The sequence below is a fragment of the Carcharodon carcharias genome, chromosome 11 (genome assembly GCF_017639515.1).
Source record: "Carcharodon carcharias isolate sCarCar2 chromosome 11, sCarCar2.pri, whole genome shotgun sequence".
Lineage (NCBI taxonomy): Eukaryota > Metazoa > Chordata > Chondrichthyes > Lamniformes > Lamnidae > Carcharodon > Carcharodon carcharias.
In genome coordinates, this window is record NC_054477.1 from 74286834 (window position 1) to 74403662 (window position 116829).

Here is a 116829-nt window from a genome sequence, read left to right on the forward strand (position 1 = left end):
TCTGGTATGAAAAAGCTATCAGAAGGCACTCTAGAATCTTAACTTTCCCCCTGTTTTTTTTCAGCTATTGCACAATGTCACATTCAACTCTGAGTTCAACACCAGCATTATTAATCACCATCGGTGAGAAAGCCTACATCTTGTCTTTCCAAACTTAGAGGAGAAGGTGGTACAGACTCAGAGTTATCAGAAGTTTAACCATGACATACACTGTAAAGCTTGCACATTCAGCATAGGTGACACGGTATACAGGTGAAATTTCAGCAGTGGACCCTGTAGGGCTCCTGGAGCCATGTCTCAGACATTGGTCCACTATCTTACCAAGTACAACTGGGAGATAGAATACCGCAAAAGCACATAGATCATATTCATGCCAGAGAGACATTCCAACAATCAACTGATCCACCTGTGATTAACATTGAACCGTCAATTCCCGAGGTGACTGATCGACCTAGGATAGATATGCCTAATGTCTCTGTCAAGTTGCCAAACCCTGAACAGCCACATTCCAATGATGTGCCTCATGCTGCAGTCCAGACCCTGTCAATCCAGTTGAGGAACTCAAGTGTTAAAGCTATGCCGCTCTAGCCATCAAAGGAGAACATCTCAGAGACTTGATCTTTAATCACCTGAAATTGTATATGTGTATATCTTATTGGATGTTCAAATTTTTCCCTGCTAATAGAAATTGTAAAAAAATTAGAGGGAAAAAATGTGATAACTGAGGGTATAGCTCCTACTGCTGTCTCAGGGGTCATGTGATGTTCTGTGGAGCCTCCAACCAGTGAGCTTGTAGTGCTGGCAATCCAGGGGTAGCAGAGCTTCCTGATGAGAGGCCTGATCAAGTGTGAAAGCATCTGTAAATCTCTCTGTAATGAAGTTAACTGTTTCTTGATTAAACCTGTCATCACAAAAACCCACCCAGGTAAAGATGTAATATATTCAAAGAAGTAAGCCCACGTGTCGACTTTCGCAACATACACATGCACATACACAAACATGCAGTATTACAAGTTATATAGTGGTTGCTTTCTTAGCCAAATTAAAATTCAATGCTACAAGGTAAGAAATAGAGAGTTCACCGTTTATGAGTCCTTTACAGGTATCTGTAGCTGCAGCAGATTTTCCTCCATGGTGACCTTGATTTTCCAGGAGTTGAAGCACACATAAAATGGCAATTGCCAGAGACAATTTATTTCTAAAATGCAATGCATCTTTTCCAGAAGTCAATGATTTTTGTATCTTAGGATCCTTTTGATGGAAATTCACTATCTCTGTGCTGGGTTTTTAAACTGTAACAGAGACAGGGTCTTAACTTTGGAGAGAAGGGGGAGAGTGAAAGTATCACTGCCCCTTTGGCAGGTTATTTCAGACTCCTCCTCAAGAGCTTGCATGCTGTAATTAAAGACATTCAGAAAATGTTTAATCCAGTTACATGACCTCTCCCCATAATGATTTCAGAAGGCATTTACTTAGTTGATATCTGAACAGCTGATGTTTGTCACATGGCCTATAATGTCCCAGCCATTAGCTTCTGAATGAATCATTATCCATCTTGATGAGATAGGAAAAATACCTTTCCATGTAGGTATTGTTCTGGTAGCCTGTCTCTGCTTGAGAGGCTGCCTTTTAGAAATGCAAATGCCAGGTCCAGTACAGTTTTAGTAAATCCTTTTGAAGTAGTTCTTGACATCAGCAGGTGACATGTGGCAACCATCTTATATCATTGTCTTTTCTTGCTTTTTAAACGTCATTTTTAAACAGTTCAATATATGTTTGATCAACCAATAAAATTAAAGATTAATACCATTCATGCACAAGTCACATTATCATAACAAAGAGGACATGATAGCATGGGCAGTACCTCAAGAGCACATCATAGCGTAGTGACCCATCAACAGTACATAATGACATGGTAGTTCTTTGGGAGCACACTATAGCATAGTGGCACTGTCAGTGAACTTTAAAGCATACCAGTGAACAAGGTAACGATCAGGCCATCAGGTATCCATAATGCATGAAGTCAATGTTTAATGATCAAGCCGATGGAAAACCATATTATCAGACCCAATGTGTCTGAAAATAGCCTCAAAAGGCTTCTGATTTAGTGTGTTTGATTACTTACTGATTTGCAAACCATTCTAGGCAAAATACTGTTATGATATGGGAGGTGGTAATTGTCAGACTGACCAAATCCCAAAGGGAAACTTGACCAAGCTATCACAATGATTTTGCAATTTGTATTTATTATGATAAGCTATTTGCACTAAAGTCAAAAGAGTCCACTGGCACCTTTGGAGATTTTAAATATTAAATTAAAACATTTATTAACAAAAGAAAAGCAAACTTAAATACACAAGATTACAGTTACACAGTTAAATTTAGTCTTTTTTCTACTTAACTAGGCTCCCAAATAAACACCTTCTTCCAGTCAACAGTCCAAACAGAATCTTAATTTACAAAACATACAGTAATATTACTACAAGGCAACGACTGTTGCTATAAGAGAGATATTTCACAGCTTCTCTCTCCCTCTCACGACAATGGAACACCAAGGCTTTTAACAAAACCTTGCTTACTGGAACAAGCAAGCACTTTTCTGGGTTGCTACTGGCTATTTTTTCACGTCTGTCTTCACACAGTCCACCTTCCATGATCTCACATGGCCACCTCACAAAAAGCTTTCAATTTTTCCTTAAATATATTTCTGCCCTTTGATCTCTACATCCCATTGTTTCAGCCTTGCTTTGGAAGTTACTTTTCTGAGAATATAAAAATCTTTCACATTGTCCTCATGGCCAGCGCTTTCGAGAAAAATAAACTTAATAACTTTTTTACTTACTTCATTTATCTACAATGTTTCCAGTTGCAACTTATCTACAGATGCAAATTCCATTCATACTGTATCTACTGGGGCCTTATTTTAGTTCACCCATCTCCATTTCAGAATGCCTATTTTTACACCTAACTCCTTTGATGATTTAAACCTTGCAGTCTGACTGTCTTCCGTTTAATTGAATTAGTCACACATACACATACAGCCCCTATAAGTCTGCTTCAGGATCCCACAATAAGGTTAAGAAAAACCAATATTTCCTTCACAATGCAATGTTACAAATGTAAGGCTTTATATGACAGTTATATTTTAAAATGCTTCCTTTAAAGTGAAATGAAATGTCCTGAATAGGGGGATGGTGAGATTACACTAAACTCTGCCTGGAAACAGACCCATGCAATCCGGCTGGCATAGGGAAAGAGGCCCATACTGAAACCCATAGAAAATCAAGTGCCAGTTTTCAAACCTTGACACAAAAAAGAGGCAACTGGCCTTCTGGATACAGAGACACATAGACACTGAGACACGGAGAGGGAGACAGAAACAGCTGTTGCTATGAAAAGCAGAGGAAAAGATTGTTTTGTGTTAGTTAAAAAGCAGGATACCAATAAGAAAACTTTTCAAAAAACAGGACTTTTGGAGGTTTAGGGACCACGGATGCCTTACTGTTGGAAGCCGGTTCAGGGATACTCAGAAGACAGAGTGGAATGGCTTTCAAAGGTTACTAGAAGACTTAATCTGGAATGCCAGGAAGCCTGCTGAAAAGCCAGAAAGAGTGTGAAACTTAATCTTCATGGCTACATACCTGCTGGGAGTGTGGAATAACAAAGTATTTTGGTTGTGTTAGTTAGCTAATGCGGAACTAACTTTTCTTTAGTTTGATGCATAGTAGCTTGTTAAGTAAGATTTAGTCTATATTGATTTTAGTTTGTTAAAATGAAAGACTGAGTTTCATATCCACTAACATCAGATAATGTAATCTATTCAATATGAATATGCTGTCAACAAACCTAATCTTATATTGAGAAAGATTCCCTTTATGCTTGACATTCTAGTGATAGCATAAAATGAAAACATATAAAACAACTGTAAAATATGAGTAAAGTTTTCAAGTTGGAAAAACCTGAACCTAAAATTAGGGGTAATACAATTTATTGGAATATATGAATAAGGAGGGATTATCAATGATAAGGCTGATTCACTCCTTTGAAGAAATCTCCACCCTGTTAGTAGGAATAACATGAGGGGTTTATTTATTTTATCCTTAAAAACATTTGTTTAAAGAAAATAATTTAGCACAATTACAGTCTAAGATTATCCCCATGATAAAAAGGATTATGCAATAAGAATATCAATGAGGCAATCAGGGTTCACTGTTATTGAACAGTAAATCAAACAACAACTTTTGGGGTCCACAGTTAAAAGTGGAAATCAGGAAGTTACTGCCTGATTTGTTGTGATCCTCCAGATGCTTTGCTATATCAGTACCTCACTGAGAGACTTGGTATTTAATTACAAGTTGGTGTAAGATCTGGTGTTTGCTTTAATTTAATTGTAAGGCTTAGGTCAATTACAATTACAGACTAAATTGGGAGTGCTAATGAAAATTGATTTCCAGCTCAGATGAGATATAAAACCAAATGGGTATGAAAGCATTTTTACAAGCTTCACAGACATTATTAATTTTTCCACAATAAGCACAAAATCATGATGCTTAGCAAAGGGCAGTGATCAGCAGCCACATTCATGATGGAACATCGGTCCTCAACCTTTGGTTGACTGGGTGCCTTGTCTCATGAATTACTTTTATATTCTGTCTTTACTTCTTGATGATGGTGCGTGCTTGGTAACTTACAAATTCCTTTCCTTCAAAGTGAGGGGATGGGGGGTGCTGTGGGATGTGGGGGGTGGAGGGGGCGGGGGCTCCAGATTAGTGTTTCCTTGCCTTTTATTCATCAACAATGATCACTTAACGAGATTAATATACATTTGTCCCATTTCACAGCTATTTGGCTTGACATGTTTAGTCATTACTGGTTAAAAGACGAACAGCATCCCTGGGGTTATCCACATTCTAATGACTTTTAAACAAAGGAGCTTTACATGACCTGAATTTGTCCCTTTCATCGCTTCTCAACATGTCAACTTGTAGAGAACTACAGCCAACATTCAACTGAGTTAATTCATCATGCTTTTGTGGTTAAGTTACATACAGAATACAATTTTAACCAATATAGTTAAGGATATGACAATTAAGTCCTAACATACTATAATAAAATAAATTCAATCTTACATTGGGGTATTTACCCACCTACTAAACACATCAGATAAATGTAGGCTTTCTCCATCCAAATGTAAGTGAATTTTTTAATGGCATGATACATTTTAATTAATGCCAGACAACCTTTAATGCACTTTCTCAATCTACTTTTACAAGTGTGGTTTCTCATTCCTTCAGATTTGAATTATTGTTGGAGAGTTAAAACAATTAAAAACATTTTTTTAACTTTCTCTTTCGGTCTCTTTTATGTCTCTCTTTTAATCCCATCTTTCTTTCTGTTGTTTCATTCCACTTCCTGTACATGATTTTTCATTGAATTAGACATACTAACTTACAGTACCTTATTTAAACTCTGCATGCCTCAGTCAGAATTCTTCAGAGTGATTGGCTGAGGAGATATATGATTGCTTGCACTCTTCATATGGGTTCCGGATCCCTGCTTTGATTGTCCAATAACCACAAATCACAATGTAAAAACCCACAGAAGTTCTATGGGAAGGTGTAAGCATAGTGAACCCATATGCAATTCATTTACAGCTGACCTCAAAATTGGCTCTATCATTGCACATTTTATGCTCCTGATCACTTTGTGAAGGATGGCTTTAAAATCTATTATCATCCATTTTTGCATTATTTTCTCAATTCCTAAATCCAGAACATTTATAAAGAAGTGATTGTCAGCACAAACAACTAAGGAACATCATTCACATCTCTCCAGCCTGACAAGCTGCCTTTATTCCTACTCTTTGACTCCTGTCCTCTGACCATTGGTCTAATCATATGGCTGTTATGATCCCCAGCTGAAATTAGCCTCAGACAAGCCTGAGCCCAGGGTGGAACCCAGCCTGATAGATCCTAACTTGCATTTGTTTGTTTAAATATATGGAGAGTAGCTTTTGAACAGTCACAGGCATCAACTGTTGAGCTTTTTACAAAAGAATAAAATATTTATTCAACAAGAAAAGATGAACTGTATTACGATACTCCTTCACCCACAACAATAGCTTTACAGATATATACAGATTTGTAAGGATAGCACAAATTACAAAAGCTATACTTTAACATTCACAGTAAATACACAGTCTGTGTACACCTATGGCACCCAATGGTCTGACACACCACACTCTGACCTCAAGTGACAGATGCCACCTTAACCAGATGCTATGGATCTCTCTTCAACTCCCCCAGATGCTTGTCACACCATGAGCCAACCAGTCTCACTGAATTCCGTCCTTCACTCAAAGGTTTCCAATCTCCACTCTCCAAAACCTCACCTTGGAATTTTCTCCCAAACTGACACTTTCTCTCACATATCTACCACAAGGGTTCACCTCCAGGGTTTTGAACTCTCCTTCTGATGTTCCTCTTCCCTGGGTCACCACATGCTGTCTTTCATGCAATCTCTCTCACCAACTCAACCTTAACAGTACATCATTGCCTCACATGCCCATAGCAAAGAATTACAGACTTTCAGTTAACTCTTTGAACCTTCTGCTTCTTGCAAGCTGTTCTCGCATTAAATCCGAAGCTTGGAGCCTTTCTCTTTGCCTCGCACTCTTAACTTGACATAACAGGAACTTTTCCCAGGTTTGTGTCCTTCCTTTGCCTACAAGGTCTCCTTTGGACTTTCCCCTCTTCCACTCTCCTGGATTTTTGGGGTTTTTCTTTAGCTTGGGGCTTCTATCTGTTCCCTTTGTTCCAGTCTCTCTTGGCAGCAACTCCAAAACCAGCTGAACTCCAACAGCTTCCTAATCAAACTGCTGCCTTTCTTCTTGTGTGCGCGTGCCTCTGGGAGGAACCTACCTATCTGACTCCCTGTTGCTAGGCAACAGCACTCTTCTTTCTACTTTTGTGTGTTTACTTTTACTTTATAGGGATTGTAAACATCCCATTAGAAATGCAAGCAGCCTTTTAAAGTAAAACTAAAACTCCATTTGACCTTTCTTAACACAGAGATACAGAAATACAAATCAAATTTAAACTTTAAAGCTAAAACTCATTCCAAATACCCACAAATACAAATGTAACTTGCTTAAACTATCTCTATTTCTTAACAATGGCCTCATTGCATTTAATTCCCAGCAGTATTATCATTGTCAGAATTCTGTTAGCAGTACCTTATCAAATGATTTTTGTATATTCTTGTAAACCCATCCACTATATTTTTCTGTGTTATTTCTTTATAGAACTTCATACAGTTGATCAGACACCACTTCCCCTTTTGAAATTCATGCTGACTAGCTGGATTACTTCATATTTCTCCAAATGCTTTGTGATCCTCTCTTGTAATAGACCTTTGAGATAGGTTTTACAATTTCTACTAATGGTAAGGAACCACTGAGGTGGAGATTCATGGCTGGTGGGCCTGTGATTTTTCTCATGTGCAGTGGTGGTGTGCAAGTTTCCTCACTGGCAATGTGCCCTCAGAAATTTTAGATTTAGTAATTTACCAACAATTGAAGTAGGATTAATTAGCCCGTAATATCTTGCCTTTATCTCATTTTTTTTCTGAAGTGATGTGACAGATCTGTCACCCTCTGGCACAGAGTTTGGAACATTATAGTCAGAGACTTCATTATCTCATCTTAATTCATATTTCTTGGTCCATCAATTGTAAATCATTACATTTTTGTCATTTGTCTACCTTAAGTTTGCACCATTTCACTTTGAATTGTTTTACACCTACTTCTGGTGTTCTAAATCCCCCACCTCTGAAAACTGGAACAGCGTACTTATTCAGTATCTCGACTATTCTCTTTTTCTCCATAAACTGGCAAAATGGGCCTGATTCTGTCAGTCAATCAAAAACTGTGAAAAGAGTCAATTGACTTCTGAAGTAGGGAGACATTGCAGAGGAAGACACTCGAACAGCACCTTTTCCAAAAATGGTCACCAAAAGCAATGATTTATTTCACATAATTTTAATTCATCAGAGTGAGGCCTATGAGCACATCAAGAGAACAAGCTTAAAGGATAAAAATGCAAATAAACATAGGGCATAGGACATTGCTAACATTTATTGGGACATATTATGCACATAGCCCATAGTTTTGTATCCATTAACTTTACCAGATTGAAAAATACTTGGCTGTGCGCACGAGAGTCCAATAAGTGCCTCTGGTGGGCAAGTCTCCTTGCCATGTCCCCTCACCAGGAGTCCACAAGAAGAAAATTTACTTTAACATGTACAACAATGTTAAATGCCTGAAAAAGACTGTATTTAAAAGAGCAAGTTTAAAAAATAAAAGCCATTAAAATGTTGTATAAATTGCTATTTGTAAAGTAAGAAAAGAAAATCAAGCTTAACCTTACTCGGGAATCTTATGCAAATTCAGCATTTTTTTCCTGCACAGCAGAAGTCCATTTGGTCAATGTTAGCAGTTCAAAGTAGATATAGTTTTGTTCCTTGCTAAGTATTTTTGCATCACACAGCTCCAGTTTTATTTTGAGAGTCATACACAGTAGATTTTGAAGATTTGTTTCTCACTGGCATTTTGTATCTCACTTGTTTCCAAAATCTTGAATAATATTTCTCGGGTTTGTTTCTTCTATCTGGTTTCCATTCAATAATGCCATTTTTTTGAATGACATGTCTTATGGATTCTGGAAAGTCATTCAAGTATTCACCTTTCTCCAATTTAATTGGAATTACTTTCATTTCATTCCAGATTAAAGCTTCAAATAATCCAATCTCATGTTCAAATCCAGAGTATGCCTGGTCATTAGCTGAAGGCTTTTGAGCCAAAATGATTATCAACCTTCTGCTGTTCCTTATGTGTTCTTCAATAACTTCAACTTCAACTGTAAATATAAACCAGGCATTAAACTTTCCATAAATGTTTTCTTATTGATAGCAGTTCTGTGAAGGGCTAAATAGCGGCAAGCAGAAACTATTGGGGAAGAAATTGGCTCCAATTGTGTCTGTTTTTAGGTTCAAAATTCACAAGGGGGCGGGTAGTATCCAGGTGTGATTGATTATGCCCAATCCCCACTGGTGGTGTGTCAACTTCCAAAGGCCCACTTAAAATAGGCATCCGGCTACTTAGGGGTCTAATGCTTGTCTTGGTGCCACAATGTCAAATTCAGCAAAAGCTGGATGGTACTGCCACTTCATTACCATGATTGTAGCATATGGCTGAGCATCTGTCATGTTGTTGGCTGCCTCTGTGCTCAACAGGAGACCGAGCAGCATTTGTTCATCTCATATGGTACAGCCAGCCTTCTGTTGTTAAAGGCAGTCAGTCCTTCTTAAAGGAAAGTTGCACTGAATGACAGGAGGCTGCTGCTGAATACTGTTGCTGCAATTCTAAACAAGGAAAAAGGAACACCAGGACAAAAGAGGGGGCTCCAGGATCACAGATGTGGTGGTGAGAGTGGACAAGAAGAGTGAAACTATGGTTCTGCAGGGAGTGGGGGAGGAGACCCTCAAAAGAGATTGAAGAGCAGATGACCAGGGAGGTCAATTACAGATTCTGGAATCAAGGGCCTGGCAGCAATGCCAAAAGAAGTCCAGTAACTTCACATAGGTGGTCAATGCCAATGAATGCATCTGCATATGACACCTCCTACCCAGCACTCAACCAGCCTCTCATGTTTCATAATGCAACACTGTCCAATAACCCACCTAGTACCTGTTCCTAGCACTCAGAACTCATCCAGATACACCACCTCACTTTCACACACCGACCGATGCTGCCAGCCTCACACCCACCCCTCGCTGCCTACACAAAGCTGGAGCTACTCATCTATTGCAGGCACCTCACCCAAATGCACTAAAACATAATCCCTGACATTCTTCCCTTTCATTTGCAGGATGGCGTGGCACAGATTCGAAGAGAGCAGGCCAGAAGGGGAAAGGATGCCTGCATATCCTGAACCCTCTGGAGGAAATGGTGCTCCACATTCTGGGGCCAGCTATAAATTTGTGCAATAGCAGAAGTTACCTTACCTGTAAGTTGGGGCCTGGGCCTCGCCCTTTAAATGAAGTAGCGCTCAGGCCCTCTTTCAGCTGAACATTTGAACTTTAGTGAGTGGCACACAAATTTATTGAATGTACCTGCATGGCCCAAATTCGGAAAACTAGTGTCACATTTGTCATTAGGGCTGTGTGGCCTCATGATAGCACCACTTCAGATGTTTCTGGTGCATATAGGCCTGCTCAAAATAGCCCATTAGGTGCCATGCTGATGGCATGGCCAGGACGGCGATTGGCTTCTGAATTGTCAGTTCAGCGGTGCTACGGATCCAAATCCCGCACTCTTTGAAACAGTATTCCATTTAACATTTCAAATAATGGTATCCTGTCTCACACATAATTTTACAAAGCTAACAAGTTTTCCATTCTTTTTCAAAACTAAGTGACTTGTTATATTAGATTTATACAGAATTTTGGCTAGATCACACTCAGAGTACTGTGCATAGTTGTGTCTCCGTATTCTTAAAAAGGATATAGAGGCATTCAGGAAGGTACAAACATGATTCAAAAGGATGATACCAGAACCGAGAAATTGTGTGTGTCAAAAAATGCTAAACAGCTGAGGCTTCTTTCTCTAGAAAAGAGAAGGCTGAGAGGTGAATTGATAGAGGTCTTTAAGATAATGAAAGGGCAGAATTTTGCCCTTGATGGGCAGGCGGGCAGCCAATCGCCACTGTCGAAACAGGCCCCGTCGCCATTTTAAGTGGGCGGGCCATTTAAGACCCAACTAGCGGGCCGCCTGATGGGAAACACTATCCGCTTCCTGTGAAGGGAGGGGGGGGGTTCCCCAAATGTTAGAGCATGCACATGAAAGAGCGTACATCTCCCTGAAGCAAAGTGCTGCCTTGGGGAGATTGCTGAAAGGCTGGAAAATATAAAAAATAGAACAATAAAAGATTCATTAACATGTCTCCCTCATGTGAAAATGTCACACGAGATGGGACATGTCAATGAAATAAACAAAAACTTTATTAAAAGTTTTTAAAACCGCTATCAAACCTTATCCTCCCACTTGATGAGGTTTGTGAAAAAATGACCTACCCGCCTGCCTGTTGGGCCCATGCACCAAGCCGAAGTTCGCACGGGCCCCTCAAAATCATCACCAATTGGCAAGTTAAGGGCCTTAACGAGGCCTTTAATTAATGGTGGGTGCACGTCCTGCTGCACAGTGCACCTGCCGACAGAAATATCACGATGCCGCGCTCTAACGTCAGGACACTCGCGCAACATTTTAAGTGCTGCATGTGGGCTCCGCCACCCGCCCGCCAGCCAGAAGATTCTGCCCAAAGAGTTGATAGTTTAAACATAGAGAAAGTGGGCCCAAAATTAAATTAAATAAACGCCACTTCCCCAGGGGCAGGTTACACCAAAAGTCCCCTAGGTACACCCAAACATGTTGAATTTATATTATCCTTGCGTCCACAGCCTAACCGCCTGATGTGTTGCCATGTTTACAAATTTGGACAACACAGCTCATAGTAATGCCTGTGCTGTCAACTCTTGAAAAAGGCAGTGAAAAAGAGCAAGATAGGCCCTGCAGGAGCATTATTTAAAGGGTCAGGCTTTCTGGTTCCAGTTAAGTTAATATTTTAGGACATTTTCCATTTCAATGTAGTCTATAATGTTTTCAGAGATGTTTTGATGAGTTCCTGCATTTTCTGGATAGTGTTGCCACATTCTCATGGGGACGGCGGAGTAAGTGACCAGCTCACACAAAGCCTGCAAGAGGCATGGAGTGTCCCTGGATCTGCAGGATGATAGAGAGATAGAGCAGAGGCTATGGAGAGGGCAATCTTCATGGCATGCCCTTTGTCAAGTTGGAGACCACTCCACCATGCTCCTTGACAGTGACAGGTGGCCGCCTGGAAGGCTAGTCAATGCACCCAGCATCTTGGTACGCATGCACATTCAGTTCTCCCCTATATGTTGCCCCATTGCTGTTCTTCTTTGAGTCCTCAGCAGTGGTACTTATCCATCAGCTTGGCCTCCAGTGAGTTGGCTAATGAATCGCCCTTTTGCCAAGCCTGGTTGCAGCCAATCATGCCCACAGTGGCTCACTTATTACTGATCCCAACTCTATGTTAGCCTCCAAGGTAAGTATAGTGCAAGTATCTGAGCTGGTGACTGAGGTATTAGTTCAAGGTAAGGGCATTTTCATTCGTGCTGTACTGTTGTTCTCTTTCCTCCTCCTGTTGAGACTCCCCTGCCTGGGAAGATGGCAACTCTTGGGTGGCCAAAAGGAGAAATCAGAGGAGTTGGTATCAGGGAAGGGGGGTTGGGGTGGGAAGCAAGAGGCCCAAGATGTCACCGTGAGGGTGGGCTGGGAGCTGATAAGGCGGTTAATGCAGGAAGATGCTATCATCCTCAATGTTCTCAGTGACATCAGATGCTGCAGGCCCCATCACAGCCAGCCCCATGATGCTCTGTAGACCTCAAGAAATGTGGCCTCCATGTCCCCAGGTGGCTCTGCTCTGCTCCACTCCTTTCTATTGTGTGCCGCCTTGACCAGCAAGAGAGAGGAGAATGTCAGTGGTTGTGTTGCACTGTGTTTGGGTGATGTACCTGCCATGGCATAATAGCTAAAGTAATGTGGAGGCAGTGAGAGATGGATGTGAAGGTGGCAGATTTGGTAAGTGGGTGATGGTGAAGTGGAATCTGGATATCAGCCGTGAGTCCTGAGTGCCAGGGAATGCTGCTGGAAGAGTGATGGGAATGTGGTGTGTTGGACAAAGTGAAATGTTGGTTGTATATTGGGTAGAAAGCACCATGTGATGATGTATTCATTGATGTTGACCATCCTAATGAGGTCATTTAACTTCTGGTGACACTGCTGTCAGATCCTCATGTCCTGACTCTAGGTGTTCACCTCCCTGGTTATCTATTCTCACTCCCACCTGAGGATGATCCAATAGGGTCTCCTTTCCCCATGTAATGGATCTCTCCTCCAGCCCGCACGCACCACTAATGTCTCCAGCGCTGCATTCATTAATTTGGATCCCTCTGTCTGAAAAACTTTTCACTGCAGCAACCTTTTCCTTTAAGAGGCTGCCTACCTTTAGGAAAGAGCAGCTGTCTGTGCTCTGTGTTCTGCAGCAACACTGTCAATGGCTCCTGCTGTGTCCAGAGCTCACTGGCAGAATTGAGAAAGAGAGCAGCAGCTATGGAGGTGCAGGAGCTTGCACCAAAATCATTCAGGTGAAATGGGTAGGCAAATTTTGCGTCTTGATCTGGACTGCATGGCTATGTCACAAATCACAGCAACCATACCCAATGTCGGGATGTTCAAAACTAGACCCGATAACTATCAAGTAGTCAGTAATAAATCCAGTGCAGAATTCTTTACCCAGAGAGTGGTAAAAATGTGACGTGCATTACCACATGTTGAGGCAAATGTCATAGATGTATTTAATAGGAAGCTAGATAAGCTGGTAAAGTAGAAAGCAATAAAACAACATGCTGATGGGGTTAAATGTAAAGGGATAGGAGGAGTCTTATGTGGAGCATAAGTGCCAGCCTAGACAAGTTGGGCTGAGTCGGGTGTTTGCCAATAGCATCAAGTTAACACAGCCATTGTGGATATCCTCCTGGGCATTCCTCAGTATCTGCAGGCTCTTGAGAACATAAGAACGTAAGAAATGGGAGGAGGAGGATACCCTTCAGCTCCTCGAACCTGCTCCACCGTTCAATCCAGTCATGGCTAATTTTCTGCCTCAGCTCTACCTTCCTGCCTGCTCCCCATATCACTTGATTCCTTGAGAGATCAAAAATCTATCAACCTCATTCTTGAATATACTCACCAATGGAGCATTCACAACCCTCTGGGGTAGATTATTCCAAAGATTTACAACTCTTTGAGGGAGGAAATTTCTCCTCATTTCATCTCCGTCCTAAGTGATTGACCTCTGATCCAGAGTTTGTGTCCTTGCATTCCCAGCCAGGGGAAAATAAAGACCTCCGCATGTCTACCCTGCTAAGCCTATTCAGAATCTTATATGTTTCAGTCAGATCACATCTCATTCTTCGAAACTCCAGACAGTTTGGACCCAATTTACTCAAACTCACATCATAGGACAACCCTCTCATTCCAGTGAATCTTTGCTGCACTGCCTCCAAGGTAAGTATATCCTTCCTCAGATATAGAGTACGGAGACCAAAACTGCACAGAGTGCTCCAAGTGTGGTCTCACCAAAGCCCTGTACAATTGTAGCAAGAATTCCTTATTCTTGTACTCCGATCCTCTTACAGTGAAGACTATTAGCTTTCCTAATTTATTGCTGCACTTGCATGCTAACTTTCTGAGTTCCTTGTATGAGTGCCCTCAAGTCTCTCTGAACAGGAAGATGAGCAGAGGAGGCAGGAAAATCAATTTTGTTTACATCTTAGCTGTTCAAAATGAGCCATTCTTATGTTACCAACATGTAAATAGGTCCAGGCATAGCTACCTGGAAATAATAGCTTGCAGAGGTTACAAACTAGCAGTGAGGCTGTAACAGAACTGTGCAGTACCCTACAGTCAGATCTTGAACATTTCAACAACAGTGATGGTTCTATTTGTAGACGTCAAAGTCACCACTGTCTTTAATTTTTATTCTACAAGGTCAGTTTAAACAACAGTAGGGGATGTTACTCATTTTCCAAACCTGCACTGTATCATGTAGATGCTACATGCCTTTTGTCTGTCTTAAGACTCGTGATTACTTAGAGGATTTGGACCTGAACAGAGGTGCAATCACAGAATCACAGTGCAGAAGAGGCCCTTCGGCCCATCAAATCTGCACCAACACATGAGAAACACCTGACCTACCTACCTAATCCCATTTACCAGCACTTGGCCCACAGCCTTGAATGTTATGTCGTGCCAAGTGCTCATCCAGGTACTTTTTAAAGGATGTGAGGCAATCCGCCTCCACCACCCTCCCAGGTAGCACATTCCAGACCGTCACCACGCTCTGGGTAAAAAAGTTTTTCCTCACATCCCCCCTAAACCTCCTGCCCCTCACCTTGAACTTGTGTCCCCTCATGACTGACCCTTCAACTAAGGGGAACAGCTGCTCCCTATCCACCCTGTCCATGCCCCTCATAATCTTGTACACCTCAATCAGGTCGCCCCTCAGACTTCTCTGCTCCAATGAAAACAACCCAAGTCTATCCAACCTCTCTTCATAACTTAAATGTTTTATCCCAGGCAACATCCTGGTGAATCTCCTCTGCACCCCCTCCAGTGCAATCATTAAGGGCAAGTGCTGAGTGGGTGCCTCAGGGCTCATTGTTGGGATGACCATGGTTTCAAGTCTACAGCAATGACTTGGATTCTGAAAGTTGCTGCAAAAGAGCTACATTTGCAGATGATATCAAACTACCAGGTGCAGGGGAATTTAAGGAATTTGCTCACTGAACTGCACAAAATATGAGAGCAGGTCAAACAAAGGCTGATGAAACTTAGTTCAGACAAGTGTGAAATAGGAAAGAAACATATGTACGTCATAATTGTGCCGAAATAGTTAAGAATAAAATGAGGTGTCAACCTGGTGAAGCTACAACACAGGAGCACTTGCATGTGAAAGAGCACAAGCCGCAAGTGATAGACAGAGCTAAGCGACTCCAAAACAAATGGATCAGATCGAAGTTCTGCAATCCTGCCACATTCAGTTGTGAATGGACAATTAAACAACTCACTGGAGGAGGAGGCTTCACAAATATCCCCACCCTCACTGATGGGGAGCCCAGCCCAGCAGTGCAAAAGATAAGGTTGAAATGTTTGCTACAATCTTCAGCCAGAAGTGCCGAGTTGACAATCAATCTAGGACTCCTCCAGAGGTCCCTAGCATCACAGATGCCAGCCTTCAGCCGATTCGATTCATTCCACATGATATCAAGAAATGTCTGAACGCACTGGATACAGCAAAGACTATGGGCCCTGACAATATCCCAGCAATAGTACTGAAAACTTGTGCTCCAGAACTTGCCACGCCCCAAGCCAAGCTGTTCCAGTACAGCTACAACACTGGCATCTACCCAGCAATGTGGGAAATTGCCCAGGTATGTCCTGTACACAAAAAGCAGGACAAATCCAACCCAGCCAATTACTGCCTCATCAGTCTACTCTCGATCATCAGTAAAGTAATGGAAGAGGTCATCAACAGTATTATCAAGCGGCACTTGCTTGGCAATAAACTGCTCACTGACGCTCAGTTTGTGTTCTGCCAGGGCCACTCAGCTCCTGACCTCATTGCAGACTTGGTTCAAACATGGATAAAAGAGCTGAACTCCAGACGTGAGGTGAGTGACTGCCCTTGACACTAAGGCTGCATTTGACTGAGTGTGGCATCAAGGAGCTCTAACAAAACTGGAGAATCATAGAGGAATTCTCTCCACTGACTGGAATCATAACTAGCAAAAGGAAAGATGATTGTGGTTGATGAAAATCAACCATCTCAGTTCCAGGACATCACTACAGAGGTTCCTCAGGGTAGTGCCCTAGCCCCAAACATCTTCAGCTGCTTCATTTTCCTTCCATCATAAGGTCAGGAGTGAGGATGTTTGCTGATGACTGCACCATGTTCAGCAGCATTTGCAACTCCAAACGCAGCAAGACCTGAACAACATCCAGGTTTGGGCTGACAAGTGGCAAGTAACATTCATGCAAGGCAATGCCCATCTCCAAGAAAAGAGAATCTAACCATCCCTCTTGACATTCAATGGCATTACCATTGCTGAATCCCCACTATCAACATCCTGGGGGTTTCCATCGACCAGAAACTGAAGTGGAATAGCCATATAAATACTATAGCCACAAGAGCAAGTCAGAGGCTCTGAACCCTGAGGTGAATAACTTACCTCCTGAGTCCCCAAAGCCTGCCCACCACCTACAAGGCACAAGCCAGGAGTATGATGGAATACTCCCCACTTGCCTGGAGGAGTGCAGCTCCCACACTCAAGAAGCTTCACACCATCCAAGACAAAGCAGCCCACTTGATTGACATCCCATCCACAAAAATTCACTCCCCCGGTCACCAACGCACGGTGGCAGAAATGTGTACCATCCACAAGATGCACTGTAGGAATTCACCAATGTTCCTTAGACATCACATTCTAAACCCATGACCACTACCATCTAGAAGGACAAAGGCAGCAGACACATGGGAACACTACCACCTGTAAGTTCCTCTCCAAGCCACTCACCATCCTGACTTGGAAATATATCGTTGTTCCTTCACTGTTGCTGAGTCAAAATCCTGGAACTCCCTCCCTAACAGCACTGTGGGTGTACCTCCGCCACATGGACTGCAACAGTTTGAAAAGGTAGCTCACCACTATCTTCTCAAGGGCAATAAATGCTGGCCTAGCCATTGACAGCCACACCCCTTAAATGATTAAAAAAATAAAATAAAGTTTAGAAATCTAAGAATCTTGCTAGCCTCAATACTCAACATGTCCATCCAATGCACAGCAGACATCAACAACAGCAACTGAATGATGTACTATATAAGCAAAACAGTTGTATCAAAGTTTGGGGGAGCTGTGATCCAACTGCACAGTGAAAACAAGGGAGATATTCAAAAGCTGGAGGCGGTGAAGATGATGTGCAGAGGTGACCTCTGGTGACAGGCTCTCAGTTATAAGCTGGTCTTTCTCCCAATATACACCAAGCATAGTGTGCCAGGAGCACTGAAATATCATGTAAATTAATTGATTTTGCATTATTGCACAATGTCAGCTTAGAGTGTCATTAGGGCACACAGCACCCAAAGAACAGTGCCCACACAATGCCAGGCCGGCAACATTTGCCTCCAAAAGAAAAGGTAGACATAAAGAATAAATCCATATAATAAAATATTGATTTATATGTGCCTCTTATATATAATTAAGAAAATTTAAAAAACAAGTAATTAACATTTTACTATTGAATAAAATAGAACAGGTTGTGATATAAGTCTTAAGCTTTAAGAGGGAGGATTCAATTTGTGGGATTTCTTTATCTCATGTAATTTAAAACAATTGTCATCATCTTGTAATGTGATCTGTCAACAGTATAATATGACTACAATATAATGTAATATTTATATTAAAGTTTCTAACTTTCATTCTTATGTTGGTCCAATTGACTGACAGACAAATAACATTGAAACTAAGATACTTCATGGAAAGTACTAGTCACTATGTTTTGTTCAGCATTCAGCATGAGCTCTTTGTCATCAGGACATAGTCACTTTCAATATGCAATGGAAAGGAGTCTCAACATTAAATTCCTTCATCTTACCCTGACCAGGAAGTTCATCTCTGCCAGGTATGAACAGTTTGTAACCATATTTTTCTTCAAGGGTGCGTGGTAAAATATGAAGAGCGAAGTGGTTTGTGTCATAGTTATCCAGAGAACCTTTACTCTCAGATCTTGGATAGCTGACATATGCATCAAACATCTTACCATCTGCATGGTCAAAGACAATTATTCATAATGATAACAATAGGTACCAAGTAATTTGCTTGTACTGAATAATGATAGCATCTTTAACAATTCAATAAAATGTGTAATTTAAAGTGCTAAGTTCGTAATGCAAAAACACTCAACCTTTACAGCTCTAAACAGATGTATACTACTAAACTAATTAATATATATCTTCTTAACCTTAGATGATATTAACCATTGGCTGACATAATAATTGAAACAGAGATACACACTATTTGACATAACCTAAAATGGGAAATAACTGGTTAATTTAAAATCAAATTGATGTTACATACTGGTTGATGGAAATAATATTAAGCTATTCAATACTGCTTTAGAATAGTCATAAGCTGAGAGCAGTATTATATTCTGCTTAACAAAAATAAAAATACCTGGAAAAACTCAGCGGGTCCAGCAGCATCTTGGAGAGGAACACAGTTAACATTTCAGGTCCATATGCCTCTTCAACAGAACTAAGTAAAAATAGAACTAGATTCTGCTTAATGTGTATTAACTAAGCTCAGACTGATATTACAAGCTCTTTGATGTTTGTAGACCTAAAGTGATATTGGTTACTGCTTAATTTGGAGAGCTGAAACATAAAATGACATTTCATAAAATTTAATGTATTTAACCTTATATCGAGACTGGTGTTAAATACTTCTTAATATATTTCACACCCCACTGAGCATGAGACCAGAGCTCCAGCATTTGAATGCTGTACTGACATCTAGTGGGCTACTCATGTCCAATGGAGGTGTAGTGGTGACTCCCCTTTTATCCAGTAGGTTCTCCTGGTAATGAGTTGTGAGCCAGGCTAATCTGTCTACATAGAAAGAGACTTAGATAAGGACCCAGCCCAGGGTACAATCTGCCAGTTGTTAAGGAGTGGAAGAATTGAGGTGCCTTATGTGCTGCTAGGCACTAAAGGAGGAAACTGAAGTTTATCTGTTTTCGCCTTCACACGTTTTTTTCTCCCTTTGGGGAACATTGCAGAAGTGTTGGGAAGGATTAGTAGACTGATTATCAACCTGTTTGAACTGTGTCACGAACATTCTTGTGCCTGATATGTCCTAGAGTGGGATTTGAACGTGAAGCTTCAGGTTCAGATGCAGGGGGACTACATACTGAGTCACAAAACCTCTAGGAAAAGTAGAAGAAGGAGAATGTATTTGACCTTAAACTGAGGATGAAATTGTACACTGTTTAATATCCCAACTCCCCTTAACAGCTAGAATTTCTAACAATGTTATTTTTTGCATAAAATTTAAAGAGTATATATCAAAGCATATGAAAGAATATTGCATTTACCATTAATGGGCTTGTGGAATTCAAACATTTCACGATACCAAAGGATAATGTCCACCTTGAAAATCAGGTACATTATTATTCCAGCCAAAATCACAAAGATCAGTGGAACAAAGATCTTAATCACATGAAGTGTCCAGTCTGGTGCTAGGAAAAAAATTAAAGAATTGTGACTGCAAAAAAGATTGAATTCTCAGGCTATATTTTAACATATGGTATAGTTTGATCTAATACAATTTTTAAAAATGTTTCAAAAAAGTCTCATCGAGAAAATATTCATAAAGATTGTAATAATGTTTTAATGAGGTACATAGATTTCGTTGATGATTAATTAATCTATGCAAGCAATCTAAAGTTATCAATTGATTTTGAATTTCAACCCTGACTATGGACAGAACTTTTCATGCCCATTGGCGTCCAGCATCATGGCAGGCATGAGCAAACAATATGGTGGTAAGGCCAAAAATCAGTTTCACAAAACCAGTTGGAAATCATCCGTTCTGACCATCAATGGCAGGCCACGTTTCTCACAGCCGCACATCAGGAACTTAGTTTTAATACATCTACATATCATTATAGGCCCTGCTTTCCAGAATCATCCAGGCCACGCCAACATGTTTCACAACAGCATTTATAAGGTGTGCACCTGGTGAGCTGCGTGAGTTTTGAGGGGAACTCAGAGCTGAGTGTGCAGTAACATTGTTGAGGTGCCACACATTAAGGCGAGGGCACAGGCAAGTCAAATTTTCCCAACGGACTGGCAATGCGGTGCTGGGGCAAGGGCTGCACCGCCGATGAGACGAGTTGGTGGGGAGGGGGTGGGGGTGCAAGGGCTGCACTGCGGTTGATGGTAATGTACAAGCATGTGTTGCGGGGGGAAGGAAAGCAGCCACACGTCAGGGAAACCTTGCACTAAGTGACCATTTCTTTGCAGCCGGGACAGTTCAGGTGCAGCCACATTGATGTGATTGGAGTTGAGCCTCTAGCTTCTCTGCCCACTCAAGCAACACAGAGGCATCAGAGTGCCACCAAGTGCTCCAGGTCTTTTCACCCCTTGGACACAAACTGCAAACTAAGAAGCATTTTAGTGGGCTGCAGAACAGTTGGACAACTGGGCATGCTGTACAATCTCCTTGCTAAAGCTGGCCATGGAGCAGTCACTGATGGAGGTGCTCAGAGCTCTTTGCAATGTCTTTATTAAGGTTTGGACTTGTACCCATCATGGTTCAAGCTAACAGTGCAGCCATACAGCACGGGTTGGGAGAATGCCTGTGCCTGACCTGGGAACACAGCATGCAATCCAATGGGCAAAGATGCAGCCAATCGTTCGTTGGAGGTGGGTGGGGTTTTGGGCAGCCATGAAGCGCTCTCAACTCTGGCCATCCAAGTGGTGGTCAGCATTCTCTGGGATGCATTAAGGGGCCTTCAGATTTAACCAAGAGAGGTTCTTAGTACACCGAAGCTAACCCACACTTCTCTCTCTTTCAATCTGCAGGAGTGCCACTTGAGGAGCATGGAACCTAATGACCAAGCTGTATGCCTCATGGCTTACAGAGAGCAGAGACAAAGAAGAGGACGACGGAGGTGTGTGGCTACGCAGAGGGAGGAGCTGTACCCTCGGGAAGCAGGGGCAGCTGGGGCTCCCAAACAGGCCACTGAAAAGCCACAGCGAGCCATCGCTGGCCAGCACCTGGCTAGATCCAAGGTCTATAGTGGTGCTTGTCACTCATGACCGAGAACCAGTGTCACCGAAGACTGTGCATGTTCAGGAAACTGGTCAGTCACATCTGCCACCTACTGTGAAGTTTGGTGCCACATGGACAGGGAGGTCATCCACTGCCAATGGCCATGAGAGTGACTACAGTGCTCAATTTTTACACCAGTGGCTCCTTTCAGGGCTTCACAGGCGACCTCCATGGGGCATCACAAGCATCCACGCGTAAATGTATGCATGAGGTCTCGAACGTCACCCTCGCAAGGGCACACAATTTTGTGCATTTCACCTGGGATCAGGAAGCAAGTGTGCTGGGATTTGCCCGGATCTCAGGTTTCCCACAGGTGCAGGGTGCCATCGACTGTACTAGTGGTGTTCAGATCTCCGTGGCCACAAGCAGTCAACAATGTCAACAAGGGCTTCCATTCACTGAATATTCAGCTGGTGTGCGACCACCGCATACATATCCTGTGCACGGTTCCCAGAGTGCGCATGACTTCTACATTCTCAATAGATCTCAGATCCCTGATGTCTTCCAGGGTCTATGGCGACTGCACGGATAGCTTATCGAGGACAAAGGCTACGCTCAGAGGACGTGGCTGATGACACCCATGCAGCAGCCTTAGAGTGCAACAGAGCAAAGGTATAACGAGTCACATACTGCAACTCGCACCTTGGTGGAGTAAAGCATCAGGATGCTGAAAATGAGGTTTCAGTGCCTGGACCAGTCTGGTGGAGCCCTGCAACACAATCCACAAAAGGTGTCACACATCATCATCGCCTGCTGTGACCTTCACAACCTCATGCTGCAATGGGATGAGGAGCTGGCTGAGGAGAAGATGGAGGATCTGCATGTCTCATCTGATGAAGAAGACGTTGATGGGCATAGAAACATAGAAAAGAAGAGCAGGAGTGGTCCATTCATCCCTTCGAGCCTGCTCCATCATTCATTATGATCATGGCTGATCATCCAACTCAATAGCCTGCTCCCGCTTTCTCCCCATACCTTTTGATCCCTTTTGCCTTAAGAGCTATATCTAACTCCTTCTTGAAAGCATACAATGTTTTGTTCTCAACTATTTTCTGTGGTAGCAAATTCCACAGACTCACCGTTCTCTGGGTGAAGAAATTTCTACTCATCTCAGTCCTGAATGGTCTATCCCATATCCTCAGACTGTGACCCTTGGTTCAGGACTTCCCCACCATCGGGAACATCCTTCCTGCATCTACCCTGTCTAGTCCTGTTAGAATTTTATAGGTTTCTATGAGATCCCCCCTCATTCTTCAGAACTCTAGGAAATATAATCCTAACCGACTGAATCTCTCCTCATATGTCAGTCCCGCCATCCCAGGATTCAGTCTGGAAAGCCTTCACTGCACTCCCTCTATAACAAGAACTTCCTTCCTCAGATAAGGAGACCAAAACTGCACACAATATTCCAAGTGTGGTCTCACCAAGGCCCTGTACAATTGCAGCAAGACATCCCTGCACCTATACTTGAATCCTCTGGCTATAAAGGCCAACATACCATTTGCCTTCTTTACCGCCTGCTGCACCTGCATGCTTACCTTCAACGAGGACATCCAGGTCTCATTGCACATTCCCCTCTCTCAATTTATAGCCATTCAAATGATAATCTGCCTTCCTGTTTTTGCTACCAAAGTGGATAACCTCACATTTATCCACATAATACTGCATCTGCCATGCATTTGCCCACTCACTCAGCTTGTCCAAATCACACTGAAGCATCTCTGCATCCTCCTCACAGCTCATCCTCCCACCCAGCTTTGCGTCATCTGCAAATTTGGAGATATTACATTTAGTTCCCTCATCTAAATCATTAATATATATTGTGATAGCTGGGTTCCCAGCACCGATCCCTGCAGTGCCCCACTAGTCACTGCCTGCCATTCAGAAAAAGACCCACTTCTTCCTACTCTGTTTCCTGTCTGCCAACCAGTTTTCTATCCATCTCAATACACTGCTCCTAATCCCATGTGCTTTAATTTTACACACTAATATCTTATGTGGGACTTTGTCAAAAGCCTTCTGAAAGTCCAAATAAACCACATCCACAGGGTCCCCCTCATTAACTCTATTAGCGACATTCTCAAAAAATTCCAATTGATTTGTCAAGCATGATTTCCCTTTCGTAAATCCATGCTGACTCTGTCTGATTCTGCCACTGTTTTCCAAGTACTCAGCTATTAAATCTTTTATAATGGACCCTCAAATTTTCCTTACTACCGATGTCAGGCTGACTGATTTATAATTCCCTGTTTTCTCTCTACTTCGCTTTTTAAGCAGTGGGGGTTACTTTAGCTACCCTCCAATCTGTAGGAACTGTTCCAGAGTCTGTAGAATCTCGGAAGATGACCACTAATACATCCATTATTTCCAGGGCCACTTCCTTAAGTACTCTGGGATGTAGATTATCAGGCCCTGGGGATTTATTGGCCTTCATTCCCATCAATTTCTCCAACACCATTTCCCTGCTAATACTGATTTCTTTCAGTTCCTCCCTCTCACTAAACCCTGTGTTCCCCAACATTTCTGCTGTTATTTGTGTCCTCCTTTGTGAAGACAGAACCAAAGTATGCATTTAGTTGGTCAGCCATTTCTTTGTTCCCCATTTTAAATTCCCCTGTTTCAGACTGTAAGGGACCTACATTTTTCTTCTCCAATCTTTTTCTCTTCACATACCTATAGAAACTTTTACAGTCAGTTTTTATGTTTCCCGCAAGCTTACTCTCGTACTCTATTTTCCCTTTCTTAATCAATCCCTTGGTCGTCCTTTGCTGAATTCTAAACTGCTCCCAATCCTCAGGTCTGTTATTTTTTCAGGCCAATTTGTATGCCTCTTCCTTGGATCCAATACTATCTCTAATTTCCCTTGTAAGCCGTGGTTTGGCCACCTTTCTTATTTTATTTTAGTGCCAAACAGGAATAAACAATTGTTGCAGTTCACCCATGTGCTCTTTGAGCACTTGTCATTGCCTATCCACCGTCACCCCTTTAAGTAATGTTTCCTAATCCATCATAGCCAATTCGCGTCTCATACCATCGCAGTTTCCTTTATTAAGATTCAGGATCCTAGTCACAGAATCAACTACGTCACTCTCCAACTTGATGAAGAATTCTATCACTTGTGCTCTATGAATATGCTCATATCGTGGAGGTGCAGCGGGGAAACTTTAACTTCTCCTGATTCTATGGTATCCTTCGTGAGCTGAACCCTTCAGGACCACACTGTCACTGGACACAGGTGTTGACAAGATGGGGGGACCGCCCCACCTCAGAGTTATTGGTACACAGAGAGGGCATTCTGGCAACCATGATAAGCCCCATCGAGGTGCAGGCATGGCTGATGTGACCAGTGACAGTGAAGGCGCACCATCAGTGTGCTGGGAAAGTTGTACAAAGCACAAGGAAGAGGCCCTGGACTGAGACATCTTATGCAGGGACCAAGGTTTCACATCTGAGCGACATGAACACTTCATTAGAACAAGGAGTCATAGGCAAGGAGATATTCTTGGGAATTTATTAACAAAATGAACATTATGTACAAGTGATTAACACCCGTGCCCAGGCTGTGCAACTTGGCTTGGCCTAAATAGCCAAGTGGTTATGGTACTGGGTTTGTAACCCCAAGATCAAGAGTTCAAATCTCACAATGGCAAACTATGAAACTATGTAACTTCATTTGAAACAGATGGAACTGGGTTTGTACTCGAAAGAGTTACTACTGCTTAAGGCTTGGCCTAAATAGCCAAGTGGTTATGGTACTGGGTTTGTAACCCCAAGATCAAGAGTTCAAATCTCACAATGGCAAAACTGCTTGGCCTAAATAGCCAAGTGGTTATGGTACTGGGTTTGTAACCCCAAGATCAAGAGTTCAAATCTCACAATGGCAAACAATGAAACTTCATCTGAAACAGATAGAAACGGGTTTGTACTCGAAAGAGTTACATCTGCTTAACATTCCTAACCTTGCCGCTCCATCTTGGTGCTCCCCTGACATCCACAGTGGAGGTGGAGGCAGCCTGCTGACTACTACGCTCTGTCTGTGATGACAGTGACGACTGTGATAGGTATCCTCTGGAGGGCCCAGACTTGGAGGGCCCCGGCCTGCTTTTAGGGTCCTACTATGTGGCAGTGGCACCCTCTTCGGCCAGTGGAGCTGGATTTGCTGGGATCACAGGAAGAGGGGATTCGGATGGGCCGGACATACCCGGAGTCACTTGGGTGGATGGCTCCAGGGTATGCACCTGCTGATCCTCCTCCCTATGGGTGCCTGAGAGCCCCTGGCTGAATCCTTGCGGAGAAGGGGAAGCTGGAGTGAGATCGATCTGCCCCGCAGTCCTCTCGCATGCACACTGTTGAAGGCCAACTATGGCGGGAGCGACCGAGTTCAACCCACACAGCACTGCAGGACCAATGTCCTGGACCAAGGTCTCCACAGCAGTTGCCACCCTACCAGTGATGACCTCAGTGCATTGGCATGGCGGCACTATCATCTCAGAGTGAAGGCGGACAGACTCTTCCATTGTGCCTTGCAATCAGAGGAGTGGACATCCCTGTGCTGGAAGCACTGAGAGGTGTGCGCGCGTCTGCATTTTAAATAAGGCACCCGGCATGAAGAAGCAGCGAGGTGATGGCATGACAGGCAAATCGGAGGCTGCCTGCCAGAGAAATGGCTTGTTTTCCAGGACTACATGATTAATGAGGCGGGATTGGGATGATGCAGTGTGAAAAGCCACCATTGCAGCTGACAGGTGAAACCTCTTTTTCCCGCCCACTACCACACTTAGTGCAAATCTGGAACGCTTCCACCTTATGTGTACTCAAGAGCACTTAAGTATGGTTTTGTTTGCATTCAGCAGTTAAACCAAGGTTGACCTACCTGTTTTGATCAATGAGAAAGATTGTGTGGCACTTTTCTGAAGAAGAGGATGGAGTTCTCTTGATGTCTCATCCACATTGATCCCTCAACCAACATCACCAAAACAGACTGAATGATCTTTTCCCTCAGTGCTATTTCTGGGATGTTACTGTGTACAATATTGACTGATGCATCTGCTTACATAACACCAGTGGCAAACATTGTGAAAGTAATTCAATGGTCGTCAAATATTTAGAATTTACCTACTAAGTAAATGCAAGTTGGTTTATTTAATTTTTCTTTATGTTTTCTTTCTTTCCTCTATGTCAAGACATGCTTCGCTTTCTTCTTGGTTTGTGACTTTTTTCTTATCCTCTGCCTGCTCCATAATTGAAGACTTTTCAGTCATGTAGGACATGTCAGCTAACTACAATAGTCTTGGCGATATTAGCTGGCCTGCGTTGTAGCACTCTCCTTAGATGCCAAAGCTGTGTTCCACTCATCCTTTGGTAGAAGTGTGGACTTCATTGAACATCTCCTCAGGCCTCACCTTTGAATGATATAGTGGCGTTGTGAGCCTTGGCTACAGTGCATACCCTTGGTCCCCAAACTCCTATGTCCGTAACTCTTTTTGGACCTTTAAGTAACATTGGCACCATTGATTGACATAGAATGAAATAATATGGGAGTTGATGGATTGAATTTGGTTAATGAATCAAACAACAAGGCGTGTACAGCCACAAGTGCAATGATGCCCTGCACCAATGGAAATTTTGCTCCTCAGTAGGATTAGAAGGCTACTACTTGCAGCCTAGATGCCATTCAAAGAAAATTAATGGAATGACTAAACCACAGTGAACAAAGCGCCAGTGATCTGCATGATGCAGTGTGCAACTAAGGTTCAAAGATGTGACAATGATCTACCACAATTGCTTGGAGGGAGCCCACCACATAAACGTTAATAGAGTTGTAATATTTACAGCTACTGCTCTGGGACTGACTTGTGCATCTAGGTGCAAGAACATGAATGTTTCTGTTATTTTGTTCTTTGGGAATCATTTAGATCCAAGAGGCTGGCCTTCATCTCAAGTGGCAGCAGAAAGATAGCTCTTCGTGGAACATTCAGGGGTGAAAAGCATCTTCTGATTATTTGTAGGTTTTAGAGGAAAATGGATAGAGAGGTATGCTTTGGGAATATGCACATGTCCACATAGATCACAAAACCAAACAGCATTGGCTGTACAAAACAGTCACAAAAATGTACAGCTTTAAAACCTTGCTACAAAGACTCAGAGAAGCTTCCCTAAACTCTTTATCAGAGACAAAAACAGTCAAGAAAGCCTAAAAGAGAGCATTGCACCTTTAATAAGGACGTTTTCCATGTTATAAAAGTTAGATATCACAAATTGTTGTTGACACCATTGTTATTGTCTAGCTCTCATAACACTCATTTTCTCCCTCTAGTTTTTGACATTCCCCTTCCTTCTCTGTCAGTCATACTTTCATGGTGGTTGATCATGGGTAGTTGAGCAGCGAAGCAGGTTGTGGGGGTTGAAATTTAGCTGCTGTGGGTTGGGGAGGCAGTGGGTGGAGTGAGGTTGAGCATGGCAGGGAGTGTTTAAAGAACAAGGTTTTTAAAATATAACAAACACCTTATTACAGGCATTTTTTTTGCAGCAGCAATCAGGCCTCAACAATCTGTCCATTAGACCAAGCTCACCAATAGAAAAAAAATGTGAGGATTTAAAGGGGCCTCACAGCTGTTAACATTCAGTTTGAGCTCCATGGCAGCCATTGCTGTCTTGGAGCTTGTGACCCTAGAATCTCATCTCACGACCCCACTGGGGGTGGTGACTCATAGTTTGGGAAGCCCTGCTTACAATGTCATGAAGGAATACATTCTCTGCCCAGTGTCTGATGAGATCTTTTAACTGCCAGCAATTATGCAATTCTTATCTTTAAGCCAGGAGTGGGCACTTTGCATCTTGTCAGCCAAATGCTTTTGTTACAGTATTACTTGATGTTGTTTAGCAGCACTTCCCATAAACTCAATCCCACTCAGAGCCTGTTGAAGGATTAGGCAGGGAATTAAACTGATGTTAATGGTCAAAACTTGGCTTAATGATAGTTGTCACTTGTGAATCAAAAGTCATCAGTTCAATCTCTAATCTAGAAACTTGGAGCAGGATTTTGCATTTTGGGTCAGTACACCAATGTTGGAGTCAAATGGGGATCCCAATTCTGCCCCTCTGGAAAGCAGTTACCCAGCAGTGATTTTCCCTTGATTGGTCAATAGTGGCCAGAGGTGTGCTCGTCATGCAATTAAGGTTGGCAGGCAGCGCTTGAAGCTGGTGGGGTCAATAAGAAGCCCTTCAGCATGGAAGAAGCTGCAGCCTTCCATTGCAGGTAAGGGAGAGATGGGATGCCTCCATCTTGAGGTGCCCCCTTGAAAATCAGGAAAATGGCTTGAAAGATGAGTAGTGTTGGCAAACTGGCATACTGGCTGGCGGTGTGAAATTATGCACCCATCTCTGTTCTCATCCTCAGATTGGGGCAAAAATTTTGCCCCTGAGCATACAATCTAGAGTGGGTCTTCAGTGCAGTGCTGAGGTAATGCTGCATTGTCAGAGGTGCTGTCTTTTAGATGATGCATCTGCAAAATGTCCAATAGCACAACTTGAGGAACAGCAGGAAAGCTCTTCTGATGTCATAACCAACATTTATGCATCACCAATATTACATAATCAGATTATCTGGCCATTTTCCTCATTGCTGTTTGCAGGATCTTGCTGTGCTTAAATTGGCGGCTGCATTTCCCTTTCCACAACAGTGACTACATTTGAAAAATACTTCATTATTTGTGAAGAACTTTTGAACAGCCTGATTTTGTGCAAGGTGCTATTTAAGTACAAGTACTTCCTTCTCTCTAACTCACTGCTACATGTACAAATCTTCATCCACTCTAGGCTCTACATATATAACAGAAGGCAAGCTAGATTGATGGGGGAGTAACCATCAGCTTATCACAAGATTAAAGCATGGATTTTTAAAGCATGGAATTAATACACATCATATTTTTTCAGTTAAATGGCAGAAAGTTGTGATTTGGTTGAGAAGGAACAGGTGCCAATTGAGAACTATAATTAGACTCAGAAGAATGAAGACAAAGTGCAAATCAGCCCCTTCTTAAAAAAATTCAAGATGGAATCCACCCCCACATTAGTTCTTATTCCATGTACTGGATGATGATTTCAGAGAACAAGTTAATAATGTCTTGCAAAGTTCAATTGTATATCATATCCTACATAAGAGAGAGAGAGGAGAGAGAAGAAACAAGGAGAGAAAGAAAGAAAGAGGAATGAGTGAGAGAATGTAGAGAAGAAATGAAAGAAGCAGGCCAGTGAATGAATGAAAGTATGAATGAAAGAGAAGGAAGGGAAATGTCAAAAATTAGAGGGAGAAAATGAGAGCTAGACAATAACAATGGTGTCAACAACAATTTGTGATATCTAACTTTTATACCATAGAAAACATCCTTACTAAAAATGCAATGCTCTCTTAGACTTTAATGACTGTTTTTGTCTCAAAGAGTTTGGGGAAGCTTCTTTAAGTCTTTGTAGCAAAGTTTTAAAGCTGTACATCTTTGTGACTGTTTTGTACAGACAATGCTGTTTGGTTTTGTGTTCTTTGTGGACATGTGCATATTCCTGAAGCATACCTCTCTATCCATTTTCCTCTAAAACCTACAAGTAATCAGAAGATGCTTTTCACCCCTGAATGTTCCATGAAGAGCAGCCCAACTGCCCCACTTTCCCACTAAACAACTCTCATACCACCACCACCCCCAACTCCCCCAAATTTTCTAGGGCCACGCAAAGTCTGCTGCATTACAATGGGGGTTGGTGGGGGGTGGGGGGGTGGTGTGGGATCACACCAGGAAAATGTTTGGGGAGCACTGCAGTAAAGGAGCTGCCTCAAGGTAATACAAACAGTGTGGATGGAATAACATTCAGGCCAGAGAGTGAATGGGTGAACAAACCCATCAGGTTATCACAAAAATAAATGTTGAATTAGTTCAATCACCTGCTTCTCGGTAAGTGTTTTTTGGGGGTGAGAGATGACAAGCTTCCAATCACATTAGCAATTACCCACTATTGATATGAATTCGAAACTGCTGAGAAAACTAACCAGAAAGCCATGCATGCATTAGAAACCATGTACTCTTCCAAAGAAATTATGAACTCACACTCATTCTGAGTTAATTATAAAATCAACATTGGAACATTAAATCCTACCCTACCTATACAATAAATATAAACAAATCTAATCAGTGCTTCCAGGCTTACATTTTGCATTATATACCAATTAACTACACACGCATAGACTGTTTGCTACACTAAATAAGAAAATAGCAAAATATCTTTATTTCACTAATAAAGTAAATTCAAAAACTAAGCCTTACGTTGAGGTGCAATTTTTAAAAAACCATAACTGTTGCCTCGTGGGCTGTATGCAAAACATTCAAAAGTGGTTTGAAAGTCTTCTTCAACGACCTTGGAGATAATCAAGTTTCTCAAAGCAATTGTCGCATGATTAGCTTCTTTTTTGTCACTGTGAAAGGTATGAAACGACACAATTAGAAAGTATGTTAAGCAGGGAGTTGCAACTTTCCATTGCTGTTCATTTGAAATTCAATTATTCTTCAAAAAAAAACACTGCATTTAAAAATATCAGTCGAAGCAAACAGAGGAACTAATTGTTAGTTGCTCATGGATATTTTGTGTTTAGCTACTAAGATTGAATTGTGTTTAAGTGGACCTGTGCCTTTAAAATATTGCCCAAGTACATCAAGAGATTAATTAGTAACTAATTATTGGGCAAGTTTCTGTATATAGTAAACTCCAACATCCTGTATTTGAAGAGAATATAGAGCATGAAGATTAAAAAAAGCAGAAATAATTGACCTTCTTTTGTTATATTGTTGAGATTTTGAAAGTATGGCAGCTGAAGTGTGTGAGGAGTGTGTGAAAATTCCAAGACCCTGTATGCCGGGTGAGTTTATCAAAAAACAGTATGCAGGCTCATTGTGAATTGGGAATTATGGGAAATGATTTTCATCTCTGCCCCAGGCCAGTCGAGAAATGTCAGAATTCAGCTCTACCAATGCCAGCTTGAGATCCCATTCAATATTTCATCCAAGTCTGGAGGAGCCAGCTGTCTGGAGCTCCCACTCGAAGCATTCTTTAAAGTATGGAGAAAGGGATGTGGAATGGTTGAATATCATTTTCAGTTTCAAGAATAAAGGGGCAAAATGGCCCAAAATATGACAAGTGCTAATTGGGGTGAACTGATGAGAATTCAAATTAAATAAAAACAACTGAGCAGGAAGACAGACATCGGGCGGAACGGCCCCAGATTTGCACTAAGCGCGGTAGCGGGCAAGAAAAACGATGTTTTACCCACCGATCACAATGGCGGCTTTTCACACCGTATAGTACCAAGCCCACCACATTAATTATGCATTCCCAGGATACACGCCGTTTCCATGGTGGGCAGGTTCCGATTCGCCTGCCACGCCATCACCGCGCCTCTTCATCAGGCCAAGCACCACATTTAAAGTACAGCTATGCTCAGTGTTTCCAGCCCAGGGCTGCAGCAAAGAAGGCATGGCCCCGAAAGGAAAGAAGACTGCAGCTCTCGAGCGCCTTCTGGATGCCATGGAGGCCCGCTGTGATGTCCTCTACCCCTGCTCTAGCCATAGGAGGGGCAGCTACATTACAACTCTGGCTGGGTAGGCAATGGCAGTGGGGATCGGTGCCAATGCTACACAGAAGAGGTTGGCCATCCAATGCAGATGGAGGATGAATGATCTCATTGGCGCAGCCAAAGTATGGCAACCATCTCATCACTCTAAACTCTCACACTCAAGCCCATCACACATTCACTGGCATCTCATTCACTGCCAGCTCAAGGGACATCACCCATTCGCTCACACATGCCCTCAATCTCCATCTGGCCCCATCTCCACTGAAGACAGCGTCCTCAGCCCTCACCATCTTGAGGCCGCCTGCACAGATCAACATGTGTCCTCCCACACACACTGGGAAACCCCCCCTTCCCCAGTACAGTCCTCGTCCTGAAACCTCTTCCCTTGCCTGAGGCCACTTCTCCCCCTTACCCAAGCCCTAGCCCTGCAGCCGTTGAAAAGCCACCCACATATGGCTGATCTGGTAGGTAGAGACCTGCCCGTGAGCCCCCCTAAAAGTGATGTGGTGCTGTCTGTGAAGCCTGGCGCTGATGAATGTGAGTGATGACCGAAGCAAGGTAGGCAAACAAACCTTGAAGCCCCAAGAAAAGTGCAACCAAATGCATGCCCTATATATGCTGTTGTGAAACACATCAGTGTATTTTCCTGCCGACATTGGCAGATGATCTGGAGGGGGGGATGAGTCTGGTGGGCTGCCCTTATAATGGTATGCTGATGTATTACAATGAGGTTCCCAATGTCCAATGGCTGAGCACATGGCACACCATCGACGGGTGAGCAGATGATCGCAAACTGGCTTCACAACATTGTGAAACCATTTTTGGCCTTCTCAACATATTGTCTGCTCATGCCACCAAACATGCCCAATGCCAGCGGGCACAGAAAATCCCAGCCATTGTCTTTGAGTATGATGATATTTGACTGAATTATAGGCGCTAGTTTTCCATCGTTTTAACTCCGGGCTCATTTACCGGGCACAAAGCAGAGGAAAGTTGGACTCTGCAATAAAATAAAGGACATTTTGATAAGATAATTTCTGGGATGCACTACCTCTGGTGCAGAGCCTGTACTCGCAATAGAAATCTGCAAACTACACATGATTTACGATACTCCCAACTTTTCATTGATTCATTTTAAGCGCCAGAGAGCTGGCAGCATTCTGAGTCGAGCACATTCAACTCCATGTCTAATTCTCCAATCTGTGGTCCTGTTGAATGATGCTCCATATTAGGAATTGAATCTTGTCAAATGAACAATAGAATGTAAGATTATCTTTTTCTCAATCATATTTGTAGGCCTGGATTTTCATCCTCAAGGTGGGTAGCAGGAGTTGGGAAAATTCCTGGCTCAGCCCACTCACATCAGAAGAAAGTGCCTGCAAAGGCAGGATCTTCATTTCTGGGGGGGCAGATGTGAGCTGGAGTTGGGCCAGCCGACTCAGGAAAGAGGCCGGAGGTAACCACAGGGGTTGCAGGGTGCAGAGACAGACTGTTTAAAAGGCCCACCTCAATGCTGTGAGACTTCATCGCAATTACAATGCAAAAAGTAAATCCCTGTAAAGCTCATCCCTTATACCCCCTCAGCCCCTACACACTCTTGTCCCACCCATGCCACCTCATGCCCACATGCCAGGCTATGCCCCTCCACCCATCCTCCATGGCCTCTCATGCCCCCTATGTCAGGTTATACCCCTCCACCCAAAACCTATGGATCCTCATGCCCCCAATGCCAAGCTTTGCCCCTTCACCCACCTCCATGTCCCTTCATTCCCCATGCCAAGATATGTCCCCCAAGCAATGCCTACAGCTCCTCATGCATCCCCATGCTGAGCTATGGCATTTCCAAGCTCATTCAGCCACTATACAATGTATAGGAGCACTGAACCTTATACTGATAGTAGGATGTGTAAAAAATAAAAAGCTTTAAAAAAAAAGAACAGTCATTCAAGGATAACTTTCCACATTCTTAAAAAAAAACTTCTTTTTACTACAGGACAATGAAAGCCTCAATCATTCAGACCCTTAAAAGTTTCAATAACTAAAACTGCAGGCACTCAAAACCTTTTACTCTTGTTTAAATAAACATTGTGAAATCGACAGCAGAGCCTCATTATGTACACTTGGCCGAGAGCGTAGAAATCCAATAGCCTTTTGAAACACCTAAGCCCCAGAGAAAACATTACTTGATTGACAGCTCTGGATCTCTGATCTCTGCTGTCAATTTCCCTGCTGGAAATTTAAACCAATGTTTTAATTTGCACAGTCAAGGTTTAAATTTCCAGTGGGGACATAATCAGGAAGTTAGACCTAAAATTACACCCATTTGTGTGCCAATTTTGCCAATATCTATTTGTACACAAAATTCCTGACAAATCATTGATATGTGCCAAAATATAAACATGCTATAAACAAATGAGGCCCAAGAAAAGCACTGAACTCAAACCCTATATTCCTTATGTAAGAATGAGAATTAAAGTTTTGACGACCTTTGACCCAGAAGCAGCACAGTAAGGAAAATTTGTAATTTCTTTAAAACGTCTGTGGAATTTGTAATTGTTTTTAAGAATGTTTGAAAATGACTAAGTGTTTGCATCAGTTGTAAAGGGATCAATTGTAATTTTCTTCACTAATAGAAATGCTGGTCCATGTGACCTGGCGACCCCTGTCCCCGAAGCAATCCAATAGGATGAAAGTTAAGATACAAAACATCATGTGGTCAGACACAGAGAAGACAGACAAAGAGACCACTGTCGTAAAGAATAAAGGTGAACTGCAGCAGAGGGAGAATGGAAAAGGCAAATTTACAAGGGGTTGTGTGTAATGCAGTTAAATGGGACAGAAGGTTGAAGACAGAGTTAGAGCAGGGGTTGTGAATAGGACTGCTTTATTACTGCTGCTTCAGTTTTGCCAGAGCCAACCAGACCATTTAATGGGGTCTATTAAAGGATTAAGGTACAGGAGTCTCTGTGGAATCTGTGCCATCAAGAATGTTGTGAACCTAGCTAATGAAGTTCTGCAGGAGTATGCCATTCTGGTGACAACCATCTCCAGTGACCTGGGATGGAATACGGCTGCCAGTGAATACAACTCAAGGGCCGAATTGATTGAGTGGGAAAGTGAGAGGTCCTATGTTAAACCAAGTTAAAGAGCTTTGGAACTATCTGTAGTATCACATGCCTGTGGAGAATGATGCAGAATCTTGTGGTTTTGTAAGACCTATTTTTGTTGTATCAACTTGTATTTAACGTGAAATTTGTCTTTTTATTTGAACTATTATTTGCCTGTTAATTCATGTTTAATTTGCATTGATTCTGAATCATGTTAAAGCAAAAATTGCAAAAAATAAAATTTTTTTGGTAATTTCTTCATCTGCGGTCTTTTGGTAAATTTTTTTTATTTTGGTTTACATTTTCCCCCATAGGCATCATAACAAAATTTCAAGATAATCAACTATTATTCATGCACAAAATGCCAGAGCACATTTTGGAACTTACAATTGTAGAAGCTTTTCAATTTTTAAAGGGAATTATACTGATAGCATAAAATTGCATTCAAAGAAACAGGAGAAAAAATCGCAATAAAGCACCAAAAAATATTTTTGCCTGTTTAATTTTGCACCCATTTTGAACAAGCATGATTGTACGAAATTCACATATGTAACTTTTGTCAAGCCCCCATATCTTTTGAACTTTCAGTCAATACTTTTAAAAATTGAACACTCACAGTCCATTAAAATGGCTGCTACAAATCATGTGACCATTGACATTTTGAGTTTCAGGCAGCCCTAAGTCTCAAGCAAATATCTAATTAAATATGGATTTTCACTGTCTTCTGGGAATTCACACATCCATTTTTTAAGGCTAGATCAGCATAAAAAGGCCATAGAATTCCAGCCAACCTGACTCACTGTTTCCCCCTTGAGTTAAGGGGACATCAAAATTCAACATGTATAAGATGGTTGTGAATAGATCCCATCAACCTTTCATTTTATTATGATGGCTCCCTCATCCAAACTAGACTGGGTGAACCTTAAGCTGTCAGAAAACAACACAGGATGATTGGAATCAACTTACACACCATCCATTCTTTAGAAAAAGGACTCTGAACTTGTGGAAGTCACATGACAGGGAACCATTTTGTTGTCTGCTTTTAAAACCAGCAAGAAGCTGGTTTCAGGCAGCGACCAGAATAATCATAGATTTGCTTTAAGTGCAGTAGCAGGCGGGTAAAACATCATTTTAACCATCAGCCGCAATGGTACCTTTACATGCCAGATCACCCAAAACCACCGTATTAATTATGCATTCCAGGGAAACAAGCCATTTCCATGGCGAGCGGGCTGTCATTCACCACCATGCCATTATCGCGCTACTCCAGCATGCTGGGCAACATATTTAAAATCCAGCCACGCACATCCATCTCAGTTTCCAGTCCATGATTGCTGCAAAGAAGACATGGCCCTGAAAGGCAAACAGATTGCAACCCCCAGGTTCAATGACGCAACCCTCCAGCACCTTTTAGATGCAATGGAAGTTCACCCTGATGTCCTTTACCCCCACTCTGGCCACAGCTTGGGCAGCAACATCGCCAATCCGGCTTGGGAGATGGTGGCAGTGGTGGTCAACACCAATGTCCTGCAAAAGAGGACAGCCACACAGTGCTGCAAGAGGATGAATGATCTCCTCCGTTCTGCCAGGGTAAATCATTCTTCTCATCACTTTCAACTCACTTTCAACTCACAAATCCATCACACACCCACAGGGCCCTCACTCACTGTCACTTCAAGGGACATCACCATTCACTCTCTCACACACACACCTTCATTGCCTTCATACCATCCATGGGGCCACTCACCACCCACACATGCCAGACATACTTCTCATCTGGCCTGGCAGGCGTCCTGCTTACACGCTCTCCATCTCTATTCATGCAGGACAAGCTGGCACACAACAACAGCGAGAGGTTGCAGACTGGCTGAGGAATGCCTGAAATCAAGGTCCGAATGGACTTTGAAACCAGAGCCATCCAGCTGGCCGGTGACGATCTGGACTGGTCTTGTGCTGATGGTGAGGTCGGTGGTGATCTACCAAGTGAGGATCCAGCAGTGCAACATCTATCAGACAATCATGCTGTAAGTGATGTGTCCTGTTTCTTGGACCACTGGCTGGCACTAATTATCTCTCCTTGCTTTCACAGGCACACCTGCCAAACAGCCAACAGAGTCCATGATCCAGGGCCTCCATTCAAGCCCTGAAGAAACCTCTGAAGAGAAATCTGAATACACCCTCCTTGAAGATCGGTCACAGTGCTCACCCACACCCTCCACCAGTGCAGACACACCCCTTGATAGGACCTAGCTTTGGAGTAGCCTCAGGATCACTATCTGGTGAGCACATTGCACTTTCTGGTTCCTGTGGTGGCAGGGACTTCTCAAGTGTCCAGCACTCAAAGGACTGTTGAATGCCAGAAATTTGCTGAGTCTGAGTCAGATAACGAGCCTCTGGACTCGGTCATGTCACAGTTGCTGGATCTGCAAAGGCAAGCTCGGGAACATCATGAAGGGGTATCTGTTGCACTTCAGGATGCAAGGCACGATGGAGGAGTCCATCTACATTCAGGCTGATAGCGCCAGCATTGCAACGCATCAAGGTCCACACCAGTCAGATGGCAGCCGCCATGGAGACCTTCGTCGTGGACATCATTCCTGAAATGCTGCACGGGCTCAACTCCATCACTGACGCCATAGTTGGCCTCCAACAGTATGGACACAAGAAGAGTGTGGGGAAACTTGATCTCACTCCAGCTACCCCTTCTCCTCAAGGAGTAAGCCAGGGGGCCTTGGGCGCCCATAGGGAGGAGGATCGGCAAATGTACCCCCCAGGACCATCCATCCAGGTGACTCCGGGAGTGTCCGACCTATCCAAATCGCCCCTTCCTGTGACCCTAGCAGCTCAAGCTCCACAGGCCATGGGAGGTGCAACTGCCACACAGCAGGACCCCGAAAGCAGGCTGAGGCCCTCCAGGTCTCAGCCCTCCACAGGATGCCAGCCAAGGTCCTCATAGACAGGGCGTAGCAGTCATCAGGCTGCCTCCACCTCTGCTGTGGATGGCTTGGGAGCACCAAAATGCAGCGGCAGGGTTAGGAAAGTTAAGAAGATGTAGGAATTCACCGAGGCTCTTTTGACAGCATCTTCCAAATCCATGACCACTACCATCTAGAAGGATAAGTGCAGTAGGCAAATGGGAACACCACCAAATGGAAGTTCCCCTCCAAGCCACTCATCATCCTGACTTGGAAATATATCACCGTTTCTTCACTGTCGCTGAGTCACAATCCTAAAATCCCCTCCCTAAGCGCTGTGGGTGTACCTACACCACATGGACTGCAGCGGCTCAAGGAGGCAGCTCACCACCACCTTCCCAAGGGCAATTAGGCTTGGGCAATAAATGATGGCCCAGCCAGCGAAGCCCACATGCCATGAATGAATTTAATAAAAAGTTGTACAGCCTGGGCACTTGTGTTAATCACTTGTATATAATGTTCACTATTGTCAATAAACTCCCAAGAATGTCTCACTGCCTATGACTCCTTGTCTGATGAGCAGTGTTCGTGTCACTCAGATGTGAAATCTTTCTGCACAAGATAAAGGCAGGTGTCTCAGTCCAAGGCCTCTTCCCTGTGCTTTGTGTAGCCTTCAGACCAAACTGATAGTTCAACCTTACACTCCCTGGACACACTGCTGATGTCTTCACCTCAGAGTTCCATCATTCTCTCTGTGTGCTCTCAGTACCTTTAAGGTGGGGCTGGCCCCCATTTCTTCAGCATCTGTGACCAGTGACTCTGTGCTCCTGAAGGGCTCAGGTGCTGAAGGCTGACAAAGGATCAGATGATTTTAAAGTTTCATGGCTGCATCTCTATAATATGACCCTGATCACAGAGCACAAGCAAGCTGCCCTCGCACAGATAGGAGTCAGACATTCTCAGGGGCTACGTGAAGATCTATGGAGTGTCCTCACTGCATGTCATCGTCTTCGTCCTGCAATTGAGTGACTATTAGGGCCTCCACTGCGTCTTCATGACAGGAGCATTCTCCCAGAGGGTATATGGGCTGCCAAAAGCCAGACTGGAGTCAAATGTTCATAGATGCAATGTGAGGATCTTAGGTGTCTCCTCATTACATGCTGTCATCATCCTCCACAAATCTAGCAGCAATGGGGGCCTCCCAAGCATACCTGCCTCATCTGGCCAGTGCAAAGACATCGTTGCCACCATTTTCGCCTTCAAGGACCTCCTCACCCTCAATGTCCTCCTCATTGGAGGAGACCTCCAGCTCCTGCATCTTCTACTCAGCCAGATCCTCTCCCCATTACAGCATGCTTATTTCCAGCATCCCAATGGCCTGCTCTACCAAATTGCAGGTTGCAGCATGAGCCTCGTTATACCATCTGTCTGTTGCACTGAGGCTGCCGCACAGGTGTCGTCAGCCACATCTTCTGAGGGTAGCCTTTGTCCCCAAGGAACCATCCCTGCAGCTGCTGTGGACTCTGGAAGACGTCAGGGATCTGAGGCCTACTGAGAATGTAGGCATTGTGAACACCCCATGGGAACCATGCACAGGATACGTTTGTGGTGGACGCACATCAGCTGAATATTCAGTGAATGGAAGCACTTCTGGCTGACATAGTTGACTGTGTGTTGCCATGGAGATCTGAGTGCCACCTGAGCACAGTCGATGGCACCTTGCATCTGAGGGAAACCTGAGATCTGGGCAAATCCAATCACTCTTGCATCCTGGCTCTCCTGGCCCCGGGCTAAATTCATATAATTGTGTGCCCTTGCGAAGATGGCATTTGAGATCTCATGGATGCATTTGTGGGTGCAGGCTTGTAATATCCCACAGAAGTCACCTGTGGAGCCCTGAAAGGAGCCACTGGTGTAGAAATTGGGCGCTGTTGTCACTTTCATGACTACTGGCAGTGGATGCCCTCCATATCCACATAGCACCAAATCCTGCAGTAGCTGGCAGATGTGACTGACTGGTTCCCTTGGTATGCGCAGTCTTCGGTGACATTGGTTCTCAGTCATCTACAGGAATGAAAGGCAGCGTCTACAGACATTGCACATGCTTCAGCTAGCCAAAATAAGTGACATGCCTTGGCCAGAGTCAAACTGTCTAGTTTAAATTTCAATCAATCCTCAGCAGTTAATTGTCAGTCATCATCAGCTAGTGCATTCTCCATAGCAATGCCTCAGGATCCACTTGCCAACCAATCAGCACTCTCTTCTCATACAATATAAATTTGTGGTCTCCCTTGGATTTGTATTCTTGCAAAATGTCCTGAGTGCAAGATGAAAAGCTTCGATAAAAAATATCTCTTTTTCAGCAACAGCCATTGAACTAGCTACAAGTCATCTAAGCAGCCAAGGTAATAAACAACAATACCTTCAAAGGAGGAAATTCAAATAAAGAGAAGAACTCCCCAACCTGTTCCAATTAAAGTTCACCTGAGAACCAACCTTCTAGAAATTTGGCTACAAGAAATCTCACAGCCTGCTGATAATATTTTGCTTTACAAGGCTTTCACTTCAATTAAAGTACCAATTTCATCTAAGAAATGGCATGCCTGCCATGAACAAGACTGAGATAATTATATATTTTTACAGTATATTATCTTCATATCTCATCTTTGTGTCTGTGTGTGTGCTGAATGAGTGATTGAAAGGTTGCATTAAATTCAGGGTGAGTATGTGATACTAAATAACCTTTATATTTAAACTCAGAAAATGCTTGCTGATTGAATTATTTCATTGGGACAATAACTCTGAGGATAAGAAAACACTCATCTCTTACAACTATACTGTTCATGGCTAAAAGTACACAGGTAAGATTGTTGGAACTTAAAGGATTTACTAATGATACCTTCAAATGACTCAGTGTTTAACATTCAAATTCTGTCCATTGTACTTTTTAAATTGGGGTGGATCCATTAAAATGAACTGAGATGCATTTAGGCACAATAGTTGATAAATGGATGTAAAACAGTGAGGAAACGAAAGAAAACGGTAATGACATGCATAATACATTTGTGCCTGACTTTTGTCAACATTTTACAGTGGGTGTTTCCTTTACATCCTAATTATACTTGGCTGTGGGCACAAATACACAGAACCTTCTATCCATATAGTGGTAAGAGGGAAAGAAAGGACCGACATCACTGAACATTTATCTGTAGCCTTTACATGAATATGTTATGACCGATACATCAGGAGTCAAGTACTTAATATGGTATAACTCCAGCAATGTATTTTCATTTAGGTGTGTTTACAGAATATTTTTCCTTTTCTCATACATTCCGTGTGTCACAGTCAAGTTTTCATGTTAGCCGAGATTAAAAGTAAAACATACCTTTGATCTCCTTGCTTGATTCTGAATTCATCTTCAGGAATATCAGCGTTATTCATTTTCCAGGTAAGCAAAATCATGTTCACTTTGCCAAATCCCACAAGAGCTTCACAGGTAACATTAAGTTCTGAGCCTGTGAAATAAAAATAAACCTTTGCAGTCTTAAAATAATGTATTTAATAAAACAATGCTTCAGAGTTCACTTTCAAGTTTAAGTAAAGTGGTTACTGCCAATTTAAATAAATCTATTGAATCCCTTCTCACCATGCATTTCTAGATTCACTGCAAACATTGAGGCTGAAATTACACAGGAGAAATTGTTGGAACCTAAAGGATTTACTAGTGATACCTCTAAATGGTTCAGTGTTTAACATTTTAATTTAATTAATATTGAATCATAAAGAACAATAGAAAATGAATTAAGCACAAAGCAATATTCATTAATAGATACCATACTCCAAATTGAAGTAACATCGACAAATAGTTTCACAAAAACAGGTTTACCAACATGGTACCAGGAAACATGATAGCGAGAAAAACGTGAGGATAAAACAAGTTAATAGAAGAAATCAAGAAAAACGAAATCGGACTGTACCTCAAACAGTAATTGTAAGTAGGAATTCCGTTCAAACCGACAAAATAACTCCCTCTCAGAATGCCTCAATTTAGAAGAATTGATCCTTTCGGTCCAGCCACTGATGATTGATCTCATTATATTGGACACCTTGCGTTCTTTTTCCAAGCGAATGAGATTACGGGTGAAGAGAAGAGACGAGTGATCCTCTTATCAACATGTAGGAATAAAGCCTATGGCTTGATTCAAAGTTTGATGGCACCCAGTGCCCCAGATTCGAAAAATTTTGATAAATTGATAGACCTCATGAAGGGTCATTATCAACCAAAGCCCTCAGTAACGAAGCAACGGTTCAAGTTTAACTCAAGAATAAAGCCCCAAGGGAGAAAGTTGCTTGTTATGTGGCAAGTTTGAAGCAGTTAGCGGAACATTGAGAGTTTGGTGCATCTCTAAATGACAGGCTCATAGTTTAGCCTGTGGTGTGAATAAGGGCACAATTCAGAAGAGACTATCGTCCAAAACACATTTTGATTTTAAAAAGACGCTAGAGATTGCATTGGCCATGGAAAGCATAGTAAGGGATTCAAAAGCCATACAGGGAGTGTAAAACAGCGCTGTCCTTCACATTGGGCAGGAAACCCCATCCAAAAATGGTGGGAAAATGCAGGACTCTGCTGAGAAGCAGGAATCAGCCCCTGCTAGCCGGAAAATGAGAAAAGAGTTAGCAGTGAAAACAAGGAATAATTTCAATAGACATGGAAACAAACTATTATAACGATTGGCAGTTCAAAAAAATTGAATGTTTTTATTGTCATAGAAATGGACACATAATGAGACAGCGCAAGGAAAGAGCCAGGCAGACTTTTAAACGAAAGAAAATATCCAGTGCGATCTACAATGTAGAAGAGCCTGAAGCAACAAATTCAGATATTTATTTGTTGTTTAATTTGAAGCTTGGAAAGACAGAACCAATATATGTAACAGTGAAAGTAAATGGGCAGACCTGTTAGAATGGAAGCGGACACAGGAGCTTCCACTAATGTAATTGGGGAATATGCCTCCAGATATCTGAATTATGGTAAACATCAATTAAGTTTAGAAGAAACTGATGCCAAACTAAAAACACATATGGGTGAAGACATTCAAGTCAAGGCATAAGTAGGGTAACTGTCCATTACAGAAACTAATCAGCAAAGCTACCAGTGTTGGTACTGAGAGGCAGAGCACCAAGCCTTCTAGGGCAAAACTGGCCAAGTGACATCAACCTTGGTCACTGAGATTCCAAAAGGAAGCTGGAAACATTCCTGTTTTTGAAAATGAATGTGTAAGGTCTCAACAACCTGCAGAAAAGCAAGCTATCTTATGCCAAAACATGGTAGAACACAGAAGATCCATGACAGACTTCGATTCGAGGTGAGCAACCTCTGAAAAGAAAAATAAAACCTGCTGAAAGACCTTCATACATTACAAGATTCCTTCAGGTCAAATTTTGTACCACTGGAAAAGTATGAAAAGAAACAAAGAATTCAGGACTTCGCTGAGTAAACTGAAGGATGAGTTGGCAGAGAAGATACAACAATGCTCAATTTTCCAGGAGGCAGCAAACAAATACAAAAAAGGAGATGGAAGGGCTGAAGAATCAACTGCATGAAGCCAAAGAGACTTTGGAGGCAAAAGTCATGGAATTTTCTAAGAAGTAGACGGATGATGACATTTTGGGAGACTTAACCACTGAGTTCACTCAAGTCAAGCTTACACCTGAGAGTAGTCTAGCCAATATTGAAGTCCTAAAGAAGGCTGAGATTAAATCAGTGCTAGAAAGAAGGCGGCATGTAGAAAGAAGACACAGAAACACAAATAAGACTTTAATCCTGGCAACATATACTTTTGTACATAGGCCTGAAACTCAAATCACAAATGCCAATGCATTTAGTTGTTTGCCTTTACAAGAAAATGATGAGGATGTCCCAGTTCCACAAGAACTTGCTTCATTGTTAAGTTTCTTAGATTCCATGCCGGTATGTACTCGACAGGTCAGAGACTAGACAAGTATGGACCCAGTACAAGAACAAGTGCTTCATGGTTGTTCACAAGAGTCCATATCTGAAGAAATGAAACAGAAGACATGAAATAGCCAGCCAGGATGGCATCTTATTGTGGGGAGCATGAGTGATAGTACCTCAAAGTTAAGAGAGCCACTGTTAATTGAGCTACACAGTGCACATCCAGGAATTTCCCAAATGAAGACCATAACATGCAGCTATCTATGATGGCCTGGGGTGGAGTTTAGTGAAGAAATAGGTGTAATGTCAGCAACTGCAAAAGTTACCTTCAACAGTTCCGTTATATCCTTGGAGGTAGCCAGGAAGGCCATGGATATGATTACAAATTGACTATGTGGGACCTTTCATGAAACAATGTTTATGCTCATTGTTGATGCCCACTCAAAATGGATGGACATATATGAGGTGAAGTCACCAACGTCTTCTGCTACAATTGAGAAGTTAGGTCAAAATTTTGCCATTAACAGACTATCAGAAGTAGTCATTTCCAATAATGGCATGGCATTTATGAGTGCTGAGCTCCAACGGTTTATCAGTCACAACAGTATCACTCATGTAAAAACTGCACTGTATCACCTTTCCTCAAATGGACTGGCCAAAAGGCTGGTTCAAACGTTCAAGGCTGGCATGAAGAAGTTTCCTTAATAACCAAGCTAGCATGCTTTCTTTTTCATTATAGGACCACCCCTCGCACAATAACAGGTGTCACACCTGCAGAGATATTGATGGAACGCTGTCTCAAGACGGGGTTGGGCTTAATAATGCTGAATTTAGGGGGGAAGGTGGAAAGAAGTTAGGGAAGTCAGAAAACTATACATCACTGGCATAGTTGCGAGTGGAAATTTACTGTGGGAGAGACGGTATATGTGAAGAACTTTGGAGAAGGACCAAAGTGGTTTCCAGGTGAAATAAGTGCAGTGACTGGGCCTCTATATTACCACATGAAGATGGAAGGTTGAGTCATATGGATCATCTAATGAAGTGAGGAACAAATCACCAAGAATTGATTCCATCAGTGTTCATGACTGGGTCAACGTTTCCTGCCTAGTACAGACATGTCTAATGTATCTGCAAGAGTTAAGGATACAGAGCTGCAGGTGCCTGCTAAAGCACCTGATGTTCAGACAAGCCAGAAAAGGAGGTCCCTGATGAAGCATCTGAAGTTGTAGAGCTGAGGCATTCTACATGCCTAAGAAAACCCCCAGAAAGATTGAATTTGTAAATTACTTACCAGTGTAAATAATTTGTTATCTTGAGAAAATTGTATTTGCAAATATGAAATATATTTCTGAGTAAAGGTATGTTGTAATTATGGTTTTATCTAACGTGTAATATACCTTTAAGAAGAATGTTATAAAGAAAGATCACATGATGTTGAGTAACCAATAGAAGAGTAGCATGGGCTACCTCTGTAGTTAGTAGTCAGTGGTATGAGATAGAGTTTAAAGTGAAAGCACACATGTAGTTGCTGCTGAGTACCTTTGTAAATAAACACAATGTTTCACCTAAGTGTCTGCTGATCGACTCTATCTATAGTACCAACTTGGCCACCACTTACAATAAGCATGCAGCTTGGACCCACAAGTTCCAACAGCCAAGTAAAGGAATTAAGAAAGAAATGAGAGAAAACAAAACCAGCAAAAAAAAAGGTGGAAGATGTTATGATCTAAAATCTTTGAACTCAATGTTGAGTCCAGAGGCTGTAAAGTGCCCAATCGAAAGACAAGTTATTGTTTCTCAAGCTTGCATTGACCTTCATTGGAACACTGGAGCAGGCTAGAGAAAGGAAAGTCAGAGTGGAAGCAAGGTAGAGAATTAAAATGACAGGCAACAAGAAACATAGGGCCAAGCTTGCCGACTGAATGGAGGTGTTCCACAAAGCGGTCACCCAGTCTCCTTTTGGTCTACCCAGTGTAGGGAAGATAACATCATGAGCAGTGATACAATATTCTAAATTGAAAGTATAACAAATCACTGTTTCACTTGGACAGAGTGCTTGGGATCATGAATGGTGAGAAGGCTGGAGGCAAAAGGACAGGTGTTGCACAAGGTGCCATAGGAAATGGAAGAGTTGTTGGGGGTGACTGAGGAGTGAGCTAGCATGTCCCAGAGGAAACAGTCCCTTTGTAATGCTGAAAGGAGAGGGTGGGGAAAGATGTGATGGTGGGAGAATCATGCTGGAAGTGGCAGGAATGACGGAGGATGATCTATTGAATATAGAGACTGGTGGGGTGGAAGGTGAGGACAATATAAGCCCTATTTTGGTTCTGGGAGGGAGGCAAAGGGGTAAGAGCAGAAGTGTGTGAAATAGATTGGACATGATTGAGGGCCCTGTCAACCACTATAGGTCGGAATTCAGTGGAGGAAAAAGGAAGACATTATGGAAGTGCTATTATGGAAGGTTGCATCATCTGAACAGATGTGATGGAGATAGAGAAACTGGGAGAGTGGAATAGGGTCCTTACAGGAAGTGGAGTGTGAGAAAGTATTGTCAGAGTAGTGTGGGAGCTGATGTGCTTGCAGTGAATATTAGTCTGCCTAACCGCAGAAATGGAGACAAGGAAGTCACAGAAGGGAAGGGAAGGTTCGGAGATGGACGAGATGAAGGTGAGAGAAGAGTGGGAATTGGAAACAAAGACAACAAAATTTTCCAGTTCAGGGACAGAACAGGGAGCAGTGTCGAAACAGTCGTCAATGTACTGGGAAAAGGAGGTGAGATAAGTAGGACTGGAAAAAAGAATGTTCCACACATCCCACAAAAAGACACATGGCTAGGACCCATAGCGGCACCTTTCATTTGGGGGAAATTAGGGGGAAAAAAGTGCACTTGGAGGAAAAGTTGTTCGATGTGAGAACAAGCTCAGCCAGGTGGAAGTCTTCAAGTTTTCCTGATTTCACACCTATTTTGGGTGTATATTTAAAATCACTCCCATGATTTTCAAGATCCAAATTGTTCCATATCAAACCATACGACCATTCAGCAACTGAGCCACCAGGAAAGTCTTTAATTCTATTATAATTTTGAAAGTCAACTAGATATTGTTTTAAATTGTTAATGTGCATAGTATTAATCATTCTAACCACAGGTCTGTTCCACATGTATGACATATCCACAAATTTGGAGAAAGAGAATTTAAATCTCTAAACATATGAAAATACATGTATTATGCTATAGCATTTTGTTCAAGGCTTCTGAATTTTTCACCAGGTGCCACCTACGTATGTACTTATAAATCAAAATAAATAACCTGCTGTAATCTACCAAATCTATGATTTTCAACATACTAATGACCTGGATGATATCCATTCCAAGTTCCTTTAAGAGCAATTTAAAATAAAATATGGATAAAAAGTTCAGGAAAAATAAGTACACAAACATACAAATTCTAACACTGACATTCTGAAAAGAAATGTATAAATCAAAGAAGTAAAGAAAGAAGAAAAATAGGAGGCAGTGCATAAAATTATTTACATGCAAATATTCTCTCAATGCAACAAGCTATTGTTCATGCAATTAGCAATTGTTGCTTCAATCTATCCTGCATGATCCATCATACGTTCACAAACAATGTCCCTGGCAATGAATGAACCTTCACAGTTGAACTAGAATAGTGTTCCTTATGGGAGTCTTGTGGCAAGGTGATTGTGGTCAAAGGAAAAATTATTTCACTAGAAAATTATTAATTGTCTTTCAATCAACATGGCTTCAGCATTCATGGGGTGAAAGTAATGTGAAAAATTATCAATCCTTTAGCTTCAGTATTACAATAAATGTTGAAGTGCCGCATGGAATATTTCCCCCTTCTGGGGGAGGGGGTGGCATAGTGGTATTGTCGCTGGACTGGTATTCTAGAGATCCAGAGAAATGCTCTGGGGACCTGGGTTCAAATCCCACCGTGATAAAATTTGAATTCAATAACAAAAATCTGAATTAAAAGTCTACTGATGACCATGAAAACCATTGTTGTATAAAACCACCTGGCTCCCTAATGTCCTTTAAGGAAGGAAATCTGCCATCCTTACCTGGTCTGGCCTACATGTGACTCCCACAGCAATATGGTTGACTCTTAAAATGCCCTCTGAACAAGAACAATTAGGGATGGGCAATAAATTCTGGCCTAGCCAATGACACCCAAATCCCATGAATGAATAAAGAAAAAATGCATAGAATGAAAACACCATAGAATATGACAACTTCCTTGTACTTACCAAGTCTTGCTTCAATTGTATTATTTTTAGGATTTCTCACCTCTGGTTGTATTGTCTTGGTTGTTGTTGCTGAAACAATCAATTTCGGATGTAAGTATCACAGTCTAATGTATTCTATACACACCACAAATGTACAGGAAGAGAAGCTGTTGGATTTAGGTAAAATATAACATTATTGTTGAAATATTATAGACTGTACATATATTGTCTTGTGTTTGGAGATTACATAGCCAAAATTTTCTAGGGCCTGTGATGCACTCTTGGTGTAAATCAGGTGAAAGTGCAGTGGAAAGGGAGGAAAATCAGACAGGATATAGAAATGTCAGGTCCCTGATATTTACCTTGGGGTTGAGAGGATGTGGGTGAAGCCAAAAATGACCAAGAACTCAGCAAGACAAGGCACGTGGTAGTCGTTCCAATCTTAACAGTAGGACATTATTAACATATTGCACTGTCGCCTACCACCCTGACAAGTGGACAGCCTGGCTGGTGAACAGGGGGAAGCTGTAGAGTAAAGGCTTAACTCTAACACTACTCTAATAATAGTAACTGAGCATGTGCACAAAGAACCATGTCATAATTATGTCACTCACAGAGAGATGAGTGAAAAGGACCTAAGAGAGGAGCAGAAATTCTGTCCTGATATTCTGTAATCTTGTATATAGTTAGTCACATAAATCAAAGTACTTTTAAGGAAAGATCATTGCCTCCAGCCCGCCAGCCAGATCTCTTTCTAGAGTAAGACACACAATGTCTTTCACAACAACCCAACAATAACAGAGAAGCCACAGCCAAGGATTGTCATGGGGATGGGGAAGGTGGGAGAGTGGAGTTTAGAAATTGGGTGAGGGTATGGTGTGGCAATGTCAGCAATCATGGGGAGCAGGGAGGAAATCATAAAGTCTGGGGGTAAGCTGAATGGCTGGAGATCGAGTCTGGGTTGAGGGAACACTCAACTTCAAATTGGGCTCCCAAGTGCATTATAGGAGCCTAATATTTATAAGCATTCTGCCTCTCCATGATGTCCTGTTATCCACCACCATAAAATTTGTGACAGGCACATGCACTGGATTGGATCAGGTTGGATTCCACTCCTTTCACTTTCTAACGATCCTCATCGGTCTTTTTCTGTTTGCTGTTGAGAGGCTAATATCCAGATTGACACCCAGATCTCCCCCAAAGCAATCCCTGCTCTGTCCCTCCCCTTCCTTCTGTGGGTGCTAAATATTGGTGCAGCCAGCTGCCAGGAACAATTAAAGTACCCTAATGGAATCAGATTGGAGAATAGCAGTATCCAATCCACCACACCTTTTCCCTCACATCTGACATGCCTATCCTATTCTAAGTGCCTGCGGTACCTGCTACTTCTATAGACAGCACTGTGCTAAATATTTCCAATGACAAAATAGCTGTTTGTTTATAGTGAAAGTATAGTTTTTCTCTTCTTTCCAATTCCTGCAGCTTCTGTTCTCAGTAGGTTCTCTTCATTTCCTTCACTTCAACAGAGCCTTTCCCTGCTCCCCAACAGGCTATTCTACTTCTTCGAAGCAGACTCTCGTTTCTTAACTCAAGGATGGCACCGGATCTCAGGGAGTACAGAGAAAATGTTTTATGGACACTCTGAAAGCCTCATTGAACAGGGGACAAATTGATATTGGTACCTGGGAGGAACTTGCCACAAACTGTGCCACGTGGTGGTGCCTCATCCAACATGCTGCAACAAAGTTGGAAACTGACTACATAAACTCTGTTGTAGAGAAGCAACAAAAGGAAAAGTTGAGAGCAAAACCCTCGTTCGAGAACACCCCCACCCTCCACCACCCTTCCTCAGGGCAACTCTTGTCCTCCCTGCCCAAAGACCTGTCCTCCAGGATTGGCCTGAGGCCACACAAATCATGAAATTTGGCAGGTGTCAATCTTGTTTCAAGGGACTGATGACAGACTTTACTCTTTAGCAGGCTTTTTCACACATGCTCCAATGGCATAACTAGCATTAAGATCCTCAGTAGGGCTGATTTCTGTTGCTCCCCTTCCCCACCCAACAGGATCAGTGGATGTATGCGTTGTGTCATGTTCTCCCAACTTCCCTTTTCTTTTTATGAAATGCTGTGAAAGGAACTCTCTCCCTCTTGTCTTCCTCCAGCCTATCCCTGAACAGAGTCTCTTTTTCTCTCTTGCTGCTTTGAAGGTAGCTCCTCTGTTGTCCAACTCAAAAGCTTATCTCTCTTTCCATCAGCCACTGCAGTTTGGATGATTTGCCAAGTCTGTACAAGTTCAAGCACCTGTCTCCTAAAGGTTACATTACTTTGTAGATACCGAATAGATGTTAGGGTTGTTGACCAGTTGCATGATTACATTGTCTAACAAAACATCATATTTATAAAGTTGTGTGGTAATGCAGTTTAGACAACTCATCCAGATATCAAATATATACGAGAAATAGAAATTCTGGTTCAAAACTAATTTTGTTTTATACTTCCAGCTATCTCAGGCCATAACAGTGAATGAAGTGATTCCATGCATATAACAATTCATCTCATATGCCATATTTTTTTGCATTCCTTTTATGTTATCTTTTTCCAATCCATTCTACAGCTGAAGTAACAGACATCCTTTACCCAGGTATCTATAAGTGCTGCTCTTCTACTGATTGTATAAAATTGTATAAAAGTATAAACTGGTCCTAAATATTTACATGTATGGCGCGGTAAAACAAATTATACCATTCAAAAATCTGCATTCTTAATTTTGGTAGGAGGAAGAGATGAAGACTGGTATGTTTACCAATTGACTTACTTTTCATTTTTAATTCTGTTGTCCTTGTTACATTATACTTCTTCCCAAGATGCCCATATTCGAGTTTACAGGTGTACATTCCATTATCTTCAGAGTTTGCATCATTAATTAAGAGCTTTGCACCATTATTAAAATATTTTTTATTGTCAATTGTAATAGGATTACAGTCCTGAAAAGGAAAACAATGGTGTAAGTGTATATTGTCCTATCTTTACACTATTAGTCATAAAGACATTTTGACCTGATAGTAGAATGTAATCTTCCAGTTCATACATAATTTCCTGGCAGTGGGAAGTTAAACCATCCAACCACTGAATGTTGGCAGTAATCAATGATAAGTAATAAGGCTGTTAACTATTATAATCTATTGCCTTGTCACAATGCTGGTAGGCCAAATGGCGTCTTTAGCAGTAAATTCATGCTTATAGAATCAAGAGAACACCATATGGTCGAGGGGGAAATGTTCATGGATCTTCATGAATATATTACCATTTCTTCCCAATTCATGTTTGCGTAGTGTGTTCTGGAATGAGGTTACTGGAACAATAAATGTAATGTCTCTCACCAAGACAAATTAGTATGATGTGAGGAAATGTTTTAATCAAGAAAACTATTAAAGAGATTACACACACCCACCATGCAACAAAGTCAGCTGGAGGAGGACTCCCAATCACATAAAAATGTAGCAATAAACAATAAAAGTCAACTTGAAGGTATTTTTTGTTCCATTGTCTTTTTGGAGTTTATATAAATCTTCCAGTCTCCAGGTTGTCCGAGACCAGACATATGACCAAAGATGCATGTTGGGACGCTATGGAAGTCTTGATGCATGGAGCTACCAGGAAAGTTTCAACTTTCAACTAGTCAGAAACTTCAGTTTTGTGGGAAATTCTTTTATAGTTACACAGGAAACCGGAAATGTTACACAGATAAAAGCTAGCCTAACACCTGGGTAACTACACAACTGACTCACCAATCACGCTCCCCAACCCCATGACTACCACCCCCTGACCGCCCAGCTAACCCCTTGACCCCCAACTACCCCCGACCCAACTCAACTACCCTCCTGGCCACACCTGTGATCTGACCTGACTACCCTCCCAACCTGACCTGATTACCCCCTCCAAACATGACTACCCCTCCCGGCCACCTGACTACTCCCCAACCAAACCACTCCCACCACCCAACTACTGCCTCCACCCTCCCATTACCTGACCTGAGCACCCTCGATCCAACTACACTCCAAACAACCCAAGTACCCACTGACCAGGCCTGACTACCCTGTCCCCCTCCGAACTGGCTATGTTAAAGCAGCATTTTTGCATGGTGTATAAAAGTATTGTGCAGTTGCACATTAAAAGGATAATTTTGTGAAATTACCTGCATTGTGGCTATTTTAATTAAGGAATGAGCTTGTGCATATGTTAGTTATCCGATAGGCTTTGGTAGGGGCCCCCATCTTGTGTGCAATATAATACTACTTTATGACAGACTCCCTGCATTAATTTGATGTGTAGATCATAGTGAATTGCTCTAAAACACTGTAAAGGCACAGAAACAACAAAAGGATCACCATTAAGGCAGCAAAACAATCAACATACACAAATGGTGCGCTTCAAGACAAAACAAATATGGATCATCTGTCAAATGGAAACCGGGTACTTCTAACAAATTGGTAGTATAGTATCGGAACAGCAGTGAAAGCTTTGTGACTTACAAATATATTACCACCACCCAATATAAATGTGGACCATGTTTCACAGGTTGCTGTTGCTTTTCTCACAATGTTTCAATGTAAAAAATAACTGATATTTATGGCACCAAACCACAATCCCAAGATGAATGTGACACGCTGGTTTATTACCGTGCTATAGTCAATTTCACAGAGGAAGGGGTTGGAGGATTTCACATTACAGGCTCCATCACGTCAGCAGCTCTGTGAGAATCAGAGCTTTGGTAAAGTGCAACATTTAAATAGCAGTATGTCCACAAAACACAAAGTGTTTTAATTGAAATTTCCCTTTCCTGAGTGCTACTTTCCTTATGCTAATTAAATGGCATTTTTAACTGAAATATGTTTTTAATGATAAGTGCTGAGATATAGGAGAGGCAGGAATAGTGCTTACATTGTAATGCAAGATCCTTTAAATGATCCTGGCTAATACTTTAAATCTCAGTATCATTTTTATTTATTTATTTTTATTTTATTTTATTTACTAATTTTATTCCATGGTCAAAATAGAAAATACAGTTGAAAACCAAGCAGAATACAGAAGGGTCAAAGGGGAGATGAAAAACCAAATATGAGAAGCAATGACGGATTATGAGAAAAGACAGACAGACATCATAAAGGGGAATCCCAAAATCTTCTACAGGTACATAAATAGTGAGAAGGTGGTAAAAGGAGTCGGGCCAACTAGGGACCAAAAAGGAGATTTACACATGGGGGCAGGGGGCATGGCTGAAATATTAAATGGATTCTTTGCATCTGTCTTTACCAAGGCAGCAGATGCTACACAGGCCCCAGTGACAGAGGAGGAAACTCTGTCACTAGAAGTGCTCAAAATTGATAAGGAAGAAGTTGTTGGTTCTTAAAGTTGACAACCCAGAATGAAACAAATAGTAAAAACAAGGAAATAAGAATACTGGTCCAAACCGTTTTTTCCATCTGGGTAAGGCACCGGGACCGGATGAGATGCATCCAACGATATTGAAGAAAGTAACAGTGGAAATTGCAGGGGCACTCGCTATAATCTTTCAGTGACTCAGGGGAGGTGCCAGAGGACTGGTGAATTGCAAACATTACGCCCTTGTTCAAAAAAGGTTGTAAGGATAAGCCCAACAATTACAAACCAGGCAGTTTAACTTCAAAAATGGGAAAGCTTCTAGAAATAATTATTGTGGATAGAATTAATAGCCACATGGAAAAATGTGGGTTAATGAGGAAGAGGCAGCATGAATTTCTAAAGGGGAAATTGTGTTTAACTAACTTGGAATTTTTTGAGGAGATAACTGAAGTAATTATGGTTCTGTTTAGTGTGTAGTATACCTTTAAGAATAATGCTGGTTAGGAAAGATATGATCTGTAGCAACCATTAGGAGAGTAGCACAGGCTACCTCAGCAGGCAGTGTAGCGATGGAACTAGAGTTGAAAGCACACGTGTAGTTGCTGCTGAGTATATTGTAAATAAATTTGTTTCCATCCAAGAAATGTCTGCAGATCAACTCTATTGCTAACAGTACAACTCAGCCATCCTTACAACAAACTGGCAGCGAGGATAAAACAGGATTGAACAGAAGAAATTAAGTTAGAAAGAAATCGGCACCATACATCACCCAATGATTGTAGGTAACAAGCTCCGTTAGAATTGAAGAAGTTATCCTCTCTCAAAATGCCACAATTCAGGAGAAGTGATCCTTTTGAACCAGACACAGATTGGTCTCAATCAATAAAATGCCTCATGTTCTTTTTTCAAGCGAGCGAAATTACCGGGGAAAAGAAGAGGCAAGTGATCCTCTTGACTCCTTTTGGGAGCAAAGCCTATTGTTTGATTCAAAATTTGATGGCACCCAGTACCCCAGATTCGACGAATTGCGATGAATTGGTGGACCTTGTGAAAGGTCACTTTCAACCTAAGCCCTCAGTCACGATGCAGGTGTTCAGGTTTCATTCATGGAAAAGAGACCTGGGTGAGACAATTACATTCTATGTGGCAAATTTGAATGACTCAACAGAACATTGAGAGTTTGGTACGACTCTGAACTACATGCTTAGAGATTGTTTAGTGTGTGCTGTGAAAGAGGACACTATTCAGAAAGCTTACTGTCTGAAGTGAATCTGGATTTCAAGGCAGCGCTAGAGGTATTGCTGGCCATGGAAATGCTGTAAGAGATTCAAAAGCAATACAGGGCGTGCAAAATGGCACCATCTTCCACATCGGGTGGGAAGCCTCAAGTGAAAGTGATGCAAAAAAATGAAAGTCTGCCGAGAAGCAGGAAATAGCCCCCACCAGCCGAAGAATAAAGAAAAGTAGCTTAGCAGCGAAATCGAAGAATAATTTTAATAGAGGTGGAAATAATCAATCTTTTAGCAATTGACAGTTTAAAAAAATCGAATGCTACTATTATCACAGAAATGGACATTTAATGAGGCAGTGCAAGGAAAGATTCAAGCAGGCTTGCAAATAAAAGAAGACAAATGAGATTTACAATGTAGAAGAGCCTGGAAAAGCAATGCTGACATTTACTTGTTGTTTAATTTGAAAGTTGGAATGACAGAACCATATTTATCAGTGAAAGTAAATGGCAAACCTGTTAAAATGGAAGTGAACACAGGAGCTTCCACTACTGTAACTGCGGAACAGACTTTCCAATATTTGAATAATGGTGAACATTAATTAAGCTTAGAACAAACAGCTGCAAAGCTAAAAACACTTATGGGTGAAGACAGTCAAGTAAAATTCATAAGCAGAGTAACTGTCCATTATGGAGCCAAATGGCAAAGCTACCAGTTTTGGTATTGAGAGGCAGAGGACCAAGCCTTCTAAGGCAAAAATGGCTAAGGGAAATCAACCTTGATTGGCCCCTGAGATTCCAAAAGGAAGCTGGAAGTGCTCCTGTTTTGGAAAAGGAGTGTGTAAGAATTCAACAACCTGAAGAAATGAAGGATGTCTTAAGCCAAAATCCGGAAGAAAGCAGAAGAAACTTGAAGGCACCTTGCTTGATGACAGAGTTCGAGACAAGGTGAACAACCATGGCAGGGAAAAAGAAAACCTGTTGAAAGACCTTCACGACCTACAAGATTCCCTTGAGTCAAAGTTTGTACCTCTGGAAAAGTATGAAGAGAACCAGAGAGAATTCAGCACTTCTCTGAACAAACAGAAGGATGAAAAGACACAACAATGTTCAATTTTCCAGGAGGTAGCAAACAAATACAAAAAAATTTGTAAGTGCTGAAGAATTAGTTAAACGAAGCCAAAGTGGCTTTGGAAACAAAAGTCGCAGAATTCCCCAAGTAGCAGACAGATAATAAAATTTTAGGAGACTCAAACACTAAGCTCTGACATGTTGAGCTTACATCTGAGAGCAGTCTGGCCAATAGTGAAGCCAAACAGAAGGCTGAGGTTAAAGTCTGCACTGGAAAAAAGGCGGCCCATCGAAAGAAGAAACAGAGCCATGAATTGGACTTTAATTCTGCAGCATCCGAATACACTTTCGTACAGAGGCCCCGCAATCAAATTGCAAACGCCAATGCCCTTAGTCATTTGCCTTTACAAGAAAATGATGAGCCCATGCCAGTTCCGCAAGAACTCATTTTACTGCTACATTTCTTAGATTCCTCGCCGGTGTGTGCTCTATAGATCAGAGACTGGACAAGTCGGGACCCAGTCCTATGTCAAGAATGAGAACAAGTGCTACATGGTTGGTCACAGGAGCTCGTATCTGATGAGAGTGAAACTGTGATGATGAGCAAGTTCTGTAAATATGAGCACGGTAACACTGTTACTAAAGTGAGCATAATATCTGGTGAAATACAAGAGGTTAGCAGCAGTCTAGATTGCAGTGTGAAGATTTGGGACCTAGAACAGAAGACCGTGCTGATCTCTTTTCAAGCTCATACAGGGCCAATGACGTGTGAATCTGCCTGCCCAAGCAACGAGAATCTCTTCCTTTCTTGTGCTCAGGGCAGGAGACTTAGCTATGGGACAGAAGAAATTCCAAACTAGCATTGAGGATTGAAATGGGATTATTGCATTGTCCACCAACCACTGTTACATGGCATCCACAAAAAGAACAAGTCATTGCTTTTGGAACTTAAAGCAGACCTGTTGGTGTAAAAAGATTACAGAAACAGGCTGATTCCCTTCAGACATCAGCAGCGTATTCACAGACTACCAGAAGTAGTCATTCCTGATGATGGTATGGCATTTACGAGTGCTGAGTTTCAATGGTTTATCAGCCTCAATGGTATACTCATGTGAAAACTGCACCATACCGCCTCAAACAGACTGGCTGAAAAGGCGGTTCAAGCATTCAAGACAGGCATGAAAAAGCTAACTGGTGATTCCTTGGCAACCAAGCTAGTATGCTTTCCTTTTCATTACAGGACTACCCCTCACACAACAACAGGCGTCATAGCTGCAGAGTTATTGTTGAAATGCCGTCTCAGGAATATTGAGCTTAATAATGCTGAATTTAGAGGGGAGGATGGAGAGGAGTCAGGGACGCCAGAAAACTAGACATTGGCATTGTAGAGAGAGGAAATTTACCATGGGAGTGCCGATATACGCGAAAAACTTCAGGGAAGGACCACAGTGGTTACCGGGTGAAATAAGTGCGTTGGACTGGACCTCTATCTTACCTCGTGGAGGTGGAAGGCGGGATCATCCGTAAACATGAAGACCATTTAAGGAGGAGAGAGACAAATCACCAATATTTGGTTTCACCAGTGAACATGACCAGGTCTGTGTTTCCTATTGAGAATACTCAATCCAGGACTGACATGTCTGATGTCCCTGGATACAGGACTGCAAGTGCCCACCGAAGCACCTGATGTTCTAGCATGTCCAGAAAATGAGGTTCTTGGCAAAGAATCTGAAGTTGTGGAGCTGCAAAGTTCCACATGTACCAGAAAACCATCTGAAAGACTGAACTTGTAAATTCCTTATCCAGTGTAAATATTTTGTTGGCTTGAAAAATATGTACTTGTAAATATATGTATAGCCGAGTTAAAGAGGGAGGAATGTAGTAATTATGGTTTTGTTTAGTGTGCAATGTACCTTTAAGAATACTTATTAGGAAATATCACAAGACCTGTAGTAACCAATAGTAGAACAGCATGGGCTACCTTAGCAGATAGTGTTGAGATAGAGTTGAAGTTGAAAGCACGCATGTAGTTACTGCCGAGTATGTTGTAAATAAACTTAACATTTCCACCCAAGAGGTGTCTGCAGATCAACTCTATTACTAACAGTACAACTTGGCCACCCTTACAACAGTAACAGAAACAGTTGATGAGGGTAATGCTGTTGATAATGCTGTACATAGCGTTCAAAAGGCATTTGATATAATGCCACACAACAGACTTGTGTGAAAAATTATAGTTTATGGAATAAAAGGGACAGTAGAAACATGGATAAAAAATTGGCTGAGTAATAGGAAACAGAGAGTAATGGTCAATGGATATTTTTTGGGCTAGAGGAAGGTTTGCGCTCAAAAATCCCCCCAATTCGACACTGCTGCTCATTTCTACTATGGTCTTCCAAGCCCAGCTTTCATAGAAACACACACTGCAGCACCCGTTGGGGGACTTTGTCGGGGCTGAGTCGAATAGGAGGAAGACAGGAAATGCCCCATTTTTGTGGAGCCCAACAGGGGTTGGTATTGCTTTTCCTAATATATATTAATGATCTAGATCTTGATATGCAAGGGATAATTTCAAAGTTTGTGGATGATATGAAACTTGGAAGCATTGTAAACAGTGAGGCGGACAATGTAGAACTTCAAAACGACATAGACAAGTTGGTGGAGTGAGCAGCTAAGTTCAATGCAGAAAAGTGTGGGGTGATGCATTTTGGTAGGAAGAACATGGAGAGACAATACTGAATAAGGGGTACAATTCTTAAGGGGGTGCAGGAGCTGAGGGACTTGGGTGAACATATGCATAGGTCATTGAATCTGGCAGGACAGGTGGAGAGAGCAGTTAATAAAGCATATGGTATCCTGGGCTTCATTAATAGGAGCATAGAGTATAAGAGCAGGGAGGTTATGCTGAGCTTATATAAGACACAAGTTGGAGCTCAGCTGGAGTACTGTGTACAGTTTTGGGTGCCACACTATAGGAAGGATATGATCGCATTGGAGAAAATGCAGAAGAGGTTTATAAGAGTGGTCCGAGGGATGAGCAACTTCAGTTACGAAGATGAATTGGAGAGGTTGGGACTGTCCTCCTTGGAGAGGAGAAGGCTAAGAGGAGATTTGATAGAGATGCTCAAAATCTTGAGGCAGCTGAATAGATTGGATAGGGAGAAATTGCTCCTGCTTGTATAAGGATCAAGAATGAGAGGGCACAGACTTAAAGTGATTTGCAAATGAACCAAACGTTGTGAGAAAAAACCTTATTCACACAGTGAGTGGTTCGAGTCTGGAATGCACTGCCTGGAAGTGTGGTGGAAACAGGTTCAATCGAGGCATTCAAGAGGGCATTAGATGATTATTTGAATAGAAACAATGTGCAAGGGTTTGGGGAGAAAGCAGGAAAATGGTACTAAGTCACAATGCTCATTTGGAGAACCGGTGTAGACATGACTTCCTTCTGCACCATAACAATTCTGTGAAACGTATCTGACAAAATAACAGGTAGTCTATGGTGGCAGACAAAGGAGAAGTAATTGGTAGCCCCTTTCATCCAAAGCACTCAATTGAATGTCAGTGAGCAAAGTCAAACACCAATTGCCCTCAGCAGATGTGCAGCAAGCAAATGCACTTTCACAAAACCAATGTGCTGTCAGCAAGTACAATTATGTAGAATTCACAGCAAAGAAATAGCCCATTCAGGCCAACTGGACTACCCACAAATGCATCTATTCTATAGTGAAATCAGAAAATACTGGGAACAGGAGCCATGCAGCATCTGTGGAGAGAGAAATAGAGCAACAAAGGCTATCAACTGGAAACATTAAATGGGAATATTTTACCTGCCCTCTGGAGATGGTTTGGGAGGTGGGTGACCAATTAAGATAAGTAACTGGCCTATCAGCAGCAATTTTGTGTCCCTACTGGCATTTTGCCAGCATTGGAATGGACCCTTGCTGTGTGGAGAGATCAGCAAGTACAATAAAGCGGCCTCCCAATGGCTTCCCAGGATTGCGGGGATGGGGGGGGCATTCCTCCCTAGGAGTTCTATGTGCCATGGCAGGGCCTCCCAGCGGCAATGGCCACCCACAGCTCAGAGGCTGCCACTGAAGTATTCGTCCCTCCGATCACTGGGGCCTGCTTGCCCAGCCACTGCACATTAAAAAAATTCTCTCTGCCCTTCAAGAGCTTCTCAATGTGGAGGTACCCTCTCCTCCTTGCAGCAGTGGCCACCTCTCTCCATGATGCAGCTGAGATTCTGGCCCACTGACTGGGCTAGCAGTTAGGAGAGGTGACCAGTAGCAGCATTTGAATTGGTCACCGCCAGTAAAATGCTTTCTACCATCCTACCACTTACACATGGGGGCTCAGGACCCATTTGTTTCTGGTGGTTGTTTCATATACTGACGGTGTGGTGTATCTTAACTAGAGAGACTGTAGTCTGGCTCAGGTAAATGCTTCAAACTGGTTTATTTACACTACATACAATATATACAAGGTGGACTATTGAATAGGCACATCTCTCCTGAGTGCTGCCTGTTCTGTCTTCTGTACAGAGTCCCTAGCACATGACTGCTGATGCCACTGTTACATCTTGGCCTATATCACTCATTACCATAACTATTCTATTAACCCATTACACTATATTTCCCTCCAAGTATACTATCAACTGTTTTAACAACATTTTACATTGCATTTATTTTATTTACACTGCACTGGATCTGCCACCTCCTCCCCACAAAGTCCCCTGGTCACAGGGTAAGTCTATATGGTGCCTTCACCACTCTCCCATATTGCATTATTGTGACCGTTACTTGGACAGGTGGTCCTGAAGTGGGTCATCATCTTGCAAGCCACTCAAGATATCCTTGGGCTGCCAATCCCACATCATATGGTAATCGAAGACCTGTGTCCTCATGGGTACCATTGAAATCAGGCCTCTCTTGTTGCATTGGAAAGTACCAGATGGTGTTTGGACCAGGCATGACAGTGGATGCTCCTTTCTTTGAAGGGCCATCCTTTCAGATTTACGATCCAGGATCCAAACCCTCTGGCCTGGTGTTAAGGATGCTAGGGTCTTGGTCATATGTCTGGAGCTGTAACAACATTGTTGTTTCTCACGAAGGTCCTTCTCCCTGTTTCTCACTCTCCTGTGGTCCACAGGGGTAACATTATATTGGAAATTCTTGGTAGTAGAGCAACTTGCAGCCTTAGACATTGGCCGATGAGAAATTCAGCTGGCGAGAATTCATTAGCTAGAGGTGTAATTCAGTCGTGCAACAGAGCTGAATGCCAGTCCAAATTCTTGGATATAAGTGTCTTGATGGTCCTCAACACTCATTCTGCCTGTCAGTTTGTTGATGGAGAGGAGAACTGGTGACATGAGCGATCCCATTGTCATCAGCAAATTTCTTGAAGTGGCCATTAGCAAATTGTGGACTGCTATCTGAGAATTTTTCATTGGGAAACCCATGTGTATAGAAGATGGTCTGCAGCGCCCTGATCAATGACTCAGCTGTGGTGGTGTGGAGTCTGAGCAGTTCCAGCCATCTGAAGTAATAATCTACAACAACAAAGTTATGCCATGCACAATAATCATAGGGGGCAATGTTCATATAGGTCGAGCCCCAGTTTCTGCCAAGGTCATTCTGGGAAGCAGGTATTCTGTGGGTGTCTGGCTGTTAATTCTGCAGGTGTGGCAGGACAGAACAAAATCTTGGACAACCTGTGTAATGCCCAGCCAGCACACAGATTGCAGTGCATATGCTCTGTAATTTGCAATCCCTAGGTGGTCTCCATGGAGCCTGTGGAGGATTTCTTTTCACATGGACGTAGGAATGACCAGGCAGTGATCAAAAACCAAGAGGTCATCCACCATAGCCTAAGAGTCTGTGCTGCTCATGGTATTTACAGAGGAGCTGGTCTGCAGGATGAAATTTAGACTAGCTTTTCAAGCTGAATTCTCGTATTTGGGCACATTCCGCCTCCTCTTTTTGTGTTCCTTGGATGTCTTGGAACTTTCTGCTGGAGATCGGCAATAAGCTCATTATGGTCGAAGAGTATGCTTCCATTTCTGAGACAGGTCCAGGGCATTGTGCTTGGTCCACTGTAGATCTGGAGGGAGCATCAACTGTGGTGGTGACTTTCCTGGAACGTAGACAGCTGTGTATTGATAATGCATTAAGCGAAGGTGAAAGCTTTGCATATGTAGGGGAATTTTAATGACCACCATGGAATTCAAGAAGGTAATGAGTGGTTTCTGATTGGTCTCAATGTGGAAGGTTAGGTCCATCGAGTAGTCAGAGAACCTCTCAATGGCCCATGTGACAGTCAGTGCTTCCTTTTTGATGGTGGCGTTGTGTTGCTCTGTTTCTGTCAGTGCTCTGGAGACAAAGTACACAGGCTTCCTGTTGCCATTCATCTGGAGTTGGATAAGAACAGCACCAAGTTCTGTCACTTCTTGTGGAATAAAATGACTGTGATCTGATCTTTCACCAGCAGATTCATTCCCCCTGGACTTTGAAGATTGTTTGATGGGCTGGACAGGAACTGTGTTGAGTCATGCTAAATGACCAGCCAGTATGGAAACACCAGCACCAGTATCAAGCCTAAAGTGGGTTTTAAACCCTTTAACTTCTAAAGTGACAGACCAGAAGTCTTGTTGATGGTCCTGTACTTCTCACAGGAAGTCTGAGATGGTATTTGTTTATGGTCCCTATTCAGGGTGAGCTGTACACCACATTTATTCTGTTGTTATCTCCCCTTTTTAGAGGCCTTGAAAGAACAGAACTGCTGGAATTGCCCTGCCCTCTCACATCAGAAACACTCTACGCCTCCTGCTGGAAGCTTTTGTTCCAGTTGCTGGCTTTGCGTGTTCTTTCAATGGCAGCAACACTTGGTCAGATTGGAATCACAACCGCTGCTACTATGTTTCATATACTGGCAGTGTGGTGTATCTTATCTAGAGAGACTGTAGCCTGGCTCAGGTAGTTACTTCAAACTGCTTTATTTACACTACGTACAATATATACAAGGTGGACTCATTGAATAAGCACATCTCTCCTAAGTGTTACCTATCCTGTCTGCTGTACAGAGTGTCTAGCACGTCCAGCTGATGTCACTGTTACATCATGGCCTATATCACTCATTACCATTACTAATCTATTAATTCATTACACTACAGTGGTGAGACCCATGGTGTGGTAGTAAAACTTCCAGCCATTAACTATGGCCAGGATTTTCTGGCCCCACTAGCAGCTAGCATTGCCGCAGGCAGGACGGGAAAATTTGGAGTGGCCAAAAGCCACTTTTGGCTGCTCCCCCAAACTTTCCTGTCCCACCCACAATGATGCCCACTGCTGGTGGGATCAGAAAATCCCAGCCTATATTTCTCCACAATTGCTGCCTGACCTGATGAGTTTATCCAACATATCTTGTTTTTATCTCAGCCTTCCAGCATCCTTAGTATTTTTCTGATCTATGCTATACACTGCCAAAGGTTTTACAAAACATTCATTTTGGAATTCCTTCCAATGTTGCAATTAGGTGCTAGAGGTGGCGAGGTGGTGGGGCTTGGTGTTGTGTATGCTAAAATGCTACTATAGATCTAAATTTAATCTTCTAGGGTTACATTCATAGGAAACAGAAGGGCTTAGAAACTTTGATCGGAATTCTGCCAGGGCATTTGAGCCAGTGTGCTAATAAAATACTGGATGGTACAACATTCTAATAATTGTTCCCATTCATTGCAACTCAATTTGTTTCAGCTCATTAGGAATCCATGAGAAATTTGGCTAGTAAATTCCAGGGGTGATTTAAAACTTACCAGCCGAGCAGAAACCGAGTGGCCAATGTCAACAGAACTAGCTGGATAAAGGGATGCCAAACAGGTCACACTGCTAAGAGGTGCTCCAAGCTTTGCCCACATATGCACTTATGTATGGAGATGTGAAAATGCCTCGCATTGGTTAAGGTAGGAGGTTCCACTTTCTTAAGAAAGTTACTCCAGCTGCACCTCCACTCCCTGTCACTTGAACGCATGGTGGATGATTTTCCAGGAGCTTCTCAATTATCACATGCCCTACCTTACATGGTACTGTAAGAGAGAAGTCGTAGCAAGGTGATCAAAATTGTGCAGTGTGGGTGAGCAGGGGAATATATACTGTTCTCTGCTGCCACAACAAAATTCCAAAGGTTGTGTTGCCTGCTTGTGCCAGGGATACAGACAACTTTATTGGCTGAAGAGGAGCTTGGTGGGGAGGAATAGATGGGGAGGATCCAATTGTCATAGTCCATGTAGAAACTGTGAGAGCTCAAGGAGTTATGGTTGAAATTAAAAAGTAGAACTTCACATATAATAATCTCCAGATTGTTACCTGAACCACATGCAAATTGGCAAAGGGATAAACTGATTCAAGGATAAATGCGTAGCTGAAAGAGTAGTATGGGAGGCAGGGGTATTGATTCATGGGGCACTGGCACTAGTACTCAGGAAAAAGGAAGCTGGTCTATTGGAATGAACTGCACTTCAGCTGGGCTACCCTGGCAAACTGATTAACTAGAGTGATATATAGGGCTTTAAACTAATGAAGAAAGTTTGGGAGGATTCAGGTAAGGGTAAATTTAAAAGCAAATATGGAACTGCTGAGGCTGTATAGCAGAGTAGCAACTTGAGTAAAAATAAGCAGAGTGGATCAGGAAAGGGCAAAGAGCTTAATAAAGATAATGGGATAAGAGAGAATAGGGTGACATTAGGACAAAAAGAGTAAAAAAAAAAGGTCAAGGCATCATAAGTGAATGCACAAAGAATTCACATTAAAATAGATGAATTAATAGTTGGAATTGATATTAATGGGTTTGATCTCATAGACATTGTGACGACATGGTTGCAAAATGACCAGGGTTGGAAACAAAATATTTCAGAATACTTAACTATTAGAAGAGATAGGTAAAATGAAAAAGGAGGAGTTGCCCTGATTATAAAGAATAGGACAAAGATAGGAGAAAGAAAGCACCTTAGCTCAGAAAATCAAGATGTAGAATCAGGCTACAACTAAATGGCACAGAAAATGATGGATGAGAATAGTTTATTTGGTATTACATTCACTCTGGGAATCTGAATTGCTGTGGCAACATGTACCATTTAGATTCATGTTCTAGTCTGGAGCTATGGATAGTAATGGTAGAGGCTCCAATGTTCTTCTCATCACATGGATGACCAGAAATCTCTCCCACTCTCACTGTATGACACTGGCACATGTTGGAAGGATTTGCAAGTTGATACACAACCTGTCTGGCTGTGTTATGAACACACCTTCTTTGGTCATCAAGTCCTGGGATGGGTCTTGAACCAGGAGCTTCTGGCTCAGAGACAAGGATACTATCCACTGCACCACAAGACCTCCTCGGAGTAATTTATAGGCCTCCATAAAAGTACTTGTAGTGCAGGGCAGAGTATAAACAGGAAATTAGAGATGCATGTAACAAGGGTAATCTTTTGTGTGTCTTTAATTTTAATTTCAACTGAGCAAAACTAAATTTGCTATAACAGTTTGGGGGACAAACTTATGGATTACATTCAAGGCAGTTCTCTAGATCACTATGTCAAGAAATCAAAGGCTATTTTGGATCCAGCATTATATAATGAGACAAGGTTAATTAAGAAGCTCGTAGTTAAGGAGCCTCTGGGGAAAATGATCAAAATAAAATTGAATTTTCTATTGAGTTTGAAAGCAATTCAGTTAAGCCTGAAACCATTGTCTTAAACATAAACAAAGCAAATTGCATAGTTTTGGGAGGTGAATTGACTAAGGTAGATTGGAAACTAGATTAAAAGATATGGCGGTAGATGAACAAAGGCAAACTTTTAAAGAATTAATTGATAATACACAAGAAATAAAAATCCCATGGGAAAAGTGGTCCAACCATGACTAACACCTGATGCCGAACTGGATACTGTGTTCAGAACATGGAACTCACTGGAGGGTTAGATTAAAGAAAAAGGCTCATGTTGCCAAAGGAGTTATAGGTCTGAAAATTGTCAGGATTTTAAAATTCAGCAAAGGATGAAAGTAAACTTGCTACAGGCATTAAAAAACAGACTGTAAATGTTTCTATAAGTATGTATAGAGGAAGAGTTTAGTAAGAGTAAACATGTGTCTCTTAGAGGCAGACAGAAGAAATTATAATGGGGAATAAAAAAATGTCCAAAACATTAAATAAATATATTGGTGGGAATTTTAATAGAGACTGGCAGGTGGGAGTGCTGGCAATTTCTTGCTACTGACCAGTGTACTAGTCTGTCAGCCTGTTCCTGCTTCTGCCCGATTTCCAGGGAGTGTAGTCAATTAAAATGCCACATGAGGGGGGCCCCCAGTGTGGTTGGAATCTGAAGGTAGAATGGTAGTGGCCTTCCTGCAGCAGGTTAGATGTCCAAAAGTGCAACCCAGTATCCAGTTCAGCATCAGGATTGGGACCTGGGAACTGCAATTTAGCCTATTGTTTTTGTCTTCATGGTAGAAGACACAAAGAACATTCTGGAAGTAGTAGGAATTAAGGTACGAGTGAAAATAAAGAATGTAATAATGAGTATTGGTAAAGAACTAGTACTGGAGAAATTAATGAGACTAAAATTTTTAATTCCTCCCTAGCCACGGGGGAGCTGCCAGAGGACTGGAGAACAGCTAATATGGTTCCGCTATTTAAAAAGGGTTGTAGAGATAAGCCAGGGAACTACAGGCAGTGAGTCCCACGTCAGTGGTAGGGAAACAATTGGAGAAAATTCTGAAGGAGAGAATCAATCTCCACTTGGAGAGGCAAGGTTTGATCAGGGATAGTCAGCATGGCTTTGTCAGAGGGAGGTCATGCCTAACAAATTTGATTGAATTTTTTGAGGAGGTGACCAGGTGTGTAGATGAGGGTAGTGCTGTTGATGTAGTTTATATGGATTTCAGCAAAGCCTTTGACAAGGTCCCACTTGGGAGACTTATAAAGAAGATAAATGCACATGGGATACAGGATAATTTGATAAAGTGGATTCAAAGTTGGCTTAGTTGTAGGAGACAGAGGGTGATGACAGAAGGATGCTTTAGTGACTGGAAGCCAGTGTCATACCACAGGGATCTGTGCTGGGTCCCCTATTATTTGTCATTTATATATAGATGACTATGTGGGGGGTAGGATTAGTAAGTTTGTGGATGACACAAAGATCGGCCGGGTGGTTAACAGTGAGATTGAGTATCTTGGGCTACAGGAAGATATTGACGGGGTGGTCAAATGGGCAGATAAGTGGCAAATGGAATTTAACCCTGAAAAGTGAGAGATGATACACTTTGGAAGGAGTAATTTGACAAGGAAGTACTCAATGAACGACATGACACTAGGAAGATCTGAGGAACAAAGGGACCTTGGTGTGTGTGTCCATAGATTTCTAAAGGCGGAGGGGCATGTCAGTGGGGTGGTGAAAAAGGCATATGGGACACTTGCCTTTATCAGTCGAGGCATAGATTTCAAAAGTAGGGAGGTCATGTTGGAGATGTATAGAACCTTGGTGAGGCCACAGCTGGAGTACTTTGTGCAGTTCTGGTCGCCCCATTATAGGAAGGATGTGAGTGCACTGGAGGGGGTGCAGAGGAGATTCATCAGGATGTTGCCTGGGATGAAACATTTAAGTTATGAAGAGAGGTTGGATAGACTTGGGTTGTTTTTGTTGAAGCAGAAAAGACTAAGGGACGATCTGATCGAGGTGTATAAGATTATGAGGGGCATGGACAGGGTGGATAGGGAGCAGCTGTTCCCCTTAGTTGAAGGGTCAGTCACAAGGGGACATATGTTCAAGGTGAGGGGCAGGAGGTTTAGGGGGGATGTGAGGAAAAGCTTTTTTACCCAGAGGCTGGTGGCGGTCTGGAATGCACTCCCTGGGAGGGTGGTGGAGGCGGGTTGCCTCACATCCTTTAAAAAGTACCTGGATGAGTACTTGGCACGTCATAACATTCAAGGCTATGGGCCAAGTGCTGGTAAATGGGATTAGGTAGGTAGGTCAGGTGTTTCTCACGTGTTGGTACAGACTCGAGAGGCCGAAGGGCCTCTTCTACACTGTATGATTCTGTGATTCTGTGAAAAGCCAACAAATCCACTAGACCTGACGGCCTACACTCTAGGGTATTAAAAGGTGTAGCTGCAAAGACAGTAGATGCATTGGATCTGCCAGAACTCCCTAGATTGTAGAATATGGATAGGAAGGTAGCAAATATAACCCAACTATTCAAGAAAGAGAGAGGGAAAATAGGGAACTATAGGCCAGTTAACCTGACATCAATAATAAGGAAAATGCTAAATTCTATTATTGGGATATGATAACAGAACAATTAGAAAATAAGAATATGATTGTACAAAGTCAACATAGATTTATGAAAAGGAAATCATGTTTGACAAATCTCAAGAATTTTTGAGATTGAAACTAATAGGATGGATAAGGTGAAACTAATGGTTGTATTGTACTTGGATTTTCAAAAAGCATTAATAAGGTATTGAGAGGTGATTACAGACGAAGTTAGAACTCATGGGATTAAGGGAAATACATTAGCACAGAATGAGGATTGGTTAATAGGTAAAAAATAGAGTATGGACAAATGTGTAATTTTCTGGTTGGGAGGCTGTAACTGATGGGGTATCACAAGGGTTAGCGTTTGATCCTCAGCTATTGGCAATCTATTTATAAAAATGAGGAAACCCTTTGAAGAGAGAACTGTGTGTAACTGAGTGCTGATAATGCAAAATTACATGGTAAAGTAAGTCGTAAGGGGGATTTAGACGGGTTGGGTGAGTGGGCAGGAACATGGCAGATGAAATATAAAAAGTGAAGAAATGTGAAGTTTGCCACTTTAGTAGGAAAAATTTAAAAAAATAATATTTTTTAAATGATGAGAGACTGCAAAATGATTGTACATCAATGGATCTGGTGTCCTTGCATACAGATCACAGAAAGTGATGCAGGTTCAGCCTGCTATTAGGAAAGCAAATGGTATGTTAACCTTTATTACAAAGGGATTGGAGTATATGAGTAAAGAAGTCTTACTAGAATTGTATCGGTCATTGGAGGGACCTCATCTGGAGTACTATGAGGGGTTTTGATCTCGCTATTTAAGGAAGAATATATTTGCCCCAGAGAGTGTGCAAAAAAGGTTCACCAGTTCGATATAGCTGTAACTTCCAACTGCAAACTTCCCATTGCAATTACCCTGCACTGTGAACCCAGAAAAAGTTAGAGGAATTAAAGCCACTTCTAGCTTCTAGGCAATTATTGTAGATCCACACCGACCCCCCGCCATGGGACTCCCCCCACCCCCACCCCCACAGGACTTAGTCCACCCCGCACCCCTCTACAGGACTCCCTCTCTCCAACTACAGCCCCCATGGAACTCCCCACCCCCACAGGACTCCCCCCACCTCCTCCCAATCGGGACTCATTCTCTCTCCCCATGGAATGTTTCCCCTCCCCCTATGGGAACTCCCCGCTCCATGGGATTCCCTCCACCACCACCCCCATGAAGGACTACCCCAACCCACCCCCTGAATTCCTTATCCCAGAGAGCTGTAGATGCTCAGTTAATGAGCATATGCAAGTTAGAGATCAATAGATTTTTGGATATTAATGAAATCAAGGGATGTGGAATTGATATTGGTGTTCTTATTAAATGATGGAATAGGCTTAAGAAGCAGGAATGGCCTACACCTGCTCCTATTTTTTATCTTCTTCTGTTTGATTGCAGCCAGCAAGATGCAGACTATTGCAACCCTAATAAATTTAACTGGCAGTGAACGTAAAAGCCACTCTTCTCAGGTTTTAGATCAGCAGAGAGGCAGATACTAAGCTGTGCCATCTTTTGCTGATGTGTTTCAATAATTCTTCAAATCACTAGCAGCAAGTGAACATTAAAAGGTGATTTGCCAAAATCCTCAGCAATGACTTGTTTACTCCCAGTCACCTAGTCAACGTGAGGATAGGGTGTTAGATTAAACTCTATTCGCCAAAATGTTGTGCAGCCTTAGTAATGAGTGCAAGCAGGAAATTTACGTGGCAATTATCCCCTTATCAATCAATATGCTCCAAAACCTTTACCAAGATGGTTCCTTGCACTAAATGTGGGCTAAACTGGCATTTTGGCTTAAGGTCCAATCTAGACCATCTCCTTAACACTTAAGTATCCAGGGAAAATTGCCCACACTACATTTTTTGTTTAATTTTCATAAATACATTGCCTGATAAACATACCTTGAACCATTGCAGAACTGAAAAACTTTGAAAATAGCCTTCTAATTCAGGGCAATAAATATATATAGAACTGGGGGATTCTTTCTGAGGCAGCTCAAGTAAATGCTCATGAAAACACTGGCCATGGGATAGTCGTAGTACTTGTATATGAAAAACAGCCATCACACAGTAAGATGTATTCCTGAAATGAAAATATTGATCACTATTATACATTAAGCAAACTCAAAATCTTGATCACAGTTATAAGACAAATCAACACAGTAACGCTATAAATTTAAATAAATCAGTGTTTTATTCTATTAAACTGTTTATTTGCCTCAAAACATGCCTGTTATTAATTCTCATGAGCTCCTCCCTCAGAGCATCTACATTTAGTATAGGTTATAAATTTCAGCTATATGATGCATACTCAATCCTATTAGTTTAACTGTAGTTTAGACTGGGTAGCTTTGGTGGAAAACAATCCTGAAAAGTTGTCAGTGGAAATACTGAAATGTATGTGTATGAATAAACAAACATTTAATACAAATGGATCATTGTAAATTTGATTAGAATTAAAGGTACATAAAACAGCTGAGGCAGCTTAGCTCTAAATGGAAGGTACGGTTTCATGAAAAATAAAGCTAGGAATAGATAAACAGAACAACTTCCTTGCATTATAAAATTTGCTTTTTAACAGGAAATTCTATTCAAAGAGACAAGCCTTTAACTAGTGGAATTTAGTTAGTGAATTTGAAGGCAGCACCCTGGGGAACAATTACAGAGCAAATTGAACAGGAGCAACTGGAGGTGACATAGAGGATCGTGCACCACCGGAACAGAGTGTCTTTTCAATTTCAGCCAATTCTGCTGAAACCCTAGCTTTTAAAAATTGATACTTTTGGAGTATGATAGATTGTTGAAGTAATTTTGGGACTTAATTGGAAGCTTTCAGTCCACGGCAGTTACTGTGGAGGATTTCACTTTCTGCATGTGTTCTGTTTCTATGCCCAGTCTGTCAGGTGCAGGTGACATCAGTCTTTACGTCTCCATTGCTCATTGCAGCCCACTGGCTTGGTCACGCAATGTCACTTTCAATCTCACTAGGTTAATTAAGTGGATTAGCAGGATGGAGAGGGCCACTGGTAGCAGATGCAGCAATGTCATTGGATCAATGGAGTCTGCTCTAGGAATGCTTAAAGCGCACATTGACACAGAATAGAGGCCATTAGCAAGCCAGAATTGGCAGAGCATGATTGCTGTTGGAGTCTCTCCTAATGGGAACACATCCTCTCCATTCTGCCATTGCTGAGGGCTTCACATGCATCCAGAGAAAGGGCAAAGCTAGGTTGCTCCTCAGCTGGCAACAGGACTATCGCAAGGCTGTGCTATCGTCAAAAGCAAACTCAATCCCAGCTGCCTTTCAGAGGCACACAGCACCCAGGCATCTCACATTGGTACGATCGCTAGGTTGCACTGAGAAGGTGAGGCATAGCATCACAGCACATTCAGACCATTACGAAGTGAGGCAATAGCATAAAGATAATTCAATACATGAAAAATGTTGGCATTAGAGTTGCAGAGTGTGCAGACATTTTAATTTGTATACCTGTGAAAAAGAACAGTAACAAAATTTAAAAAGATATTGGGAGGAATCGTCCTAAGTGAGGTAGCGGCTGGGTAAAACGTTGTTATACCCACCAGTCGCAATGGCTGCTTCTCACGCCATATTGTCTCAAACCTGCCACATTAATTATGCATTCCCAGGAAACACGCTGTTTCCATGGCAGCAAGCTCTCATTCACTCGCCACATCATCACCTCTTCATCACGCCGGGCACCAGATTTAAAGTGCGGCCGCGCGCACTCCTCTCAGTGCTCCCAGCCCACGACTGCTGCAAAGAAGACATGGCCCCGAAAGGCAAAAAGACTGCAGCCCCCAGGTTCAATGACGCATCCCTCCAGCGCCTTTTGGACTCAGTGGAGGCGCGCTGTGACGTCCTCTACCCTGCTCAGACTGCAGGGGGGGCAGCAACCTCACTAATCCGGCTTCGGAAGCATTGGCAGCGGTGGTCAGCACCAATGCCCTGCAAAACAGGACAGTCACCCATTGCTGCAAGAGGATGAATGATCTCCTCCATTCTGCCAGGGTAAGTCACTCTTCTCATCACTCTCAACTCTCACACTCACAAACCCATTACACATCCACAGGGCCCTCACTCACTGTCAGTTCAAGGGTCAACAGAATTCACTCTCATTGATCTCACTACCCACACATGCCAGACATACTTATCATCTGGGCTGACAGGCATCCCGCTTATGCTTTCTCCATCTCTATTCATGCAGGACAAGCTGGTACACAACAACAGGGAGAGGTTGCAGACTGATGGAGGAATGCCTGAAATCAAGGTCCTCATGGACTTTGAAAACAGAGCCATCCAGCTAGTCAGTGACGATCTGGACCGGTGCGGTGCTGACGGTGAGGTTGGCGCTGCTCTACCAATTGAGGACCCAGAAGTGCAACATCCATCAAACAACCATGCTGTGAGTGATGTCTCCTGTTTCACAGGCCACTGTCAAGCACTAATTATCTCTCCTTGTTTCCACAGATACATCTGGGAAATAGCCGACAGAGTCCATGACCCAGGGCCTCCAATCAAGCCCCAAAGAAACCTCTGAAGAGGAATCTGAAGTCTCCCTCCCTGAAGTCCTGTCACAGTGCTCACCCACACCCTCCACCAGTGCAGAGACACACACCTCAGTGGGATCTAGCATTAGAGTAGCCTTGGGGTCACAATCTGGTGAGCACATTGTACTTTCTGATCAACAGCAGGCAGGGGCAGGGACTTCCCAGGTGTCTGGCACTCGGAGGACTGCTGGAGGCCAGAAATTTGCTGAGTCCGAATCAGATGACGAATCTCTGGACTAGGTCATGTCATAGTTGCCGGAGCTGCAAAGGCAAGCTCGGGAACATCAGGAAGGGATGCTCGCTGCACTCCTCAGATTGCAAGGCACAATGGAGGAAGCCATCCGCCTTTAGACTGAAGTGATAGCGAAGGCATGCCAGGACACTGGGTCAAAACTGGAGGGATGGCAGCCACCAAGGAGAACTTGGTCCAGAGTGTCGTTCCTGAACTGCTGCACGGGCTCAACTCCATTGCTGACACCATAATTGGCCTCCAACAGTGTGTACATGAGAGGGGTGTGGGGCAGCTTGATCTCACTCCAGCTACCCCCTTCTCCTCAAGGAGTCAGCCAGGGGCTGTTGGGCACCCACAAGGGGGAGGATCGGCTTGGCTACCCCCTGGGGCCATCCATCCAGGTTACTTCAGGAGTGTCCAGCCCATCCAAATCCTCTCTTCCTGTGACCTCAGCAGCTCCAGCTTCACAGACCAATGAGGGTGCAACTGCCACACAGCAGGAACCCAAAAGCAGGCCAGGGCCCTCCAGGTCTCGACCCTCCAGAGGACGCCCACCAAGGGATCTCAGACAGAGTGTAGCAGTCAGCAGGCTGCCTCCACCTCAGCCTTGGATGGCCGGGGAGCACCGAGACGTAGCAGCAGGTTTAGGAAAGTTAAGGTGGTGTAGTTGCACAGCCTGGGCACAAGTGTTAATCACTTGTACATAATGTTCACCATCATCAATAAACTCCCAAAAGTGTCTCCCTGCCTGCGGCTCCTTGCTCTGATGAGCAATGTTCATGGCGCTTAGATGAGAAACCTTTCTGCACAAGATAAAGGCAAGTGCCTCAGTCCAGGGCATCTTCCCTGTCCTCTGGGCAGCCTTCAGACCAAAGTGATGGTCCAGCCTCCCACTCCCTGGGCACATTACTGATGCCTGCACCTCGGCAGTGCTGGTCATTGCTGCCAGAATGTAGTGGGCAGGCGCCACAGAGTTTAATCATTCTGTGTGTGTGCTCCCAGAGCCTTTAAGGAGGGGCTGGCTCCCATCTCTTCAGCATCTGTGACCTGTGATGCTGTGCTCCTGAAAGGGTCAGATGCTGAAGGCGGACAAAGGATCAGATGCTTTTAATATTTCATGGCTGTGTCGCTATGATATGACCGTGATCACAGAGCGCGGATGAGCTGTCTCTGGCCAGACAGGGGTCAGACATTCTCAGAGGCTATGTGAAGACCTCTTTTTTATATTCATTCATGGAATGTGGGCTTCTCTGGCTGGTACAGCATTTATTGCCCATCCCTAGTTGCCCTCGAGAAGGTGGTGGTGAGCTGTGTTCTTGAAACGCTGCAGTCCACATGGTGTAGGTACATCCACAGTGCTGTTAGGAAGGGAGTTCCAGGATTTTGACCCAGCACAGTGAAGGAACTGCAATAATATTTCAAAGTCAAAATGGCGAGTGACTTGGAGGAGAACTTCTAGGTGGTGGTGTTCCCATCTCTCTGCTACCCTTGTCCTTCCAGGTGGTAGTGGTCATGGGTTTGGAATGTGCTGTCTAAGGAGCCTTGGTAAATTCCTGCAATGCATCTTGTCGATGGGACACACTGCTGCTACTGTGCAGCGGTGATGGAGGGAGTGAATGTTTGTTGATATGGTGCCAATCAAGTGGGCTACTTTGTTCTGGACGGTATCAAGCTTCTTGAGTGTTGTGGGAGCTGCTCTTATCCAGGCAAGTGTAGAGTATTCCATCACACTCCTGACTTGTGCCTTGTAGATGGTGTACAGGCTTCGGGGACTCAGGAGGTGAGTTACTCATCACATGATTTCTAGTCTCTGACCTGGTCTTGTAGCCACAGTATTTATATGGCTAGTCCAGTTCAGTTTCTGGTCAATGGTAATCCCCAGGATCGTGATAGTGGGGGATTCAGTGATGGTAATGCCATTGAGCATCAAAGGGCGATGGCTAGATTCTCTCTTGTTCGAGATGGTCATTGCCTGGCACTTGTGTGGCATGAATGTTACTTGCCACTAGTCAGCCCAAGCCTGCAGATTGTCCAGGTCTTGCTACATTTGGACATGGACTGCTTCAGTACCTGAGGAGTCGCGAATGGTACTGACCATTGCAGAATCATCAGTGAACATCCCCACATCCAACCTTATGATGGAAGGGAGATCATTGATGAAGCAGCTGAAAACGGTTGGGCTGAGGACACTACCCTGAGGAACTCCTGCAGTGATGTCCTCGAGCTAAGATGTCTGACCTCCATCAACCACAGCCATCTTCCTTTGTGCTAGGTATGACTCCAGCCAGTGGAGAGTTTTCCTCCTGATTCCCATTGACTGTAGTTTTGCTAGGGCTCCTTGATGCTACACTTGATCAAATGCTGTCTTAATGTCAAGGACAGTCACTCTCACCTCACCTCAGGAGTTCAGCTCTTTGGTCCATCTTTGAACCAAGGCTGTAATGAGGTCAGAAGCTGAGTGGCCCTGGTGGAACCCAAACTGGGCGTCAGTGAGCAGGTTGTTGCTAAGCAAGTGCCGCTTGATAGCACTGTTGATGACTATTCCATTACTTTACTGATGATTGAGAGTAGACTGATGGGACGGTAATTGGCCGGGTTGGATTTGTCCTGCTTTTTGTGTGCAGGGCATACCTGGCCAGGTAGATACCAGTGTTGTAGCTGTACTGGAACAGCTTGTCCAGGGGCATGGCAAGTTCTGGAGCACAAGTCTTCAGCACTATTGCCAGAATATTGTCAAGGCCCATAGCCTTTGCAGTATCCAGTGCCTTCTGCCATTTCATGATATCACGTGGAGTGAATCAAATTAGATGAAAACTGGCATCTGTGAGGAGGCCAAGATGGATCATCCATTCAGCACTTCTGGCTGAAGATTGAAGCAAATGATTCAGCCTTTCCTTTGAACTAATGTGCTGGGCTCCTGCATCATTGAGAATGGGGATATTTGTGGAGCCTCCTCCTCCAGTAAGTTGCCTAATTGTTCACCACCATTCACGACCGGATGTGGCAGGATTGCAGAGCTTAGATCTGATCCATTGGTTGTCTAATTGCTTAACCCTGTTTGTCACTTGCAGCTTATGCTGTTTGGCATGCAAGTAGTCCTGTGTTATAGCTTCACCAGGTTGACACCTCATTTTTAGGTATGCCTGGTGTTGATCCTGGCATGCCCTCCTGCACTCTTCATTGAATCACGGTTGATCCCCTGGCTTGATGGCAATGGTAGAGTGAGGATATGCCAGGCCATGAGGTTACAGATTGTGTTCAAGTACAATTCTGCTGCTGCTAATGCCCACAGCACCTCATGGATGCCCAGCCTTGAGTTGCTAGATCTGTTCGAAATCTATTCCATTTAGCACAATGGTAGTGCCACACAACATGACGGAAGGTTCCCGCAACGACTGTGCGGTGATCACTCCTACCAATCCTGTCATGGACAGATGCATCTGCGACAGGCAGGTTGGTGAGGATGAGGTTAGGTATGTTTTTCCCCCTTGGTTCCCTCACCACCTGCTGCAGACCCAGTCTAGCAGCTATGTCATTTAGGACTTGGCCAGCTCCGTTAGTAGTGGTGCTACCAAGCCACTCTCAGTGAAGTCCGCCACCCAGAGTACATTCTGCACCCTTGCCACTCTCAGTGCTTCCTCCAAGTGATGTTCAACATGGAGGAGCACTGATTCATCAGCTGAGGGAGGGGGGTACGTGATAATCAACAGGAGGTTTCCTTGCCCATGTTTGACCTGATGCCATGAAACTTCATGGGATCCAGAGTGGATGTTGAGGACTGCCAGGACAACTTACTCCCAACTGTATACTTCTGTGCCACTACTTCTGTTCAGGGATGGTGATGGTGGTGAGACTTTATCTGTAAGGTATGATACCCAAGGAAGACAATGTCAGGCTGTTGCTTGACTAGTCTGCGAGACGGATCTCCCAATTTCGGCACTAGCCCCCAGATATTAGTAAGGAGGACTTTGCAGTGTCGACAGGGCTGAGATTCCCGTCGTCACTTCCAGTGCCTTGGTCAATGCCGGGTGGTCTGTCTGGTTTCATTCCTTTTTTGTGACTTTGTAGCGGTTTGTTACAACTGAGTGGCTTGCTAGGCTATTTCAGAGGGCACTTAAGAGTCAACCACATTGCTGTGGGTCTGCAGTCACATGTAGGTCAGGCCAGGTGAGGACAGCAGATTTCCTCCCTTAAAGGACATCAGTGAACCAGATGGGTTTTTACAACAATCGACAATGGTTCCATGGTCATCGTTAGACTTCTAATTCCAGATTTTTATTAAATTCATCCATCCCTAATTGCCTATATTCTGGGGGCATTTAAGATTCAACCACATTGCTGCTTGGATAATCTCGATCTTAATGACAAAGAAGTCTATGAGCTCCTCACACTTGTACAGTGAAGATGAATGATGCCCCTAAAAGATAAGCAGGATGAGAGGGCAAATGTTGATAATGGTAACTTATTGCAAGGCATGAAGTACACTATTAATGGAAAACATGCAAAGGACAATTATGAGAAAGCGTCTTCCCTCTGTTTTCTGTTGCCTATAAGTGACACCCCTATTTGCTCCTGCAAACAAGGCATTGGCTTTATGCAGAGATACATTGCAGGCTAACTGACATCTCAGTGACACCTTGAAAAAAATGCAAGGCAAAGAACTTAAAGGCAGTTGTCAAACTGGAATCATGCCTGCCTTGTAAGTACACTGCAGATTTCTTTCCCAGAACTTTATGTTTGAATTCCTCTAATCAGGTTGCTGCCACTGCCTCAGTACTGAAATAGTTTTTGTCAAAGTTTTAAATGATATCCTAAGTGACTATGACAAAGATAAACTATCCCACCTCATACTTCTTGACTTGTTTGCAGCCTTTGACACTAGCTGTTGAACACACCCCCCTCCTTCAATGACTCTTCATTGTCGTCCAGCTGGATGGGACTGCTGTCACCTGGTTCCACCCTTAATTATCTAATCCTAGTCAGACTATCACTTGCAACAGCTTCCTATTTCTCATCTGTATGCTGCCCCTTAGTGACATGATCTGAAAGAGCAGTGTTAGTTTCCATATGTATGCTGATGACACACGGCCTAAACTCACCACCACTTATCTTAACTCGTCCACTGTTCCTAAATTATTGGATTGCTTGTCCGACATCCAGTATTGGATGAGCAGAATTTTCCACCAATTAAATATTGAGGAGACCAAAGCCATTGTTTTCAGTTGTTACGACCGGGATGGGAGGAACGCGATTTATCAAGCCCCGCTACTCCGCAGGCCGTACCATTAATTTAAATGTTTAATTTTCTCACCAAAATGGCTAATTGTGTACCCATACCTCTAGTACCCAGAAGAGAAGAGACTCTGACCAGGCTTTTTTCAAAAACACAGAATGAATAATTTATTTAAAAACAAAACTTATTTTAACAAGTTTCAAGTGCTGGTTAACACACAATTGTAATCGGGAAGTATAACTATCTGTCTCTTCCTGAAGAATTCCCCCAGTACACAGACAAACAAAGGACAAACAGATAGAATCTCTCTGCAGAGATGGGCTTTGAAGGATGGGCGTTATAAAACAAAGGATAAAGTCGGCAGAGTCTCGACACTGGTCAACCTGGAGTTCCCTCGTGTGAAGACTGGTCCCAATGGATATCTGGAAGTTCTCACCTCTGCTCTCAGCTTTGCAGGTCCAAATGCAGACTGATTACACTCAAGTGAGGGTTCTCTGGTTACAGGTTGATAGCCACTCACAATTTTAGGCAAGGAAGAGGGAGCCAGTCAAGGTAGCCTCCTCTCCTCAGCTTGTTCTCCAACCACTGCCTTAAAAATAAGCAGGTTCACAACTTAGTTGTTTTCCCTCTCTCCCATGTGATTGCCTGCTGCCTCCCAGCTTCATTAATTAAAGCACTTTGCAGCTCAACACAAAGAAACTAGTCCTTCTCAAGTACCATATTGGTCAGGTGATTTCTTAGAAGAGACCTGCTTGTTTACAGTTCCAAGGTGAATTTATAACCTTTTCAAAAAATCCCAGGTTAGCATCCACATGTCCAGATCATGCTAAATCCTTCCATTTTGTAAAAGAAAACTTCAGCGTTGAGAGATAAGATTCTAACACAGTCCCTACCCAAACTCCATTTCCTGGTTACTGACTCAATCCCTCTCCCTGGCAACTGAAACTAAACCAGACTGTTCACAATCTTGCCTCAATAACATTGCTGACTTTGCCCTTGCCAGCTTAACTATTGCTGAAACCATCCCTCATGCCTTCATTACCTCTCAACTTGACTATTCCAATGCACTCTTGGCCAAGCTCCCACATTCTATCCTCCATAAACTTGAGTTCATTCAAAACTCTGCTGCCCATATCTTAACACACTTCAAGTCCTGTTCACCTATTACTCCTATGCTCTCTGGCCTACATTGGTCCCTGGTCAAGCAACGTTTTGATTTTAAAATTTTCATTCTTGTTTTCAAGTCCGTCCATGCCCTTGTCTCTCGCTATCTCAGTAATGCCTTCCAGCCCAATAAATCTCTAAGAAATCTGCACTTACCTAATTCTGGTCTCTTCAGTATCCCTAATTTTAATTGCTCTGCCATTGGGGGCTGCACCTTTAGTTGCCTAGGCCTCAAATTCTGGAATACCGTCTCTACATCTCTCTGCCTCTCTACCTCACTTTCCTCCTTTAAGACACTCCTCAAAACCTACCTCTTTGACCAAGCATTTGGCCATCTGACCCATATCTCCTAATGTAGCTCAGTGTCATATTTCACTTTATAATGTTTCTGTGAAGCAGCTCGAGATGTTTTATCATGTAAAAGCCACTATAAAAAAATGAGTTTTTCTCCGGCACCCTGCCACCTTGTCACGAATACTCATATGAATCATAACCCCTAAAGGCAGAAATCAGTTAGGCCTAGATACTTGTACTAGAGTATTAATGCTCCCCTTGGCCCACAAAAGCCTTCCCAACGGTTGCATGTCCACCCATACCTACCTCTGGATTACCTCTACCTCTGGCTCAGCTTGGCAGAGAAGGTGCCCACTCTAAACAGTAAGGTGTTGTTGGTAAGCACTGGTAGCTCGCTGAGATTAATTGAATGATGTGCAACCATAAAAACTGTTTTTGCTCTTTTCACTAGTTCCATCAAGTGGCTGGAGGACTTGCTCAATGGAATTAAACACATGGATAATCATCTCAGTAATTCCATGGGCAGAATCGTCTGCTCCCGTTTGCAGCGGATGTCATAGCGAGCGGGAATGGAAAATATCTGGAGATTGCAAAAATCAGTTGCACGTTGTCGTAAAACAAGTTGGCCATTGTTTGCTCTGCCCATCAATGGAGGTCTGCGTTTCCCACCGCCGCATGTCAGGAACCTAATTTCAATACTTTACCATCTCATTATAAATGTTGCTCGCTGGAATCATACCCCCATGCTGGATCATCCAGGCACATCAGCATGATTGCATGTGACGCGTTTCATAACTGTACATAAGCGACATGCACTTGGCGAGCTGCACTTTGCTCATGACTTCAAGGTTCTTTTGCCTACCTTGTTTCGGGCAGCACTCACAGTCATCAGTGCCAGGCTACGCAAGCAGCGCCACATCACTTTTAGGGGACTCATGGGCAGGTCTTTATTTAGCAGCCCAGCCATAAGGCAGGGTTGGCTTTTCAATGGCTGCAGAGCTAGGTCTTGCTTGGGGAAGTGGGGAAATGGCCTCAGGCACAGGAAGAGGCTGCAGGACGAGGGCTATACTGGGGAAGGGGAACATCACAGGGTGTGTGTGGGGACACAAGTTGATCTGTGCAAGTGGCCTCAAGATATTGAGGGCTGAGAAGGCAGTCTCCAAAGGAGATGAGGCCAGATGGACATGTGAGGGTATGTGTGTGAGAATGGGTGGGGATGCCCATTGAATGGGCAGTGAGTGAGATGCCAGTGAATGTGAGATGGCCTGGTGATTGTGTGAGTTTAGAGTGATGAGATGGTTGCCTTACCCTGGCAGCATGGATGAGATCATTCATCCTCTTCCTGCTGTGGATGGCCAACCTCTTCATGCAGCATTGGCACTGACCACCACTGCCACCACCTCCCAACTATGATTGCTGGACCTCCTATGGTCAAAGTGGGGCTTGAGGACATCACGATGGGCCTCCAAAAGACATTCCAGTGACTGGTCACTGAACTCTTCTTGGCTTTCAGGGCCATGTCTTCCCTGGAGCAGTCCTGGGCTGCAAACATTGAGAACTGTGTGTGTGGCTGCTGTTAAGACATGGCAACCAGAGTGAGGAAACGGTGAGGTAACAGTGTGGCGGATGATTCAGAAGCTGTCCACTGGCAAGACAGCGTGTTTCCTGTGGCTGCATAATTAACGAGGCTGGAAGTGGATGATACAATGCAAAAACCCACCATTGCGGCCGACAGGTAAAACACCATTTTTCATGCCCATGACCGAACTTAGTGCAATTCTGGGACGATTCCGCCCTGTTGCTTATGCCTAAGTTAACAGAAGGTGGTCACAAAATTAAAGCACTCAGCTACTATTCTGCAACTTTACTCCATTTTATCAGCACAAGTCATATCAGCTCCATTTAACAACCCAGAATTATGGAACTTTTTTTTTAATCTGGGGTAATTCAACTATTCAGTATCTCTTCATCACTTGAAGTAGAAAGCAAAACTTACCACAAAAAGCAACGGTAACTCCCAGAATCTGTCAGTGATGCAGGTAAAAACCAAAGGTAAAAGCCATTTAAATGAATCTGCTGTCTTTGATCAGTGGTTATATTCTCAACAGAGTTCTTGTCGCATTGAAATGTAAAGGAACCAGCTTCATCTGGGCTCAAAAACTCCATTAAGATTGTTAATTTAAATGCCTCATTTTCAAGAATTGGTATGTTGTTTTCTTCATTTTGAGGATCAAAACAGCCATACAAATCTATAGGAAGAAAACCTCAAATTATTACGATATCCATCATATTCTTCATTTACAGTCAAGTTTAGACTCTCAATGTTGGTTAAAATATATTTGAGTTCCAGGAAGTCAGCTTGCTATAGTTCAGAGAATTAGGCTGAACTAGAAACTCATTAACAATATATTCAAATCCTAATTTCAGCCAGACTCCTTCCACCTGAGTGAATGTAACATTAAATTCTTTAAGATTTAGACACAAGATGTAGCCTAAAATCTCTAACATGGGAGGGGATTACAGCCTGCCACTTTGTCTGGCATTTGCCCCATCCTCAAAAGCTAAGACTGGGGAAGGATGAACACACCTATAGAAGTACAGAAACAGTGTTCCTACCAAACAGAGTAAACAGTTTGTTAAAAGGGCAGCCATCAGGCCTGTTCTTCTGAAGGCGATTAGTTCTTCTGGAATGGGCTGCATATTACCCCTCTCCACTAAATGTCCTACATCAGGTCAACATCAACTTGGATTTTTTATAGCATTTTTAATTAAGTAAAATGTCTCAAGGCACTTCACAGGAGTGTTAGTGAAGAAAATTTGACACTGAATGACAAACTGATCTTAAGACAGGTGTCAAAAAGCTTGGCCAAAGGGGTAGATTTTGAGGAGCATTTAAAAGAGGAATGAGAGATCGGGAGGTGGAGAGATTTATGGAGGGAATTCCAGAATTTGAATGAGATCTACATCAGCTCTCAGCCTGAAACCACTCCAAAATGCCAGAGCAACATGAGTAGAATGGACAGAAAAATCATCTGCACATTCAAATTATTTTTTGTTAAGCTTTAAGTGATTTCAAAATTGGGATCAAAAGAGGGATTGAGTTGCACACATGTATCTTTTCATATCTCAGACGTCAGTTTGAAACGTAACCTACTGGTTGAAAATACATTCAATTTATGAAATGGAATTAGGCCTTTGAGCAAAAAAGGTGTCAACCTCCCAGAAATGCCCGGGTGTCTCCGGAATGGGACATCAATTTTCCAGGGACTGCTGAACCATAACATCATCTCAGAGAAGAGTCTGTGTTTAGTGAAGTCATGTGCCCCCCCATTGCTGCACAGAGCCAGTCACAAACAATCTGAAGGCAATTTTGAGACCACATGATCAGGTTTGGCATGAATTTCTAAATGGAAAATCATTCTTTTTTCTAGCAATATCAATGTCAAATAAATGTAATTAAAATTATCCCCTTTGCTCAATTTACCTGGTTTAGCCACGGTTTGATGGATATGGGCTGCAGCAAGGATGATTGACAATAAAGATGCCATTCAATATCTGTAGAACTTTGAAAAACCATGTGTTAATTATAACTTTCAAAACTTGCAGTACTTTTAAATCATATTGTATATATAAATAATAAAGCTTTGGTAAAGGTACAGATTTTATCGATGTTAAAACAATTTGATTTGCATAGATGGCAAATATATTAACTTCAAATTACACGCGGGATAAAATTTTTTATCTTTTTTGCTTGAGTAAGACCGGATAGTTAATGATTAACAGATTCACAAATAAGCTGTAAAAGTATACACATTTGCATATTTGATCCATACAAATTTCAAAACGATAATTAATCACTTCACAAAGTTCATTTGATTCAATTTTTATTCTATTCCATTAGAGATTATTATAATCATAGAATAGGCTTTGCACTCTGCCTCTGAAATGCTTGTCGCTACTTTCCGGATCTGATTGCACTGACTCCATTAAAAATTCTCTAAGCAGCAAATTCTATGGTTGAGTAATTGCATATCTAAAAGGGAGTTTTGCTGGCCTGTGTTTTTCTGGAATTATGTCCCAGCACAGAAATACATTTTTAATTAGAGGCAAACTAGTCTCTAGGGACAACTGAATAACAGAGGAATTGCATGGATTTAGAAGAGAACTAATTTCGTTCCTTACTTGATGAAGCCAACTGGCACCACTGCAAAAGCAAATCACTATCGTTAGCAGATTCACCATTTCATTGTCATGCAGTCAGTATCTGATTTATACCCTGTCTGCATAAACTGGGATGCTGAAGAAACTCTATTTGCACCAAAGACTGGCGAATGAGAAAATGAGACTCTGCTGGAACAGATTCACTCAATATTCCACTCGATACTCCTTGGGAAGGTATTCTGCTAATGCCAATCCACCCTACCTATCACAGGGGTACATTTTGCATCACACAACCTGGCTCTTATTTTCAAACCACTTCCATGGAGCATTTAAGGCAAATTCACTCTTACCAAAAACCAGTGGATAGGATAGAGCTTGGTATGAAAGATTGTCCAGGGATACAGCAGTCCTGAAGGGCAGAAGTCAAGTTACTGAGGTTTGCACTTGATGACGTAAATCTTTTGCTCTTTTGTTTCATTATGGTAAATTATTTTCCTATCTCACTTATTTCATGGCCTTTCTGAAAATGCCACACCTAGCAGCAGCATATTATGGAAAGTAAGTGAGGAAAAAGACAACCCAAAATGAGTGGGTAGGCACCCCACAAAATGTAATGTAAAAAAATAGATTCAGCAGCCAAAGACTACTGTTGTGGGGTATGGGAGAGAGGTCATGTGTGGGGACATAAACCCCTCCTCTACAGGGCAGTCTGCAACTTTTGCTGCACCTAGGCAAACAGGGGGGCATCTAAGCTTGCAGGTAGGTAGCCTTGTCACACCTCCAACCCTCCTCCAGGAAAATGTCCTGGCACTAAGACAATTCTTTATGCATTAATAAATTTAGTATAATCTGCCAGTTAAACTGATTGTATATTTCATGGTCTCTTTTCTTGCACATACTGTGAATTTCTTAACACCACATCAACTATTAATTTACTTTTTTAACGTGCAATTACTTTTTAGCTATGTAACTGTTTCTTTTATATTAATTAATGTAGACAGTTGTGGTGTAACCCTGTTTGTGGAGTCTGTCTCATGTTGGTAACATAGAACATCGAGGCGAAAGAAGAACTGAGACCAAAGGTATCTGAAGAACTGTACTGAACTGCACTATGGGCTCAAAACACAAAGCATGATGGTCAATTTAGTCAGGTCAAAGCTTTGCCAGAATTAGCAAGTGCTGCAAAATGAATTAAATTGTGCAAGAGAGCTGGCATCGAACTCTGAGAAAGATAGACACCTTTTGTGCTCATTAGAGGTAATAAAGACATCTGTCTGTACCAGCCTGGGGATTGATAACAGTGCAAGTGATAACAAAGAGGAGTCAGGCTGGCTCTATTCCTTCAAGCATGACCTTGTAAGACACCCAGGACATAAGAACAAGGGAAAAGGCATTGATGTAATTAAAAAACAATTAACTGATCTAAAAACAGGTATTAGCTTATATGACACATGGCCATAGCAAAAAAAGGTATCCAGAAAGAGTCCACAAACACATCTTTGCTGCAGAGGGTTAGAGTGATTTGGCCAGTCACAGAAGTCATGCATGGACAATCGGTCAATGGACTGTCCACTGAGATGGACTCCAGCTTGCGGGGAAGCTAAGCAACCAGTACCATCACGAGTATGTACTATTGCTTAGTGGTTTAGTGGTGAAACCTCATCTAAGTTGTTGTGTGCTGTTGTTATCCAGAGTAGAGGTAGTAGAACCTTTAGACCAGGAGTAGGGTCTTACTCTAAGTATTATACCACTGAATATATTTACGTTCCACAGATAGCAATGCAATAGATACAGTAAGTACTGGAAAAACTCAGCAGGTCTGGCAGCATCTGTGGAGAGATAAACAGAGTTAGCGTTTTGAGTCTAACATGATTCTACTTCGGAGTCATATTGGATTCAAAATATGAATTCTGTTTCTCTCTCCACAGATGCTGCCAGACCTTTTCCAGCACTTTCTGTTTTTATTTCAGATCTCTAGCATTGAGTATTTCACTTTTACTTTAGCAATTCAATAGAATTGTTTTACGTGATAGAAAATATTTCGATACTTTGGGACAAATATATATCAAAGTTATACACCAGCCCTGTATCTCCATGAAACTTTAATAAAATAAAATGTTACCCACTTAGGCAAACATTGTGACCCAGTTTGTTGGCACTGTGAAGCTATATGCTAGAGATGTGGGATACAGGTTTGAACTATCAATTCCCAGAGCACTAGCTCCTCCTAATATTACAGATTGATTCTAATCAGTTAACTCAGAACTGCAAATCCTAAATCATATATGCATTGACATTTAGAGGTGCATATCAAATAAAGCGGAACAATTACTATCACAACTCCTCAGATATCAAAACAGTCCTTGATCATAATGGAGATAATATTCAGGTTTGGGCTTATGAGCGTCAAATAACATTCACATCACACAAGTACCAGGCTATGACCATCTCCAACAACAGAGAATCTAACCACCAGCCCAAAACATTCAACAGATTACCATTGTTGAATCCTGCACTATCAAAATCTGGGGTTACCCTTGATCAGAACCTTTGGTTAGCTAGTTATATAAATACTGTGGCAACAAGAGCAGGTTAGCAAGTAGGAATTCTGTGGTGAGTAACTCACACCTGATTCCTCAAAGCCTGTCCATCATCTACAAGGTACAAGTCAGGAGTGTGATGAATTTGCCTGGAAGAGTACAGCTCTAACAACAATCAAGATGCTCAATACCATCCAGGGCCAAACAGCCCACTTGATCAGCACGCTATCCACTACATTAAACATTCATTTCCTCCAACACCAGTGCACAGTGGCAGCAGTGTGTACATCTACATGATACACTGCAGCAACTCGCCAAGGGCTTTTTGACAGCACCTTCCAAGCCCATGACTCTCTACTACCTAGAAAGACAAGGGCAGTAGATACATGGGAACACCATCGCCTGCAAGTTATCCTCCAGAACACACACCATCTGGAATCAGAACTATATCTCCGCTCCTTTGCTATCACTGAATCAAAAATCTAGAACTCTCTCCCATATAGCACTGTGGTGTACCTATGCAACATGAACTGCAGCAATTCAAGTTGATAACCACCTTCTCAAGGGCAATTAGGGATAAGCATCAATTGCTGGCCTTTCTAGCTCACATACCAGGAACAAATAAGAAAAAGCAGCAACTTCTAAATCTAGCTGAATTAAAAGCACCATATCAATTAAGTATAGTAGAACTAATTTACATGATTCTAAAGAAACACATGTAGATCAAAGCTTACCTAGCACAGAGTGACTCTGGGCATCAGTTTCAGAGAACACAACAAAATGTCAGTAATTACAGCCAATTAACAATAAAAGAGTAATGACACTGGTGTCGTGATGAAAAACCAGGATGCAAATGCACAACAATTTGTAGAAATAAGCTGCTCATTATGGAAGTGGCTTATATATTTTGAGATAGAGATAAAGATAAAGATAAAGATAAAGATTTGGCTTCACCAGAGCAATTAACCAATTATTGTAGATGAAGCTGACTATGCTAATCCACTACTCTGACTCTTACATTAATATGGCCACAGACTCAGTGAAATAAAAGTCAGAAATGAAATAGATTTAACATTTATACAGCTGAAAGGTGCAGCAAACTCCAGCCAGTTCACACTATGATACTGAAACAAAACTTAATAAAGCAATAATAAAGCTTTCAAACGTTACTTTAGTGCTAACCCTAAATAATTATTGAAAAAGCCAACCACTTTAATTTTCTCCTTCGTTGCTATTGCAGCTTTAATTTTACATCATTTATATTGAATAAAGCTCATCCAACCTATTCTGTATATTTTTTTTATGTTTCAAATGTTGAAAAGACCTTTGCTGATTCTGTTACCCTCTTCTTGTTTATTTCAAAGTATGCGTCTTATTGAAACAATTAGTTGCTGATTGACAATTTCAAAAACGACCTACTCATCCGAAGATTGCTTTGACTGTGCCACAGATACCAGCTGGACAACTTATAGCATTATTTTTAAGCTTTACACACATATCAACAATTATTTTTCTGCTTTTATGTTGTGTTATTCGGTTTAGTAATGCTTCATGTAGCTGTTGCCTTACTTGATGAGACACTCTGCTTAGGCATTCTGTCTATCACACAAATGAGTAATGTGGTATAGGAATTTCAGTGCCAGTCTGATGCTAGGTATGTCCATCCTAAAGACTTGTGGATCGTATCAAATAGCATGTCTCATCGACTATTCGCAACAGGCAAGGTACCGAATGCAACCAACCCACCAAGCCTGTGCTTGCAAAACTCAAAACAGTGTCTAACATTAGATGTGACTCTGCGATTGGACATTTGCTAAACAATACGGAGTGTGTTAAGAATTACACTGACAACCAATTTAAGATTATCAGTTAAGTTCACAGTGCGGCGCACTTCCTTGTGCTGGGAGCTACAAATATTACTACACAGGATCCTGTTCTTTGCAGACAGGAAGAACACATACACACATTGTGCCTGTTTCAACTAAACAAAATAGGCAACAGCCATTCTCTGGTTCAATCCCCAGGGCAATGCCTCGACCAGAGTCAACCTACCTGGTTTGAATTTAAACAAAGCTTGGCAGTTAACTGTCAGTCACAAGTTAACTGGTGCATCCTCCATGGCAATACCTCTAACAATCAGAGTCCACTTGCTAATCAATCAATGCTCTCTTCTCATGAAGTATAAATTGTTGCTCCCTTTACATTTGGTATTCTTGCAAATTGTCCTGATGAGTGCAAGATGAAAAGCTTTGACGAGATGCATCTTTTTTCAGCTAACTCTTTGCAGACTCCTTGTATCTTTCTCACAACATGCTTTCCTACTTATCTTCGTATCATCAGCAAATGTGGCTACAATACAGTTGGTCCCTTCACCTAAGTCATTTATATAGATAGCAAATAGTCGAGACCCCAGCCTAACCCCTGTGGCACTCCACCAGTTAGTTTGCCTTCCTGAAAATTACCCATTTATCCTGAATCTCTGTTTCCTGATGGTTAACCAGTCCTCTATCCATGCTAATAGTAACCTTTTATGTGGTACCTTATCAACTGCCATTTAGAAATCCAAATACACTACATCTACTGGTTCCCTTTTATCCACCCTGCTTGTTACATCTTCAAAAAACTCTAATTTGCCAAACATAATTTCCCTTTCACAAGACCACCTGGACTCTGCCTGATAATATTATGATTTCTAAATATCCTACTACTACCTCTTTAATAATGGATTCCAGCACTATGCCAATGCCAGACATTAGGCTAAACTGGCCTTTAGTTTCCTGTCTCCCTCCTTTCTTGAGCAGCTGTCTTACATTTACAGTTTTCCAGTCCACTGGGACCTATCAAGAATGTAGGGAGTTCTGTAAGATTACAACCAATGTATCCACTATCTCTGCAGCCACTTCTTTTAAGACTCCCGAAAGCAGGCCATCAGGTCTAAGAGACTTGTCAGACTTAATTTCCATTAATTTTTCTCTTATGATAATGATTGTTTTAAATCCCTCCCTCCCTTTTGTCTCTTGATTTTCTACTGTTCCTGGGATGCTTTTTGTATCTTCTACTCTAATGATGGACATAAAATACTTATTCAAAGCCTCTGCCATTTTCTCATTTCCCATTATTAATTCCTCAGTCTCGCCCTCCAAGGGACCAATGCTCATGTTAGCTGCTCCTTTCCTTTTTATATACTTGTAGGAGCTTTAACTGTCTGTTTTTTATATTTCTTGCTAGTTTTCTCTAATATTCTAATTCCACCCTCTTTACTTTATTAAATTATGCTTTGCTGGTTTCTAAAACTTCCTCAATCTTCTTGCTTACCATTCATTTTGACGGCATTGTACACCTTTTCATTCAATTTGATACCACCCTTAACTTCCTTAGTTAGCCATGGATGGTGTACTGCCTCACCAGTGTATTGACCTCATCCTCTATTAGAAAAGCTACCCCATCTGCTTTTCCTTTCCTCCTATCCTTTCGAAATGTCAAACACCTTTGAATATTCAGGTGTCAGCCTTGCAGCCATTTCACTGTAATGGTTATCATATCATATTCATTTATTTATATTTGTACTATCAATTTATCCATATTGTTATGATTGCTGTGAGCACTCAGGTTAACAGCTTTTAATTTTGTCTTTTTATTGTTTTGCCTACTCTGACCTTATTTGCCATCCCATCCTGTCACAATCTTGTTATCGTCAACCTGCACTATTGCCCTGTCCTCTTTTTTTTTAAATTTAAAATCACCCCTCATGTGAACCTTCCCCCCTGCCCCCCTATTTAGTTTAAAGACTTCTCTATATCTCTAGTCATACAATTCACCAATACTCTGGTGCCAGCAAGGCTCAGATTAAGGCCATCCCAATGGTGCAGCTCCCTCTTTCTCCAGTACTGGTGTCAGTGCCCCATGAATCAAAACCCCATTTTTCCCACACCAATCTTTGCGCCATACATTCTCTCTGATCTTATTTACCTTATGCCAATTTTCTCATGACACAGGTAGTAATCCAGAGTTTCCCCTTGTGATTCAGCTTCTTAACTGAGTCTCTAGTTGCTCATTACTCCCTTAGTCTTTCTTAGTGTAACTTATGCTGTTGGTAACCTTGTGGATCATGACAACTGGGCCCTTCCACTCTCACTTCAAGTTCCTCTCCAATCCTGAAGAGATGTCTTTAATCCTGGCACCAGGCAGGCAATACAGCCTTCAGGACTCAAGCTCTTGGCTGAAGAAAACCATATCTATTCCTCTAACTATATTGTCCCCTAGTACAACTACATTTCTTTTAACTCCCCCCACTTGAATAGCCCTTGCATCATGGTGCTGTGGTCAGTTTGCTTATCCTCCCTTTAGCCTTGGCTCTCATTCACACAAGCTGCAAGAACCTCGAACGGATTGGACAATTGCAAGGGCCAAGGCTCTTCCACTTAACACAGTAATTAGAAGCAGGAGTTGGCCATTCAGCCCCTCAAGCCTGATCCACCATTTGATAATATCATGGCTGCTTTGATTGTGGCCTCAACTCCACTCTCTCTGCCCCATAACCCTAGACACCCTTGGTGATCAAAAATCTAACTCAGCCTTGAACATATTCAATGATCCACCATCCACTGCTCTCTGGGGAAGAGAATTCAAAGGGCTAACAGCCCTCAGAGAAAAATATTTCTCCTTACCTTAGTCTTAAATGGGAAGCCCCTAATTTTTAAATACAAGGGGAAACACACTCTCAATATCCACCCTGCCAAGTCCCCTCAAGATCTTGTGGGTTTCAATAAGATTACCTCTCATTCTTCTAAACTTCAATGGGTATGGGCCCAACATACTCAACCTTTCATCATAAGATAACCCTTTCATCCCAGGAATCAGTCAAGTGAACCTTCTCTAAACTGCTTCTAATGTAATGATATCCTTCCTTAAGCAAGGAGACCAAAACTGTACTCCAGATGTCATTTCACAAAGGCCTGGACAACTGTAGCAAAACTTCCCTGCTGTTATACATAATTCCTCACAATAAATGCCAACATTCTATTTGCCTTCCTAATCACTTGCTGAACCTGCATACCAAGAACCAGGACATCCAGATCACTCTGTACTGTAGAGTTCTGCAATCTCTCACCATTTAAATAATATACTATTTTTCTATTCTTCTTGCCAAAGTGGACAAGTTCACATTTTCCCACATTATATTCCATCTGCCAACTCAACTTTGTCCACTCACCTAACCTATCTAGACTCTTCTATGTCCTCTTGACAACTTACTTTAATTTCTACCTATCTCTATGTCATCAGCAAATTTAGCTACCATACCTTCAATTTGGGAGGTGAGCAGTCATTGGGGCAATGTGAGCTGGAATCCTATTGCTTGACAACTCATTGCAGGCAGAATAAGCAAGAGGGCCTCCAGGCTGAGCTGGAATTGCCATTGAAGGGAAATCAGGGGCTAAATCTTTGAAAGAGGAACTGAAATCCCTCATAGAATGACAGAATTGGAAGGACTTTTTGACTCACAGTGATCCCTGATGTCTAGATGGGTTGCTGAGAAATTTGTGGAGCTTGTCTTAGTTGTGTCTGCCACTTGCTGCGCAGTTTATGTATGTGTTCAACCACAGTTTTCCTGTTAATTCATGTTTACCCCATGTTAATTATTGATGTTAGAGTATAGGATAGACGATTTACTTTTTTGACTCTTGTATAGTAGATATTCTTCAGTTTGTTTAAAACCATGGAATCTTTACTCTCATTATAAGTAATTAGGATTTCGAATTCCCATCCAAATTTTAAATTCCTCAAAACACACTATAAATGAAAATCTTTGAACTTGCTCCTGAGCTCAGAAAATCAAACAATTGCTGCCCAAATACATATTCTACACAATAAGTCCTCGCTTAAAGCTGTAATTACGTTCCTAAAAATCACAATTTTAAGTGAAGCTACTTTAAATGAATCTTATGTTCCCATAGGAATCAATGTTAAAACCAGAGCTTGGTTTTTCTGAAAGCAAAATGTCTAAAAGAACCTATGTATAAGTTAACAGACTGCACTGTACACGTGCACTACTGTGCATTCCTAGCTGACATAACTTGCAAAATGAAATAAGTAACTAAAGATATAAGAATTACAATATAAATTCAAATTTGATGATGCTCACCAGACTCACTTTCCTCTTAGGCAGTCCCTTGGGTTTGGGGATGACTTGCTTCTGCTTCAGTTCAATGGATTCTGAGATGGCTGATAAATCCAATGCGTAATTTGTAGATTCTGCCACATGTGAGGAAGGTGTTGCCTGGACGATCAGTTACATGGGTCGTTTGGAGGTTTTTGCATTGTCTCCACCACCTTGACTTTACCTCTGCATGTGCCTGATAAAGTCTCTCTGTGTTCGATGCCTTCCCAAATTAACCTTCTTCTATTTTGGTTGGTCACCATGAGTCAGTGGTGATGTTTGACCTCTTCAGGATTGCGTTGAGGACATCCCTAAAGTGGAGATGAGGCTTTGAGTGATTAGCACCTCAATGCTGGGCATGTTGGCTTGCCTCTCTAGCCAGCTTTAAATGGCCTCTGCCTCACCAACTACAATGTTGTAAAAGCACCAAAATTAATCAGAAGTTTGCAGAGGCATGCTCCTGAAGAGTAAATACTGCATTCTGTATTTTTCACCCAAATAAGCCCTGAGACAAGGAAAGCAATTTTACCTGTGTACAGTTGCAAATGCCTCTATCTTACAAAATTTAAAATGGCCTCTCTGCCTCACCTGATGTGAAGCTCCACAGCAGGCACATTTGGGACTCCAAATTAAAAATCAGCTTGCAGAGTCAAGAAATTGACCTTTTCTGCACAGAAATGAACAGCTCAGGCTTCAACTTCTTCCTTGCAAAAAATAACCTGTTGGTTTGGATATTTTTCACAGAGCTTTGCTTCAAAGCTTTTTGAAAAAAAGACTTGCAGTTCCCTCAAGAGCGAACAATGCCTGTGGTCACGTTTGTATCAGAGTGGCACTGATTGGGTCACCGGACCTGACGTCACATCAGCGGGAAACATCGCAAAATGATGATGGAACAGCAATGTGCAATGACAGTGGCATGAAATGAAACACAATGACACCAGATCAAAATTGAAGATGAAAAACAGATATACCGTCCCTAATATCTGCGGAACTTAAAGTAAAATGATAAAGTGGGACAATTTAATACTGGGACTACAAAGCAGTTCTCTAACAATGGCCATCTCAATGCCTCAGGAATACTGCTGTGCTGATTTGATCGCCATTTTATATAATGGCCTTGCTTCTAGTCATCAGTTTAGGTGTACAAATGGGGTTAGGGGAAGAAAATTGAGAGGCTGATTGGTCATAAGACCATAAGACATAGGAGCAGAAATTAAGCCATTCGGCCCATCGTGTCTGTTCCGCCATTCAATCACGGCCGATAAGTTTCTCAACCCCATTCTCCCCATAACAATCAAGAACCTATCTATCTCCGTCTTAAATATACTCAATGACCTGGCCTCCACAGCCTTCTGTGGCAATGAATTCCATAGATTCACCACTGTCTGGCTAAAGAAGATTCTCTTAATCTCTGTTCTAAAAGGTCTTCCCTCTGAGGCTGTGCCCTTGGTTTCTAGTCTCTCCTGCTAATGGAAACATCTTCCCCACGTCCACTCTATCCAAGCCTTTCAGTATTCTGTAAGTTTCAATCAGATCACCCCTCATCCTTCTAAACTCCATCAAGTATAGACCCAGAGTCCTCAAATGTTCTTCACATATTAAGCCTTTCATTCCTGGGATCATTCTCGTGTACCTCCTCTGGACCCTCTCCAGGGCCAGCACATCCTTCCTGAGATACAGGCCCCAAAATTGCTCACAATATTCTAAATGACCAGAGCCTTATAAAGCCTCAGCAGCAGCTTTTATATTCTAGTCCTCTCGAAATAAATGTCTACCCCTCCCACAGGCCTCCAACACCACACCACCCACATTTAAATGCTGCAGAATGTCAGGGCTGCACTACTACATAACTGTTTTTATCTTTATAGCAATGCCTTTACGTGAATATTTCCCAGCCTATTTATTTGATTCTAATCTGGCTTCCTCTGTTCAAAACTTCTTCAATTCCTTGCACTTAAAATAAGTCTCCCATCTAAATCTGCATATATGTGACCCACATTCTTTGCACATTAATCCCCTGTTTCTATATCATTTTTTTCCTGTTTATTTCCACCAAAAGCAAGATATGTTTTTCTTAATGCTTGGAGTAATCAGTCTAATATAATCTACACCATCTAAAGTCATAGCCATTTCACTTTAAACTACATCTGAAATGATCTCACTGAAGGAACACATTTAAAATGATAAACAGGATAATATTCTGATTCAAAAACAGAATTATCTGGATAAACTCAGCAGGTCTGTGGCTTTAGATTTCAAATTTTAAAAATACTTTGTGGACGTGTGATTAATAACATAGTAACAAAGTTGGATAAGTTTAAGCTGTATTAACTAATGCTTTTATTTTCAGTGGTTTTGCGCATTTTGTGCATTATTCTCATTGCAAAGAGGATTAGTTTGCAGAGAAACTAATACTCCAGAGAATGTATTTTTTGCACTGTCCAGAAAAACTGCACTATAAGGGAAATAGCTATTTTTGTGACATAGCATTATGGTGAATGTTCTCATAAACTCAATGTTATCCTTTGCATCTTACTGTCTACTTGGTGTACTTTCTGCAGTCGTGTGTATGTCACAATACGTCAATTCCAGATATTAACTGCAACCACTTCCTCTTTTAAGATTTCTTGATATTTCAAATAAGCAGATATTATTTTCTATTTTCTTGAATTTGTATCCATCATCTTCCCTTAAAAAGCTGTGTCAGCCAAATAATCAATCATCCATATCCTGATTGTGGCTTTAGATTTCAAATTTTAAAAATGCTTTGTGGACGTGTGAATAATAACATAGTAACAAAGTTAGATAAATTTAAGCTGTATTAACTAATGCTTTTATTTTCAGTGGTTTTGCGCATTTTGTGCATTATTCTCATTGCAAAGAGGATTAGTTTGCAGAGAAACTAATACTCCAAAGAATGTATTTTTGCACTGTCCAGAAAAACTGCACTATAAAGGGAAATAGCTATTTTTGTGACATAGCATTATGGTGAATGTTCTCATAAGCTCAATGTTATCCTTTGCATCTTACTGTCTACTTGGTGTACTTTCTGCAGTCGTGTGTATGTCACAATACGTCAATTCCAGGTATTAACTGCAACCACTTCCTCTTTTAAGATTTCTTGATATTTCAAATAAGCAGATATTATTTTCTATTTTCTTGAATTTGTACCTATAATCTTCCCCTTAAAAAGCTGTGCCAGCCAAATAATCAATCATCCAGCTTGCAATTAGTCCCTTACTGAATAAATTATTTTTTACAACATTTCAGCAAACAGTGCAAATCAAAAAGAAACTAGAGATTTTCTGCCTAAAACCATAAAAATGCTTTACAATTGGCTGTACCATAGAGACTGTAAAGTGCAGCTGTGAGGATAAATTGTGAAACCACAGGGCAGACGGTAGGTGATTGATTGTTGAGTATTACAATTTTACAGTTTATTTCGTTTCTTACCTGGCAGGGGAGAGACCTTCATCGCGTTTCTGCCAGGGAAAAAGCAATGGCTATAACCAGTCAAACCCCTTACCATGGGGTACCTAACACCATCCGAGTCATGGTGAAGGGCAGCGAGCAAGGAACAGGAATGGTTAGGACCTTCTTCACCAAGAGGATCCTATTCAAGCTGTGTGGTTTCGAGGCTGCGGAGATCTACTGCCTACAGGATTTCCCCAGCGCTGGTTTCTTTGATGTGACCTTCAAGCAAGTGGCAGCTTGTGTCAAACTCCTGAAGGTGTTTGAGGAAAAGAAAGACCTGCCAGAAATGAAGATCCTGACTGCGGAGCCGCTCTTTGTTCTACCGTTGCAACGAGAACAGGTTGCGACGGTGCATCTGTACAACCCCTACGTCCCTGTCGCTGACGTGCTCACCTTCCTTACCAGGTACTTCGATAAGGTTGGGAGCTGCATTGAGGTTAAAGATAATTTGGGGATCTGGACATGTAAACGCCAAGTTAAGGTAACGCTCAAGACCGACGGTAAGGGAGCCGTTTTCCACCCCCCTTCCAGATTCGCTATCAGGGGAAGCCATGGGTACCTTGTCTACGCTGGGCAACCCAAACTTTGTCGCTCATGCGGCAAGTCTGGTCACATGGCAGCCAACTGCAGTGCTGTCCTCTGCAAGAACTGCAAAAAGGAAGGGCACCAGACAAAAGATTGTAAGCAGGCTAAGTGCTGCAACCTGTGTGGCGAGGCAAGTCACCTCTACAAGACCTGCCCCAAGCGTTGCCGTACTTATGCACAGGCAGCTAAAGCCAACGAGGGGGAAGCAGAAGAAATGTCTCGTGTCACTCCAACCACCAAGGCCCCCAGGGAGAACAACAGGACAAAGGAGGACAAAGAGAGAGACAAGGTGGAGGAAAAGATTGGGGCAACAGACAGCCCCCTGAACCTCCCACTCCTCAGGAGAGCAAATCAACGGAGGAGGAGGCAGCAGTGGGAAAGCAGCAGGGGGAGTGGCAGCTGGTGAAGAGAGCAAAAAGGAAGAAGGGGCTAACAAGAAACCAAGCCACTTCCCAGACAAGAGTCAAGAGGCGTCTCCTATCCAACACGGATAACAAGAGCAGCAGCTCTTCAGACGAAGAAGGGCCAGGGCGGCGCCAACAGAAGAAGCGGCAAAACGCTAGGGAGTTGGAGGATGAGACACCCGAGCTCCAGAACATTGGAGACAATGAGGAGACCAGCGCACCCCAACTTTGCCCACAACCCGAAGGGGCCAGTGCACCACAACCCCAGGAATCTGGGAACAGTGAGGTGCTCAGCGCACCCCAGCTCCGGGAAGCTGGGAGCAGCAACGCTCCAGAGGGGGAGAGGATTGGAGAAGCTTCTCCAACAGAGGACATTTCAAACCCCGCTCTCTGCACGGATCCCCAGATGCCACCCGAGCAGAACACCGCCAATGGGGAGGTTCAGGACGGTTTCCTCAGCCCATCCAAAGTGAAGCAATTTGAGCACACTACGGGCATGAAGGAGCAGACCAATGGTCTGGAACTCTCAGAGACAACAGGTTTGGTAAGAGACTAACTGCTTTAAAATGGGTGTAAAGATTGTATCCATAAATGTGCGTAGCATTAAATCTACTACGCGATGTGTTGCGGCCTTGGACGACCTTGCCACGGTCAAAGCCGACCTGTTGTTTCTGCAGGAGTGTGCGATACCGCACCTCAGCTCCTACAGGCAATGGTCACGATGGTGGTCCCATGGGCCATCGATCTGGTCGGGAGGAAACAACTCTCGTTCCTCCGGCCTGGGGATTCTGCTGCGGGGAGGCAGCTTCACCGTCTCCCAGGTTAAGGAGGTGGTGGGCGGGCGCCTCCTCATAGCAGACGTAATGTATAAGAATGCTCCACTCTGGTTAATTAACATCTGCGCCCCGTCACAAGGGGCTGAGCAGCTGGAGGTTTTTCAGCAGCTCCCACTGCTGCTGGCGACCTCCAGGCCAGTCATTCTGGGCGGTGACTTCAACTGCATCATCGATGCGGCTGGACGATCCGGCAGGGCCGACAGCAGATTGGACGCTACGTCCAGATCCCTGATGGAAACAGTAAAGGATGCCAAGCTGCACGACGTCTTCAGCAACCCTGCAGTTGGAGCGCAGCGTAGATACACCTGGTCGCGGCCTGACGGGTCCGTCTGTTCCAGGATAGATTTCCTGTTTGTGTCCCGTGCATTCGCAGTCAGATCCATCAACGTCAAGCCTGTGTTCTTCTCTGACCACTGCCTCCTACTGGCTGACTGTCACTTAGAGAAGGACCAGAGGGTTGGCAGGGGGGGCATGGAAGCTAAACGGGAAACTGCTGACCCCAGAGAACATTGAGGAGCTCAAGAGGGATTACAAAGGTTGGAGGACCATGAAACCCCACTTTGAGTCACTGACACACTGGTGGGAAGCGATCAAGGGAAACATCAAGAGGTTTTTCATCTTCAAAGGCACCCAGAAAGCTAGAAAGGAACAGAGGGAAATGTCCCGACTCCAGAACAACATGCAGAACCTGCTCTGGCTGCGGTCGATGGGGGTCGATGTCAAGGAGGAACTCCAAGAGGTGAAGAGCCAGCAAGCCTCGCTCTTTGCCTCGGAGGCCTCCAAGATCATCTTCCGTTCCAGAGTCCACTCCGTGGAGCAGGATGAGACGTGCTCACGTTTCTTCTTCCAAAAGGTACACAGAGAGAGCTCTGTTATTAGCAGCCTGAAGGAAGAAGATGGCTCAGTAAAGTCATCACAGTCCGACATTTTGAGGATCAGCAAATCCTTCTATGCCGGATTATATGACGTGAAGCCCACAGACAGCACGGCCTCCCAGTCCTTCCTGTCCTCTATCACGGAGGTCTTAGGCGACAGTACACGGGAGAATCTGGACAAAGCACTAACTCCTGACGAACTGACTGAGGCCCTTGAGTCCTTCGAGAAGAGTAAAACTCCCGGAAGCGACGGCTTGCCGGCGGAGTTGTATTCGGCTCTGTGGGACTGGATTGGCCCAGACCTGCTAGAAGCGTACGAGAGTATGCTCCTGGCCGGCAGTATGTCAGAATCCATGAGGAAAGGCATTATCACCCTCATCTACAAGCACAAAGGGGAAAGGGATGAAATTAGAAATTGGCGACCCATTTCACTGTTGAATGTAGACTATAAAATTCTGTCCAAGGTCATCGCCAATCGGGTCAAATCCGCTCTGGAATTGGTGATCCACCCTGACCAGACCTGCACTGTGCCAGGCAGGAAGATCTCTGACAGCCTCGTGCTGCTCAGGGATACGATTGCCTATGTACAGGACAGGGGTGTGGACACCTGCCTCATCAGCCTGGATCAGGAGAAGGCCTTTGACAGAATATCGCACACCTACATGGTGGATGTGCTCTCCAAAATGGGGTTTGGGGAGGGAATTCGCAATTGGATCCAACTGCTCTACACTAACATCAGTAGTGCAGTCTCAATCAATGGGTAGGAATCAGATAGCTTTCCTATTAAATCTGGAGTCAGGCAGGGCTGCCCTCTCTTGCCTGTTCTTTTCGTGTGTTGCATAGAACCCTTTGCTGAGTCCATCAGGAAGGATCCAAGCATAAGAGGAGTGATGATCCCAGGTAGTGGAGGCACTCAGATCAAAGTCTCCCTGTACATGGACGATGTCGCCGTCTTCTGCTCGGATCTGCTGTCGGTGCACTGTGACCAGTTCGAACTGGCCTCGGGAGCCAAGGTAAACCGTGGGAAGAGCGAGGCCATGTTCTTTGGGAAATGGGCTGACCGATCCTTTGTCCCCTTCACTTTCAGGGCTGATGGCCTGAAGGTGCTGGGGATATGGTTCGGAGGGACCAGGGCACGCGTTAGAAACTGGAAGGAGCGAGTGTCTATGGTGAAAAGGAAACTGGGCATGTGGGAGCGACGCTCCCTCTCCATTGCGGGTAAGAACCTGGTCATCAGGTGTGAGGCACTCTCGCTGTTGCTGTACGTGGTGCAGGTCTGGCCCATTCCACACTCCTGTGTGTAGGCGATCACCTGAGCCATCTTCCGTTTTATTTGGAGGTCGAAAATGGATCATGTCCGCAGGGACACAATGTACAAGCCTCTAGATAAAGGGAGAAAAAACGTGCCCAACATTGCCCTCATACTGATGGCCACCTTTGTGTGCGGCTGCATCAAGCAGTGCATAGACCCTCAGTACGCAAACACTAAGTGTCACTACATGCTGAGGTTCTACCTGTCCCCGGTGTTGCAAAGGATGGGTCTGGCCACGATGCCGCGGAACGCTCCAAGTAGTTGGACCGTGCCATACCACCTGTCCCTCGTGGGAAAATTTATGCAGAGAAACAGCTTTGACCACAAGTCCATCAGGCAGTGGTCAGCATGTAACGTCTTAAAGGCCCTGAGGGAAAAGGAGAGGGTGGATCCTGTGGGATGGTTCCCTGAGCAGACTGACAAAGTCATTTGGCAGAATGCTTCACTGCCAGAACTTTCCAACAAACACCAAGATGTAGCTTGGCTGGTGGTGAGAAAGGCCCTCCCTGTAAGATCCTTCCTACATACCAGGAGTCTCACCCCCTCTGCACGTTGCCCTCGAGGTGGCTGTGGTGGGGAAGAGACCATTGTTCACCTCCTTGTAGATTGTGTCTTTGCGAAGAAGGTCTGGAGAGAGATGCAGTGGTTTCTGTCGAGGTTCATCCCGAACAGTTCTGTGACAGAGGACCCTGTGCTCTACAGGCTGTTCCCAGGGACACTCACCGAGACAAACATCAACTGCAGCTGGAGGATCATCAACTCGGTGAAAGACGCTCTTTGGTCTGCCCGAAACTTCTTGGTTTACCAGCGCAAAGAGTTGTCCCCGACCGAGTGTTGCAGACTGGCACATTCCAAGGTCCAGGACTACGTGCTGAGGGTCACAGTTAAGCTTGGGGCAGCTGCCGCAAAGGCGCAATGGGGAAGGGTCGCTGCCTAAGACCTTTCTACCACAGTGCACCGAGGGGCTGGGAACTGTAAAGAGCCCCTCAGGCTGTACAGCTTAAAATGAATGTCTGCCAATGATTGAAATATTCATTGTTTGTTCTGATACACCTTGTGAGTCATGTTGTAAAAATTGAACCTGATTGTATTTTTGTAATGGTGATTTGAAATGGTTCGAAATGTTTTTGAAGATTTATGAATAAAGTATATTTTTGCAAAAAAAAAATTTTGTTTCTAATCCAGAAAACTATAACTTGAAAGAAAAAAGAAAGACTTGCGTTTATAGAATGCCTTCCATGCCCACCCGACATCTCAAAACTTTTCAGACAATGAAGCATTTTTGAAGTGTAATCACTGTTGTAATGTAGGAAATACAGTGAAAGGCTATTAAGGCTAATGTGGGAAACTTGCTCTTGCTTTACGAAATTAGTAACTTAAACTAATTTTACCAATTAATTACTAAAACTAAAATAATTAATTCTTCTAAAAAATCCACTTATTAACTAATCAAATAAATAAATAAGGTAAGATAGACATGGCATGGGAGGTATTGTGCTTTAGTGGTAACATGCGGGACTTTATGGAGAACATTGCAATCCAGTTACAGTAAGTGTCTGCAGCTTGAGGAATTTCAACTCACCAGAGTTGTTGAGCTGGGGTCTGAGCTGCAGATATTGGGGCATCAAGGAGGGGGAGAGTTACCTGGACACTTTGTTCCAGGAGGCAGTCACATCCCATGATGAAATCGAACTTTTGAGTTGGTCAACGGACAGGGACAGAAAGGTGTGACCTCAAGACGGGCAGGTATGGTCACACAGGATGTAGTGATGGAGGAGCCTTGGCCCTTGACTTTCATCAACAGCAAAGTCATACTTGCTACCTGTGTAGATAAGAACAGGTACTACAGGGTGGATGGGCAAACTGACAAGGCACCATGGAAGCCATTCAATTGGGGCGAATGAAAAGGAATGTGGTAGTGGTAGAGGACAGTATCATCAAGGTGGAATGATATGGTTCACTGTAGCCATGACCTGGAGTCACAAGGTTATGTTGACTGCCCAGTACCAAAGTTAAAGGCATCTCCTCACAGCTAGAGAAGAACTTGGAGTGGGAGGGAGGGGGTCCAGTTGTGCCAGTCCATGTAGGAGCCAATGACTTAGGACAGAAGTTTTCGTCCCACAGGCAGGCGTACGCCAGACCCGATCGGGAGTAAAATAGTGCATGGCACGAAATTTCACTTGGGCACACACGGGTGCCGGATCGGCATCTGCCATTAATTAAGCAGCCACTTAAGGCCCTTAACAATCCAACTGACTGATTTTCCTCTGCCCATGTATCTGCTTGTCGCACGAGCAAAATGGGCAGGCAGCCAGCTCACATTTTATTCCACCCTTGCCGCAGCATTACCAGTGTGAGTAGTGAGGAGTTTTAGAGATAGTTTGCAGCTGGTTGCTTATTGGTATTTGGCAGCCTCATTCTTAGCATTTCCAGGCTTCATTTCTGGACTCATTGGATTCAGACTGTATAGACCCTTCCAGGTATCAGACAGCCTTCCCTTTTCCTGGCAATGGGGATTGTGATCTCCTCTGAGGAGGAAGAGAGGGACAGAAGGGAGAGGAGGCCAGGTGTCCCTATGCAGCTTCCAGGGGAGGGACCTGTGGGAGGAGAGGCACAGGCACAAGTGGCGCAGGGGCAGCAGGAAGTCCAAGGCAGAAGGGGCCACAGAAGACACCACTATCCCACTGCCAGAGTTTACAGGCGTCGACACAGCAACCTCAATATGTTAGAGGTGCAATGCCGAAGGAGGCTCCGTCTCTCAAGGGAGACAGTGACCTCCATTTGCCAGATGATTGGGCCTGAGATCAGCTCCAACTGTGTGGGTGGACACCCCATGCCAATGGCTCTGAAGGTCACAGTTGCCCTCAACGTCTATGTCTCCAGCTCTTTCCAGGGCTCAGTAGGGTATCTGTGTGGAGTGTCCCAATCAGCTGTCCACAGTTGCGTCAAGCTGGTGACAGAAGCTCTGTTCAGGTGGGTACTGACCTTTATTCTTACCATACAGATGAGGCCAGCCAGGCTGAGTGAGCCAGAGGCTTTGCAGCGATTGTTGGGTTCCCCCACATCCAGTGTACAAACGACTGCACACATGACCAGCAAGGCACATGTGGGTCAGCTGGGTGCCTTCGTTAACAGGATGGGATTCCACTCTATGAATGTGCAGATGGTGTGAGACCACAGGATGCAGATTCTGCAAGTCTGTGCAAGGTACCCTGGCAGCTCCCATGACGCTTACATCCTGAGACACGCCCAGGTGCCGAGGCTCTTCAGTACTCCAGCCCAACTGGATGGACGGCTGCTGGGTGACAAGGGCTATCCATTGAAGATTTGGCTCATGACCCCTCTCCGCCACCCATGAACAGAGGCAGAGAAGTGTTACAATACGAGTCATGCCTCCACAAGTGCGGTGATAGAGAGGACCATAGGTCTTCTCAAGATGCGTTTCCAATGTCTGGACCATTCTAGGGAGCTCGACAATACCCCCCCAAATTGGATCGTGATTCCTTGCTGCACTCTCCACAATCTGCCACTGGAGGAAGAGGATTTTGACACAGCTCCACAGGCCACACGTGATGAGTCCAATAGTGAGTCTGAAATGGAGCATGGTGAGGAGAACGCTGAGGATGTGGAGCCAGGATGCAGGGACACCTTGATCCAATGCTCCTTCAACTAGGCTACCAAAGAACAGCTTCAAATGCATGCCAGGCCTGCCGCCTCCATCCTGGATGTCTGAAAGAACCCTTTCATTTGAACACAAAGAACATTCAGTGCCCGTGCAATAAAGTTCAGAGCCACCTCTGTCCAGCATTACATACTGGCATTCCCCGCACCGATGAAATAAAATGGTAAAGCACACTCAGGCCATGATGACAAAAACACAATTTATGTCACTCTGACAGTTCAATAACCTTAACAGGAACATTTCTGGTATTCAACATCAGATCAGTATACATAAAGTAAACAAAAACAAACACAAAATCACCCGTGACTTGTCCCTTTTGTGCTCATGGTGAGTTTAACTTATGTTTGCAAGTGCTACGCCTAGGTCCTACCCCCTCGCTGGTATCGGCATTGGAGACAGCCTGCTGACTCTGCTGTCCTGTTTGCCTTGATGACCTTGGCAGTCATCCTCTGGCCAGTGGAGCCTCTGCTGGCCCCACCTGGGTGGAAGCAGCCAGTGCCAGGACTGGCATCTCCCCAGTCGCCACAGCCTCATCAGATGCCACGGTCACTGGTGGAGGGGCGGAGAACTGCTGTCATCATCTAGAACGCCCTGAGAGAAGCCCACAGAGATGACAGGCAGCTTGTGCGCCAACATGAGGTCGCTCTGGACTTCCCTGCTCACCATTGATGGATGGGCACCTAGCTGGGATACTGGGTGTCTCATCCATCTCCCACATTAACACTGACCACCTGAGGTCATTGTCTGTGTGAGGGTTTGCAGGTCCGAGCACAACCCCAGGAACCCCTGATTCTGTCCCTGGAGCTGCCTCTTCATGAAAGTCGCCAGTCTGTCAATGGAGGAGGCAGTGCGCTCGGTTCATGCTCTGCATGGACCCCTCCAGCACAGAAGCCATGGCATGCACACTCTCATGGTTCTCTGCCAGATCCTCCCGCACATCTCACTGAACATCGAGCATTTACCACCTAATGGACGACTCCAGAGGCTCATCATCTGCCTTCAACTGAGCATCGCCCTGGTCCTCAGCAGTCCTCTGACTGCAGGTGCCCTGAGTACTCCGCCTGCACCTCAAGCGATTGTGAAGTGCACTCACCAATGTGCCGCTCTAATGCCCACTGACATGCTGGTATCTGTGCTGGTGCCTGCTTCACAGGGCGGGTGTGATGCAGGTACAAATGATGCCCAGTGGTCCTCCCATGTCAGGGGTGACCCTTTGAGGTATGGAGAGCAAAAGCCTGCTGGTGAACCTAAAAGGGACAAAAAGGACATGTGATTCATGAAAGTCATCACACTATCACTGTGCATGCCAGGTACCCTGGCACCCTAGTGAGACCATGGAGATCCGTATCATAGAGGCCTCATCTTCCAATAATCAATGGGGACTCCAGGTTCGAGGCTTACACCAAGGAAAAGACTACACTAGAATGGTTGCTCAGCTGAAATTCTCACCTCTGTGCACTGCGCTCTTACCTTCATCTGGCACCCCCGCCTATCCACACCCAGTCGCACATGGTCTGTGCCGGCTCTTGAGCTCCTGTCTTGCTCATATCTCGAGAGGATTAGTGAGGCCGAGTCCTTGACCTTTCTAAAACAAAAACAGAAGTACCTGGAAAAACTCAGCAGGTCTGGCAGCATTGGCCGAGAAGAAAAGAGTTGACGTTTCGAGTCCTCATGACCCTTCAACAGAACTGTTGAAGGGTCATGAGGACTCGAAACGTCAACTCTTTTCTTCTCGGCCAATGCTGCCAGACCTGCTGAGTTTTTCCAGGTAATTCTGTTTTTGTTTTGGATTTCCAGCATCCGCAGTTTTTTTGTTTTTATCCTTGACCTTTCTATGCTGCTCTGAATCAACAGAGGAGCATTGATTAGTCCACTCTGTACCTGCAGCGCCATCGCAGCCTGGCCAACTCCAGCTGAGGAGCACCTGGCAGGCACATCCGAGTCGTGGCCCACGAGCCACAAGGCACTCAGGCCAAGCAGCCACCCCCTTGGCCAGCTTGGGCATGATTGACAGTTGGCACTCAGACTCTAACACCCCTGATGTCCATGGGGGGACAGCCATATCTTAACAGATCTACACACTGACCAATACCAACATGGTATTCACCCTTCCTGAATGTAGCAGGTCATTAAAGTGCTTCTGGCACTGCACCCAGGAGTGCCACACCATGTCACAGTTGCTAACCAGCATTTCACCTCCTCCCACTCTTGGTGAGGTCCAGGGGCTTCCTCCTCCACACCCTGGGTCCAATGGTGTCCCTCCTAGAAGCCACCTCCTCCAAGAGGGCAGCTAAGCACTTATCAGAGAAGCAGGGGGCCGAGTGCCCACCCGACCTGCCCTTCACTCTGCCATGTCCAGCTGCACTTGGGTCCAAAGTGTCGGCTCAGGGAACGTCCTCCATGGCAGCCTTCCAGGGGCTGCTTGGGCCGTTTTTAAGCCAGCCACTGGGTCGCCATTGGACCCGACAGCCAACAGGCCCCCGCCCCCACTTGGCCATTCCTGACCAGTGCGGAGCCACATTTCACACTGGGCGGGCCTTAACTGGCTTGCCAGCATGAAACCGCAGCCAGGCCCAATTGTGGGCAGAGATCCGTTTCGCAACCAGTCACAGGACCACCCACTGGATGAAGTGAAAATCCTGCCTGTTGGTTCAACAAGGAATAATGTCCTGCCGACAGAGTTCGAAAAGTTAGGGCCCAAATTAAAAAGCAGAACTTAAAAAGTAACAATTTCTGAGCCATGCACCGGTTGACATTGGGATCAGAAGGTTAAATATGTTGCTGAAAGAGTAATGTGGGAGGCAGGGATTTCATTTCATGGACCACTGGCTCCAGCACTGCGAGAGGGGGAGCTGTTCCATTGGGATGTGTTCCACGTAAACCAGTCTGGGACCAGTATCCTTGCAGATCAAATAACTAATACATTAGACAGGGCTTTACTCTAATAAAGGGAAGGTTGAAAGGATTCAGGGTAGGATAAATTCAGAAGTAGCAAGGGAAATGTCAAATCTCTAGAACGGAGCAGTATTTTCGGTAAAAATAGGCAAGTGGATCAGAAAGGAACAGAAGGAGTAACAAAACTAATAGCGCATTAATTACTATGGTGACATCAGGGAAAATTAGAGAAAGGTCAATGCTAAAAGCACTGTCTGAATGCATGAAACATTTGCAACAAATTAGATGAATTAATAACATAGTTAGGAATTAATAGGTTTGATTTAATGGCCATTACAGAGACATGGTTGCAGAGTGATCAAGGTTGAGACTAAATATTTTGGGATACTTTTGGAGGAGATAGACAAAATGGAAAAGGAAGAGGGTTAGCCCTAATGATAAAGGGAGCAGTGAGAAAGGATCTGAAGTCAGAAAAATCAAGGAATAGAATCAATTTCAGTGGAACTAGAAAACAAGGGGCAAAAACATTGGTGGGAGTTGATTGTAGGCCTCTAATAGTGGTTGTAGTGTAAGGCAGAGTATAAATTAGGAAATTAGAGGTTCATGTAACAAGGTTAATACAATAATCATGGGGGGCTTTAATCTTCATATACACTGGGCAATCCAGATTTGCAGTATAAGTATGGAGGACATGTTCATGGAATGTAAACAAAATAGTTTTGTAGATCAGTATGTTAAGGAACCTATGAGAACTGGCTATTTTTGATCTAGTGTTGTGCAATGAGAAATGGTTAATTAATAACCTTGTAGTAAAGAGGCCTCTAGAGAAGGGTGACCATAACATGATGGAATTTTATATTGAGTTTGAATGTGATTTAGTTTAGTATGAAACCAGGATCATAAATGTAAATATAGCAAGCAATGTAGGTTGAGGGGTGAGTTGGCTAAGGTAGATTGAGAAACTGCATTAGAAGATATTATAGTAGAAAACAATGGCTAGCATTGAAAGGATTAATACATAATTTACAACAAATTTACATTCCTTTAAAATACAAAAACAGCACTGAAAAAGTAGTCCAACTGTGGTTAACAAGAGGCATTAATATAGTACTAGATCATTGGAAGGTGCTTATAATGTTGCCTAAAAAGTGTTAAGCCTGAAGATTGGGGGAGTTTTAGAATTCTGCAAAGGAGAACCAAGAAATTGATAAGGAAGAGGAAAGAGAATATGAGAGTAAACCAGCAAGAGACAAAAAACAGATTGTAAATATTTCTATAGGTATGTCAATAGGAAGAGATTAATGAAAGTAAGCATGGGTCCATTAGAGGGAGAGAGGTGAAATTATACTTCAGAAAATAGCAACGACATTAAACAAATATTTTGTACCTGATTTCAGAGTAGAAATAATGTGGGGCCATGGACTTAGCATGAATGTGAAACTTAAATAAATCAGTGTAAGCAAAGAAATAGTACCAGAAAAATTAACGGGATAAGAGGCAACAATCCCCTGGACCTGGCCACTTGCATCCTAAAGTTTGAAAAGACATTACAGTAGCTGCCAAAACAGTGGATGCCTTGCTTTTGGCCTTCCAGAATTCCTTAAACTTTAGAACAGTTCTCAAGGATTGGGAGATAGGAGGAAGAGACAAAACCAAGTAAATAGTAGGCAAAAAAGTTAGGATCTACACTTAGGGGCATGGTAACAGGATACTAAGAAAATCATAATATGATTAAGCACAGCCAAGGTGAATTTATGAAAAGGGGAAATGTTTGACAAGTCTGTTGGAGTTATTTTAGCATATAACTAGTAGGATGGATTTGGGGGAACCAGTGGATATAGTGTATTTGGATTTTCAAAAACCATCTGATATAGTACACACAAAATAGGACTCATGGGATTCAGTGTAATGTATTAGCATGGATTGAGCATTGGTTAATGGGCAAAAAACAGACAGAAGAATAAACTGACATTTTCAGGTTGGCACGATGTAACTAGCAGAGAACTGCTAAGATCAGTACTTGAGTCTCAGCTATTTACAATCTACATTAATGGCTTAAATGAAGGGACTGAGTGTAACGCTCAAGTAAGGTGGGAAAGTAAGCAGAGAGGAGGATGTAAAGAGGCTGCAGAGGGATATAGACAGGGTGGGTGAGAGGACAAGAACATGGCAGATGGAATACAATATGATGCTGTGAGAAATTATGATAGGAAAAATAACAAAGCAGAATATATTTTGAATGCAAAGGCACTGGGAAGTGTTTGCATTCACAGGGGCTTGGGTACATGAATCACAGAAAGTTAACATGCAGGCACAGTAAGCATTAAGTTGGCAAATGGATGTTAGCCTTTGTTACAAAGAGATTTGAATTAGGAGCAAAGAAATCTTCCTACAATTATACAGGGAATTGGTGAGGCTATACCTGGAGTCATATGTGCAATTTTGGTCTCCTCACCCAAAGAAGGGTATAATTGACCTAGAGGAACTGCAAGAAAGATTCACTAGACCGGTTCCTGGAATGAGGGGATTGCCTATGAGGAGAGATTGAGTTGACTAGGCAAATGGCTAATTCCAGCTACCAGTACTTATGTCATGCTTTTACTTATTTAGAACTATGAAGCAGAAAAGAAAAATCTGGAAATGGAGCACAAATATTAAACATAAGCAAAGTTTATAAAGGGTTAATCACCTTTTTTTAAAAATAAATCATTTTATAATGGGTCGGATATTGTAATTGAAACAACAATCGGGCTATCAGCACTCACCAGTATAGGGAGTAAATCAAAGAGCAACCTCTGGTACCGGCACATGCAGAGTAAAATTCAGAAATATGGAAGTTGCTGTCCAATTTATCCCGTTTCATTTCACTGGTATCTCACAGAGACACTCAACATTAAAACACATGAAGAGCTTGAGGATGCACAACATGTCCACTAAATATGGCTGAAAAAATTAAGCTGGTACACTTAGGTGTAAATAATTTTTTTTTAACAGGATGATAAGTGTTAAGTATTGTCAAGGAACATCTCTAGCCCTCAAAGTTAAATTTTAGAAGTATGGAGCATCATTCTTTCAGAATTTAATTACTTTTGGGGATACATTTTACATATAAAGATTCGCTTTTTTTACCTACTCTCTTTTATCTGTCTCTCAATTGGTTCCATTTTTCTTTCATTCTTGATTTTGCTTTCTGTAGATATTTTTACATTGAATTAAATATTCAAATTACATTTCCTGGTTTCGATGTCAGAGGCAGAATTTTAACCTTTGAATCTGCTTACAGGGGTGGACAGAGAGAACAGCGGCAATTGATCAGGTACCTAAAAAATAATGAAGCAAGCTTGGCCATACCTTTTAGCTTAACCACAGCATTAGCATTATGTTTCGAGGTTTCCTAACCAATTGGAGTGGGCAGCTGTGATCATGACCAACACCTGACTGTTAAAGTGTCAATACTTAAAGGGACCGTAGCTGTGTTCAGAAAAGATCCATTGTGGAATTTCCGATGGACACGAGAAAGAGGCCAGCCACTGAGAAAGCAGGCATAGCTGGAAGTCATGGAGAAGGTGAGCAGCAGGGGTATGGACCTGTGATCATGGGTACAATGTTGAAAAAGGTTCAATCATGTATGCAAGGGAGTATGCCACGTTAAAGCGTCAACATCCTCACTCAGACATCTAAAACCTTCTCCTGAATACACCTTAGACCAACACACTTTGCAGCACCACCCATTCCACTCTCTTGAGGGACCTCCTCACATCCTTCCTGGACATTGATCCTCCATTAATGTTTTCATTCCAATCTCTCAAAACATTCCAGAAGAGAGCATATGTCACCAGGGAGAGGCAGATAACTGGGGTGGACCTCCAGACAATGCAACCCTGACTACTGTGGAGGAAGAAGCAATGGAAACCAGCACAGTTTTGGAATGCATGGAGATGGAGAGATGGGGCTCTCCCAGATGCCTGGGGACAGAATTAGCTATCACAGAGCCACATGGCACACAATACTCAATCATATTGACTCAATACCACCAGTTGCTGAAATATGATAATTGCTACAATATTGATTGAAACCCTTTTCCCTTGTTAGTTCTAATTCATGTTTTTCATCTCCTGCAGATCTTGCAGGCATCCCACAGCGGGTGGTGTAGGAGGAGATTGAGGAATCCTCAGAGGAGGTTGCATACTCTGGTGAGGCACCATGGAATGATCATGAGCCCCCTGCACTAGCACAGATAACACATGGTGGTGGGGCTGCCAATACAGCTTATGGTTATCACATGATGAAGCACACATCACAAATTGAGCTAGAACAGCTGTTGGAGACAGGAACAGAAGTCGAGAGCCCCCAGAGTGTGCAGGGCATTCCAAGCACAACCTAGATGGAGCAGATGCTGCACCTTGGGGATCATCCATGAAGACGACTATTTTGGAGTAGCAGCAGAAAATGAGAGAGATTCTGTAAGCCTTTCCAGGGGCATAGTGCATCATTGGAGAGGGATTGGATGCAGCCATATTCTATCATGAGTGCCATAATGTCTAGGGTCTTTGCACTGCTGTCCACCTACATGCAGAATCAGACATGACAGGCAACCAAGTGCATCCTTGTCCTGACCAATGGCCTGCATAATCAGTCTGTCACTTTAAATGGGATTGAGGAAAGTCATGTCCTGCCTGTTCAATGCATCACAGAAGCAAAGCAAAAGTGCTCTATAACTACTGGCTAGTAGGGAAATACAAGTGGCCACGAGAGGGCAGATAGGAAAAAGACAGATGGAAATGAGGAATCTGTTCAAAGTGCTCCCCATTTGACCATTCCCGTCCTCAACCACTCCCCCCTCCCCTCCCATACACAGTCAGAGACACACATACTAATACCTCTCTCAGTGGCCGAGTTTTCCCCTGCAAAAACGCAGGAATAACGGTCTTTGGCTGGGCCCTCCTGGGTGCTAAACTCAGATCAGATCATTGCTCATTGTATATTGCATAAACTCATGAATGGTGCTAAGGCCACTACTTTCAATCCTGAAAAGTGCCCCATCTACCTCAGATTACTCTTGAAATGTAAGGTGTCTCAAATATTTGAGCAACAAGTTAGCCATCTCACGTTGCTATTATGTAGTAGCAACACAAGTGTATTCTTCACTAACAGGATGCTGCCATCAAGCCAAAAAGGCATTGTGCCTACCAAACAACTCAGTAATGTGGTATATGAATTTCAGTGCCTGTGTGATACCAAGTATGTAGCCCATAAGTCTAACGATTGGTGGATCGTATCAAACAGCACATCCCTTTGGCTGTTTGCAACAGGCAAACTACGCACCAGACTCAGCCAGCCCTTGCTTGCAAAACTCAGAACATAGTGTCCAACATTAGACGTGATTCTACCTTTGGAAAACATTTACTGAACAATCATGATTGTGCTAAGAACTATGCCAACAATAAATTTAAGATTCAGTCAGGCTCACAGTACAGTTCATTTAAGCATGCTAGAAGCTACATATATTCACATGTAGGGCCCTGTCCTTTGTAAACAGAAAGAACAGGTCCACATGTTGTGTCTTTTTTAACTAAATTAAAGCTTGGGGTTCAGCCATTCCCTGGTTCATTCCCTTTGGCAATGCCTTGAACAATCAGAGCTGACTTACCAGGTTTGAATTTAAACAAAAGCTTAGCAGCTAACCGTTTCTTTGGTCCATCCTCTATGGCAATACCTCTACAAATTGTTCTCTGAGATTTGGTATTCTTGCAAATCATGCAAGATGAAAAGCTTCAACAGCATATCTCTTTTATTAGCAACAGAAAAGAAATAATGTATGCTGTTACAAGGGAAATCAATTGGGTGTCAAAAAGCCTTTGAGAGTAATTTTTACTGTCACTGTTTATGAATCATAAACTTTATTTCAAGTGGTCCATTCCATTGTTGCCTTATCCCTGTTCCGTGGCTATCAGCCTTGATGAAAACGGTATGACCGAGTAGAAGGTGAGCAGCAGATATGAGATGAAAGGATTGTTAACTATGGAAATGCTTCGTGTTGGGAGGAGATGGGTGTATCCCAGTGGATTCAGTTTTGGTGTGCCTCGTGGCTTCTCAGGTTAACTGAATTATGGACGTATAAGTCAGTTGCGGGAATCCTTGGCAGCTAAGTGAGCAGCTGCAGAAGCCCTGGTCAAATCAGGTTCCTTCTCTTCCTCCTTCACCTACATTCTCCTGCAGCTCCAGTTCGCTCTGTAGCACTTTGTTGTACAAGGCACAGCAGACCACAACTATCCTGGACATCCATGCTGGTGCACACCGAACAGCAACTCCATATCTGACAAGACACTTGGAATGGCATCTTCAGCAACCCAATAGCTTGCTCAGTCATCACACTTGTGCTAATTTGGTTTCTGTTGGACACATCTTGTGTGGAATTTGAGGGCTCCTCACAGGTGCCAACAGCCATTTCCTTCAAGGCTAATCCTTCCCTCCAAGGAGACATCCATTGACTCTACTTGGAGATGCAAATATCTGTGGGAGACTTGACTGGCACAGACTAAAGTCATCAAGGCAGCTTCCTGGATATCTTGCACAAACATGAATGATAATTTTGCACTGATTACATACCAACTATTAATGGAGAGGAATCCCTTTCGATTGACCAATTCTCCCGGACAATCTGGGGCTGCTATTATTGCCACTAGCGAATCCCTGTGCCTGTGGGAATTCGGCAAATCTGAGGGTGCTCACATTCTGACTGACCTCATCAGTTGCAAAGTAAACGTAATTGGTGGCTGTCAAACATGGCAGGTACCTGGGGGATGAACTTGTTGGGAGTAGATTGCAAAATCTGTACATGTCACCAGCAGATCCCTGGAAGGAGCCAATGCAAAGAAATGCAGGTCTGTGGTGCTCTTGATGGCCACTGTAATGAGTGTCTGTGCATGCCCACCTGGTCGTGTTCCAGGAGGCAGATGTCAGAAATGGCCAGCTTGAGAGTCTCAGTCTCCTGCAGCACTAGTGCTCAGTAATATCCAGAAAGCTGATCCTCTACCAGTATATATTCTATTCAAGTTACTCATTGTAACTTGTGAGCTGGGGCTCTGTGTTCATCCCCTTTGTGCTGTGAAGTGACGGGTAGCTGAGGATAAGGCACCTGCCACTCCTACTGGTGCTGCTCATTTTGTTCCTCATCAGATGGCCAAGGTGGAGTGGATAATGATTGTTGCAGTGAAGGCTGACAGCTGGGAAGTGCAGACCAATGTCAAAACAATCCATGGTAGCAAACATCAGTGAACATGCACTTGCAGAAGTCGTCCCATGGGCAAACTTAAATGCTGAACAAGGGCAACTGCTGTTTTGATTAAGATTTCCAGCCTGTCAAGTTCACAGCCCCATCAATCCCTGCTGCTCTCCCTTGTTGATCCTAGCAAGTTTCAGACAGCCAAATCTGTGCACTGCCTGTTGAAGCCAGAGTCCAGGGTAAAATCATGTCAATTGGTTTTTGGCACATTTAAATCACAGACCCAATGGTCCAATGAGGCTTTCTTGCACACTTTAAAACACATCTTAGTTAAATGCGCAAGTTGATGGTTCCTACCAGGTCTTAACACTCCCAGCACTTTTTGTTTTAAACCCTCCAACTACACCGAGCCCGAACCCTCGCCCCTCACAGGTTAAAATTCTTCAATCTGCTTGCTCTGCTCACAAATGCCAAGTTTGCCTATGGGGTTGCTTTGCTGTAAAGAATCTCTAAATACCCTAAGTTGATGCTCAAAAGCCCACAAAAAGTCTGTGGGCATCTATAAGTTAAATGAATGACAAACAACATTCCATCACTGCTGACTGGAAAATCTAGAGCAAAAAGTCTTAGGATTACCAAATGCTGCCTGAGGCCTCTAATGACACCCACTCACTGCACCTCCTACCCTTTCAACCACCAACAATCTCCACCCACCAACCCCGCCCCCCCCCCAACCCCCCCCCCCCCCCCCCCCCCCCCCACCCACCACCCACCACCCCCCCAACCCCCCGCCACCCCATCCTGAATCTGTTGGGGCAAATATGTCAAACACAATACATCTTTTCCAAAGATCTTTATTTCTCTGGAGTACAGAATCAACCTGAAATACATAGACATATGCAGAGGCCGGTCAGCTACAGCATGCACACAGACACACAATGACAATCACCTATTTTTATAGCTTTTACATGGGGCAGAAATGCTCATACTCATGAAGCAATTATTGTCACTTAGCCAAAATCCCATCAGGTACCAAAGACACAAACCACAAATTGCTTAGATATCAGTCTTATAACCTTTTGCACCATTTGCTTTTGACCATCTGGGCCCCTTTTTCAGGGTAGTTGTTTCTAAGCCCTAGCCCATGTCCCCAACCAAGAAAACATAACATTCCTAGCAACTGAAAGACAACTATCACCCAGCTTCTTAGGAACTCTTCTGTTTGTTTACCCTGTTTCAAGCAGAGGCCAACCTTGTACCTGGTATGATCATCTCTGCCTGCTCATGTGTATTGTTTTACATTTTCAGCTTGCTATTAACCTTTTATGATCCTGTCTTTCAATGCCTAATACTACCTACCTACCTCAGCAACTCTAGCTTATTCATCTCTCTGTTCTTATACTACCATACTTAAACTATCCCCTTTCAATCTCAGCATGAATTGGAATTAAACCCTAATATACATAAATGGTTATGAAGTGAGAACTATGCTGTTAGAACAAATCCCAGAACTCACCGTGAACTGAGTATAGAACCCTACAGTTTATCAACATTTTGGTGCACAATCTGTCCTGAAAAAGTTCAAACATCATGGCTCAGGTTTTCACTTTGGCAAGCCCAACACAGGAAAGGGAGGGCTAGAAGTTGTGATTTTCATCCCGGATTGGAGGGCAGGCTGCATTAGAAGGCAGGCCCACCACCCTGAATGCGGAGGCTCTGGGTGTGGAAGTGGGAGAGGCAGAAGGCCTGCCTCGGTGCACCAGCACTTTAACTGGAAAAATGAACAAAACAAAAAGAAGCTGCTCACACTCCCTCGCCACCCCATATTCTCAATGCCCCATCCAGGCCACCTCATGCTCCCCTACCTATAGCCTTCTCATACCCCCAATGCCACTCTAGGCCCCTCCAACATATGACCCCAGCATCACAATGGCCCTTTATAGCCCCTAAGACAACCCATTGTCCTTTAGAGCCCATACTAACCAATGAACCACCACCACCCTTTGCTCTTAACCCCTCCATGTCAACTCACTTAGTATCCGTAGGGAAGCCTCAGGAGCCATGCTGAGGGAGTTGTCTACTAATGAAACCATTTTTTTTAAAAAAAGTCATTGATTTAAAAGCATTCAATACATTGAAATTCCTTCAATTAATCTCTTTTGAAAGCATTATAGAGTGACTATTCTATAACCACTTGGATCTGTCAATCAAACTGCCCACTTAACAAACACGCCATTGTGATGTTAGGTTGCAAAATCAGTCATGCAGCACAAATCTTATAATGAAAACCGCCAGGCTTATGCCAATGAACAGAATGAGTATCAAGCACTTGTTTTTTTAAACACACTTTTTTAAAAAATGTAGTCCAGCAGAGATAAACCCCTTGATAGCTTTGACAATTCTAATGAGGTTAAGCACTTTTTACACACAATCATGTCTACTTTTAACAATCCCAGAGGGCACCTTACCTACCCAAGGATGCCTTACCTCTCCCAAAGGTGTCCGAAGACCATATCCAAAGGGATACCTTACCTTTCCAAAAGGGTACACTGGTTATCCAAGCAAATCCACAAGGGTCAGACTTGCTCCTACCAAGTCTAATCTGCACACTTTGGGTTTCAGGTACCTACCTCAGCAGTCATGAGTGGAGGCAGATGCTGATTTATACGTGCAGCCACCTTCAGGAACTAGGAATGTGCGATTTAGAACCCA

General features: G+C 43.1%; 1 protein-coding gene across 3 annotated transcripts; it reads right to left on the minus strand.

The window, feature by feature from the left end:
* Positions 1 to 8031: 8031 nt before the first annotated feature.
* LOC121284341 (interleukin-1 receptor type 1-like) lies at positions 8032 to 92929 on the minus strand. 3 transcript variants are annotated; one of them, XM_041199751.1, is made up of 11 exons: positions 92815 to 92929; positions 83456 to 83534; positions 81968 to 82220; positions 70382 to 70562; positions 51256 to 51424; positions 48460 to 48528; positions 41617 to 41746; positions 30906 to 31054; positions 19850 to 19993; positions 18353 to 18520; positions 8032 to 8918 (listed from the first exon to the last, which is right to left on the minus strand). In XM_041199751.1, exons 2-11 carry the CDS (start codon positions 83517 to 83519, stop codon positions 8542 to 8544), a joined length of 1704 nt encoding a protein of 567 aa, XP_041055685.1. In that variant the 5' UTR covers positions 83520 to 83534; positions 92815 to 92929; the 3' UTR covers positions 8032 to 8541. The 3 variants fall into 3 exon arrangements, with proteins under 3 accessions (XP_041055685.1, XP_041055684.1, XP_041055686.1); XM_041199750.1 differs by lacking the exon at positions 92815 to 92929 and adding an exon at positions 87407 to 87506; XM_041199752.1 differs by lacking the exon at positions 92815 to 92929 and adding an exon at positions 84483 to 84540.
* Positions 92930 to 116829: the final 23900 nt, after the last annotated feature.

What these genes read in the sequence shown, in the direction of transcription:
- LOC121284341 (XM_041199751.1), bottom strand. Translation starts at nt 83,519, where the DNA reads ATGGCATCTTTATTGTCAATCATCCTTGCTGCAGCCCATATCCATCAA. An exon ending in TCAAACCGTGGCTAAACCAG is followed by an intron (nt 82,221 to 83,455) that starts GTAAATTGAGCA and finishes TTCTTCCTATAG; the next exon opens with ATTTGTATGGCTGTTTTGAT. An exon ending in CAGTTCTGCAATGGTTCAAG is followed by an intron (nt 51,425 to 70,381) that starts GTATGTTTATCA and finishes TTTCCTTTTCAG; the next exon opens with GACTGTAATCCTATTACAAT.